The sequence below is a fragment of the Oncorhynchus clarkii genome, chromosome 9 (genome assembly GCF_045791955.1).
Source record: "Oncorhynchus clarkii lewisi isolate Uvic-CL-2024 chromosome 9, UVic_Ocla_1.0, whole genome shotgun sequence".
Taxonomy (NCBI): Eukaryota; Metazoa; Chordata; class Actinopteri; order Salmoniformes; family Salmonidae; genus Oncorhynchus; species Oncorhynchus clarkii.
The window spans coordinates 54986279-55130457 of NC_092155.1; the positions used below are offsets into that span (position 1 = coordinate 54986279).

At 41.5% G+C, this 144179-nt stretch overlaps 3 protein-coding genes across 13 annotated transcripts in view; 1 reads left to right on the top strand and 2 right to left on the bottom strand.

Moving 5' to 3' along the window:
• The window catches only part of LOC139416582 (uncharacterized), a 13026-nt gene extending 4482 nt beyond the window's left edge, over nucleotides 1-8544 (top strand). For both annotated transcript variants that reach the window (XM_071165416.1, XM_071165417.1), the window contains 4 exons: nucleotides 741-857; nucleotides 1075-1161; nucleotides 1266-1413; nucleotides 6158-8544. In XM_071165416.1, coding sequence (XP_071021517.1) covers nucleotides 741-857; nucleotides 1075-1161; nucleotides 1266-1413; nucleotides 6158-6180 — 375 coding nt within the window. In that variant the 3' untranslated portion in view covers nucleotides 6181-8544. The remainder of the gene's footprint in view (nucleotides 1-740; nucleotides 858-1074; nucleotides 1162-1265; nucleotides 1414-6157) is intronic.
• Nucleotides 8545-9137: 593 nt separating this feature from the next.
• LOC139416588 (NAD kinase-like) lies at nucleotides 9138-50165 on the bottom strand. Of its 6 annotated transcripts, none has more exons than XM_071165433.1 (13): nucleotides 49468-50165; nucleotides 47505-47664; nucleotides 45170-45319; nucleotides 44368-44451; nucleotides 18806-18935; nucleotides 16613-16718; nucleotides 15967-16052; nucleotides 15757-15859; nucleotides 15478-15614; nucleotides 14817-14916; nucleotides 12718-12875; nucleotides 11860-11942; nucleotides 9138-11428 (listed from the first exon to the last, which is right to left on the bottom strand). In XM_071165433.1, the coding sequence occupies exons 2-13, from the start codon at nucleotides 47651-47653 to the stop codon at nucleotides 11281-11283; spliced, it is 1434 nt and encodes a 477-aa protein (XP_071021534.1). In that variant the 5' UTR covers nucleotides 47654-47664; nucleotides 49468-50165; the 3' UTR covers nucleotides 9138-11280. The 6 variants fall into 6 exon arrangements, with proteins under 6 accessions (XP_071021534.1, XP_071021532.1, XP_071021536.1 ...); XM_071165431.1 differs by having other exon boundaries at nucleotides 11733-11942; XM_071165435.1 differs by lacking the exon at nucleotides 45170-45319 and having other exon boundaries at nucleotides 49468-49748.
• Nucleotides 50166-55456: 5291 nt separating this feature from the next.
• LOC139416594 (guanine nucleotide-binding protein G(I)/G(S)/G(T) subunit beta-1) lies at nucleotides 55457-105952 on the bottom strand. 5 transcript variants are annotated; one of them, XM_071165445.1, is made up of 12 exons: nucleotides 72194-72233; nucleotides 71320-71634; nucleotides 70340-70446; nucleotides 68787-68825; nucleotides 68224-68330; nucleotides 64866-64929; nucleotides 64458-64620; nucleotides 63978-64044; nucleotides 63526-63727; nucleotides 62841-63057; nucleotides 61473-61588; nucleotides 55467-57342 (listed from the first exon to the last, which is right to left on the bottom strand). In XM_071165445.1, the coding sequence occupies exons 3-11, from the start codon at nucleotides 70394-70396 to the stop codon at nucleotides 61482-61484; spliced, it is 1023 nt and encodes a 340-aa protein (XP_071021546.1). In that variant the 5' UTR covers nucleotides 70397-70446; nucleotides 71320-71634; nucleotides 72194-72233; the 3' UTR covers nucleotides 55467-57342; nucleotides 61473-61481. The 5 variants fall into 5 exon arrangements, with proteins under 5 accessions (XP_071021545.1, XP_071021548.1, XP_071021549.1 ...); XM_071165444.1 differs by lacking the exons at nucleotides 71320-71634; nucleotides 72194-72233 and adding an exon at nucleotides 105559-105949 and having other exon boundaries at nucleotides 55457-59034; XM_071165447.1 differs by lacking the exon at nucleotides 71320-71634 and having other exon boundaries at nucleotides 55466-57342; nucleotides 72194-72288.
• Between the last annotated feature and the right edge of the window lie 38227 nt (nucleotides 105953-144179).

Sequence of the window (144179 nt, forward strand, 5' to 3'; positions counted from 1 at the left end):
TTCAATTTCTTTCAGCCAATCATCAGTCATTTGTGTAAATGCTGTACATGTTGAGTGCCCTTCCCTATAAGCATACTGAAAATCAGTTGTTAATTAGTTTACTGTGAAATAGCATTGTATCTGGTCAAACAATGTTTTCCAAAAGTTTACTAAGGGATCGCAACCGGTTGATTGGTCAGCTGTTTGAGCCAGTAAAGGGTGCCTTGCTGTTCTTGGGTAGCGGAATGACTTTTGCTTCCGTCCAGGTCTGAGGGCTCACACTTTCCTGTAGGCTTAGATTGAAGAGGTGGCAATATAGTCCGCTATCATCCTCCATCATTTTCCATCCAAGTTGTCAGACCCAATAGCTTGTCATTGTTGATAGACAAGTTTTTTTCTCCTCGCCCTCACTAACTTTACGGAATTCAAAATGATAATGCTTCTCTTTCATAATTTGGTCAGTTATGCATTGATGTGTTGGTTCAGAATTTGTTGTTTGCAAGTCATGCCTACGTTTGCTAATCTTACAAATGAAAAAAATAATTAAAGTAGTTGACTATCAGTGGGTTTTGTTATGAATGAGCCATTTGATTCAGTGAATGATGCAGCAGAGTATGCCTTTTTGTCCGAAATTTAATTTAAGGTGCTCTAAAGGTGGTCCTTTTTATCAGGGCCATTCATACATCAGGGTCTTTGGGATGGAGCTGTACTAGATTTATAGTTGGAATAATCTGTGGCTGGTTTTTCTGTTTCTTTGTCAGCTGTGCCTTTGCATACTGATTATGACGTCAGGTACAACTATGTCCTTCACGAACAGCATCATCCTGGGATTTGGAGTGGTCTGGGCCTGCCTTACCGCAGCCATGGGGGCTATCGCAGTGAGTAACAAGTATCAAGAGAATAAAATATGTAATTTAATAATTAGTGTGCACTGCACAAGTGCATAAACAGTAGAACATAAATCACAATGAAATACTACACCCATAAAGTATGTGAACTCAATTGAATGAAGGATGGTGGAAATAATTTTTAGATTGTAAGCACCTATGAAGTGCATACATCATGTAAAACCGGTTTATCTGTCCTTTGTTCCAGGTTTTAAAAGAAGCCAAGCCGCTGGTTTGGGTCTTTGTTCTTCTTAATGTGCCGGAGGTGGCCTACTTCGTGTACCTGATGTACAGGGTGAGCTGTGAAAGCCAGTGGTTGAACTGATCTCAAATCAGATCTTTAGGGAAAGTATGGTGAATGGTTGCTCTGAGATGGACTTTGTGGTCTTCTGATTTCAGATCAGTGTACACTGGGGGCAGGATAAGACGTATACACTGGAGGCCGCTGCTGTGACTGGAGCGGGGATCTCAGTGCTGATCAAAGGCGTGCTTTTCTGGTCTCTCTTCCGATTGGCGCGCAGCTTCGGCCAGGGCCTGAGGGAGAGGAGTGAGTAGATTACTGCCTGTATTTTTTCCTTCACCTGTTCCACTGTATGTTTACCAGGAGTCAATATACTCAGGCTAGACTAGAACAAGGCACATAGACGACACAAACATTCCCCCAAAAAATTGACACATTGAAGGAGCATTTGTATTAACACATTTTTGTTATGGGCACAGTAAAACAGTCTTTCCAAGAACTTCTGACTGAAATCATGAAACAGACCTTCAACTACAGTTGAAGTCGGAAGTTTACATACACCTTTGCCAAATACATTTAAACTCAGTTTTTCACAATTCCTAACATTTAATCCTAGTAAAAATTCCCTGTTTTAGGTCAGTTAGGATCACCATTTTATTTTAAGAATGTGAAATGTCAGAATAATAGTAGAGAATGATGCCGATGTTTATTTAGTTATGGATCCATAACGAATTACTATGGGAATAAATATCAGAAATATCCTCCAATCCTCTATATGTAATTATTGGCGGAGAGTCACGTCATACTGTAGGCGACATGAGTCTCCACTAGTGTTGAGTAATGTGCTGTTAAAAGTTGTGTACGTCTTATTTAAAGAGTGTAATGAAGTTAGAAGCAAAAGGATTTGAAGCAATAGCCTACAACTATTTTAGCACAGTTTTGCGCTGCTCTGAGACAAGCATGGGGACTGGTCTTAATAAATCAATGAGACTTTTATTTTCACTGAATCTCCGTTTGGGTATTGGTTAGACTAGAGTTAGAAAATGAGGGTGTAGAAATGTTATGCTATTAGTGTAACCTTTATTTGAACTAGGCAAGTCAGTTAAGAACAAATTCTTATTTACAAGGACAGCCTACTCCTTCCTCCCCAAAGGGGAATTGAACCCTGGTCTCCCACGGACACTGGATTTTAGCTAAATAGCCAGTACTGTACTCCCGACCGTCACGTTGTACAGCGCCATATTTTCCGTTCCATTCCAACGGAAATCAAGGGTTTTTCGTTTTCCTTGGAACAGAAACTCCATAATATTAATCAAATTAATCCCAAACTCTAGTAGTAATTGGAACGGTAGAGACAAATTATGTGACATTGTGGTTACAAGATGCTGTGTTTTTATTTACAGTAGTGATGGACAGCTGGTGGCATTTTGAAAACAGGTTTTCAAACACTTGTAGCCTGATTAGCAGGACAATAGACTCTTTTTGCCCAGCTACTGTAGGTGTGAACATCCCCGTACATGCAATGTATTCGATGCTTATGTACTCTGATTGCTACATTTAACTCAAAACAGTACAGTATTTTGTCATCAACATCTTGATGCTTTCATGAATAAAATAATAATTACTCTTTCAAAATTGGTATGTTTATTTAATTATGGATCCATAACGAATTACTATGGGAATAAATATCTTTAAATTACAGAAATATTGGAACAAAGTTGTCTAATGAAGGTAAACATTGTTGCTTACTGGAAAATACTCTTTCAAACACACGGTCACGTTGTACAGCGCCATTATGGCTATTAGCAGGGCTATATTTTGCCCTTTATGGGTGGCGCACAATTGTCCCAGTGTTTCTTTTCCTCTAAAAACATAAATGTTTTAGCCTTAACAAATATTACTTTGGACTTTATTCAGATTTATAATCACTCTCTTTTGTTTTTTTGAAAACGTAATAACCTCATATCATTATATATTATCAAGTTGATGACACAGTCATATAGCCGGCACCTACATAAAGCTGAGTGACTCACTCAATCATGGCTTTGGATAAAAATAAATAAGTACCGACATTCTTTCTGATAGTCTTTTAATAAAGAAATGTTTTGATTACCTTACCTGGACACCATGTACAGTATTATAATAGCCCATTATGGGGCTATTAGCAGGACAATATACTTTTACCAACACCTCTCTGTATTTTGATACTTTGTGGATGGGGGCTCCCGCAGTGTAAAATGCATTGCTACAGATGCAGGTTCGATACCCGTGCCGGCCGCCACCGGGAGACATCGGCCATCGGCTTTTGGTTTTAATTTAGAATCCTCCAATCCTCTATATGTGACTCTCCGCCAATAATTGCGTCATATTTTTCGATATACTGTAGGTGACATGAGTCTCACTAGTGTTGAGTAATGTGCTGTTAAAAGTGGTGTAGGTCTTATTTATTTAAAGAGCATATTGAAGTTAGAAGCAATAGGATTTGAAGAAAAAGCCTACAACTATTTTAGCACCATTTCACGCTGCTCTGAGACAAGCATGGGGACTGGTCTTGATAAATCAGAGATTTTTATTTTCTTAATCTCCTTTTGGGTATTGTTAGACTAGAATTAGAAAATTAGGGTGTAGAAATGTTATGCTCTTAGTGTAACCTTTTTATTTAACTAGGCAAGTTAGTTAAGAACAAATTCTTATTTAAAAGGACCGCCTACTCCTTCCTCCCCATCGGGGAATTGGGCCCGGTCTCCCGCGGAGTTTCTTTATTTTTACTATTTTCTACATTGTGGAATAATAGTGAAGGCATCACAACTATGAAATAACACATGGAATCAGTTAAGAACAAATTCTTATTTACAAGGACAGCCTACTCCTTCCTCCCCGATCTCCCACGTGCCCGCATTCCCTAGTACAGCCATTATTGAAGTCTATCAAATGCTTCTCAGAGATAGCACTAGCACTAACTAGCATTAATGGTAACAGTGGTTCACACTTAAATAATGTGCCATAGAATACTGCAACTTTTAAAGGAGGAACCACTGTAAAGCCAATTTATGCTTGCTCCAGTGATGCGATCCGGAGGCTCTGTACAGAGGGCGTGATGCAACTGCAAAGCCCCCGTAGCCTTGCAGAGGCCAAATCGAGCTCACGGAGTACCGTACGCTTCCCAAATGTTTTAACAATGCAGAGGACTCCGTATAGCTCCGCATTGACATGATTGGTTGACTGTAGATGGGGGCGGGAGGTCCTGAATAAAACAAACTTCCTTGACAACTTCCTTCACAACAGCTCTGTGAAGCATGAATGCAGAGGCTGTATCACCGTAAATGCTGTACAGCCAATGCAGATGTCAGATTGACCATGCAGTGTTAATGAACAAAATAACTATGGGGTTTATGTGCATGGCACAGCCATATGGGCTACCCAGACCAGTAACATAATTAAACTCAAATATGCCATTCTATTATTTCAAAAATACATTTTATTAGTCTTATGTTTCTTAGGAGATGCCTAAAATAAATACATGGGACTGTGTGAATTAGGTTCTAAAAAACATTGCCAGATACAGTGGGGCAAAAAAGTATTTAGTCAGCCACCAATTGTGCAAGTTCTCCCACTTAAAAAGATGAGGCCTGTCATTTTCATCATAGGTACACTTCAACTATGACAGACAAAATGAGGGAAAAAAAATCCAGATAATCACATTGTAGGATTTTTAATGAATTTATTTGCAAATTATGGTGGAAAATAAGTATGTGGTCAATAACAAACGTTTCTCAATACTTTGTTATATACCCTTTGTTGGCAATGACAGAGGTCAAACGTTTTCTGTAAGTCTTCACAAGGTTCACACACTGTTGCTGCTATTTTGGCCCATTCCTCCATGCAGATCTCCTCTAGAGCAGTGATGCTTTGGGGCTGTTGCTGGGCAACACGGACTTTCAACTCCCTCCAAAGATTTTCTATGGGGTTGAGATCTGGAGACTGGCTAGGCCACTCCAAGACCTTGAAATGCTTCTTACGAAGCCACTCCTTCGTTGCCCGGGCGGTGTGTTTGGGATCATTGTTATGCTGAAAGACCCAGCCACGTTTCATCTTCAATGCCCTTGCTGATGGAAGGAGGTTTTCACTCAAAATCTCACGATACATGGCCCCATTCTTTCCTTTACACGGACTAGTCGTCCTGGTCCCTTTGCAGAAAAACAGCCCCAAAGCATGATGTTTCCACCCCCATGCTTCACAGTAGGTATGGTGTTCTTTGGATGCAACTCAGCATTCTTTGTCCTCCAAACACGACAAGTTGAGTTTTTACCAAAAAGTTCTACTTTGGTTTCATCTGACCATATGACATTCTCCCAATCTTCTTCTGGATCATCCAAATGGTCCCCCCGTGTGGTTCTGGGATTTTTGCTCACCGTTCTTGTGATCATATTGACCCCACGGGGTGAGATCTTGCGTGGAGCCCCAGATCAAGGGAGATTATCAGTGGTCTTGTATGTCTTCCATTTCCTAATAATTGCTCCCCACAGTTGATTTCTTCAAACCAAGCTGCTTACCTATTGCAGATTCAGTCTCCAAGCCTGGTGCAGGTCTACAATTCTGTTTCTGGTGTCCTTTGACAGCTCTTTGGTATTGGCCATAGTGAAGTATGGAGTGTGACTGTTTGAGGTTGTGGACAGGTGTCTTTTATACTGATAACAAGTTCAAACAGGTGCCATTAATACAGGTAACGAGTGGAGGACAGAGGAGCTTCTTAAAGAAAAAGTTACAGGTCTGTAAGAGCCAGAGTTCTTGCTTGTTTGTAGGTGACCAAATACTTATTTTCCACCATAATTTGCAAATACATTCATTAAAAATCCTACAATGTGATTTTCTAGATTCTTTTTCACATTTTGTCTGTCATAGTGGGAGAACTTGCACAATTGGTGGCTGACTAAATACTTTTTTGCCCCACTGTACATTTCTTTAGAAGGCAACATACCGTAAATCTGTCTGTAAAGAGTATAAGACGAACTAACCCGAGTACTTTGTCTCTCTCTCTCTCGCTCTCCAGTGTTTTCATCGGACAAGCAGTAAAGTGCCGTCATGAGAAGGAAGTGGCTACGGTTACACAGGATGGATAAGCAACAATTTCTACATTTTGTAACAACTCTCTGGCTCTGACCAATGTTTGAAGTTAGGAACTAGAGGGAAATGCACTCAAATGGGCATTGGACCGGTCTGTTTTTACTGAAGATGATTTCACTGCAAGTGCCTTCGGAAAGTATTTAGACCCCTTTACTTTTCCCACATTTTGTTACAGCCTTATTCTAAAATGGGTGAAATAAAAAAATAAAAATCCTCAGCAATCTACACACAATACCCCATAATGACAAAGCGTAAACAGGTTTTTAGAAATGTTTGCTCATTTATAAAAAATAAACATCTTATTTACATAAATATTCAGACCCTTTTCTATAAGACTCGAAATTTAGTTCAGATGCGTCCTGTTTCCATTGATCAACCTTGATGTTTCGACAACTAGATTGGAGTCCACATGTGGTAAATTTGGATTTGGAAAGGCACATGCCTGTCTAGATAAGGTCCCACAGTTGACAGTGCACGTCAGAGCAAAAACCAAGCCATGAGGTCGAAAAAATTGTCTGTACAGCTCCGAGACAGGACTGTGTTGAGACACAGATCTGGGGAAGGGTACCAAAAAATGTCTGCAGCCTTGAAGGTCCCCAAGAACACACTGGCCGTCATTCTTAAATGGAAGAAGTTGGCTGACCGTCCAAAATGAGCAATCGGGGAGAAGGGCATTGGTCAGGGAGGTGACCAAGAACCCGATGGTCACTCTGACAGAGCTCTAGAGTTCCTCTGTGGAAATGGGAGAACTTTCCAGAAGGACAACCATCTCTGCAGCACTCTTCCAATCAGGCCTTTATGGTAGAGGGGCCAGACAGAAGCCATTCCTCAGAAAAAGGCACATGACAGCCTGCTTGGAGTTTGCTAAAAGGCGCACAAAAACTCTCAGATCATGAAAAACAAGATTCTGGTCTGATGAAATGAAGATTGAACTCTTTGACCTGAATGCCAAGCGTCACTTCTGGAAGAAACCTGACACCATCCCGACAGTGAAGCATGGTGGTGGCAGAATCATGCTGTGGGGATGTTTTTCAGTGGCAGGGAGTGGGAGACTAGTCAGGATCAAGGCAAAGATGAACGGAGCAAAGTACAGAGAGATCCTTGATGAAAACCTGCTCCAGAGCACTCAGTATCTCAGAATGGGGTGACGGTTCACCTTCCAACAGGACAACAACCCTAAGCACACAGCCAGGACAATGCAGGAGTGGCTTCGGGACAACTCTCAATGTCCTTGAATGGCCCAGCCAGAGCCCTGACTTGAACGACGCTCCCCATCCAACCTGACAGAGCTTGAGGATCTGCAGAGAAGAATGGGAGAAACTCCCCAAATACAAGTGTGCCAAGAAGACTCAAGGCTGTAATTGCTGCCAAAGGTGGTTCAACAACATACTGAGTAATGAGTCTGAATACTTATGTAAATGTTACATTTCCATAAAATAAAAAAAAACACAATTTGACCTTTTCCTTTATCATTATAGGGTATTGTGTGTAGATTGAGGAGGGGGGGGGGACATTTAGTCAAGTTTAGAACAGGGCTGTAATGTAACAAAATGTGGAAAAAGTCAAGGGGTCTGCATACTCTCCGAAGGCACTATAAGTTACAAAACACTGTAAACTAATTATTTTATAATAGCTGATGAGCACCACTGATTAATTTGTGAGTCAAAGGGTTACTTTTATTACATTTTACCTACTTCTAGAGGATTCATCTCAGTATGTTGGATAATGCTTACCCTTTAATGTGCCTACAACACGTACAGTGAGATGTTAAGTTCTTTGGAGTCTGGAGAACCAGTTTACAAGGCCAAATGCACAATGTAACTTCTGAAACAGCTACTTCTGAAACAGCTACTGTATGTAAATCAATGCAGATATTCTGTACAACAATTATCTTTTTAGGGTCACTTTGCTTTTACCATAATTATGAACGGATTATCACTTTTACCTTATTATTTAAAGTGTGCTTGTTGTAAAATAAACCAAAGACAATGTTCAGTGGCATTCAAATACATCCATTGGAAATTGTGCCCTGTCTATGAAATGGTTTATTTGAGAGGTTTTATACTGCTAACTTTTTAGTTTTCTGTTTTGGTGAACAATATTTATAAATTTCATATACAGTAGTATATTGCTATGTATTAACTACTTTTGATATGTCCATTGTCTATGCACTGCCCAAAATATCTTAAGTTTCATTAATCGTTGTTGAAAGACTGAACATCTTTATAGGTTTTCGCTGCACTTTATTGATTGGTTGACAACCCATTATCGTGTTTTTGTAAACTGCAGGTTCTCAATAAAATGATGAAATAAGGGTTGCAGTAAACTCCTTAATTATAATTTAGGAAGAGAAGTGAACTGCTGGGAAAGACCATACTTCCTCAAATATTCAAAAAGTAATAAAGCTGTCTTTTTCCTTGTTCTTAGTCACTTACAAAAAGAGGGGTCAAATTAATCTGACCTCAACATGCATGAAAAACAATAACGCAGCATTTGAATATTTCAACAAGGTATCACCAAACAAAAAAAATGAACACAATTCATTGGCTCATTAATATATTACTATGTATTAACTACTCAACATTTCCATTTTAAATGCACTGTTAGAAATGTAATAGTCTTTATATTGGTTAAAAGTTGCTCACATTGCTGAAAGCCAGTTAACACATGATTATCTATTTGGTAATTGCAGTAAGCTCCTTTGTTGCTTAATAAAAAATTTAAAATTAAGGAAGAGACACCACTGCTGTGAAAGATATTACTTCCTCAAATTGTGGGTTCCATTTTTCTTTGTTCCTGGACACACACATGAAAGGGGTAGAATTCATTGGATGACAAATGCAGCACATTAATGTTTCAACAAGGATCACAAAATAATACCAAACCAATTGAAAATGAACACATACTGACAATAGATTGGCTCTCTTTATTTATTAAAGTGCTCTGGAAAAATATAATTTATTTCAGAAACAATATTTACAAAGTGATAGGCTCTCAGAGTTGGAGAAGTCTACAAAACAAAGTTTAAAGTGAGAATAACTGACATAGAAAGAACAATAGGAATAAGGTCCTTCATCCAAAAGGTCCCACAAAATATATCACATTGGGGGAAGTTTATATGATTGGCATGATTTCAGTGCAACTGGTTTGTAAGGCAAAGTTCACAACTGCCTTTACTTCAGGAGAGAAAACACTGTACTCTCTCTGAAAAATAAAGTATAGTAGCATACAAAGACAAATGGATTTCTTCCAGATGTTTCCAAACTATATCTCCCTAACAACTGAAGGGACTGCCATTAACTTGAAAAGACTCCACTCCAAATTCCATTGAAAGAGGACATTTGTTTTTCTACTTTGAGAAAATAGATATAGTTAAACTGACTTACTGTACTAATCATATACATATCAATATACAAAAATGTACCAGAGATTTATATTTCAGCAATGATAGTGTAAACTGGTTAATAAATATATCAAGCATCATAAATGAGAAAATAAGGAATGATTGATTGACTAGAGTTACCTGGTCCTCTTGCAGGGTGTGGTGCGCTGGTATCCACAGAGCTTAGACCAGTTTTTCCATCAGGGGAAATTTCACTTGCCCATCCAACACACACAATGTACGTAGTAAACTCGTACACTATAATTTGTCCGTAAGATAGAAGAAAAACCCTCACACCATAACATTTGATCAAGTCGGTATTTCAGAGCTTGTCAATAAGTGGGGTGAGTGTTGCAGTCTCATTTGGTAAGGCAGGCCACTACCTTGTAAAATCTGAATGCCTTCAATCTCTCAGCATACTGCAATAACAGTCAGACACCATAGGTCAGGGGTTGACAACCCTGGTCCTGGAGTGGCACAGCAGGGTTTAGGTCCATCCAGACACTACACCAGAATCTACTCATCACCTCACCAACTGAGCTAATTATTCAATATCATTAATGGGCTAAAGTCCACCTACCTGGCCTCCCATGTCTAAAGCAAAAACAAAACTCAAAAACCTGGGGTGGTAAACCCTGTAGACTCACAATCGCTTTGATTGTAAACAATAGAATTACAATGGAATCACCTTATGCATCCCACTTGACTATGAAACGAATAACATAGTAGAGCTATGGCTTTATAGTGAAAGGCTATGAAGACATCGAGTTGTGGTCTCATCTCACCTGGAATGGACTTCAGTTCTTAATGTTCGTGCCATACTCTTTTGACATTACACCCGGTCAGACACCACAGCGTTGTTGTTGTAGACAGAGTAGTTAAGATACGCAACATTAATGTAAGATTAACATTTGTACAAGCCATTTGAGAAGCTTGAATATGAGGAATACTGAAGATATGGTTATGTTACACCTGCACTAAGATGTAAATACGATTTAAGAAAATGAAAGTTATGTAAACCTTCATTGATTATGATAATATAATTTAACAGTTTAAGGCACAATCTATACATTGATTTCATTATTGCAGAGTAGAAGCAATTCTGCTATTCCTGAAGTAGTAATAATACAGGGATTGTATCAAAAGGTCAATCATTACTATAAAATACATTTTCAACTCCATATCACCAGGAACATTGGTTCTTGATAAAAGTCCCCACTGACAACAGTCATTATATCTGTGTTATATGTTGAGAAGCTTGGGGTTGATCCGTAGCTCAGTATTACTTTGTCTCACAGGTTAACTTTAACCTGGATTGTTTTCAGTCAGACATGAGACAATCTGGTTGTTGGCATAAAAATACCATTTCAACAATCTTTTTAAAAGGGTGTGAAATTCTAACAGTAAGGGATGATCTAGAACCAAAACAAATTCATCTCTGGAGGATGTTGATTGCAAATTGACCTGATGGAATCCAACTGAAGTCAAAGGGTGCGTTCCAGATATAGGATCGCTATATCATTTTGCCGTGGTATGTTAAACACTTTTCCAGGTATTGTAAAGATCGAATTTGATTTTTGAAGAACTGCGCAGAATCTGTGCATCTGGAATGCACCCAAAATGGTGTACTATGAGAATGGTGTCACGGGGAGGCGAGGTTGTTGGCGTCAGAACACGTCCTCCTTGGAGCTAAGGTAGTTCTGCTTCTTTCTCACATTCCAGTGTAAACATTGTGCCAGGCTCTCGAACCAGTCGTTCACGGGATCCTGGAAACAGATGGAGGGAACGGGGAAGCAGGAAGTAGTGATGGTAATGCTGGAGATGAAGAAAGAAAAAGACAAAAGAGCAAACGTCACAGTCAATCAGGTATGAGTGGGAGGCATGCAAGGTATTCGCAACCCCCCCCCCCAAACAATGACGAAAGAGACACTTGAAACTGGCTGACTAACTTCCTAAAAGGAGTCCTCTGTTACTGGTATATCAATGGTCTGCCAGCATTTCAGTGACAAGGAAGATAATTATCTCTGGCTGCATGAAGGAAAACCACTACAGAACATCATGTGATGTGCAATTTTTGTCTCGAGTACATGAAACTGGTCAATTCTGTGTATTTAGGCACCTTGCGGGAGTTAGATGAGCTTTGGGTTGAGTTCATCAGGCTATCTTCCATGTTTATCAGCTTTTGTTTGGTGGTATTTTGACTAGGGGGGAGGTTGCGATGACTGAGGGGCCAAAAGGTCACGCACTTGTCTCCATGGCAGATCTCTTGTCTCTTCCTCCCATCGAATGACACCCAGGCTGTATTCCTGGAGTCACGTGACAGCATGATCTGAGCGTGACAGACGGAACAGAAGATAGGAATCCAGATGAACGACGAGTTAAAGACAACAAAAGTCTAGCAGTAAATGTCAGTGTGTATTATAAGCAATGTCCTTATTGCCATGCATCACCAGTGACTGAAAGAGTACGCATTGTGGTAGCTGTGTGTCAGACTGGTCATTGGTTACCTTTGTGTACTGTTCTTTTTTAAAATATATATATTTTTTAATTTTACCCCTTTTTCTCCCCAATTTCGTGGTATCCAATTGTTGTAGTAGCTACTATCTTGTCTCATCGCTACAACTCCCGTACGGGCTCGGGAGAGACGAAGGTTGAAAGTCATGCGTCCTCCGATACACAACCCAACCAAGCCGCACTGCTTCTTAACACAGCACGCATCCAACCCGGAAGCCAGCCGCACCAATGCGCCGGAGGAAACACCGTGCACCTTGGTTAGCGCACAGCCCGCCACAGGAGTCGCTGGTGCGCGATGAGACAAGGACACCCCTACCGACCAAGCCCTCCCTAACCCGGGCGACACTAGGCCAATTGTGCGTTGCCCCACGGACCTCCCGGTCGCGGCCGGTTACGACAGAGCCTGGGCGCGAACCCAGGAACTCTGATGGCACAGCTGGCGCTGCAGTACAGCGCCCTTAACCACTGCGCCACCCGGGAGGCCCTTTGTGTACTGTTCAATACAAATTTTCTGGAGAGGAGAAGTAAATGAATAATGGCAGTATGGTGAATGCATGTGTGTGTATGAATGTGTGTGTGTGTGTGTTTACCTTGAGTTCCACCCCAGCAGGCACCACTATGGGTCTGAAGGACAGTGAGTGTGGGCAGATGGGGGTGATCATGATGGCCGGCACGTTGGGGTGAATCATGGAGGCTCCGGCTGCTCCCGCGTACGCAGTGCTGCCCGTAGGAGTCGACACGATCACACCTGAGACAACACAAACAGTCTGAGACATCACTACTTTGACCGCTACACCACCAACACCCAAGCCTAAAAACACCAACAACAAGCTGAAAGAAGTTCCAAAACACAGCAAACCATACCCAAGACAACGGAAATACTTCTGACATTCTGAGAGGCTTTCAGAAAGGGAGTTACTAGGAAGTAGTGAAGGACAGATAGCAAAGCAAAGACTAAACTTTGCCATCTCAGCCAAATCTACCAACAAGGCGAGCTGCAACAGTATGCACCACTAATAGAACATCAGTACCATGTTTGTATTTGAACAGATTTCTCCCTCGTGGCTTGTACACAAGCAGTAAGCAGTCGTATAAACATCATAGTATAACGACCAGTTACAGCATCTAAACTAGAGGTCGACCGATTATGATTTTTCAACGCTGATACCGATACTTGGAGGACCAAAAAAAGCAGATACCGATTAAATCGGCAGATTTTTTATATATAATATAAATATATATGTAATAATTGACAATTACAACAATACTGAATGAACAATGAACACTTATTTTAACTTAACATAACACATAAATAAAATCCATTTAGTCTCAAATAAAAAATGAAACATGTTCAATTTGGTATAAATAATGCAAAAACAGTGTTGGATAAGAAAGTAGAAACGCAATATGTGCCACGTAAAAAAAGCTAACGTTTAAATTCCTTGCTCAGAACATGAGAACATATGGTGGTTGGTGGTGGTTCCTTTGAACATGAGTCTTCAATATTCCCAGTTAACAAGTTTTAGGTTGTAGTTATTATAGGAATTATAGGACAATTTCCCCCTATACCATTTGTATTTCATACACCTTTGACTATTGGATGTTCTTATAGGCACTTTAGTATTGCCAGCCTAATCTCGGGAGTTGATAGGCTTGAAGTCATAAACAGAGCTGTGCTTCAAGCATTGCTAAGAGCTGCTGTTTGAATTAATGCTTACAAGCATGCTGCTGCCTACCACCGCTCAGTCAGACTTCTCTATCAAATATCAAATCATATTCTTAATTATAATATAATAAACACACAGAAATACGAGCCTTTGGTCAATTAATATGGTCAAATCCGGGAAACTATCATTTCAAAAACAAAACATTTATTCTTTCAGTGAAATACGGAACCGCTACGTATTTTATAGAACGTGTGGCAACCCTAAGTCTAAATATTACTGTTACATTGCACAAGCTTCAATGCTATGTCATAATTATGTACAATTCTGGCAAATTAATTACGGTCTTTGTTAGGAATACATGGCCTCTCACCAGTTCACAACGAGCCAGGCGGCCCAAACTGCTGCATATACCCTGACTGCAAGAGAAGTGACACAATTTCCCTAGTTAATATGTCCCACTAACATTAATTTATTTTAACTACATAAGCAGGTTTAAAAAATATATACTTGTGTATTGATTTTAAGAAAGGCATTGATGTTTATGGTTAGGTACATTATTGCAACGATTGTGCTTTTTTCACGAATGCGCTTTTGTTAAATCGTCACCCGTTTGGCGAAGTTGAAGTAGGCTGTGATTCGATGATAAATTAACAGGCACCGCATTGATTATATGCAACACAGAACAAGCTAGTTAACCTAGTAAAACCATCAACCATGTGTTGTTAACTAGTGATTATGTGAAGATTGATAGTTTTTTTTTCAAGATAAGTTTAATGCTAGCTAGCTACCTTGGCTCCTTGCAGCCACAAGGCTATTTTGATGCTGTACTCGCGTAACAGGTAGTCAACCTGCCACAAAGTCTCCTCCTGGATTGCAATGTAATCGGCCATAATCGGCATCCAAAAAGGCTGATTACCGATTGTTATGAAATGTTGAAATCAGCCCTAATTAATTGGCCATGCCGATGGGGTAAAACATGTCCTTTAACCCAGTAGCAGCAGGTTGAGGGGTTTACTACTCACCGTCTCCCTGTACCGTGGTGATGAGGTGTCCGTCTAAGAAGAGGTCCACGTTGGAAAGGTAGGAGAACGGGCCTCTGTCCACCACCACCTCATTCAGCACCTGTTGGACCAGGAAACCCAGTCATGTTAACCAGAGATACTCCACTAGCCATGTTGTTAGTTACTTTGGAAATACTTTTTGAACCCAGCCCTATGTTATGACTCGTTAAAGCCCACTCAGCAGCAAGCAGGGACTGTGTGTATGATGACAATGCATAATGAACTACGATCAAAACTCAAACACCCCACATACATCAACCCTATGATAGATGATAGCACCAGGCCAAAATAGAAGCACATAGGGGGCATTGCTATAACTACAGTAAAGCAGTGAAACAAATCCATGTGACAGACTAAGGAGGAAGGAGGAAGTGAAACTAGACCTGAAGGATTGCTATCACCCTACAATCCCCAAAACAGGTTGTACATTTAGACCTTTCTGGTATTTTATCATGCCGCTGGGATCGGAGGTCAGGCCTGTGACAGTGGGAACATTACCAGAATAAAGACAATGAGTCCTTTGACTGAGATGGTCCACGTCATCATGATGCTAGGAACCTATTGTGGTACTAACCATAATACTGGGGTAACATACCAGTCCGGTGTACTGTTTAGCGCTCACCTGGTACTGCATGGCTTTGCGGCTGCCCTCGCTGTCTCCGTTGGTCATGATGATGCCCTTCTTGTCCACCCGGGCGATCTTCTCTTGGCTCTCCTTCACCACTCGCAGGCGACTGCGCAGGATGATGGCGGCGTTACCTGCTCAGCAGACACACTAACTTTTGTTTAAGAGTAGCATGTAAAATGTAAATGTGAACCTAGCAGTTAGAAATGCTATCTGTAGCACAACTTGTAAGGCTTCTGTTGTTGAAATTGGGTAAGGACAAGCCTAAAGATGTACCCTCAATGATTTGGGTGACCTGAGACTGGTACGTGTCAATGTTGAAAGGCGTGAGGAAGCCCAGAGAACCCAAGTGGAAGGACATAACAGGTGGAACACTCTTCTGAGAAAACACACATCAGCACATACACATAAGCAAGCTATGAAAACAAGCACAATCAAGATGTATTTTACTACAATTACTTGGAGAAGTGAATAGTAAATATATACCTGGAAGAGTGACGATGCGTAAAGTAAGGTCCCATCTCCACCAAGACAGATGATGAAGTCCACTCGATTGGAAATGTCATCGAGATCTGCGGTGTGCATACAAACACATTAGGTTCATGTCCATAAGAGAAAGCTATACTACTTCAAGTGAGAGTTTCATAGACATTCATAGACATTCCTGAAATTGACACAAGTCACTTTTGTTGCTGAGAATTTTCCTGCAAAGCAGAAAATGCAAACTTGTAATGCATTTGAGTTTTAAAAAAGGCTTCAAAAATCTCTCATTTCCAATTTTAAATTTCAGACTTGATTTTCCCTAACAGAATTGTATTAACCCCTACAAAATAATAAATAAATTATAATCCACATAATAATTCACAGTTCCTGTTGCTGCAGGATTATTTTCCTGCTGTAGCATACTGGCTCAAATTAAGATCCTACATCACTAGCTACATAGAGTCAATCAGATCAATCTATCATCCTTCAGGATTGTATTCACTAGGCACCAAATGGAAAAAAACAGACAAAAAATGGAGGGACTACTTAAACTTCTCCCATAAGATAATGCATTTTCGTTTTTTTGTTGAAAAAAAGGGCTACTTTGTGCACTAATGAATACGACCCAGTCCTCTAATGGTCTCCTCACCTTCTCTGAAGGTGCAGAACTTCTGGATGACGGCCGCAAAGCTCTCATCGGCCTGGATGACTGGGTCCGCCAGAACCTTCCTCTCCACGTAAACAATCATGTTTTTCTGTTAGAACAATGCACAAGTATAAACATATGCATTAGCAACATGCACATGTAATGCAGTGTTTGTACAGATAGTGAAAGGTCCAATTTTGAGGCTCCCGAGTGGCGCAGTGGTCTAATGCATCACTAAAGACCCTGGTTTGATCCCGGGCTGTATCACAACTGGCCGTGATCGGGAGTCCCATGGGGCGGTGCACAATTGGCCCAGCATCGTCCGGGCTAGGGGAGGGTTTGGCCGGGGTAGGCCGTCATTGTAAATAAGAACTTGTTCTTAACTGACTTGCCTAGTTAAATAAAAGTTTAAAAAATAAATGTTAAAAATTCAAGGACCTTCAAGTGCTTTTTTCAAGCACAAATATTTATTTTCAAGGACAATCAATTTGTAATAGTTCCTATTATGCAATTGTTTCTAGTTGCCACCAGAAGGCAGTATATCACTACAACCTCATGAAAAAAAACACTAACTTACTTACTATTCATCAATACCTTACAAATTCTACTCAAATAATATGTGTTTCACTACTTATTTACTACATACATGAGGACTGATGGTGTTGACTGATGTCCTTATATGAACTGTAGCTAAGTAAAATCGTTCAAATTGTTGCATTTAGTGTTTATATTTTTGTTCAGTGTACATATTATTAAATTGTCTTTATATTTACATTGTCTTTAAATTAGGTCCCACAGGCTGTCCCAACCCATAATGACATGAAAGTGAATTTTGACAGTGTAAAAGGCCCTTAGTTGACTCTAAAATGGTGTATTCTATACCCATTTGAAGATAAACAAGTTCTTAATGTGTTTGATAAGATTAAAGACTCTCTGGGGACCCTATTTAAACATATGTCCCGGACACCAAGTTTGGGAACCACTGTACTACTAGCGTCATCTTTATAGCTAGCTACAGTACCTGGCTAATAGCCAGAGCCCTTGAGCAACCTAGCTAGCTAGACTTCTGACTGAAATATCAGTGACTATTTACCAGTTGCACACTCATTCTCCGAGAGTCAGGGTGGGTTGTGTGGGGTTTGTCTGTTGACACGGCAGGAGTCGAGGGATATTAGAAGAATTCCCACTGTCAGCAGCATCTCTTTGCTACTTGCCGCTGTAGATCTGGGCTGAGGTAGTTCGTTTCACCTCTCGGCCTATGTCGTGGGCGGAGTTTCGCACTGGAAAGAGTGGTGAATGAATGAATGCGCTGCTAAAATGGAAAATTTGGGGAGCAGGGGAACATGATTCCACTCGTTCGCAGAGTAATGCGTGATTAGAACTCAGATCAAGAAGCCTTCTGAGCGTTGATCAATGCTGGGAATGCAATAAGTGGGTAAACAATAATTAACCAAATAAAAGGGTTGAGTAAACGCAAATTCATAAATAAAAACGTGCGTAAACAGCATTTACTCTCCACTACATCCATTCATTTTTTTATTTTTTATTTATTTATTTTTTTACATTTGCCCAGCATTCTAGCTTTTGATGTGACGTTTGGCGGCACCTAATCAGTCAGTTCTGTACCTGCCTGGCTGAGTGGCAGTGTGGATGAAATGAGCGAGCTCGCCAGGCAACCAGAACGCAAAACAGGCGAGGAAATAAAACTTGGTAGTCTACCTGGAAATGAATTTGCAAGACCAATAACATATTTCATAATTTTCTGTTCTCCTCATTTTAATTCGAGTACTTTTCAAGTACCAATATGAGAAAATGTCTGATTTTCAAGTTATTCCAGTATTTGAATATCAGACTGCCAAATTCAAGAACTTTAACCACCTCAAGCACCTTGTGCGAACCCTGGTAATGCCAATACTTTCATATTACCCTTTGGAAGACTAATAGGTTGAAAGAATATTCAGACTGTACAGTTTACAAGCAGCTTTACTTTCTTCTAAGGTGTAAGTATACAATTTTTTTTTTATTTTATATATTCTCAGTCACTAATATTTCTGTTTTTAGGGACTTAATGGCAGACTTTCTAATGAAACTGAACTACACACACCCATCAAGGCCGCTAAGGTGCAGGTAGCTATAATTTGAGACTAGAGAACCTCTGCACACTGTGGGTCACTGCAAAAAGTACAAATGTCCTACCTCTGTGAGAAACACACAGAGCTCTTTGAACGGCTGCAGTAGACTGGCATCCTGGATCTTCTTGATGACAAGGACACTTTTGGGAGGCTTGTTCCACGTCAGTCTCTGGCTGGCTGGGTCCTGAATGTGCCTGAGTGGTGAGAAAGAAAGACCACAGGTAATCAATACCTTTAAGGGTAATAATGAATTGTATATTTTAATCACTCATCATTTGATTAAAGGGATTGCAGCAACAAAGAGCTGTTCCGTAATAATAATAAAAAATCAATTTTGATGGAGAACCATTTGTAAACCTACAGCTAAGAACTGTAGTTTTACACAAGTCCTTCTCGACATTTTGAGGTGAATAAACATACTTGTAATTCTCTCATGGTTTCTCACTACTGTAGCCTGTAAACTTTGCAGGTATTGAACATTTCTAGTTTGGGCATGGTGAGCTCTCAGTAGTCTTGTTTTGAGCTCTTGTGGTTTGTTGGCTCAGTGTTTCTTCATACTGTTTGTTTTTACCAGTTAGATGCAGAGCTGCTTAATACCTATCCTATTATTGGCTGGGGCTTAGTCTAGTAACACTGGCAGCCTCAGAATTCAGCAGGGTCAAGAAGGGACCATACATTTACATAAACACATCACAGTGACCTTACATTCCAACCAAAGTGCAGGAATTAACACCCTGATGAAGGCGACACGTTGAAATGTTTGGTGTCATAATAATTTTTCTTGTCATCTTTCACTGTTGTATTTGATTTCAAATTTCCATTAGGGCTGTGACAATACCAGTATCACAATATTTTTTCCATGGCAAAAATGAAAACACGAAGCAGACCGAACTCTTTGGTCCTTAAAAAACCTGCTCTATATAAAATATTGTGTGCTATAGCTTGGAAAATAAATTAATGTGACACTGGATGTGAACATAATTATGTTTGTTCCCAACATTCCGTCTGTTTTCCCAAAGAAGTTAACTCCGCTCGTGTATTGTTTCCTTGCCACGATACTAACGAGTATCGCGCTACAAGTATCGTCCAGACGTAATCTCCAGTGTCAGGTACATTTGAGAGGTTTGTGGAATAGTGTTAGTTGACGGAGCATACAGATACAGTGGTAGAATGTGCACTTTGTCATCATTCATTAAAAGTAAGGCTACTTGTAATTTTTTACATAATGCATGCGATTAGCTCTAGCAGTCCTTGTCGACTTTGTGAGCTGGTTACACGTGACCTTAACTTCAAACTCAAATGGTCGATTAAAACAAAAACTAATCTATAGGCCTTCATACAAAGTAGCCTAATTGAGGGAAAACCAGAGTTGGGCTGTAGTTTGTAGTCCTTGTACAATATCAAATTGTTCTTTTGAGATACTGTTAAGGATGAGATACTCATCTGTTGAAACAGAGGTTTGTTTTACATACAAAATGTGTTAAAACAGTAATACAACAGCTTAATCTATTATTGTTTGGCTTCTGGTACCATAAGACTGACACTGTAAGAGAGACATAGTTCCCGTGTGGCTCAGTTGGTAGAGCTTGCCGCTTGCAACGCCAGGGTTGTGGATTCGATTCCCACAGGGACGTAAAACAATTTGTGACTCGTTTCAGGAAACTAGGCGTATGTCGCGGGTCACGACTTCACAGGAGAGCCATTTGAACGTAAACTTTAAAAAACAATCTAAATGTGTTTTTTGGCAGAAATGCCTTCTGGAACATGTGAATTTTTATGTGCCTTAATAACAAACTTGTATGCCATCTGTAAATATGAATACAATTGTTAAATTACGAGCCTAGTTGGTTTAGCCACAGAAAAAGACAGCAACCTTCCAGAGAAAATGAGTGGGCAGGACATGCCGAGAGATGAGTTCGGATTGGTCTGACATGTAGCACGAGTTGGTCTATTTGAGCTGGTCAGTATATGTAGGTAATCCTGTCTGATGCGGCTTTAAAAAAAAAATATATATATATATATATATATATATATATATATATATATATATATATATATATATCGCGTAGTAGAACTGCATAAGTGTTGCTCTCCACTTGGAGGACAGAGTTTTGAAACAGTGGAGTTAGGGTATGATAGCTAAGGAGATGGAGAAAACCCCTCTCTCTGGATTACATCTTCAAACTATGAGCAACCATGGCATCCGTGAGAGAGGGAGATGCATCCATCCATGTATACATTTTCAGATATTATTTCATTTCAGGATAGTGTACTGTTAGCTAGCTAGCTAACGTTAGCTAGCGAACCAGACAGCTAACGTTACGTGTCATGTAATGTCATGTGTTGCGATTATGGTTCATTGTTTAGCTAGCTAGCTACATGTTGTAACAAATACTCCACCATGCAAATAACCATTTCAATAGAATGTTAATGATGTCACTGCGACAACAGTTGATAGACATAGCTGGTAAATTCACTCTCGCTATCTACTCGTCCGAGTATGCCAGTGCGCAGAATAACTGACAAATTTACGAACACTCAACACCCGTTGAATATGGCCGGTGTCAGTAAACGTTGGCAAAAAAGCGTAAATTGTTGCCAGCAGCACAGTTGCAGTCATCAACGCTCTGGATAACATAAAAACAGCCTAACCAGCTCTGCTAGGGCGAGTAAAATGGTCAGAGTGAGCTGTTCTCTCATTTGTGTCTGGAAGTAGCTAGCAAGCTAGCAAACATTAGCCAGTTAGCTTGACTGCTGCTGTTAGGACAGAACGCTCGGATCAACCCTTAAAGAGATGGGTGGGGCTAAAGCTTAAGAGGGTGTGAATGATGCTGAATGGGTATAGACAAAGAAGAGGTCTGCAGTAGGTGTACCAAAACATACAAAGGCCATTTTCTCAAAAGTGAGGTTACAAGTTTATCAACTTTCAAAACATTATTACTTTCCCATTGTTCCTCAACTTTAGTTTATGATATCGGAGAGAAACAACGTTTTCATATTCCCCATCATCTCCTTTGGGGTATGGTAGCACGCAAATGTACCATCTGGCAATATTTTGAGGGTGTTGGGGCGGCAGTTAGACTAGTGGTTAGAGCATTGGACTAGTAACCCGAAAGGTTGCAAGATCGAATCCCAGAGCTGACAAGGTAAAAATCTGTGGTTCTGCCCCTGAACAAGGCAGTTAACCCACTGTTCCTAGGATGTCATTAAAAATAAGAATTTGGGCCTCACGGGTGGCGCAGTGGTTAAGGGCGCTGTACTGGGTTCCTGGGTTCGCGCCAAGGCTCTGTCGTAACCGGCCGCGACCGGGAGGTCCGTGGGGCGACGCACAATTGGCCTAGCGTTGTCCGGGTTAGGGAGGGCTTGGTCGGTAGGGGTGTCCTTGTCTCATCGCGCACCAGCGACTCCTGTGGCGGGCCGGGCGCAGTGCGACACATAGGTGCGGCTGGCTTCCGGGTTGGATGCGCGCTGTGTTGAATTGAATTGAATTGAGGACGCATGACTTTCAACCTTCGTCTCTCCCGAGCCCGTACGGGAGTTGTAGCGATGAGACAAGATAGTAGCTACTACAACAATTGGATACCACGAAATTGGGAAGAAAGAAAAAAAAAATAGTTCTTAACTGACTTGCCTAGTTAAATAAAGGTCAAATAAATAATTAATCTCTTGTGGACTGTAAATGGAATTGAGTAGTTTACGTGAGATTCTTTGTTGCTGAGATTAGTGGTAGTGTGTACTTGGAGGATCATCTTTCATTACAAATCAAGGTTTCAATATGTTGTTTCTGACTTTCTAAATGTGTACAGTGGGGCAAACAAGTATTTAGTTAGCCACCAATTGTGCAAGTTCTCCCACTTAAAAAGATGAGAGGCCTGTAATTTTCATCATAGGTACACTTCAACTATGACAGACAAAATGAGAAAAGAAATCCAGAAAATCACATTGTAGGATTTTTAATGAATTTATTTGCAAATTATGGTGGAAAATAAGTATTTGGTCAATAACAAAAGTTTATCTCAATACTTTGTTATATACCCTTTTTGGCAATGACAGAGGTCAAACGTTTTCTGTAAGTCTTCACAAGGTTCACACACTGTTGCTGCTATTTTGGCCCATTCCTCCATGCAGATCTCCTCTAGAGCAGTGATGTTTTGGGGCTGTTGCTGGGAAACACAGACTTTCAACTCCCTCCAAAGATTTGTGGACAGGTGTCTTTTATCAGTATAAAAGACACCTGTCCACAACCTCAAACAGTCACACTCCAAACTCCACTATGGCCAAGACGAAAGAGCTGTCAAAGGACACCAGAAACAAAATTGTAGACCTGCACCAGGCTGCGAAGACTGAATCTGCTTGGTTTGAAGAAATCAACTGTGGGAGCAATTATTAGGAAATGGAAGACATACAAGACCACTGATAATCTCCCTCGATCTGGGGCTCCACGCAAGATCTCACCCCGTGGGGTCAAAATGATCACAAGAACGGTGAGCAAAAATCCCAGAATCACACGGGGGGACCTAGTGAATGATCTGCAGAGAGCTGGGACCAAAGTAACAAAGCCTACCATCAGTAACACACTACGCCACCAGGGACTCAAATCCTGCAGTGCCAGACGTGTCCCCCTGCTTGGACACTGTGCTATCTAACCTCCAAACGAGCTTCAATGCCATACAACACATCTTCCGTGGCCTCCAACTGCTCTTAAATGCTAGTAAAACCAAATGCATGCTTTTCAACCGTTCGCTGCCTGCACCCGCACGCCTGACTAGCATCACCACCCTGGGTGGTTCCGACCTTGAATATGTGGACATCTATAAGTACCTAGGTGTCTGGCTAGACTGTAAACTCTCCTTCCAGACACATATCAAACATCTCCAATCGAAAATCAAATCTAGAGTCGGCTTTCTATTCTGCAACAAAGCCTCCTTCACTCACGCCGCCAAACTTACCCTAGTAAAACTGACTATCCTACCGATCCTCGACTTCGGCGATGTCATCTACAAAATTGCTTCGAACACTCTACTCAGCAAACTGGATGCAGCTTATCACAGTGCCATCCGTTTTGTCACTAAAGCACCTTATACCACCCACCACTACGACCTGTATGCTCTAGTCGGCTGGCCCTCGCTACATATTCGTCGCCAGACCCACTGGCTCCAGGTCATCTACAAGTCCATGCTAGGTAAAGCTCCGCCTTATCTCAGTTCACTGGTCACGATGGCAACACCCACCCGTAACGCGCTCCAGCAGGTGTATCTCACTGATCATCCCTAAAACCAACACCTCATTTGGCCGCCTTTCGTTCCAGTTCTCTGCTGCCTGTGACTGGAACGAATTGAAAGAAGTTGGAGACTTTTATCTCCCTCACCAACTTCAAATATCTGCTATCTGAGCAGCTAACCGATCGCTGCAGCTGTACATAGTCTATCGGTAAATAGCCCACCCATTTTTACCTACCTCATCCCCATACTGTTTTTATTTATTTTATTTCCTGCTCTTTTGCACACCAATATCTCTACCTGTACATGACCATCTGATCATTTATCACTCCAGTGTTAATCTGCAAAATTGTAATTATTCGCCTACCTCCTCATGCCTTTTGCACACAATGTATATAGATTCTCCTTTTTTCTACTGTATTATTGACTTGCTCAACGTTCTTGTGTAACTCTGTGTTGTCTGTTGACACTGCTATGCTTTATCTTGGCCAGGTCGCAGTTGCAAATGAGAACTTGTTCTCAACTAGCCTACCTGGTTAAATAAAGGTGAAATAAAAAATAAAATAAAATAAGCAAGTACATGTCCAGGCCCGTCTGAAGTTTGCTAGAGAGCATTTGGATGATCCAGAAGAAGATTGGGAGAATGTCATATGAAGCCAAAATATAACTTTTTGGTAAAAACTCAACTCGTCGTGTTTGGAGGACAAAGAATGCTGAGTTGCATCCAAAGAACACCATACCTACTGTGAAGCATGGGGGTGGAAACATCATGCTTTGGGGCTGTTTTTCTGCAAAGGGACCAGGATGACTGATCCGTGTAAAGCAAAGAATGAATGGGGCCATGTATCGTGAGATTTTGAGTGAAAACCTGTTTCCATCAGCAAGGGCATTGAAGATCAAACGTGGCTGGGTCTTTCAGCATGACAATGATCCCAAACACACCGCCCGGGCAACGAAGGAGTGGCTTCGTAAGAAGCATTTCAAGGTCTTGGAGTGGCCTAGCCAGTCTCCAGATCTCAACCCCTTAGAAAATCTTTGGAGGGAGTTGAAAGTCTGTGTTGCCCAGCAACAACCCCAAAACATCACTGCTCTAGAGGAGATCTGCATGGGGGAATGGGCCAAAATACCAGCAACAGTGTGTGAAAACTTGTGAAGACTTACAGAAAACGTTTGACCTCTGTCATTGCCAACAAAGGGTATATAACAAAGTATTGAGATAAACTTTTGTTATTGACCAAATACTTATTTTCCACTATAATTGGCAAATAAATTCATTAAAAATCCTACAATGTGATTTTCTGAAAAAATAATTCTCATTTTGTCTGTCATAGTTGAAGTGTACCTATGATGAAAATTACAGGCCTCTCTCATCTTTTTAAGTGGGAGAACTTGCACAATTGGTGGATGACTAAATACTTTTTTGCCCCACTGTATCTGTTTATTGTCAACAACTGAGTCTGTTAGCCAGAGAGGGTGTGTGCAGTGCACCACAGTCATTAGTGCTCGTGGGGTGAGGTGGGGGCTTGTGTCAAACCATTACAGACCAAAGACACAACCCAACTCATGACTTTCTCTGAATGTACCTCTATTCATGAAAGGCCACAAATTACAATTCCACACAGGAATAGGCTACAAAAAAAATATAAAAAGATGCTAAAGTTTTGATACATGAGAAAACATCTTTACAAAACGTAACATTGGGCTTTACGAAAGGTACTTTGTAAAAACATGTAATTTGTTTGTGTGACATATGTGAGCAGTGAGCACACAATTAGGCTATGTTATAAGCCAATATCAGAACAGGCAAACCCTCACCCACACCCCTGCCCCCATTGGAGAAAGTCTGGCTAAACAGGTCGGCAAAACCCTCGTCCCTGTTTCATTACAAAGACCAAATATGGACTATATCACAATGTGCCTGTGTTTTTGTCAGTGGTATGGCTCATTTAGTTACAAAAAACAGTCACTCATAATAACCTCAACCTACATCCAGCCATCTAGGAATAGTACTTGTCATTTTAAATTCCACTGTTTACAAATGAGAGTAAAATCATGCCCCATATGACCATAGATACTCTACAGATGGATACTATCTGTACATACCATAGATGCTAGTACACAGGTATAAGTCTTTCAGGTCCTAATGTCACCTAATGACAAACCAAAAGCAAAAGGAAAAAAACACATTTACTATGCTGACACTACAGGACAATGCAGGTTAGTACTTCACTCATCAAACATTACTGGTAAAGCCATGTTCCTACTGAGAAAGCCTGTCAGCGAATAGAAAGAAAGACGGAGAGAGAGAATATTCTCACCATTTCCACACTTTGTTGTCGCTGTTCTCCGGAGCTTGCGGTTGCACACACTGGTTGAATTTCATGGCTGTCTGCATGTGATGCTTCTTCAAGCAGAGATGGGTGGAGAGAGCACTGACAGACTGTGCTTGGTTATTGGTTATTCTTTAAACAATCCAGTAGTTAATTCAAGTTGTATTTAAGCACCTAATGCAGATCTCACCACTGAAGTTGAATTCTGTTGATAGTCTTCCCATAAGCTGCCTTCAATATCTATCCTTCATCAAACCACCAGAAAAGCCACAGTTGTCACTATTTCTTCCTGGATTGCCTTGTGTAAATATTAACTCTAAATCTCTACTCTGCATTCTGACGGTGACCCAAACCTCTCACTCATCTTAAAACAGACCTGATAGAATGACATCATCATAAGCCCCGCCTACAACAATTACAGACCCTCCCCTTTAAGAGAAGACAACTCTCTCATTGGCTGGCTGTGTTAAGATGTTATAGAACAATGCTCAAGTGGACTTTCCCGGGTTAGTCCTTCCTAAAAGTAGTTAATCTGAGAACATTACATACATAGGACCACTACAGATGGATTACACTTCCTTGATATGAGGAATAAGTACTATGAATTGTTGTTTGTTTTATATTATTCAATGAGTATTATGTTTTTCCTTGGGCATATTCAGTAAAAAAAATTGTAACTACCCCATAATGCTCTGTCGAATAAAAAAACTTCCATGAATGTATTAAAATAGACACATTTTAGAAGAGTTTAACAATTAAACAAATGGTAAACAAATATTTTGCTACATAACAGAAAAGGGCCATCCTAAAATGAGTGCCTGTCAAAGACTGCTCTTCATTATAATGACAAACACACTACACTTAGTGTCCAAAACATTAAGGACACCTGCTCTTTCCATGACATAGACTGACCAGGTGAATCCAGGTGAAAGCTATGATCCCTCATTGATGTCACTTGTTAAATCCACTTCAAATCAGTGTAGATGAAGGGGAGGAGACAGGTTAAAGGATTGTTAAAACTTGAGACAAATGAGACATGGATTATATATGTATATGATTCAGAGGGTGAATGGGAAAGACAAAAGACTTAAGTATTTTTGAACAGGTTATGGTAGTAGGTGCCAGATGCACTGGTTTTTGTCAAGAACTGCAACAAGAACAGCCAACTTGACATAACTGTGGGAAGCATTGGAGTCAACATGGGACACCATGCCCAACATGGGGGGGGGGACTTCTTCACCAATGACTGGAGATGAGTTGGACAGAAGATGGAATTTTTATTTTTAGAGGTGAATCACACAACACAACACAAGTGTGTGTATGTGTGTAAGAAAGGGGGAGGGGTTGCCTGTGTGTGTGATTGTCAGTGCGGACGTTGGTCACACTTTCAAGGCTAAAACATGTCACTGTCTGCAGATCAAGCAACTTTCTCGGCATTCTCTTGCCCACATCAGTCAAATCAGCACAGCAGACATCTCCACATTATATAACGGAAACAAATATCCACTAATGCAGGGTTCTTTCTGCATAGGAAATGCTTGGGCTGGCCGAAAATGTATATGGGATGGGAAAACATATTCAGATATAAAATGAAGCAGAATATATAATGGACCTATATTTTTATAATATAATATCTGACTATTTTTGTCATGGCATGGGGCTCCCATTGAATTTATTATATTTGAGTCATTCAGATAGTTTAAAGACCACAGCATAAGCTATTGCAAAATGTGGCGAATTGCAGGAAATTTGCTTGAAAACAGCAACATCTTCTCTCAGCCCCATGGCAAATTGTGTACCTAAGCCCGTTTTTTGATCTAGAACAAACCCTGCACTAGTGAAAGGAATATTTTCATACCAGGATAAAAAGTAAACATCTAAAACAAAAATGGCCCTTGTGAAATGCAAACTATTTTACACTGACAATAACAATTATGTTTTTTTACAGTCTATAAATATGCAACTCCTGTCTCCTTATTTCGATACTAAACAAGAAACTTATTTTCCCATTGTGGTTAGGTTTTCCGATTGGATGCCGAAGACCTAACTGGAGACCAAAGCCTTATTACTGTGTCAGTGAATCCATTTAGTGACTGTTGTGTTGAGTTTCATTCATTTAAAAAAATATACAGTATATATTTCACCCTTATTTAACAAGTTCTCATTTACAACTGCGACCTGGCCAAGATAAAGCAAAGCAGTGCTACAAAAACAACAACACAGAGGTACACATAAACAAACGTACAGTCAATAACACAATAGAAAAATGTACAATGTGTGCAAATGTATAAGAGTAGGAAGGTAAGGCAATAAATAGGCCATAGAGGCTAAATAATTACAATTGAGCAATTAACACTCGAGTGATAGATGTGCAGATGAAGATGTGCAAGTAGACATACTGGTGTGCAAAAGTGCAGAAAAAAAAGAACAAAAAATATGGGGATGTCAAACGTTTTCTGTAAGTCTTCACAAGGTTTTCACACACTGTTGCTGGTATTTTGGCCCATTCCCCCATGCAGATCTCCTCTAGAGCAGAGATGTTTTGGGGCTGTTGCTGGGCAACACAGACTTTCAACTCCCTCCAAAGATTTTCTATGGGGTTGAGATCTGGAGACTGGCTAGGCCACTCCAGGACCTTGAAATGCTTCTTACGAAGCCACTCCGTCGTTGCCCGGGCAGTGTGTTTGGGATCATTGTTATGCTGAAAGACCCAGCCACGTTTCATCTTCATTGCCCTTGCTGATGGAAGGAGATTTTCACTCAAAATCTCACGATACATGGCCCCATTCATTCTTTCATTACACGGATCAGTCGTCCTGGTCCCTTTGCAGAAAAACAGCCCCAAAGCATGATGTTTCCACCCCCATGCTTCACAGTAGGTATGGTGTTCTTTAGATGCAACTCAGCATTCTTTGCCCTCCAAACACGACGAGTTGAGTTTTTACCCAAAAGTTATATTTTGGTTCCATCTGACCATATGACATTCTCCCAATCTTCTTCTGGATCATCCAAATGCTCACTAGCAAACTTAAGACGGGCCTAGACATGTACTGGCTTAAGCAGGGTGACACGTCTGGCACTGCAGGATTTGAGTCCCTGGCGGCGTAGTGTGTTACTGATGGTAGGCTTTGTTACTTTGGTCCCAGCTCTCTACAGGTCATTCACTAGGTCCCCCCGTGTGATTCTGGGATTTTTGCTCACCGTTCTTGTGATCATTTTGACCCCATGGGGTGAGATTTTGCATGGAGCCCCAGATCGAGGGAGATTATCAGTGGTCTTGTATGTCTTCAATTTCCTAATAATTGCTCCCACAGTTGATTTCTTCAAACCAAGCTGCTTACCTATTGCAGATTCAGTCTTCCCAGCCTGGTGCAGGTCTACATTTTTGTTTCTGGTGTCCTTTGACAGTTCTTGGTCTTGGCCATAGTGGAGTTTGGAGTGTGACTGTTTGAGGTTGTGGACAGGTGTCTTTTATACTGATAAAAGACACCTGTCCACAAATCTTTGGAGGGAGTTGAAAGTCCGTGTTGCCCAGCAACAGCCCCAAAACATCACTACTCTAGAGGAGATCTGCATGGAGGAATGGACCAAAATACCAGCAACAGTGTGTGAAAACCTTGTGAAGACTTACAGAAAACGTTTGACCTCTGTTATATACCCTTTGTTGGCAATGACAAAGTATTGAGATAAACTTTTGTTATTGACCAAATACTTATTTTCCACCATAATTTGCAAATAAATTCATTAAAAATCCTACAATGTGATTTTCTGGATTTTTCCCCCTCATTTTGTCTGTCATAGTTCAAGTGTACCTATGATGAAAATTACAGACCTCTCTCATCTTTTTAAGTGGGAGAACTTGCACAATTGGTGGCTGACTAAATACTTTTTTGCCCCACTGTAAGTGTTCACACCCGAGGTAATAGATGTTAGAATCACCTTGGCAGCGATTACAGTCTTTCTAGGCAAATCTCTAAGAGCTGTGCACTCCAGGATTGTACAATATATATAGTTTTAAATTCTTCAACCTCTGTCAAGTTGGTTGTTGATCGTTGCTAGAGAGCCATTTTCAAGTCTTGCCACAGATTTTCAAGCCAATTTAAGTCAAAACTGTAACTAGGCCACTAAAGAACACTCAATGTTCTCTATTTTTATATTTATTTTTTGGGGGGTGGATCAGCTTTAATATTGCAGATAGATTGTTGCTTCAATCAATGTAATTGTCTGCATCATTTCCAATCCCCCAAATATTTTTTTCTTTTGGGGGGGGGGGGGGGGGGGGGGGTAAATATATCTATACACACACACACACACACACACACACACACACACACACACACACACACACACACACACACACACTTCTGTTCAAAAGTTTGGGGTCACTTATAAATGTCCTTGTTTTTGAAAGAAAAGCTAATTTTTTGTCCATTAAAATAAATTCAAATTGATCAGAAATACAGCGTAGACATTGTTAATGTTGTAAATGACTATTGTAGCTGGAAATTACAGATGTTTTTATGGAATATCTACTTAGGCGTAGAGGCCCATTATCGGGAACCATTAATTTGTGTTCCAATGGCATGTTGTGTTAGCTAATTCAAGTTTATAATTTTAAAAGGCTAATTGATCATTAGAAAACCCTTTTGCAATTATGTTCTGGATTTCTATTTGCCATATATTTTTCAACTGTGCTATGATGCTTCACAAAAATACTGAACATTTCTATTCTCATAGTTTCTACAGATTGTAATTAAAGATAAACATTTTTGCTAAAATAATTACCATGTTATTGATCGATTGACTATGACTTTCAAATCACCCAGTATTGCTATCTGCAGCGTTAGCTCTAGGTAAATGTTGCAATTCTTCAGCCATTCCTGGACCTGTGACCAAAAACGAGCTACATATGGACAGTACCAAAATAAATTATCTAGTGACACTGCCTCCTTGCAGCAAAATCTGCAGAGCTGGGAAGATTGTATCCCCCATATATATAACATTCTATTGGTTGCAAGAATTTTGTATAATAATTGAAATTGAAAAAATTCTAAGTATTGAATCTGGTGTCGTTTTGCTTGTCAATTCATAAACAATGTGCCATGGAATCGGTACATCGAAAATCTCTTCCCAACTATTTTGCAATTTATATGGCACAGGTCCTTAAATGAAATGTTGTCTTGGTAAGCAACTCCAGTGTATATTTTGTCTTTTGTTTTAGGTTACTGTCCTGCTGAAAGGTGAATTTGTCTCCCAGTGTCTGTTGGAAAGCAGACTGAACCAGGTTTTCATCTATGATTTTGCCTGTGCTTAGCTCTATTCCATGTCTTTTTATCTTAAAAAACTCCCTAGTCTTTGCCGATGACAAGAATACACATAACATAATGCAGCCACAACCATGCTTGAAAATATGAAGAGTGGTACTCAGGGATGTGTTGTGTTGGATTTGCCCCAACATAACGCTTTGTATTCAAATATAAAGATTATTTCTTCGTTACATTTTTTCCAGTTTTACTTTAGTGATTATTGCAGTACTTATTGCAAACAGGATGCATGTTTTGGAATATTTTTATTCTGTACAGGCTTCCTTCATTTCATTCTGTCAATTAGGTTAGTATTGTGGAGTAACTAGAATGTTGTTGATCCATCCTCAGTTTTCTATCACAGCCATTAAACTCTGTTTAAACTCTGTTTTAACCTTTCTAGGGCAGGGGTTCCGCACAACATTCTGCTGAAAAGGCAGCGTGAGAAATTCAAAAATATTTTTTTTAAATATGTAACTTTCAGACATTAACAAGTCCAATACAGCAAATGAAAGATAAACATCTTGTTAATCTACCCAATGTGTCCAATTTCAAAAATGCTTTACAGCGAAAGCACAACATATGTTTATGTTAGGTCATAGCAAAGTAAAAAAAAAAAAAAAGAAGCCATTTTTCCAGACAAAGATAGGAGTCACAAAAAGCAGAAATATCCGGTGATTTTGCAGAAATACTCACAATAAACATTGATAAAAGATTCAACTGTTGTTCACAGAATTAAAGATAGACTTCTCCTTAATGCAATCGCTGTGTCAGATTTCAAAAAAACTTTACGGAAAAAGCATAATCTGAGAACGGCGCTCAGAACCCAAAACAGCCAGAGGAATATTCGCCATTTTGGAGTCAACAAAGATAGAAATAACACCATAAATATTCAATTACCTTTGATGATCTTCATCAGAAGGCACTCCCAGGAATCCCAGTTTGACAATAAATGACTGATTTGTTCTATAAAGTCCATCATTTATGTCCAAATAGCCACTTGTTGTTAGCGTGTTCAGCCCAGTAATCCATCTTCATGAGGCGCAGGCACTTCGTCCAGACAAAAACTCGAAAAGTTCCGTTAAAGTCCTTCACTCAAAGGGATATTCAATGTCTGCTCTTTTTTTTATCCATCTACCAATAGGTGCCGTTCTTTGCAAGGCATTGGAAAACCTTCCTGGTCTTTGTGGTTGAATCTGTGCTTGAAAGTCACTACTCAACTGAGGGACCTTACATATAATTGTATGTGTGGGGTACAGAGATGAGGTAGTCATTCAAAAATCATGTTAAACACAATTATTGCACACAGAGTGAGTCCATGCAACTTATTGTGTGACTTGTTAGGTACATTTTTACTCCTGAATGTATTTAGGCTTGCCATAACAAAAGGGTTGAATACTTATTGACTGACAACAAAAAAACTTTGGTGAACTAACACTCGCACTTGACCCCCCCTTTACTAGCCCTGACTTTACTGATAGCTACTTTATTTAGGAATAATTAACTTACTATGACTGTGATATATAGTTGTCCCCACCTTGATATCTTAAAATGAATGCACTAACTGTAAGTCACTCCGGTTAAGAGCGTCTGCTAAATGACAAAAAAAAATATATATGTTTTTAAATATGCCCAATGCAGTTGTTTTTATATAATTTTAAATCATTTATTGGTAATAATTAAGTACTTTAATGCAACAGATGTTCAAAACAAATGCGCAAAAATGGCTTAACACTTTTAACACTATCATTCCACTTAGCACCAGGTATACTAAGGACATTTTTTTAAATGGCAATGCAGAAATTCAGAAAAATATTGTGTAGCACCTTTAAGTGAACTTTCTTTCTTCTTAAAGGGGCAATCTGCAGTTGCTACATCCATTTTGTATAAACAAATTATATGTACCCACTGATTCTTGAACAATATAACTTAGAAATGCCTCATGACCTTAGTTAAAAATGTTGTACTCCATCAGAACCCAAAATATAAACATTACAAGTATTTTCCGAGATGTGAGATAATTAACTTGCCATCTGTAGTATTGTATAGCTTAGGATTTGTGACATTACGTACTTTAGAGGATAATAGGCACATTTCTCGACATATACACTGACTTTGAGAAGGGATTGCGTGACGATTAGTTTAGCATGACAACATGAATGGACTGGTCGACAGTCTGCTGGGTGGGGTGTTATACATTCCTTCCTTCATTGGATTCCTATCTCCTTTCTATAATATTCTTGCAACGGCACCATGCAATGCACCCTGGACTAAAGACGCAGACAAATAGGAAAAATATGCTATTACACATTTCGAGGTAGGAATATCGCAAAAATGATTAATAGCTCATTCGAGAGAAGACATCCTTCCAAGTTATGACATCGGCAAGTATTGAAATAGTGATCTAAAAGTCGTATTCCTATTACTTTATCACGGTGCTACGTCAATAGAACGCCAATAACTCAGATACACATGAAAACATGAAATGACCCAGGGAATCAATGGAACATCACTCAGAGATGCACAAAAACAATATAACATTCAAAATGGGTGAACCTTTCCTTTAAGAGTTACCAGCAGGTGTCTTAGAAAAGGGCAGTAAGTCAGCAGTTCCCACGCCATAGACAGTTCCTGCACCAATTTCGAGGTGTTGAAAGAATGTTTTGATATTTCTGTATGATCCATCCATAAATAATATAAGCTTACAAGCAACATTATCGGGGTCATTCTGCGAAATGAGTCCCTTTTCAGCCCCTTTGATATTTTAAATTGAAATTGTGCACCAATGTTGAATAAAAAAAATCTGTTATATTAAATGAAGTGCCCTTTACTATAGACCACATGGAAAATTCAATACATTTTTTGTATGAATAAAGACATGCTAAATTGCATTTTGACATGTCCCCCTGTCAGAGGTGGCACCACAGGTCCCAGAGTGGTGCAGCAATTATTTTTCTCCTGATGGTAACCAGGTAAAACTCCGGAACCTAGTTGTAGCAGGGACCTTAAGGGTTGCCCTAATGCCTGGGGCAAGTGAACTGAGCAGTCGGGCAAGTTGAGCCTGCTCTAAAGTTGGCCCAGGTGATTTTTCTTCTTATTCTGAAAACAACAAAACAGTAAGGAATTCCAGTAGGTGTAGCCTAAAACTGCTCTTCCTGGTTCATCCCCATTGTTAAAGTGAAAGGCAGACCATTTATGGCATTTATGGCAGCTGGGAAAGTTAAGTCTGCTCTGTGGTTGTCCCATTAGGCAGGGGATTTTTTAAAAACTGAATAGAACCAAACTGCAAAGATTTCCAGTATGGGCGTCACAAAATATATTTTTTTACCTTCTACAGTGGATAGTTAACATTGATCAGGGCGAGCCACTTATTCCTATTGCTCAGGCCGAGATAAACTATAAAGAGGTAACTCACCTTGCCACACTCGCTTCGCCCTCATGTGGATGCTAACAAGCATGCTAGGTAGTCAGTGTTGCCAACTAATTTTCAGGGTAAGTTGCTAGAGGCAATTTGATTTGTTGCTAAAAGTTGCTAAATGACGTTGTGATGTCATTGCATGATAACGTAAAACTGCATCATTATGTAAAATACACAATAACGTGACTCAAATTCACTGGCCAACTCGGCGAAAAATATGATTTGACATTTGTTCAGGTCCCACTCCCACTCTTTTCTGTACTTCTGGCTGTACAATTTTGATTGAGACATGTTGATTGATGTTGTAAGTTCTGTTCAAGATCAAACATTCGTGACCAACTATATTCATTGGGTTTGGCTCGACGAACCCGTACTACTGCTGCTGCAGTCAGCCAACAATGATTTGCAATGTACTGAAATTTCTGCTGGCCTTCTGCTGATGTCACTCACAATGCATTTTTGCAGCCAGGCACGTGTGTTGTGACTGAGTGTGTGACAGAGAAAATCGTTTTTGTGTTATTTAGAGGGAAAATACATGCATTTTAGCATTTGATTCACTTTTCATAAGTTGCTAAAAGTTCAAAATAAATGTTTAAAAGTATCTAAATTTGTTGCTAGGTGCTGTTTAGAAAAAAAGTTGCCAGGGTAGTCTGAAAAGTTGCTAAATCTAGCAACAAAATTGATAAATTTGCATCACTGTAGGCAGTGCTACGTATCAACAGCCATTGCCAGTCAATCCAGTAGGGGTTAGAAGCAATGGTGAGCTACGTTTGGTTACTCGCGCTGCAATATCGCCCAGGATTTGCATAAAGTTAAGCTTTGACAACTTTAGTCCTGACCTGTTCATGCTCGCATCGCTTCCATTGAAAATTAATGGGAAGCCATTGTTTCACCTTGTGTATAAGCTCCGTCAGGTGTGAGCTACATGTTGAAATCTTGAAAATAGAGCCTCTCGTGGAGCTGACGCGCTCACGCCCAGGTTTCGTTGAAATTAATAGGCGAGTCTTACGCTGAGAAAGTTACGCATCCGATGTAACAGGCCAGTAAAACATATGTTTCTGCTTCCTTCCTGTTGTTCAATTAAGATACCGACAAGTTATGCCATTTCTGCATGTAATCAGCTACATTCCCATTTTCGGGAAAGTGACCACAATATTCGTGCAACCCAAAAAAATACTGCTGACTTGGCCGATGAAAAAGTACCTTCCAGACCTTAAAGTCAATCTCTGTGTAGGGAATGACATAGTGATTAATCAGTTGCAAAACGGTTTTATATGGGCTATGATGAGAACAGAGTTGTTCTAATCTAGTCACAGTTTTAAATTCTATATACATCTGTAATTAAAAAGTTACAGGTGCATTAACCCTTTAACAGTTTTTTTCAACCGGCTGGTAAAGCATGTTGACAGTAGATTTAGAAATGGATATGAAAAATTTGGTCAACTGCCCCAGACCTCCTTCATCACTTCACATAATTTGTATGCTTTTGGGTTGCTGCAGTTCGGTGTTGTGGCACTACCTTTGCCCACTCACAGGCCTGTACGAAAACTCAAAATCAGTCATGGGATAAAAGATAGGAATTCAGTTGTTGATAGATAAATATTGCATCATTCCTGTTAGTAGAGACGTGTAAATAATGGTTGACAAGTCAATATAAATTATTATAAAGTATGAACAAATTGTAATACAATATTTTTTATAATTTCTTATATTGGTGAAAAATATGATTTAATTGTTGACAACACACCTTATTATGCAACATAAATTGGTTAAACCGCATTTCATGCCTCGTGGGGTCAATTCATCCATATTCAGACAAAAATAATGCCTATAATGTAAAACTGCACTTTGTCAAATAATATCTCAAAAGGTAGTCTGAACATGTGTGAAACATGATGGAAAAACCTGGATCATTTCACAAAATAATGTGAAAACACATTACTTTCAATGTAATTAAATAATTGTATTAGGACACAAAATTACCATTATTTGTTAAAATTTGACATCTGTCCTTATTTAACAATGCTTACCTTCCCATAAAAGCCAATGAAGCATATCTAAAGTAATGTATGTAATATTGTTGAGATGAGTAAAAATGCTATACAAATTGCCGGCATGATCCTCTTTTGACTGGTAGAGCTCTGTAATTTCCAAAATAAAGTTGAGATATAAGCAGAAAGTGAAAAATTATTATCAACATGTTTTTCAAGAAGAGACAGTTAAAAGGTTAACAGTCTAGCATATGTCATCACTATTTGTTGATTTGAATAATACCAGTCAATAATTTTGGATTAAAACGACCTAGGTAGCCTGGCCAACCAAAATTTGAATATCATAAAAATAAAAAAAATCACATTCACATTTTCTCTTAACACAAAAAAATGGTCTTATGCTATACGTACTTTGGTGCGAAAAGTGCAAATCAATCCCAGAACAACAGCAAAGGACCTTCTGAAGATGCTGGAGGACACAGGTACAAAAATATCTACAGTGCCTTGCGAAAGTATTCGGCCCCCTTGAACTTTGCGACCTTTTGCCACATTTCAGGCTTCAAACATAAAGATATAAAACTGTATTTTTTTGTGAAGAATCAACAACAAGTGGGACACAATCATGAAGTGGAACGACATTTATTGGATATTTCAAACTTTTTTAACAAATCAAAAACTGAAAAATTGGGCGTGCAAAATTATTCAGCCCCTTTACTTTCAGTGCAGCAAACTCTCTCCAGAAGTTCAGTGAGGATCTCTGAATGATCCAATGTTGTCCTAAATGACTAATGATGATAAATACAATCCACCTGTGTGTAATCAAGTCTCCGTATAAATGCACCTGCACTGTGATAGTCTCAGAGGTCCGTTAAAAGCGCAGAGAGCATCATGAAGAACAAGGAACACACCAGGCAGGTCCGAGATACTGTTGTGAAGAAGTTTAAAGCCGGATTTGGATACAAAAAGATTTCCCAAGCTTTAAACATCCCAAGGAGCACTGTGCAAGCGATAATATTGAAATGGAAGGAGTATCAGACCACTGCAAATCTACCAAGACCTGGCCGTCCCTCTAAACTTTCAGCTCATACAAGGAGAAGACTGATCAGAGATGCAGCCAAGAGGCCCATGATCACTCTGGATGAACTGCAGAGATCTACAGCTGAGGTGGGAGACTCTGTCCATAGGACAACAATCAGTCGTATATTGCACAAATCTGGCCTTTATGGAAGAGTGGCAAGAAGAAAGCCATTTCTTAAAGATATCCATAAAAAGTGTTGTTTAAAGTTTGCCACAAGCCACCTGGGAGACACACCAAACATGTAGAAGAAGGTGCTCTGGTCAGATGAAACCAAAATTGAACTTTTTGGCAACAATGCAAAACGTTATGTTTGGCGTAAAAGCAACACAGCTCATCACCCTGAACACACCATGCCCACTGTCAAACATGGTGGTGGCAGCATCATGGTTTGGGCCTGCTTTTCTTCAGCAGGGACAGGGAAGATGGTTAAAATTGATGGGAAGATGGATGGAGCCAAATACAGGACCATTCTGGAAGAAAACCTGATGGAGTCTGCAAAAGACCTGAGACTGGGACGGAGATTTGTCTTCCAACAAGACAATGATCCAAAACAAAGCAAAATCTACAATGGAATGGTTCAAAAATAAACATATCCAGGTGTTAGAATGGCCAAGTCAAAGTCCAGACCTGAATCCAATAGACAATCTGTGGAAAGAACTGAAAACTGCTGTTCACAAATGCTCTCTATCCAACCTCACTGAGCTCGAGCTGTTTTGCAAGGAGGAATGGGAAAAAATTTCAGTCTCTCGATGTGCAAAACTGATAGAGACATACCCCAAGCGACTTACAGCTGTAATCGCAGCAAAAGGTGGCGCTACAAAGTATTAACTTAAGGGGGCTGAATAATTTTGCACGCCCAATTTTTCAGTTTTTGATTTGTTAAAAAAGTTTGAAATATCCAATAAATGTCGTTCCACTTCATGATTGTGTCCCACTTGTTGTTGATTCTTCACAAAAAAATACAGTTTTATATCTTTATGTTTGAAGCCTGAAATGTGGCAAAAGGTCGCAAAGTTCAAGGGGGTCGAATACTTTCGCAAGGCAATGTATATCCACAGTAAAACGAGTCTTATACTGATATAACCTGAAAGGCCGCTCAGCAAGGAAGAAGCCACTGCTCCAAAACCGCCATAACAAAGCCAGACTATGGTGTGCAACTGCACATGGGAACAAAGATCGTACTTTTTTAGAGAAATGTCCTCTGGTCTGATGAAACAAAAATAGAACTGTTTGGCCATAATGACCATCGGTATCTTTGGAAGATAAAGGGGGAGGCTTGCAAGCCAAAGAATACCATCCCAACCGTGAAGGACGGGGGTGGCAGCATCATATTGTGGGGGTGCTTTTCTCCAGGAGGGACTGGTGCATTTCATAAAATAGATGGCATCATGAGGAAGGAAAATGATGTGGATATATTGAAGCAACATCTCAAGACATCAGTCAGGAAGTTAAAGATTGGTCGCAAAAGGGTCTTCCAAATGGACAATGACCCCAATCATACTTCCAAAGTTGTGACAAAATGGCCTAAGGACAACAAAGTCAAGGTATTGGAGTGGCCATCACATAGCCCTGACCTCAATCCTATGGAAAATCTGTGGGCAGAACTGAAAAAGAGTGTGCAAGCAAGAAGGCCAACACACCTGACTCAGCTACACCAGCTCTGTCAGGAGGAATCGGACAAAATACACCCAACTTATTGTGGGAAGCTTGTGGAAGGCTACCCGAAACGTTTGACCCAAGATAAACAATTTAAAGGCAATGCTACCAAATACTAATTGAGTGTATGTAAACTTCTAACCCACTAGGAATGTGATGAAAGAAATAAAAGCTGAAATAAATAATTCTCTCTACTATTATTCTGACATTTCACATTCTTAAAATAAAGTGGTGATACTAACTGGCCAGAAAAACAGGGAATTTTTTATAAGATTAAATGTCAGGAATTGTGAAAAACTGAGTTTAAATGTGTTTGGCTAAGGTGTATACAAATTTCCGACTTCAACTGTACCTGAGGAAAGTGGAGAGTGCGCTCTGCTTTTTATCGATGTGTGCCATGCCCGACCCGCACGACCGGTGATTTCCGTGAATCTGATTGGTCAAGACAAGGGCTGTGCCGGTGATTGTCAAGCAAATAACTGCCTGTCTCACGTTAATTGACTGTTAATTAACAAACACATTTAGCATCTCCAGGCTTCCACGCATAGCCTACAAGCCACTGATGCAGACCTTTGGAACATCTACATTTAAAAAAGTCAAATCCATGTAATATAGCCTACACCATTAAAATAAATCCATAATTTATTTTAGACAGGTCTAAAAAAACAAGATATGAAGAAAATGCAGTGTATTTTAGAAGAACAGAATTTCATACTCTGAGTTGTCCTTATGTTAGGCCCTGATCTGGTTATGCCATATGTGGTTGTGGTCTACACTAGTTAATTTAGCAGACAAGATTTGCTTAGAATTCAGTGGCATTATTTTATAGTATGAAGAACACAATCGAACATAGCTGAATAAAATAGAAAGGATATTTTCTCTAAACGATTTGAGGGAGTGCGCACATGCGGCTATTCTGTGTTGAGCGGTTAAAGAAACAATTCCTCCTTTATGATGAATTTAGAGTTATTTATGCAACTTTAGTTGTGATACAAACGTTGGGCTTTATGTTTGGATTTTTAATACATTCCAAGGCTGCATGAAGTGACTAATGATGATTTGAAAAAAGTAGCATAAAAGGCATGAGCTCTGCTTTGTTATTTGCGCAGGCTGCAAACACTTCATCAGTCTCTCATTCACAATTTGACAAACACTTGATAATGCCTTGAATTTCCCGGGGCATCCCCTTTGTGTGGCTGTAATACACCCTAAAAAAATCCATGCCTTTTGCGACCAGTGGCTGTTGTGCCCTTGGCTGAATATAATAATTATATTTCCTTTCTCCCGGCTGGTTGCTCTGAAGTGCCTCTCACTCACACTGCTCTCTCAGATATCTCAATTCTTATTAGCCAATGCCAGTCATGTGATCTGCTCATTCTCACAGGCTACAAGTGAAGACAAACACATCGGGGACGCAACTGTCCGTGTCCTTAACCAGTTCTGAGGTGCATATTGAAGATATTGGATGAACTGTCCACATTTATGTTTCGGCAGTAGGCCAAACAAAGAGCAAAAGCACTAGCCTATCAAGTTTTGTACTCTGGGGGATAGTAGACTGACATAGTACAATAGTAGATTGACATAGGCTGTCTAAAAGGGATAGTTGATTGACATAGGCTGCCTATATCAATCGACTATCCCCCATAGTACAAAGGTCGACCTATTCTATTCTGTGCAAGAAATAAATATTCCAAAGATAGTCAGGGACAGTGGGATGCGATAGATCCCAAATTGATACAACCACTAGCATCACAAAAACCTTTTAAGCAATGAGACTGACGCAACAGATCCGAATGTTTAGATTAAAATGTTGATAAACTATTAGGCTATTTCTTCACATTTTAAGCACAGCAATGCACACACGGCAGTAGCCTATAAACGAGAATGTTCCCAAATGCAATCAATTAGCGGGAAAACACAATTGTCTAAAGTGAACGCAAATACAATTATGCATGTAATGCTTTTTTATAAAGGTGCATTTTTATGGTGAAAATTCTCCCCCAAACTTGAAACTCACGCATTGCGTATTGCGTATGTATGCCAGTTAGGTTTTACACCCATTGTAAATCGGATTAATGTGCTTCATTTCAAGAAGTTATTTGGCCACTTTAGTTGTGATACAAACCTTATCAAACACATAGGCCTATGGGCTAGCCTACATGAGGTGTGTGACTATGATTTGAGAAAGTCGTAAAAAAGGCATGCATCGTTTCTTGCCTTACTGCTCACAAACTGGGCACCATTCACAAGTGATAATATATAATTCACAAGTGATATGCTAATATTGTCACTCATCAGACTGTTCTTGATGTAATCTTATCTTTACATATACTAAATAATATATGTGTGGAATTTATTTTGATTTAGAATGGAACATTATCATGCACCTGTCTCGAAACAGGGGCCGGGGGAAAAATACATGTCATCTGTAAACTTAAATAGCGAATGGAAGACGTTCTCCCTGTGATTTATTCTCATGCCAGCCAGGTAGGCTATACTCCTGTTGTAAAGAGAAGCAATGTGCTTAATATTAGGAAAGTTGAGGAATAAATATAGTAGCCCTAGCCTATAGAAAGCTGTTTTCATACGCAATTGCATAGCCTGTAGAAATGTTGCACAACATGAGTTCATGGGCTCTCATGAAGTGTTTGATTTTCGATTACATTTGCATTGATGTCAGAGTGATTAGAGGGACAATAGAGTGCCGAGTACCAGGCAGTTAGCAAGTTTGGTAGGCTACTAATGACCATCAGCAGCATCAGAGCTTGGAGAAGCCCAATTACCGTGACTAAACACGTGCCATGACTCGTGACCGCTGGTGTGGCGGTAATACCGTCACCTTAACAGCCCTAGTCAAGACACACACACACAACCTGCAGCACTCTGTGGAGGACATAGTCTCTGGCAAGTTGACTAATTATGAGGCAAGGCAATTTAGTCTAAAAAAAAAACAGTAGGCCTACTTTGTCTATGTTTTCAATGCTTTTGCTTACATTTTTTATTTAACCATATCAGAAGTGGTGGGGTGCTGCAGTTTAAATAATGTTCAGTTTTATCACACAACACAATGCCACAGGTGTTTAAAGTTGAGGGAGCATGCAATTGGCATGCTGACTGCAGGAATGTCCACCAGAGCTAATGCTAGAGAATTGAATGTTAATGTCTCTATCATATCATATCATAAGCCGCAACGGTGTTTTAGAGAATTTGGCAGTATGTCCAACCAGCCTCACAACCGCAGACCACATGTAACCACACCAGCCCAGGACCTTCACATCCTGCTTCTTCACCTGCGAGATCGTCTGAGACCAGCCACCCGGACAGCTGATGAAACTGTTGGTTTGCACAACCAAAGAATTTATGTCTCAGGGAAGCTTACCTGCGTGCTCGTCGTCCTCACCAATGTCTGAACCTGACTGCAGTTTGGCGTCGTGACCGACTTCAGGGGGCAAATGCCCACCTTCGATGTCCACTGACACGCTGGAGAAGTGTGCTCTTCACGGATGAATCCAAGTTTCAACTGTACCGGGCAGATTGCAGACAGTGTGTACAGCATCCTGTCAGCGAATGATTTGTTGATGTCAACATTGTGAACAGAGTGCCTCATGGAGGCGGTGGGGTTATAGTATGGGCAGGCATAAACTACGGACAACGAACACAATTATATTTTATTGATGGCAATTTGAATGCACAGAGATACCGTGACAAAATCCTGAGGCCCATTGTTGTGCCATTCATCCACCGCCATTACCTCATGTGTCAGTATGATAATGTACGGCCATGTCGCAAGGATCTATACACAATTCCTGGAAGCTGAAAATGTCCCAGTTCTTCCATGACCTGCATACTCACCAGACACGTCACCCATTGAGCATGTTTGGGATGCTCTGGATCAACGTGTACAACAGCGTGTTCCAGTTCTCAACAATATCCAGCAACTTCGCACAGCCATTTAAGAGGAGTGGGACCAAATTCCACAGGCCACAATCAACAGCCTGATTAACTATATGCAAAGGAGATATTTTGCTACATGAGGCAAATGGTGGTCACACCAGATATTGACTGGTTTTCTGATCCATGCCCCTAACTTTTTTTTTAATGTATCTTTGACCAACAGATGCATATCTGTATTGCCAGTTGTGAAATCCATAGATAAGGGCCGAATACATTTATTTCAATTGACTGATTTCCTCAGTATAATCTTTGAAATTGTTACATGTTAATGTGTTTATATTTTTGTTCAGTGTAGTAGAAATCAATGCACACTACTGAGGAAGATAACAGTCTTTCCAGACCCACGTGTTTGCCAACAACCTGATAATCAGATAAGGTAAGCTGTACCAAAATTATACTGCCAATTAGAAGAAAAAAAAAATGTTTTTATTATCATATACACCGGCGCCCCTGGAGAAAATTAGATGACACATTCTCAGTATGGATGAGCCTAGTATGTTGACATTTGTTGGTAATGGAGCTTTATCTGTAGTGCAATTTGTACACAGTATGTCATTTTAGAAAGTACTGTAATAGGCAAGACAGATTTCGGGACACAGCCAGAGACTTTTCTCCACAGTTGGTAAGAATCACATGCACCAAGTGTAATTTAAAAACACCAGTTGATAGTAACTTACATGACTGCGTGTGGATTCTGCAGCATACATGCTTTGGGTCCAAAAGTGGTCACAGGACTTGTTCCATGTAGAGACTGATTTTTCCTGAAACATTTGAATGACAGACAGAAAAAACATGTTGTTTACAGGTTCAAAACACTCTCACAAAAGTCTGAAAATAATACTGGTAGATGTGTCGAGACACCTCAGGATATCCTTTCAAAATAATTTACTAAATCTCTTTAACCATGAGAAGAATGCATACTCAGCCTTCGGTCCTTTTTCAAAACAAGTTTGTTAAGCAACTGTAAAGCACCCATCCTACATGGGCTGGGCCTACATTTTCACCATCCTCTCACGGAAGTCATATAATGTGAAGTTGCAAAAAGAATTGCCACTAAGAATTATCTTTTAAGAATTCTAATGTCATTTTGTGTTGGTAGATGGGGACAATTTTCGGAAGATGTTAAACTTTTAGCATGTTTCAGATACAGGTATGTTTCATATCTAGGGCTGGTAATACAAATTAGTTTGGAAGGAAATTAATCAAGTTAAATCTGATATTTATGAAAACACCAATCTATTAAATCTAAAATCTAAACCAATTGAGAAAAACTATTCCGAACAAAAATATAAATGCAACAACTTCAACGATTTTACTGAGTTACAGTTCATATAAGGAAATCAGTCAATTGAAATAGATTAATTATGCCCTAATCTATGGATTTCATATGACCGGGCAGGGGGTGGGCAGCTATGGATGGACATAGGCCCACCCACAACCAATCAGAAAGTGTTTTTCACCACAAAAGGGCTTTATTACAGACAGAAATACTCCTCAGTTTCATCAGCAGTCTGGGTGGCTGGTCTCAGATGATCCCGCAGGTGAAGAAGCCAGATGTAGAGATCCTGGGCTGGTGTGGTTACATGCGGTCTGCGGTTGTGAGGCCGCTTGGACATACTGCCAAAATCTCTAAAACGACATTTGAGACAGCTTATGGTAAAGAAATGAATATTCAATTCTCTGGCAACAGCTCTGGTGGGCATTCCTGCAGTCAGTATGCCAATTGCACTCTCCCTCAAAACTTGAGACATCTGTGGCATTGTGTTGTGTGACAAAACTACACATTTTAGAGTGGCCATTTATTGTCCCCAGCACAAGATGCACCTGTGTAATGATCATGCTGTTTAATCAGCTTCTTGATATGCCACACCTGTCAGGTGGATGCATTGTCTTAGCAAAGGAGAAACGCTCACTAACAGAGATGTAAACAAATTTGTGCACATTTGAGAGAAATAAGCTTTTTGTGCGCATGAAACATTTCTGGGATCTTTAATTTCAGTTCATGAAACATGGGGCCAACATGTTCAGTATATATGAATCTCAAACACTGATCAAATACTTTAATCAATGTCCAACCTGGGGCGGCAGGGTAGCCTAGTGGTTGGAGCGTTGGACTAGTAACCAGAAGGTTGCAAGTTCAAAACCCCAAGCTGACGAGGTACAAATCTGTCAATGACGGCCTAGGAACAACTTGAGACATCTGTGGCATTGTGTTGTGTGACAAAACTGCACATTTTAGAGTGGCTATTTATTGTCCCCAGCACAATAATCAGCTCCTTGATATGCCACACCTGTCAGGTGGATGCATTGTCTTAGCAAAGGAGAAACGCTCACTAACAGAGATGTAAACAAATTTGTGCACATTTGAGAGAAATAAGCTTTTTGTGCGCATGAAACATTTCTGGGATCTTTAATTTCAGTTCATGAAACATGGGGCCAACATGTTCAGTATATATGAATCTCAAACACTGATCAAATACTTTAATCAATGTCCAACCTGGGGCGGCAGGGTAGCCTAGTGGTTGGAGCGTTGGACTAGTAACCAGAAGGTTGCAAGTTCAAAACCCCAAGCTGACGAGGTACAAATCTGTCAATGACGGCCTAGGAACAACTTGAGACATCTGTGGCATTGTGTTGTGTGACAAAACTGCACATTTTAGAGTGGCTATTTATTGTCCCCAGCACAATAATCAGCTCCTTGATATGCCACACCTGTCAGGTGGATGCATTGTCTTAGCAAAGGAGAAACGCTCACTAACAGAGATGTAAACAAATTTGTGCACATTTGAGAGAAATAAGCTTTTTGTGCGCATGAAACAGTTCCTGTTCCTAGGCCGTCATTGAAAATAAGAATTTGTTCTTAACTGACTTGCCTAGTTAAATAAAAAAAACTCCGTTTTGCAAATTAGGAAATAATATACATTTGGCTACAAGCAAATTCACGAATTCTCCTTCCCTCTCAGGGGGCCCTCTGGACAGTCAAGTCACGTGGAAGGTTAGCAAATCCTATTAATTGTCTGGTTCTAAAAGTTCACCATCTGCTACTACACTACAGGCTGCAGACAAGCTCACTGTGTGTGTGTGTGATGCCAAAGCAGATGATAATTTACTGCTCCATGTAGATGGGTTCAGCTGGTGGTTTCCTTCACACACACACTCCCTCCAACACACTTGCACCATTCACCGTGGGCAAACGCACTTACGGACAAACGGGCGTGCCGTTCCCTCTAAAACTCTGCTCTAGTGGCTTGAGGGACTGTACAGTCTTTCACATATTTGGGATGGTGCAATTGCAAACCAAGGACATGTCGTAACGGTCTGCCTCAAATGTACTCTCTCACAAGTCACAACCTCAAACCATACTGCAAATGAGAAGCTAGCACATTTACCAAGACAGAATAAATGAAAGTGTGAGAGTGGGTCCCGGTGTCATCTGAAAAACATTGCTCACCAACATTGCTCACCAGGAAATCTCTCTCAAATAAAAAGCATCTTAGGTTGATTTAACTGTCATACTCATACTATATGACAGATGCCCCATTTTCAGTAGCTAACAGAGCTGCAACACACAGTAACTTTTTGTCAGCACAGATCTTTAGTCATGGGGGTAGCATGGTGTTGATTCACACCCAAAAAGCTATTTGCATACACAATGAAAATAATAAAAAGGCAATAAGAATGACAAAAAATAGGGTAGTAAGAAAACCAAAAGTCACTTGACATTTTTCTTAGCACTTGTATTTAAAAAAATATATATTGTTCCATCATTTAGTATTGCACAAGGTGAAATGAAAACAGGGTTATAATACAGTACCTGTAGTCGCAAGTAGTGGCAGACGAGGTGCTCAGGCTGTGGGTCTTTCTGGTGCGGCAGGCCAGGCCACTTGCGGGGGTCTCCCCACCATCGCAGGCAGAACAGCAGTAGGGGACAGCCTCCACTCCAACCTGCTCTCCAGTTTCCATCTCAGCTCAGTCTGATAGGAAACACACAGGCCAAGAGGGGCCAAAATGGAAGCTTGGGGTCTTCACAGTCAACAAGGCAGGGTTACTTTAAATGCTTATGAGTCTATAAGGTTTAGCTTTGGGTTAGTGTTGACAGAAACCCCAAATGATACTGTGGCTAGCTTAGAATGCATGGTCAGAGTAGTACAAGTAAGATACACTTGTGCACTTGGTCTTCTTTGTACAGTATGTGCAACATTTACAAAGCATCTAGTCAGTGGCATGTGACAAACATTTGAAAATACATTGGGCTTGCATCTGCAAGTATGGAGGCTCAAGTTATTGCACAGAAACACTGTGCAGATTATATTACCCATGAATGTAGTCTTACTAACTGGGCATTATCATTATGTAATTCCTTTAGCACTAAGTTATCTAACTACAGCCAGAGCCATGTATTTGTGTGTTTTTGTTAGCCAGTCAAATATTGTACCAAATATTATATTAGCTACTAAGGTTAACTATTTCATAATAACCAAGACAGCTTGCTAGCTAGTTAGTTAGGGAAAGGTGATACCTAGCCAGTTGCACAACTGAATACATTCCACCGAAATATGGCTTCCGCATTTAGGGGCTGCCTTAATCGACGTCCATGTCATGTGCGCCCGGGAAGCAGTTGTTGTTGTTGAGATTTTTCCGCGTACCGCTAAACTACCTGTCGCCTCTAGTTATCTAACGCTTTTCTAATAAGAGACTGACCACTGGTCTGACACTTGGCTAGTACCAGCGGCAGTGCATCTCATAACGTAAGATAGCTAGCGTTAGTTGCCTAGCTTTAACCAACAGCACAATTGTATGTTCTGATGCCGCTCTGGCAATTTATTGATTGGGGACCTTCTTTTGAGGAATGTAATTGTTTTTATTGAATATGTGTGTTGTGCTGTTTTATATTGTACTTGATTTTGTCTTATGAAATTGTATATGCAGGGCTCCCTTGTGAAAGGCTCTGGTCTCAATAGTGACTCCCTGCTTAAATAAATAGCTAAAATAATATAGCTTGTTGTGTGTTGCTGTTACACTACTAGCTATCTAGTAATTATAACCACTGAGCTATAATAAGACGACAACAAAGATGAAAGGCTAACGCTATCCAGGCGAACTTTTAAGTGCTAGTTAGCGTGTCTGACGTTGATGGCTAACGTTAGCTAGCTACCTACATCAACGCTTTCGAGGTAGCTCACCCAGAGCTAACGTTCTGAATTGCCACGAATCATTTTGGCCGTAATGGTGTTGGATTAGAGCCTCTCCGTGAGTGTTCTATCTAGCTAACTCACAAGTTTCGCTTGTTTAGGATAGATGTATAGTATATCTAGTTAGCCTTCTACTCCCTGGCTGGCAGCATGTCAAACTGTCTAGCGTTTCCTGATTATACTGTAATTACTGACGTCATCTTGCGTTTCTTGAGCCACAGTCCACTTTCTTCTGTTTGGTTAGGTTATATATAACCTTTCTAATTTACTTTTAAGTATATATTTTTGTAAATTTGTTTTTGCGTTGGAATTGTAAATATTGTGAATTTGTATGATTGTGTGCAGGGCTCCCTTGTAAAAAGAGGCCTTGCTCTCAATGGGACTTCCCTGTTTAAATAAAAACAATAATTATTTGTTTGTCATCTCCAACCAAGCGACCATAGCCCAACCGAGCGCAAAATTGCGATATTAATTTTATGTTTGTCATTCATCTTAAAAGTAATAATACCGCCATCTTGCTGCTAGTTGAGCTATGGTCGTTTGGTTGGAGATGACAAACATATAATTATAGTAATTGAGCCTTACATTTTTCAACAGGCTCCTCCATCTCGACGTCCCCTGAATGCCCATCTGCTAGCCGCGGGCCCGCTAGCTGTCTAGAGCATATCGGACTGGTAGCTGAAGAGGTCCATCATCCAATTTCTTGGGCTACTATACCTATTTGCCAATTGGCCTGGACCCTTTTACTACACGGAGCCTTGTTGGTTCATCACGACTGGTCTGCCGACATAACCGCACGAGGGGGCTTCCGTCGCGACGTCCCTCTAAGGCCCTTCTGCTAGCCTCGGCCCCCTAGCTGTCTGAATCGCCGTGTCTCCAACCCGCCTAGCTACTCAGAGGACCCTATGATCACCCGGCTACGCATGCCTCTCCCAAATGGCAATATGCCTTGTCCATTGCTGTTTTGGTTAGTGATTATTGTCTTATTTCACTGTAGAGCCTCCAGCCCTGCTCAATATGCCCCTTTTGTTCCACCTCCCACACGTGCGGTGACCTCACCTAGTTTAGATGGTGTTTCTAGACTCAATACCTCTCATCGTCACTCAATGCCTAGGCTTACCTCCACTGTATTCACATCCTACCATACCTTTGTACATTATGCCTTGAATCTATTCTACCGTGCCCATAAACCTGCTCTATTTACTCTCTATTCCGAACGTACTAGATGGCCAGGTCTTATAGCCTTTAGCCGTACCCTTATCCTACTCCTACTCTGTTCCTCTGGTGATGTAGAGGTTACTCCAGGACCTGCAGTGCCTAGCTCCACTCCCATTCCCCAGGCGCTCTCATTTGTTGACTTCTGTAACCGTAAAAGCCTTGGTTTCATCCGTGTTAACGTTAGACGACTCCTCCCTAAGTTTGTTTTATTCACTGCTTTAGCACACTGCCAATGTCCTAGCCGTGTCTGAATCCTGGCTTAGGAAAGCCACCAAAACCCCTGAAATTTCCATCCATAACTAGTAACATTTTCTGACAAGATAGAACTGCCAAAGGGTGCAGAGTTGCAGTCTACTGCAGAGATAGCCAGCATAGTTCTGTCTTACTATCCAGGTCTGTGCCCAAACAATTTGAGCTTCTACTTTTAAAAATCAGAAACAAGTCTCTCACTGTTGCTGCTTGCATATAGATCACCTTCTGCCTCCAGCTGTGCCCTGGACATCATATGTGAATTGATTGCCCCCATCTATCTTCAGAGCTCGTGCTGTTAGGTGACCTAAACTGGGACATGCTTAAGACCCCGGCCATCCTACAATCTAAACTTGATACCCTCAATCTCACACAAATGATCAATGAACCTACCAGGTACAACCCCAAATCCGTATACATGGGCACCCTTATAGATATCAACCTGCCCTCCAAATACACCTCTGCTGTCTTCAACCAGGATCTCAGCGGTCACTGCCTCATTGCCTGCGTACGTAATGGGTCTTCGGTCAAACGACCACCCCTCATCACTGTCAAACGCTCCCTAAAACACTTCAGCGAGCAGGCCTTTCTAATCGACCTGGCCCGGGTATCCTGGAAGGATATTGACCTCATTCCGTCAGTAGAGGATGCCTGGTTATTCTTTAAAAATGCTTTCCTCACCATCTTAAATAAGCATGCCCAGTTAAAACAATTTAGAACAAGGAACAGATATAGCCCTTGGTTCACTCCAGACTTGACTTCCCTTGACCAGCACAAAAACATCCGGTGGCGTACTGCATTAGCATCGAATAGCCCCTGTGATATGCAACTTTTCAGGGAAGTTAGGAACCAATATACACAGGCAGTTAGGAAAGCAAAGGCTAGCTTTTTCAAACAGAAATGTGCATCCTGTAGCACAAAGTCCCAAAAGTTCTGGGACACTAAAGTCCATGGAGAATAAGAGCACCTCCTCTCAGCTGCCCACTGCACTGAGGCTAGGAAACACTGTCACCACCGATAAATCCACGATAATTGAGAATTTCAATAAGCATTTTTCTATGGCTGGCCATGCTTTCCACCTGGCTACCTCTGCCCCGGTCAACAGCCCCGCGCTCACCACCCAAACTGCTACAGACCTACAGTGCCTTGCGAAAGTATTCGGCCCCCTTGAACTTTGCGACCTTTTGCCACATTTCAGGCTTCAAACATAAAGATATAAAACTGTATTTTTTTGTGAAGAATCAACAACAAGTGGGACACAATCATGAAGTGGAACAACATTTATTGGATATTTCAAACTTTTTTAACAAATCAAAAACTGAAAAATTGGGCGTGCAAAATTATTCAGCCCCTTTACTTTCAGTGCAGCAAACTCTCTCCAGAAATTCAGTGAGGATCTCTGAATGATCCAATGTTGACCTAAATGACTAATGATGATAAATACAATCCACCTGTGTGTAATCAAGTCTCCGTATAAATGCACCTGCACTGTGATAGTCTCAGAGGTCCGTTAAAAGCGCAGAGAGCATCATGAAGAACAAGGAACACACCAGGCAGGTCCGAGATACTGTTGTGAAGAAGTTTAAAGCCGGATTTGGATACAAAAAGATTTCCCAAGCTTTAAACATCCCAAGGAGCACTGTGCAAGCGATAATATTGAAATGGAAGGAGTATCAGACCACTGCAAATCTACCAAGACCTGGCCGTCCCTCTAAACTTTCAGCTCATACAAGGAGAAGACTGATCAGAGATGCAGCCAAGAGGCCCATGATCACTCTGGATGAACTGCAGAGATCTACAGCTGAGGTGGGAGACTCTGTCCATAGGACAACAATCAGTCGTATATTGCACAAATCTGGCCTTTATGGAAGAGTGGCAAGAAGAAAGCCATTTCTTAAAGATATCCATAAAACGTGTCGTTTAAAGTTTGCCACAAGCCACCTGGGAGACACAGCTCATCACCCTGAACACACCATCCCCACTGTCAAACATGGTGGTGGCAGCATCATGGTTTGGGCATGCTTTTCTTCAGCAGGGACATTGAAGATGGTTAAAATTGATGGGAAGATGGATGGAGCCAAATACAGGACCATTCTGGAAGAAAACCTGACGGAGTCTGCAAAAGACCTGAGACTGGGACGGAGATTTGTCTTCCAACAAGACAATGATCCAAAACATAAAGCAAAATCTACAATGGAATGGTTAAAAAATAAACATATCCAGGTGTTAGAATGGCCATGTCAAAGTCCAGACCTGAATCCAATCGAGAATCTGTGGAAAGAACTGAAAACTGCTGTTCACAAATGCTCTCCATCCAACCTCACTGAGCTCGAGCTGTTTTGCAAGGAGGAATGGGAAAAAATGTCAGTCTCTCGATGTGCAAAACTGATAGAGACATACCCCAAGCGACTTACAGCTGTAATCGCAGCAAAAGGTGGCGCTACAAAGTATTAACTTAAGGGGGCTGAATAATTTTGCACACCCAATTTTTCAGTTTTTGATTTGTTAAATAAGTTTGAAATATCCAATAAATGTCGTTCCACTTCATGATTGTGTCCCACTTGTTGTTGATTCTTCACAAAAAAAATACAGTTTTATATCTTTGTTTGAAGCCTGAAATGTGGCAAAAGGTCGCAAAGTTCAAGGGGGCCGAATACTTTCGCAAGGCACTGTATATCTATCATACCCTGCCTTTCTAAGGTCTTCGAAAGCCAAGTTAACAGATCACCGAACATTTAGACTCCCACTGTACCTTCTCCGCTATGCAATCTGGTTTCCGAGCTGGTCATGGGTGCACCTCAGCCACGCTCAAGGTCCTAAACGATATCATAACCGCCATGGTTAGACTGTAAACTATCCTTCCATACTCACATTAAGCATCTCCAATCCAAAATTACATCTAGAATTTGCGTCCTATTCCGCAATAAAGCATCCTTCACTCATGCTGCCAAACATACCCTCGTAAAACTGACTATCCTGCTGATCCTTGACTTTGGCGATGTCATTTACAAAATAGCCTCCTACACTCTACTCAGCAAATTGGATGCAGTCTATCACAGTGCCATCCGTTGTCACCATATACTACCCACCACTGCAACCTGTATGCTCCAGCTGGCTTCATATTTGTTGCCAAAACCACTGGCTCCAGGTCATCTATAAAAGTCTTTGCTAAGTAAAGCCCCGCCTTATCTCAACTCACTGGTCACCATAGCACGTGCTCCAGCAGGTATATTTCACAAAGCCAATTCCACATTTGGCCACCTTTCCTTCCAGTTCTCTGCTCACTAACTTTTTTTTTGTTGTTGAATTTTAGCCCTTTTTCTCCCCAATTTCGTGGTATCCAATTGTTTAGTAGCTACTATCTTGTCTCATCGCTACAACTCCCGTACGGGAGTAGGGGCTCGGCAGTAGAAGCCAAGGCAAATTGCTAGCTAGCATTAAACATATCTTATAAAAAACAATCAATCATAATCACTAGTTAGTTATAACTACTAATCTAGTTTAGCAGGCAATATTAACCAGGTGAAATTGTGTAATTTCTCTTGTGTTCATTGCACGCAGAGTCAGGGTATATGCAACAGTTTGGGCTGCCTGGCTCATTGCGAACTAATTATGGCATAACATTGAAGGTTGTACAATGTAACAAGAATATTAGGGATGCCACCCGTTAGATAAAATACTGAACGGTTCCGTATTTCACTGAAATAATAAATGTTTTGTTTTCGAAATGAGTTTCCGGATTCGACCATATTAATGACCAAAGGCTCGTATTTCTGTGTTTTATGTTATAATTAAGTCTGATTTGATAGAGCAGTCTGACTGAGCAGCAGCAGCCCCATAATCATTCATTCAAACAGCACTTTCGTGCGTTTTGCCACCAGCTCTTCGCAAAAACAGCGCTGTTTGACTTCAAGCCTATCAGCCTAATGGCTGGTGTAACCAATGAGAAATGGTTAGCTGTGTGTGCGCTAATACTGTTTCAAACATCACTCTCTTTTGGATTTGGAGTAGTTATTCCCCTTGCAGCGATGGGTAACGATGCTTCGAGTGTGGCTGTTGTCGATGTGTTCCTGGTTCGAGCCCAGGTCGGGGCGAGGAGGGGGACGGAAGCTATACTGTTACACTGGCAATACTATAGTGCCTATAAGAACATTCACTAGTCAAAGGTATATGAAATACAAATGGTATAAGTCTCATGTTCTGAGCAAGGAACTTAAACGTTAGCTTTTTTTACATGGCACATATTACTTTCTTCTCCAACACGTTGTTTTTGCATTATTTAAACCAAATGGAACGTTTCATTATTTATTTGAGGCTAAATTGATTTTGATGTATTATATTAAGTTAAAATAAGTGTTCATTCAGTATTGTTGTAATTGTCATTATTATAAAATACATTTTTTTTAAATTGTCCGATTAATCGGTATCGGCTTTTTTGGCCCTCCAATAGTCGGTATTGAAAAATCATAATCGGTCGACCTCTAGTTCATTCCATGTGTAACTCAGTGCTTTTCTTTATCTTGGCCAGGTCGCAGTTGTAAATGAGAACTTGTTCTCAATTAGCCTTGCTGATTAAATAATAAGTGATAACTAAGCTCAGGTAGAAATCAGTTTTTCCAAACTAGACAAGCTATGGAACTCCAATATTTAGTCATATATATATATATATATATATGAAATGCATGCCATCCCCATTACTCTCCTGAGTTGTCACGCAGTCTCTTGTTGATAGGAAAATTAAGACAAGTGACATTTTGGTAACACTTTTTATGATCCACTGGCTTTAAGGGTCTTAGTGTATAATACTACCAGTGTGATTATTACAAATGCATCTACTGTATGTATTTATAAAGGGTGTTAATAGGAGCTTTGAGATGTGATGAAGCAACTTTAGGGTGATTGGGTGACATTCAATTCATTACTACATTAAACAATATTTCACTGGAGACATCGTTCAGCATAAGTGTTTGCTATAGTAAATAACTAATGCAAATATTGTAAACGTAAAAAGCAACAATTATTTAAGTGTAAAAGAAATCACTTTATTTGTAGTTACAATAACTAACATTGCTAAACATTTCAACTAGCATATTTTCTCAAATAATTACACTCGCAACATCTCAAACTGCATTTTAATATAGATTCTATCTTGCATCCAGCTTTCAGTTGTACACTGTCTAAAATGAAATACAAAAAGGTGAGAAGGGAACAGTGGGGGTGTAGAGATCTAGTTATTTCATGGAGAGAAACAGGAAAGCAATTCATTTGTAATTTTTTTTATTTTGTATTGCCAACTCCACGCCTAACGCACAATTACAGAACATTTTTGTACAGAATGTCGCAGAGAAAACAGAATGGAAAAAATGCCACTACTGCTAAAGAAAGAGTCTCTGTTTACAAGGATAGGGGTACAGAACATTCTGCCATTCAGATGCTGCAAGTTCCTTCTTTTTTCTTATTAAAGGACAGAAAAAAACCTGTTTGTTACAAAATGTTTATTTTTTTTGTCACTGGAATTTGTTTGCTACACAAGAAATTAACATTTCTTTGTTCCATTTGTGTGTCTGTGCGTGCATATGTGTTTTAAATGTTTAGATTACTTTTAAAATCAAGGAATCCTTCCCAAGTATGGATATAAGACCAGGTAACTGTTTATGTTATGGTGTTTGCTGCTCTCAAGTGCATAGCTTTGACATTTTAATTGAATTATTTATGCACAGATTAGCCAAAAACAATATAAATACCATTGTAATTATGATATATTTAACAGGTTATTTTCTTTAAAAGAAAAACATCAAAAGGACTTAGTTCATATGCACCTCTTTTTAAGCAATTCTACAGCATGCGATCCTAAGAGTTAACCCACCCATGGCAGACAACTTTTCTTTTTTTTTTTTACTTAAAAAGTTTCAATATCATTATTTTCAAACATTGATTTATACAACATTTCGTTCAGAGTAGTAACTGCATTTCCAAGCACAGAATGGGTTCCTCTTGAAACTCCGGAAAGAAACCGGGGTATAAGTGGAGGCTTCCCTACCCAACCAAATCACATCACCGGTCCCAACCACAGTCAACAGAAAGAAATAAAATGAACCAATGGGATTTTTCATTTCATTATTCTACATTGTCACCAAACAAAAGGTGAAGAGAATGGGTAAATAAAAAAAAATATTTGATTTGTTTAAAAATTAGCATTCATTATCACAAATAGCATGTGCTTGGTTAGTTAACTTTCCTTTAAACATTATTCTGCATATGCAAAGTAAAATTGTGTGCAAAAAAAAATCTTGACTAGACAGAAACCCCCCAAAAAACTGAGTAAAGAATCTTGGGACTAAATATTCAGAATGGCCAGACCCTGTCGGTGGCTCATGGACACCCTGTTGAAGCTCAATTCTCTTGCCTTTTTTTCTGATGTGATAAAGCTGGATTAAAATGACATGATCATGAATTTTTATTTCAAATCTACAAAACTTGATTCTAAAATATATCATGACCAAGAGATAAAACAAAGCTTTTGCTCCTCAATTTACCAACAGGAGGCCACTGATCTAGTTCTGGGGGGAAAAAGAGGAAAGTAACATGACCGAAAAAATTAAATAAACATGGCTGGCCAAAAATCTATCAAGAGTTAGATAGATCATCATTGTGTAAATGACCTTCACTCAAACCTGTGTAATGAAGATGGATGATATTTGCATGGTGGTGAATGTATTTTCATTCAACACAATATCAGAAAATGGTCCCAGGAGGAATGCACAATTTCTTCCCCATTCCATTTCCTACCACTGCAATTCCTCATCTTTTTTAGCTGAGTGATAAACAACTGTGGTATTTTAAATGAGAAGGAGAGAGAATTTTTGCCCTTGGTAGTTTTTTGGGGTGTTGGGAGTCAGTATAGTGGTGTTTTGATCAAATTGGATATGCAAGAAAATTGAATTTTTTTATGTTGGAATGGTCTTCCACTCCACTTTGGAGTCCGGATGCCATCTGAAAACAGGACAAAGAGAAACAAACTTGTTATTTGCAACAAAAGTACTTCCTAAAAGTGTAGAGTCCTTGTAGACAATTAACCTCTTAAAAATGAACCAAACAAAACTGATTGGTCAACGGTGAGCTATAAACTGGATGGCCGCAAACCAACAAGCAGTTAAGACTGAGCTAGACTTGATTTTAGTGATTTCCCCATGTTCACCCACAGATGGCAGCAGATATTCAAACTAGAGAATATGATATCCAGTGCTACACTAAATTACCAAAACTATCTGGACACCTGCTTGTCGAACACCTTATTCTAAAATCATGGGCATTAATATTGAGTTGGTCCCCCCCTTTGCTGCTATAAGTTTCCACTCTTCTGGGAAGGCTTTCCACTAGATGTTGGAACATTGCTGCGGGGATTTGCTTTCATTCAGCCACAAGAGCATTAGTGAGGTCGGGCAATGTTGTCGGGCGTTCAGGCCTGGCTCGCAGTCAACGTTCTGTATGGACCTTGCTTTGTGCACGGGGGTATTGCCATACTGAAAAAGGAAAGGGCCTTCCCCAAAATGTTGCCACAAAGTTGGAAGCACAGAATCGTCTAAAATGTCATTGTATGTTGTAGCGTTAAGATTTCCCATCACTGGAACTAAGGGGCCTAACCCAGACCATGAAAAAAAAAAAAAAAAAGACCATTATTCCTCTTCTACCAAACCATTCAGGAAGGTAGCGTTCACCGGGCATCCGCCAAACCCAGATTCATCCGTCGGACTGCCAAGATGGTACGTTTCCACTGCTCCTGAGTCCAATGGCAGCTAGACACCACTCCAGCCGATGCTTGGCATTGCTCATTGTGATCTTAGGCTTGTGTGGCTGCTTGGCCATGGAAACCCATTCCAGATGAACAGTTCTTGTGCTGACATTGCTTCCAGAGGCAGTTTGTAATTATCTTTTTATTAGAATGTTATTTTCTTTTAACAGGGGTTACATAAACAACCAAACTAAGCATACCACATAGACTAAGTACAATCAAAAGGAATAAGGATACAGCAAAACATTATACCAAAAGCAGTAATAAAGTGGAGAACAACATTTTACTTCACAATGATAACATGGGGCATTTATGGGAGGTTTTCTACAGGACAACAATGTGGAGACTAGATTTTCCAAAATGTAACAGACTTCTGGTGTAACTCAAAGGTAAGTTTCTCTAGGGGTAGAATAGCAGAAGCTTGAGAAAGCCACATTCTCACAATGGTACTTCAGGTGTGGACCATAATAACAATATACATTTTTTTGCTAAGTAAACAAGTGTATTGAACAGATGTTCAGAGTCAGGGTCAAACACAAAGTTACAATAAATTCAGCGAAAAAGCAAATTGTCTACCCAAGATGTTCTGGATGTGTAAATGAATATCATTCCAGTAAGACTGGATTCTGCTACAGTACCAAAAAACGTGCATGAAGGTGCCAGTATCCTGTTTACATTTGAAACATAAATGCGATGCATTGGAAAACATCCTTTGAAGGCGGACAGGTGTAAAGTAGATTCAATGAAAACATTTGAAATGGAGTTCTTGTATGCTTATGGAGGTGCATTTGGGGTAGACCCTTTCGCAGATAGAAGCCCATTCTTCCTCACCGAATGCATGTCCAATGTCTTTCGCCCAAACATGTCTCAACACGTCATAGGATGAGGCACTTCTGTTCAATAAAATAGAATACAAGTCGAAGATTAAAACTACATTTTCAAATTATTGAAGTTCGGAGAGGTTTAATCTTTGACTTTCTTCTGACCCTCTATGAAGTGTCTAAATTGTAGGTACTTAAAATCTGTTGGATAAATGAAACTCAGTGTTGGAACGATTTAAGAGTGTCCTGAGTAAATAAAGGCGTAAAGTCAGCAATACCCTTTGTCTTTCAGCCCAGAAGTTCAATACTCCTTATTGTGGGGGAGGGGGGGATACAAACTAATCATGTGCTTGATCTGAACAGACCAGTAATATAGTTGCAGATTTGGCAAAGAGATCCCTCCTAAATCTTTAGGCTTAATTTACTTGGTAAATTAGGTTCTAGGTTTCTTATTGTTCCAGATATATTGGCATTCCTTTTCTGAAAAAAAAGGACTGAGATAGATGCCAAGGGATATTTTAGAATAGATAATTTAGCTGAGGAAGGATGTTCATCCTGACAACATTAATCCTGCCAAAAAGAGTTTGGTAGGGTAGATCAGTTAACCGGGTCCTATTTTATTTATTTTTTTACTCCCTTTTCTCCCCAGTTTCGTGGTATCCAATTGTTTTAGTAGCTACTATCTTGTCTCATCGCTACAACTCCCGTACGGGCTCGGGAGAGACGAAGGTTGAAAGTCATGCGTCCTCCGATACACAACCCAACCAAGCTGCACTGCTTCTTAACACAGAGCGCATCCAACCCGGAAGCCAGCCGCACCAATGTGTCGGAGGAAACATCGAGCACCTGGCAACCTTGGTTAGCGCGCACTGCGCCCGGCCCGCCACAGGAGTCACTGGTGCGCGATGAGACAAGGACATCCCTACCGGCCAAGCCCTCCCTAACCCGGACGACGCTAGGCCAATTGTGAGTCGCCCCACGGACCTCCCGGTCGCGGCCGGTTACGTCAGAGCCTGGGCGCGAACCCAGAGTCTCTGATGGCACAGTTGGCGCTGCAGTACAGTGCCCTTAACCACTGCGCCACCCGGGAGGCCTTAACCGGGTCCTATTTAATCTTTGTGAGCAAAGGCATATAATTTGAAGTGAACAGGTCTTTAAGATTTGGAGTAACATATATGCCAAAGTACTCCAAGCCTGTTTCAGACAGCTGGAATGGAGATATCATATCTCAGTTGATTGTAGAGGGGATATTCAAAGGTATAGACATGGATTTATCCACGTTAATTTTGTTCCCTGACAGGTTACCATATTCAGATATGATGTCCATTACTGCAGAGGTCTTTGGTTTAGACATGTGCTTTTATACATCAGCAAATAATGAAATTCAGTGCTCTTCGTCACCCACAGAGATGCCCCTTCCAGGGGCAGTTTGAAACTCAGTAGTGAGTGTTGCAACCGAGGACCGAAGATTTTTTACACGCTACGCGCTTCAGCACTCGGTGGTCACGTTCTGTGAGCTTGTGTAGCTGAGCCATTGTTTCTCTTAGTCACTCTAGGAGCTGAGCTCTTCAGTAAGGCCATTCTACTGCCAATGTTTGTCTATGGAAATTGCATGGCTGTGTGCTCGATTTTATACACCCGTCAGTCAGCAACTGGGGTGAGGCTGAAATAGCCAAATCTACTTGTTTGAAGGCTGTACACATAATTTTGCATATATAGTCTATTACACAACCTCAACACTCCATCCACTCAAATACAATTAGGCAAGGATGATGAGATCAATCTTTATCCAAGTTACACTGCACTGGTACATGGTCCCCTCATGAAACCAATTTTATCCATCAACTGATACAGAATGCATTCTCATGGCAGCTCAACCCAAATAGGACAACCCACTTTACGAAGTGGCACGGATACGATGCAACTACATGGCACCTTTACTTGGTGTTATTACAAACAATACACAGCAACTCAATTGAAACCATAGGCTATTTCCACTCAGTATAATTATAGTTTCATATAGCGCATCTGCAGTGTTCAGTTGAGTAAACACATGCTGGTTACCAATGTAGCTGTAGAGGAACTATAGGGCATAATGAAACAATTAGGAAAAATACATTTCTTCACCCAGGACAAGAGGCAAGTACAACTATATTCCTATTCAAGTCAATCATGCATTCATGTCTTAATTCATGTGTTACTGTAAGGCATCTTGAGATGTTTACTTGAACAGAAGTTATAGTCCACCTCCAGATATTTTGGAACTTTTCCAGTTGAAAAATGATATTCAGAGTAGAATCATAGTAATATACACATGTTACACTTTAAGCTTCAATAGAGACATTTGGAGCAAAACAGCACTTTTGACTCAAAACTCAAAACATTCTACAACTTCAGAAAAGGTGAAGTGAATTAAACTGGAGTTAAATGTTCTTTATGGGGAGAGATGAGGAGTGCCATAGCATGTCAGGCATACTTGTGGTGGGATGGCGGCTGTGAAGTGTAGTTACCTTCAGAATCTAGTTCCAGATCTTGAGGAAGCTGTCCCAGGACCCTGTTGCAACGGCCATTCCATCATCGGTCACACCCAAGCAGCTGACACGGTTGTCATGTCCAGCCAGGACACCTAGGGACAGAGCAGGGTCAGACCACGAGATCATATCACAACACTCAGCCAACACCACACCATCTCCTCTGCTCACTTAGTTTAACCCTTAAAAGAGCATTCCATGAACAACCTGGCTAGTCTATAATTCTGTGTAGGAGTTCTATTGCATTGTATAAGTGGAAGAATCAGTTATTAGCAAATGTTACTAGTGCGTGTCAGATCCAGCCCATCGCTTTCTCCTTGGATCCAGACCACAGTCAAAAGCACTAAACTATTCATGCCTCTGTGGGAGCTCGTCCGCTGCTGGAGCAGGTGAAACAGCAGGGGCTGCATCCACAAACCCTGTTACTGTACAAACTAGCCTTCACTTGCACACTCCCTGTCATGGATTTAACAAATGGTGAAAATTCCCTCCAGCCAATGCTTACACCAGTCTTATGCTTTTGACTCCACGAAGGGAAGTCTAAGTGCACAATTCTGGAAAAAGGTGGAGAATCTGGAATTCTCTAGTTCAATCTGCTCTATACCCAGAATTGCTGTATGTCTGCAGTATCCCTGCTGTACTTGAGGAACTAGTCTGGCTACAACACCGACCCGTGTGGCCCCGGACGGTACCTCCGATGTGCTCAACTAAAGTAACCCTGCTGTTATCTGATACCTACAGGAACCCAGTCATTCCTGTAATACGGAGATGCTCCAAATCAATATCTCAGGTACTCCTCACATTTTTTGTCACATGCACCGAATACAACAGGTGTAGGTAGACCTTACCGTGGAATGCTTACTAGCAAGCCCTTAACCAACAATGCAGTTAAGAAAATATTTACTAAATAATCATTTTTTTAAAGTAACAAAAATAAAATAACTATACTGAGGCTATATGCAGGGGGTAGCAGTACCGAGTCAAAATATCCCTGCTACAGTAGAACCACACCTAGTAGATCTAGTCTATTCCAACACCCCACCCCTTTTCACCAGCACTGGCTGCACTAGCTACATTCCACCCTGCTCCACTACCTGGAGGTACTGATGACGTCAAATATAGGTGTGTACAACCGTCAGAATGTAGCTTGACCACTGCTCTGCCACTGTACCCCCGACTTTTGTCATCATGGCCGCCTCAAAGTAGGATGAAGTTGGCTCTAGATCTAGAGTCAGTTTAGTGTTTTCCCCCCTAACCATTAAGGATGGGATTGGGGAGTATGGGGACCTGATTCTAGACCTCTGGTTAGGTTGCTTTTTAACCCCGTCACACTTTCCCGGCATTCACCTGCACGGTCAGCCTTGAGGCTGTCCCACACGTTGCAGTTGAAGTCATCGTAGCCGGCGAGCAGCAGGCGGCCACTCTTGGAGAAAGCCACCGAGGTGATGCCGCAGATGATGTTGTCGTGGGAATAGACCATCAGCTCCTGGTCAGCGCGCAGGTCAAACAGCCTGCAGGTGGCGTCGTCCGATCCCGTGGCAAAGGCGTTGCCGTTGGGGAAGAACTGGAGGGAGGGAAAGAAGGGGGAGAGACAGTGAGGTTTGGTCTGATAAATTCCTCAACGCTCCACATGCGGTGTGTTTGTATGAGCTAGTACATAATGGCTGCCACAGCATCACCAAGGTGGGTGCTATACATTGGTAATGAGGATACCTTTCATAATGTAAAGCACTTGGTATTGACCAAGTGACCACGCATACTAAAGTTGCCAATGGACAATAGATATGTCCACAATCACATTTATACACATGACATAAATATAGACCACCATTTAACAAGCTGGTGTGTATACAATGTCTGTTTTGAAGTCTGTACGTCTGAATGCAAAAGACAACCACAGGTGTGGGCAGCCCGCAGCGGAAACACTGGTGACAAAAGACACTGGCATCACAGGTGAGAGTTTGCAGCTCCGTTTTGAATGGAGGTGTAGCAATGTAGGTTGAACAGCGGTCGGGTCGTGTGATTGACTTACGCAGATGGCATTAATGTCTGACTCGTGTCCGGTGAAGGTCTGTCGGCACATTCCTTCTCTGATGTCCCAGAGCTTTGCGGAGGCGTCACATGCCCCGGACACAAACAGCCGGGTGTCGGGCGCCAGCGACAGGCTCATGACGTCACCGGTGTGGCCGGCGAATGTGGTCGTCTGCTGGCCCGTCTCAATGTCCCAGAGAGCACTGGTGGACGGAGAGTGGGAGGAGAAAAGAGAAAACATCTGAGGGGAGTTTGGAGTGAGTGCCTTCTGTCATACTCCTGGTTTGCATTCAGATATCTGCCTTTTCATGTACACTCAAAATGTTATCAACACAACAGTGCAGAACTGGCATATCCACTGGCATATCCACTCAGTGAACATGGTGGATGGATGGATACCCATCCCCATTCTTCCTTGCCTGTCGCCCAGGCAGGCACAGTTCCCTCACTCACCAGGTGGTGTCTCCAGAGCTGGTGACAATCTGGCTGTCATCCACGAAGCGACAGCAGGACAGGTAACCTGGATGCCACAGCAGAGCAGACAGTAAGTCAGTCAGTCAGCCAGCATTGAGAAGCAGTCACAATGATCTCAAGACAGAAGGTAACACTAATTGAACTACCTTACAGTTTGTACATTATAGGCCTGACCATGAAGGGTACAAATAGTTTATAAGAAGTGAATGTGTACAACAGAACCAGCTCAATAACACTAATGTTCCTTTTCACAGCAACTAGACAGACACAGCTCCTGTCATGAGACTGAAATAAGTGGCATTGAACATATCCAATGCTTCCAAGGTACTGGTTAAAAAAAATCTAGTGCATAAACAATATCTCTCCTGCAAACTGAACGTTGACCATAGTCTATCCTGTGTTACAGGTGAGCTGTCCGTGTGTACACACTGTGGTAGCTATTAGGGGTGACTACCGTACCCGTATGTCCGGCCAGCTCACGGCTGACACGCACGTTGCCCTCGCGGGTCTTGAGGTTGTAGATGGAGCAGATGTTGTCTAGGCCTCCACAGGCCACGTAGTTCCCAGAGGGGGCGTAGGCGCACGTCATCACCCAGGAGGAGCGCAGTGGGATGGCGTGGACCTGAGGGAGACAGGCAGGAACTCTTGGTTTGATTCAAGCATGGACCACATGTACTGGGAAGCCTATATCACATGTCACATATACTGGACATTCTACGTCATGAAACAACAAATGGTAGAGAATATTTTTTTGTTTAGTTGCCCTCATGTTTTTAGGTCAAATTTAAAAAAAAATGTGAAACAAAAATGCATTCAAATGTGAGTGCTTCCTTTTGATTCTTAAAGATGTGAACAGGTCAACCTTACCTTGTTTGTGGTGTAGCTGTCCCAGATAATGAGTTTACCATCCTGGGAGGCACTGACTAAAAGCCTACGGGGCAAAAGGAGAGCAATGATTAAACCAGTGATCTTAAAGGAAATCTTAAGAGCACTAGTATTACTAGGGCACATGAATGACATGCACACACCACGAATCCAAACAAAACATGTTAAGTTTGGAACTGTTAATGATAACAAAGTCATCAAGCAGAACACAGGCACGCAAACACATAACTGCTTCCCTATGAACATAGGGTGAAACCATGTTTTGCATTTTAGGGGTGGTGTGGTTTCCAGGGGTCTTTATGGCTGGGGAGCATCTCACCACTATCTGGACAAATCAAACAAGAGTCGCCACGGAAACCAGGCCCTTATGGCTGGCTGGGGAACATTGGCTCCCTTCGGACCCACTCAGTGTATGCAAATCACACATGCTAACATAAACACATGCTAACACACGCACGCTAACACGCACACCCACTTCTTTACTGTCCAACATCCCTATCACACATAATAGGAAGGACAAGGTAGGTAAGCCTATATTATGGGTGTGGTGGGTGTAAAACTGTAAGAGTGAGTTAGAAGCAGTAGCTTCAGCACTGGCAGTGATTCAATGCTTCCTGTCTCTGTGGTTTGAAACCATCTGCTGTTAGTTGAGGCTGATGAAACACTGATAGGTGTTTGCCTCAGGTACACTAGCCTTCCAACTCCTGCACGCTAAACTGTTGCCTGCTTAAAAGAGGGTCAAAGTAGCACGTTTGGAGAAAAAAAATAGGACATTTTTCAAATAATGACTAAACAAGGCCTGTATAGATTTATTTTCGCGTCGGGTGAGTTTTGAAAAAATAAGCTCTAGTGAAAAGTTTACTTTGAACCACGGTCGGTGTGTCACTGTCCACTCAGTTTCTCCAGAGTGAGTAAGATGCTTAGCAGAGATTGCAGCGCATTATCTGACTTTCCAAACACGCCTGCAATAAAGCAGGAGTGGAATTAACTAGCGCTCTTCTACTAGCTTTGCGCTGCTCTATTCACTTACATTTACTGATTACACATTGGCATTTGGATTACCTCTGCTTTTCCATTAGACGACTGCACCTCAATGTGAACAGAGGCATTCCAAGTAACGAGGACTTGTACTCCTACTCGGAGACACTTCATGAATAGACCCATGCTCTGGGTCAATTAAAGGAAACCCACCAGGAAGGTTGCTATAATTATTATTACCATACAGTTGAAGTCGGAATTTTACATACACTTAGATTGGAGTCATTAAAACTTGTTTTTCAACAGCTCCACAAATTTCTTGTTAACAAACTTTAGTTTTGGCAAGTCGTTTAGGACATCTACCCTGTGCATGATACCATGTTTTTTTTTGTTTTTCCGTCCTCGTGATGCCAACTATTTTGTGAAGTGCACCAGTCTCTCCTGCAGCAAAGCAAGATGCTGCCACCCCCGTGCTTTACGGTTGGGATGGTTTTCTTCGGCTTGCAAGCCTCCCCCTTTTTCCTCCAAACACAACAATGGTAATTATGGCCAAACAGTTCTATTTTTGTTTCATCAGACCAGAGGACATTTCTCCAAAAAGTACAATCTTTGTCCCCATGTGCAGTTGCAAACCGTAGTCTGGCATTTTCATGGTGGTTTTGGAGCAGTGGCTTCTTCCTTGCTGAGCGGCCTATCAGATTATGTCAATATAGGACTAGTTGTACTGTGGATATAGATACTTTTGTACCTCTTTCTTCCAGCATCTTCACAAGGTCCTTTGCTGTTGTTTTGGGATTGATTTGCACTTTTCGCACCAAAGTATGTTCATCTCTAGGAGACAGAACGCGTCTCCTTCCTGAGTGGTATGACGGCTGCGTGGTCCCATGGTGTTTATACTATTGTTTGTACAGATGAACATGGTACCTTCAGGTGTTTGGAAATTGCTCCCAAGGATGAACCAGACTTGTGGTCTACCATTGTTTTTCTGAGATTTTGGCTGATTTCTTTTGATTTTCCCATGATGTCAAGCAAAGAGGCAATGAGTTTGAAGGTAGGCCTTGAAATACATCCACAGGAACACCACCAATTGAATCAAATGATGTCAATTAGCCTATCAGAAGCTTCTAAAGCCATGATGTAATTTCCTGGAATTCTCCACGCTGTTTAAAAGGCATAGTCAACTTAGTGTATGTAAACTTCTGACCCACTGAAATTGTGATACAGTGAGTTATGTGAAATAATCTGTCTGTAAACAATTTTTCGGGAAAAATTACTTGTGTCATGCACAAAGTAGATGTCCTAACAGACTTGCCAAAACTATAGTTTGTGAACAAGAAATTTGTGAAGTGGTTGAAAAACGAGTTAATGATTCCAACCTAAGTGTATGTATGTAAACTTCCGACTTCAACTGTATGTACGTATTTTTTTTTTAACCTTTATTTTACTAGGCAAGTCAGTTAAGAACAAATTCTTATTTACAATGACGGCCTACCCCAGCTAAACCCAGACAACGCTGGGCCAATTGTGCACCAACCTATGGGACTCCCAATCATGGCCGGATGTGATATAGTCTGGATAAAAACCAGAGGGAGACACAGAGTCCCTGTGCCGAAATAGCACCCGACTCTGGGTCAATACTTACATCTCTCCATTCTTCCTTATCTCTGGTCGACTGCACTTCACTACAGGTAGACTATTTAGAGTCTTCAAACTCCCAAAACAAAGACAATAATACACAGTAATATGACTTTACGGATGAAGGTGGGGGAATAATAATTGTAATAATTTTCTGTTGCATCATTGTGAGCTCACCCGTAAAGAATGATCTCTTCTTTTAATTGGGGGTGGGTTGATAAAAATGAATCGGAGCAACAAAGAGAGATGACAACGCAATTTGGTTTGGGGTGAGTGTGTTGCGTATGTGTGGTGTCTCTATGGAGTGGAGTGTTATTAGTTGCTGAGATGAGAGCTGCTGGGCTGGGGGCTCCTGGGAAGGCCCCCTAAGCTCAGGAACACAGGAGTTACCAGCACTGACTGACACTCAGCGAAGAGCAGCCAGCCAGCCACTTTACTAAACAATGGACTACTCCATTTTGTCTACACGCATACCCCACCAAACCACACACACAGTACACATGCAACAAACCACAAGCGACAAACACACAGCATAAAAGTTATAGTTGTTAATGTTTTTGTTTAGGTTTTAAATTGCGAGGGAGTCATCTTGGAATCTCTATACAGGGAAGCTACACAAGATACAAATCGGGGAAAAAATGTACATATTTTTATGGCAACTTCCTGGATTTAGGGAAAGGGGTTGAATCATTTAGTTCATAGACAGAATGTGGCTAAATAAGATTACCTCGAGTCAGTGCCCCAGTGCATGGCATAGATTTTAGCCAGATGCCCCCTCAGTGTCCTTCTAGTGCGCATCTGAATTCGGCCAATTGGGTCGATGTTTGCTGTGATCTGAAGGGAAGGGGGGGACAATCAATGACCATGACAAAACAGGCTGTGTATCTGCATGGGAAATGGGGATGCTCTTTACTATGTTCTCTTCTATGAAACAATTGCCTTTCCTTCATCAGCCCCCATGTTGCATTTATAGAAGTACATGAGAGTGGGTGCTGCTGCTTCTAGCGTTTGTTGGCTGGGTGACAAATAGCCTAGCAATAGCAGGCTCTATTCTAGTGAGCTATCTCTGCTGCTATCTAAGGACAGCCTTTGAGCCATGGAATCATTGAACCCCAGTGCATCTCGCTTACCTATCCCAGTTAACCTTTACTAGGCTTTGACAACAGGTTTAACATGGCCCTTCACCTGTATCCTGAATAATGAGGAAGGCTTTATATTGGTTCCCCTTCAACCTCGTTGAACTGCACTCTATGGGATCTATTTGTGGGGTAAGGTGGGAAGGTCTCTTACCTGAGACAAGGTAGCATCCGCACACGCTTTCCTGGCATCCTGGAACAACAAAAAAAAGTTACATTTCATTATCACTGATCTAAATAGACAAGTCCTTATTCTATCCCACATAACATTTTGATAACGTGACAATTTCTCAAAGAATTCCACCTCAATGAATCAAAGTGTTGAGCCAATCATTTCAGCCATCACAGTAATAAAATTACCATTCCCACTGACTTGATAAACAACACCATCACTGGCCTCTCTAAACCCACTTATTTGGGCTCAGTGTTGACTGATCCCATTGCCCATTTACTATCTGGTAGCACACTAATTGGGCCTCAAGTATGGATCCCCATGCAGGTCCATGTCCAACCAAGGCCTTACCATTATCTAACATAAAGATGTGCCGATGTCACAGAAATCCAGTGCACTTAAGCATATTTCCTTTCAAATCGAGATAAATGTGAACAGTCAGAAAATTGTGCCATTGTGCCATTGAGGTGCTAGTTGCTCAATCCATATAAAACAAAAACAGCAGTGACATCAGTGTAATTCCACATGCTAAACATATCTAGACAAACTGTTTATAAAATCATAACACTAAACAATCAAGCTATACATATCCCAGCGAATACATGGTCCTTAAGACACACAAATAGAACAGCAGTTTAATGCGGCTCTACACACTGAGGATACAGAAATACTCGTACAAACATCTACCCTACAGACACACACCTATGAAAAACTGAATAGACCACCACACCCAGCAAACATTTAGATAAATCTCCCTAACATACACACCTTACCATACTACACATTCCTCTAACTCGCTGTTTGTCAATCTACCCAGAGCACACAGTGATTAAAATCTAGCAATACATACATGCCACTAGACACATTCTGAATCTCTGTGTTTGCATTGTTGTATCCTTGAATCATATATTGCTGTATCCTTGAATCATGTGGGATAGGGAAAAGGCAGGCCGTGAAGAGCAAAGCCAAACACACTACAGCATCAAACATGCATAGTGATGTAATCACTCAGTAGAGAAGGGGAGCCCAATAGCAAGGGGAGAAAGGCAAGGAAGGTGGGGCTCTAGGCCCCACCTGTGAGTTCAACTTTTTGTTAATTTGTCAGATCATGGCTACACTATCAAAATGAGATGCGTTTAAACATCCCAAAACAATTCAATTTCAAACTAGACCACAAGCCCAATTGTGTTATTTTTGGTGTTTAAACTTATCACTACTGAAAAATGTTTCCTCACTTTTGCTATCCAGCTAGCATCTTGCAAAGATTTCACAGCATCTAGCTAGCTCGTTACAAGATAATTGGCTGAGACTAAAACAGATGCACGAGTATGTTATATTTTGATAGAGGAAATAACACTGATTTTAGCATTCTTAAGTGCTAAAATGTAAATGTTCAACTGAGAACAAAGTATGTGTTAGGCTTTAGGGACATCTGCGAGAATTGTAGTGCCCTCTAGTGGCTCTATGTAAAATCACTGCACAGACAATGCATTTATGAGAAGAAATCAGGGACAGGATGATTGTAGAGGACTTACTCTGATCTGGTTCTTGAGCTGCTCGGCCTCCTGACGTAGCTGGTCTAGTTCGCTCATTTTCCTCTGCTAATGGGGTGCTTCGCTCCGCCGCCGGGACTCGTGCTGATCTGAGGCGCGAGAAAGAGGAAAGACAAGCTCAACACCCTGTTCACACGGTTTTTCCTATTAGTAATTAGTGTTACTTACCAGACCAGGGTTCAAACAGTATTTACAATCTGATAAAAATCCTAAAAGTACAAACCCAGCCCATCTGGCACTCCAGGCAGGCTCAAGCAAACGCCCTCTGAAACCAGGTCTGGTACACACAGGCAGCTAAATAAACAGCTGTTACGGGGTCCCTAACAAGTGAGCGTCCAAATCCCTGAGACGGGCTCAATACGCAATTCCCGAAATAGCAAGGACAAGCTCAGGGCACTAGGGTTGAATGTTCCAGACATAGAGACCATGTTATGGTCAGATGCTATTTCTAAATAGTAGACTATATTTTCAAGCTAATACCTTTGTGTTGTGAAAGAGAAGAAAATTAAGCTTTCTATCACATTTTCATGTAACGTCCAAGAACGTAACTGTTAAGAAAATGTGGCATTTGGACTCAGCATACACTAGCATCTATAAAATTCACAGTAAAGACAATTCCTGCTCAGAATCACACATCATTCCCCCGAAAGATTCATAGTCACACAAACTCACTGGGAATCACAGAATCCCAACCCAGAATCCCAACCCTAGAGAAACCAAGATGTGTCATTGCCAGCAAGAAACGGTTACCTAGCAACAGGATTCTGCAGCTAGTTTGTGCTAAAGATCACCATTTCCAAAAATGATGCAGAATTTCTCTATCCCCCATCCCATCCCCTCTTGATAGACTGGCCAACTCGAGGCAAACATATGGTGGCCGGTAGCCATTCCTGGACAATGGAGGCAAAATTGAAATCCATTGGCGGAAATCCATTGAGTCTGCGAAAACATTGAGAACATACCCCTCCTTTGGCTTGCCAAACAGAGGGCTGGAGCGAGAAAAGAGAGAAGCCTGGTGGGTTCTGTGAGCTACTTCTAGCATAGAGGTGCTCAGGTGACAAGGACAGGCACTAGTTCAGCTCTCAGACACTCTGGCCCTGGTCAGTGGGCTCAGAATTCTCCTCCCAATGTCATTCCTGTAATCCTGGGACACAGTTGATTCAGCTCCTCCAACCAAATCCGGTTAAGACAAAACCTGCTAATGATCCTAAAAGCAGTGGCTATCCCGCTGACCCCAATCCTCTGTTGGACGGGCTTAGCCCTGACACTTTCACTGTCTGGAGACAAAACACAAACACAAAAATATAGGCTACTTAGTGTAGTGATAAATGCTACAGTACAAGTTGGAAGATCTGCATATTGACAGTCTGGGTTGAAGTTCATTATTGGCTAAGCACCGATGCTACCTTCGATCACTATCCAACAATGCTCATCTGACATTTCTACCAACTGGTTCCACAAACAAAAAATAACCCAATGTCATCGTCAACCAGTTGCCATTGGTTTTTACAAGAAAAATGTATTTTGTGTTAGTACATTAACAGGCTTCCTTCCAGCTTTACGATTTGTAGGTTTGACCAAGACAGGGATAAAGGAATTCAGCCAATGAGGCAATTGATCTTAACATCTTCAATGTACAAAGGTAATGCATATAGAACTAAGCATTTCTTTAAACTGTTTGGTGCAAACATTGGGGGGAAACCATTACATCCACCTTTGTCACTGATAACACAGTTAAAGACACACAAATATCCACATTCCTTAGTCCAAGTATGTAGACTATAACAGTTTCCGAGTTTTGCAAAACATTTCAACCATCATGTCTATTTTCCTTACCTCCCTTTCTCTCGGTCTTTTCTGTATGGGTCGTGTGTCCTAAGAGCTTGGAGACCTTCTGAATGAAGTACCTCATCCTTCAAACGCCTGAGCCATCTCAGCAGCTACCCGCCACCTGATTGGCTCACGGGCTAACTGAGTCTACTTCTAAGCAATGAGACTTAAACCCCTAATCATGTTGATAAAAATGTGTCATGATAATATTACTAACTCTCCTTGTCTTCTCCCTGACGAGAGCCAGTTAGAATGGCCTGTGTGTGGCCCTTCCCAGAACCAAAGCCGTACAGGCAGATCTGTATGTTATTTCAACTAAATACACTTACAAGAGAAAGTGGAGGTGAGTAGTAAGGTCTACTGTGAGTATTCTAAACTACAGGGTAGGGCTGGGCGATATGGCCAAAATATTATATCACAGTATTTAAAAAAATAAAAAATAAAAAATTGGCTGTATTTTATGTTTTTTAATAATAAAAGTTCTAAATTTGCTTTATGAGTAGTGTGTGACCCAAGGGTGGCAACACATACATTAAGTGATTTCAAAATGAGTCTTTCTCCATTATGATTTATACTGTTTATACTGTTCAATTCAATGTTTTATACTGTTCAATTCAACTTCAACCCCCCAAAAAGTAATCATTTTCATCAATTTCTGCATTTGAGATCATTTCCACACTGCCACGTAGGGCTGCACAATACGGGCAAGTAATATGGTCCTTATTTTTAACCAAATGTTGCAATTCGACTTGCGATTTAGAGCAAAATACTTTTAACTATTGGAATCATGGGAATAGAATGTCTATTCTAATTATATAGTTAGTTAGAATATAATAGTGGGCACTTTCAATACAGTGGTGTTCGACATGACAACGAATGAAAATGCCAGGGAGGATTAATTGTGACAGGGTAGAAACTGTGTTGATAGGTGTTTCCTAGGGGACCCTATAATCTTTCGGTACATTGAATGTTCTCTCTTAACTACTTCTAGTAGCTAACATATGCTTTCTTTGCGTTTACCTCTAATTTAGAAGACACTGTTGCACAAACAACATGCTGATTTAGGTCTACACAATCACTGGTATTATTAGACTGTATGGCTAATTACGCGTGCACTTATTCAGTACATATATTAGCTAGCTAGCAATTAGCATTAACGGCTAACAAGATTTAGGAGCAACTTGCTAAGAAAATTCAAATTAGCTGTTTGCAGATGTAAGAAACACGGGCTAATAGTGTAATTAGAATGTCAGTAGAATTATATTAAGAAGCAGTGACAACTATCATTTTCATCAGTGTTGCAAATGCATTGACCATGCAGACTGAACTCAAGTGTCTCGTGGTTGAAAAACTTCAAATGCGCTCCTTGAGTGACAGGGGGCGTGGCTAGGTCTGTGTGGAAAGCGGCATAGTGGAGAGAGAACTCAAGAAGCGAAGTAAACTATAAAAATGGACGTTACACACTGCGTATCACATATAGCAAACCTAACATTCATATACTGGTATAGAAGGTAAAGTAAAAACCCAAACCGGTCCATGCATCAATACCGGTTTATCATAAAAAACAGTATACAGCCCAGAACTACTACAGGGTGCCTTGAATAAGCTTAGGGATGTCTAAGATTTATTTATTGGGCCATATTGGATGTTGGTGGTGACAAAATAAGATCGTAAATCCCATTACAATAGTCAGTTACATGAAGAAAAAAAGGGGACATTAATATGTTCAAATTGAGATGGAATTTGGTCAAACAGATAGCATTGAAACCAACCATGGTGGCAGAAATATGAGTGGAGGGGGGGTCTGTAAATGGTGGCAGAAGTGGGATTTAGGGGCAGCTTGGGGAGTCTACATTGGTGATGTAAGTGTGATATTTATTTGTGGGGGAGCTCTGTGATGGCGGCAGAGGTGTGATTCAGAGAGCCTTTTTCTGTTCTGCTGGTGGGAGTGTGTTGAAACCGCTGGCAGGCCCACTGATAGTGTGTCTCAATGCTGCTGCCTTCTCTCTCAGCCTCTATTTTTAGAGAGGTGGTGGAGGAGGGAAGCAGACTTCACATTTTCTAGCCAGTTCTATTGGCTCCATCAAGCACAATGCAGTGACATAGGGAGAGGGAAGTGAAATTAGGGGGGGGACCAGCGCTTTAAAGGCATTTCTTCTTCCTATGAAGCAAATCAGCATTTACTACCTTATCAAGCCCTGATGCCACTATTTGGCATAGGGAAGCCTAATAAATAGAGGTTGACCGATTCATCGGAATGGCTGATTAATTAGGGCCGATTTCAAGGTTTCATAACAATCTGAAATCTGTATTTTTTGACACAGATTAGGCCGGAGGGAAAAAAGTTTTATTTATCTAGGCAAGTCAGTTAAAACCTCTTAGAGCCATGTGAGACGCTAGCGTCTCACCTAGTCAACAGGAAATGGAAGTGCGCAACGCCAAATGCTAATAGTACTCAACCTTTCATTAAAACACACATGCAGGGTACTGAATTAAAGCTACACTCGTTGTGAATCTAGCCAACATGTCAGATTTTTTTTTCTTTTTCGGCGAAAGCATGAGAAGCTATTATCTGATAGCATGCAACACCCCACCTGAAGGGGACGTAAACAAAAGAATTAGCGTAGCCGGCGCTACACAAAACGCAGAAATAAAATATAAAACATTCATTACCTTTGACGAGCTTCTTTGTTGGCACTCCTATATGTCCCATAAACATCACAATTGGGTCTTTTCCCCGATTAAATCCGTCCATGTATACCCAAAATGCCAATTTATATAGCCCGTCATTTTTTATTATTAAATAAGTTGCCTATAATCTTTGACAAAACACTTCGAACTACTTTTGTAACCCAACTTTAGGTATTTGTAAACGTTAATAATCGATCAAATTGATCACTGGGCGATCTGTATTCAATAGCAGCTACTCTTGAAATCATCGTCCTTTGTCTCTCTCCCATAAGTCTCTTCCTGTTTACTGGACGAAAGGAATGGCCTATTTCTCATTCCACCAAGGATTTAAACCAATGAAAATGCCAGTCTTGGCGACATCGTGTGGAAGCTGTAGGAACTCTAACCTGACCGTTATCTATTTTCTCTTGCGACAAATCAGAGACTGGCGGATGAATACTTTTTTTTGGTTTTTGTGACCAGGTTTTTCTTGGGATTTCGCTTGCTGTTCACGTTCTGTTATAGTCACAGACATTATTTAACCAGTTTTAGAAACTTCAGTGTTTTCTATCCACACATACTAATCATATGCATATTCTATATTCCTGGCATGAGTAGCAGGACGTTGAAATGTTGCGCGATTTTTAACAAAATGTTGAAAAAATTCAGGGGAGCCTTGAGGTTTTAAGAACACATTCTTATTTTCAATGATGGCCTAGGAACAGTGGGTTAACTGCCTTGTTCAGGGGCAGAACGACAGATTTTTAACTTGTCAGCTCCGGAATTCAATCTTGCAACCCTACAGTTCACTAGTCCAACACTCTAACCACCTGCCTCTCATTGCACTCCACGAGGAGCCTGCCTGTTACGCGAATGCAGTAAGAAGCCAAGGTGAGTTGCTAGCTAGCATTAAACTTTAAAAAAAAACAATCAATCATAATCACAAGTTATAACTACACATGGTTGATGGTATTACTAGTTTATCTAGCGTGTCCTGCGTTGCATATACTCGATGCAACGTAGGGAGATGGTTTAACAAAAGTGCATTTGCGAAAAAAGCACAATTGTTGCACGACTGTACCTAACCATAAACACCAATGCCTTTCTTAAAATCAATACACAGCAGTATATTTTTTTCCCCTGCATATTTATCTAAAATAAATCCAGGTTAGCAGGCAATATTAACCAGGTGAAATTGTGTCACTTCTCTTGTGTTCATTGCACGCATATATGCAACAGTTTGGGCAGCCTGGCTCATTGCGAACTAATTTGCCAGAATTTTACGTAATTATGACATAACATTGAAGGTTGTGCAATGTAACAGGAACATTTAGACTTAGGGATGCCACCCGTTAGATAAAATACAGAACGGTTCCGTATTTCACTGAAATAATAAAAAAAATATATATATATATATATATAATTTTATTTTATTTGTAATAATGACAATTACAACTACTGAATGAACACTTTTTTTCTTTTATTAGTAGAGGTCGACCGAATATGACTTTTCAACACCGATACCGATTATTGGAGGACCAAAAAAAGCCGATACCGATTAATCAGGCGTTTTTTTGTGTTTTTTTATTTTAATATATTTTTTATTTTTTTCTGTGTGTGTGTGTGTATATACACACACACACACATACATACATACATACATACATACATACACACACACACTTATATATATATATATATATACACACATATACATATATATACACACACACACACACACACACACAAAAAAAATATATATATAAAAAATACTTTTATTATTTTTAAATCGGCTTTTTTTGGTCCTCCAATAAATCGGTATCGGTGTTGAAAAGTCATATTCGGTTGACCTCTACTAATAAAATAATCATAGAAACTGTTGAGGAATTCCTTCATTTTCAAAAGCATCCAGTGGCAATTACTTCACATGCAATAACAGCTATAGATTTGATCAGAATAAAAGTAGATAAGATAGGTCATTACTAAGCCACCTTTCCAATCACATTATAGGTTCTGAGACAAAGCAGTCAAATCACTTCTCTCAGCACCCAATTTCTCCTACCCCCCAGTATGTACGCAAATGTTATTCACATAAAAAAATACATTGAAACAGACCGGCTTGATTCAAAATTGAAATATACTGAACAAAAATATAAACACAACCATTTCAATGATTTTACTGAGTTACAGTTCATATAAGGAAATCAGTCAATTTAAATAAAGTCATTAGGCCCTAATCTATGGATTTCACATGACTGGGTAGGGGTGCAGCCATGGGTGGGAGTGGGAGGCCATAGGCCCAACCAATGGGGAGCCAGGCCCAGCCAATCAAAATGTGTTTTTCCCAACAAAAGGGCTTTATTACAGACAGACATATTCCTCAGTTTCATCAGTTGTCCGGGTGGCTGGTCTCAGACAATCCCGCAGGTAAAGAAGATGGATGTGGAGTTCCTGGGCTGGTGTGGTTACACGTGTGGTCTGCGGTTGTGAGGCCGGTTGGCCGTGTTACCAAATTCTCTAAAACGACGTTGGAGGAGGCTTATGGTAGAATAATGTACATTCAATTCCCTGGTGGACATTCCTACAATCAGAAAGACAATTGCACACTCCCTAAAAACAGTTTTGGCATTGTGTTGTGAGACAAAACTGCACATTTTAGAATGCCATTTTATTGTCCCCAGCACAAGGTGCACCTGTATAATGATCATACTGTTTAATCAGCTTCTTGATATGCCACACCTGTCAGGTAGAAGCATTCTTAGCAAAGGAGAAATGCTCACTAACAGGGATGTAAGCAAATTTGTACAAATATTTGAGCGAAATAAGCTTTGTGCGTATGGAAAACTTCTGGGATCTCATGAAACACGGGCCCAACACGTTGCGTTTAGATTTTTGTCTATTATAGATAACGGCCGAATCATAATTGGGTCGTTGTGGTGTAAAGAAGAGGGAAGCTCCTCCCCATGGCATGAGGAAGGGGACTGAGGAAGGCTGGGTGGGTATTTAGGGAGATGTTCTGGTGCACAGGAGGATAGAGGAGAGGGAGGAGAGGCGGAGGGAGGACAGAGCCAGATTAGCCTAATGAGATTTAACAAGCAGAGGACGATTGGGAGGAAACCTGCTAATTAACCCCTTGGTGAAGGGGAACAGGGTGTGGTAACCTTCACAACATTAAGAACCCAGCGGAGCAGGCGCACAGACCCAATCACCTTGCCGCTACTGCTGGGAGCCTCTTAAGGTTGCAGCCTGAGAGATCGGTGCTATACACACTTACAGTTGAAGTCACTTAGGTTGGAGTTATTAAAACATGTTTTTCAACAACTCCACAAATTTCTTGTTAACAAACTATAGTTTTGGCAAGTTGGTTAGGACATCTACCCTGTGCATGACAATACATTTTTAACAGACAGATTAATTAATTTAACTCACTCTATCACAACTTCAGTGGGTCAGAAGTCTACATACACTAAGTTGACAGTGCCTTTACAGAAAATGATGTCATGGATTTAGAAGCTTTGATAGACTAATTTACATCATTTGAGTCAATTGGAGGTGTTCCTGTGGATGAATTTCACAGTCTACCTTCAAACTCAGTGACTCTTTGCTTGACATCATGGGAAAATCAAAAGAAATCAGCCAAGACCTCAGAAAATAAATTGTAGACCTCCACAAGTCTGGTTCATCCTTGGGAGCAATTTCCAAATGCCTGAAGGTATCACGTTCATATGTACAAACAATGGGACCACGCAGCCGTCATACCACTCAGGAAGGAGACGTGTTCTGTCTCCTAGAGATGAACATACTATGGTGTGAAAAGTGCAAATCAATCCCAGAACAACAGCAAAGGACCTTGTGAAGATGCTGGAGGAAACAGATACAAAAGTATCTATATCCACAGTACAACGAGTCCTATATCGACATAACCTGAAAGGCTGCACAGCAAGGAAGAAGCCACTGCTCCAAAACCACCATAAAAAGCCAGACTACGGTTTTAAATCAAATGTATTTGTCACATACACATGGTTAACAGATGTTAATGTGAGTGTAGCGAAATGCTTGTGCTTCTAGTTCCGACAATGCAGTAATAACCAACGAGTAATCTAACCTAACAATCCCAAAACGACTACCTTATACACACACATGTAAAGTGATAAAGAATATGTACATAAAGATATATGAATGAGTGATGGTACAGAACGGCATAGGCAAGATGCAGTAGATGGTATCAAGTACAGTATATACATATGAGATGAGTAATGTAGGGTATGTAAACATTATATTAAGTAGCATTGTTTAAAGTGGATAGTGATATATTTTACATCAATTCCCATTTGAAACTGCACATGGGGACAAAGATAGTACTTTTTGGAGAAATGTCCTCTGGTCTGATGAAACAAAAATAGAACTGTTTGGCCATAATGACCATCGTTATGTTTGGAGGAAAAAGGGGGAGGCTTGCAAGCCAAAGAACACCATCCCAACCGTGAAGCGACCATCCCAACCAAGTGACCAAATACACTGACTTTTTAAAGCAAAACTACTTCTTATGGTAAACCGGAATCTAAATATTACAGCCACACTGGAAGTCACGAGTCATGAAGGCAGTCAAATTCCATGTGACCGTTTAGTCATAATCAAGGTAATTAGGCTTCTCCAAGCTCTGATGTTGCTGCTGGTCAATAGTAGCCTACCAAACTTGCTAAATGCCTGGTACTCGGCACTCTATTGTCCCTCTAATCATTCAGACATCAATGCAAATGTATTAGAAAATCTATATCAAAACACTTCACGAGAAGGGCCTCCCTAGTGGCGCAGCGGTCTAAGGCACTGCATCGCAGTGCTACTAGAGATCCTCGTTCAAGTCCAGGCTCTGTCGCAGCCGGCCACAACCGGGAGACCCATGGTGCAGCGCACAATTGGCCCAGCGTCATCCGGGTCAGGGGAGGGTTTGGCCGGCCGGGATGTCCTTGTCCAATCTCGCACTAGCGACTCCTGTGGCGGGCTAGGCGCATGCACGTTGACACGATCGCCAGGTGTACGGCGTTTCCTCCGACACATTGGCGCGGCTGGCTTCCGGGCTAAGCAAGCATTTTGTCAAGAAGCAGTGCAGCTTGGCTGGGTCGTGTTTCGGAGGATGCGTGGCTCTCGACCTTCGCCTAATAGTTTTAAGCTAAACGTTCTGATCTGTTGCGTCAGCCACATTGCGTAAAACCTGTTTTTTTTATGCTTGTGGTTGTATTAATTTGGGATCGATTGCACCCCACAACTCTCCAAGACTATGTTTGGAATATTTATTTCTTGCACAGAATAAGTCGACTTTTGTACTATGGGGGATAGTAGATTGAGATATGCTAGAGCTTTTGCTGTTTGTTTGGCCTTACTCATCTCGTTGGCTGATAACTAAATGTGGACAGTTTTTGAATATGCACCTTCGGAATTGAATAAGGACACGCGCAGTTGCATCCCCGATGTGTCTGTCTTCCCTTGTAGCCTGTGAGAAAGACCCGATCATGTGATGGACAGGCCAACTTTTGTAGAACTAAAGTTACATTAATAACGCATAAGCATATAGTAATATTCTTCATACTAAATTAACTAGTGTAGCCCACAGTCATTTGGCATAGACACATCAGGACCTAGCATAAGGACAACTCAGAGTATGCTATTATTTTCTTCTGAAATAGACTACATTTTCTTCATACCATGTTTCTTTAGGCCTGTCTAAAATAATGGATTTATTGTGAAGGTGTAGGCTAAATTACATGGATTTCTTCAACTTTTTTTGCGTGGAAGCCAGGAGGTGCTAAATGTGTTTGTTAATTAACAGTCAACTAGCGTGAGAATGAGAGTTATTTGCTTGACAATCACCGGCTGACAAAAGTTTGTGACCGCCACAGCCCTAGTTGCGTCTATTCCGGTAGGCTACACAACTCCGTAAAAAATAATAGCAATTCTACAGCACACTTGGTAACAATGACCTAGCGAGTTACGTTGGTTGTAACTCAACTAATAAAGCCTGCGAATTGATATTGCGGATGCCATTTTACAAGCATCTGACCGCTGAAGGTGCCGCGCGGATATACGAATAGCCTACTAGAAACAGGGATCGGCCTACCTCTCGTTGGCGCGAGTAGCTATGTCTCCCGCACTGTGCACACAGTTATGACAGTCCTACGCAGTTACATGCATAAAAGTTGGATAGGCTACTGAACTGAAGGAGAGGACGCATCAACTCAGTCACAACAGATACGTTTTCTGATTAAAACAATAAGACGAAAAAAACATTACGTTTTAACATTGTTTCTGACCATACATGCTTTATTTGGAACATTTGAACCGGGGACCGATGCGTCAGTGAATCGTTACATCACTAAGACCATTTACTCAATCGCAGTTCTTCATTTTTACATGAAGTGGATGAAGTTAGAATCACCAAACCTGTGCTATATTTATTAGGTATATCATAGGTGATTTTCAAAGATGCATTATCATGCTTTACATGTTCAAAACATTATGACAATATCCATGACAATTTGCATGACAATAGTTACCCAAATTCCATAATCGTCACAGCCCTACTAGTCACAAGCTGCTACTGTTCTAGAATTGGGATCCTTTGCTTTAATCTTTTGACCTGAAAACTACAACAAACAGTAGCTAAATGGAATGGAAGTTATGTTCTGATTAAAATCATTGTGGGAAATTACTTGCTCAATCTAGGCATTCAGCCATGGCATTCATAGTTAAATAAAATGTTATAATTCTAAACAGTATTTTTTTAGGTTAGTTAGCTAACTTCAGCATAACTGGTTACCTATAAATTAAGTTTTAGCTGTCATCTAAAGAAGCAGGGTGTGTGGTGCTTAAAAGAGATGCGTTGTGCTTAAACGGTAACTGTAATTAACACATTAACCCATGACAGCCCTTATTGCTGTTAAACAGATCAGAAAACTCATGTTCTCTAAATCTAGGAAATGTCTCTGAAAACGTTGACGGTGCCCTGTGTATGTTTCACCACTGGTATGCTTGATACCATGGACACTTCACATGAGGCTCTGATAAAACAACCATATATTTTGTGAAATAAGGATGACTTCCCTGACTATCAATCTACCCACCTAATCTAATGATACCGTCAGCCACATTGGTGTGAAATTGGGGCAGCATTTGAAAACAGAAAAGGTGTGGTTTAGGAAATCTTAATGTTGAACTGTCTGCAAGGCTGAGATTTGGTCACTGTGTGAGAGTTAAATCCTGCCTCTCACCAAACTGTGCCATGTATTAAGTATTAACCATGAGGCCCTGTTGAAGCAGCATGGGGGTGAGGAGGGGGTTGGTCTTAATAATTAAAGACCCCTTCCCAGCTGCCCCACTCCTCCCCTGCATGATGTGGCGTTACTCCTTCTTGCCTGGCTGATCTTAGACTTCACACCGTCGCATTACTATTCCCTGGGCGCCATTTACCTCATGACCAGATTTGCTAATTTCTAAAAGCGAGAGGAGCAGTGGACGGATCTTCCTTCCATGATGCTACACAGTCTGCATGTCAGTACTTCAGCCATTTATTTGGTGTATGTCAGCACACTCCCTCTACACCAGGAAGTGCAGCGTGGAGCCTCTGAACGGGCGTTTCCTCTCAAAGGGTGTTTCCTTTGCTGATGGTCTCTCTCCCTCTGTCGAAACACCCAGCGGAAGTGGCGACAGCGCATCCTCCCAAAACACTTTCAATCATCCTCTCCCTTCGGGTAATACACCAGACAGGTGACAAATACCATTGCAAGCAAAACTCCAGTGTTTGACCATGGTCAGATGCTCGGTCCCTGTTCTGTTGTGTGCCACAGCCCCAAAGGCTACTGCTTGCCTGAGCAGCAAGAGGTGCTGTGGATGGTGAGCTCAGCTGAGGCTGCTGCAGCACACGTAGATTGACACACTAGTCCTCAATCAGATTATTCCATACTCAAAACAATCATTCAACACTAGCTCAGTGTGACCTGCAATGATCATCACAGTAAGTACGGCCAATTAAATCACTGGGGCTGAGCTACCTGCCATCCAGGACCTCTATACCAGGAAGGCCCTAACAATTGTCAAAGACTCCAGCCACCCAAGTCACAGACTTCTCTCTGCTTCTGCACGGCAAGTGGTGGACCATGTCTGGAACCAACAGGACCCTGAACAGGTTCTACCCCCAAGCCATAAGACTGACAAATAGTTAACCAAAATAGCTACATAGACCATCCGCATTGACCCCCTTTTGCACCAACACTTTTGACTCATCACATACGCTGCTGATACTGCTTATTATGTATCCTGCTGTCTAGTTGCAAATGTATTATAAATAAAAAACAAAACAACCTTATTTACATAACTATTCAGATCTTTTGCCACGACTCAAAATTGAGCTCAAGTGCATCCTATTTTCATTGATCATCTTTCAGATGTTTCTACCAATTCATTGGAGTTCACCTGTGGTAAATTCAATTGATTGAACATGATTTAGAAAGGCACACACACCTGTCTATACAAGGTCCCACAGTTGAAAGTGCATGTCAGAGCAAAAACCAAGCCATGACGTCGAAGGAATTGTCCGTAGAGCTCCGAGACATGATTGTCTTGTCAGATCTGGGGAAGGATACCCAAAAATGTCTGCAGCATTGAAGGTCCCGAAGAACATAGTGTCCTCCATCAATCATAAATAGAAGAAGTTTAAAACCACCAAGAATCTTCCTAGAGCTGGCCGCTCAGCCAAACTGAGCAATCGCGGGAGAAAGGCCTGGTTCAGGGAGGTGACCAAAGACTCGATGGTCACTCTGACAGAGCTATAGAGTTCCTCTGTGGAAATGGGAGAACCTTCCAGAAGGACAACTTCCTCTGCAGCACTCCAATTAGGCCTTTATGGTAGAGTGACACATGACGGAACCCACTCCTAAGTAAAAAGCATATGACAGCCAGGTTGGAGTTTGTCAAAAGGCACCAAGAGACTCTCAGCGCATGAGAAACTAGATTCTCTGGTCTGATGAAACCAATATTGAACTCTGACCTGAATGCCAAGCGTCACATCTGGAGGAAACCTGGCATTATCCCTACGGTGAAGTATAGTGGTGGCAGCATCATGCTGTGGGTAGATTTTTCAGTGGCAGGGACTGGGAGACTAGTCAGGATCAATGGAAAGATGAACGGATCAAAGTACAGAGAGGTCATTAACCTCTTGGTGTTAGGGGGCAGTATTTTCATTTTTTGAAAAAAACGTTCCCGTTTTAAACTGGATATTTTGTCAGGAAAATATGCTAGAATATGCATATAATTGACAGCTTTGGATAGAAAACACTCTTAACGTTTCCAAAACTGTAAAGATATTGTCTGTGAGTGTAACAGAACTGATGTTGCAGGCGAAAGCCTGAGAAAAATCCAATCCAGAAGTGCCCCAGGTTTTGAAAGTGCTGCGTTCCAATGACTCCCTATTCAGCTGTGAATGTACCATCAACGAGCTTACGTTTTCTACGTATTCCCTAAGGTGCCTACAACATTGTGACGTAGTTTTACGCATTTCTGTTGAAGAATAGCCGTAGCTCACATGGTGGCTCCGAGAGAGATTCTCTCGTAAAATACAGAGGTAGCCATTACTCCAATCGGTCCTAGTGAAAAACGAATTGTCCCGACGGATATATTATCGAATAGATATTAGAAAAACACCTTGAGGATGGATTCTAAACGTTTGCCATGTTTCTGTCGATATCATGGAGCTAATTTGGAATATTTTTCGGCGTTGTGGTGACCGCAATTTCTGGCCGATTTCTCAGCCAAACGGAGCTATTTCGCCTACAAAAATAATCTGTTGGGAAAAAATGAACATTGGCTGTCAACCTGGGAGTCTCGTGAGTGAAAACATCCGAAGTTCATCAAAGGTAAACGATTTAATTTGATTGCTTTTCTGATTTCCGTGACAAGGTTGCCTGCTGCTAGCAAGGCATAATGCTATGCTAGGCTATGATAAACTTACAAATGCTTGTCTAGCGTTGGCTGTAAAGCATATTTTGAAAATCTGAGATGACAGGGTGATTAACAAAAGGCTAAGCTGTGTTCCAATATATTTCACTTGTGATTTTCATGAATAGGAATATTTTCTAGGAAAATTTGTTCGTTGCGTTATGCTAATTAGTGTCAGATGATGACAACGGTCCCGTTCACGGGATGGGGTGTCACTACAGGTTAATGAAAACCTGCTCCAGAGCACTCAGTACCTCAGACTGGGGTGAAGATTCACCTTCCAACAGGTCAACAACCCTTAGCACACAGCCAAGACAATGCAGGGGTGGCTTCTCTGAATGTCCTTGAGTGACCCAGCCAGAGCCCGATCGAACATCTCTGGAGAGACCTGAAAACAGCTGTGCAGCGACACTCCCCATCCAACCTGACATAGATTGAGAGGATATGCAGTGAAGAAAATGGGAGAAACTCCCCAAATACAGGTGTGCTAAGCTTGTAGTCATCCCCAAGAAGACTTGAAGCTGTAATTTCTGTCAAAGGTGCTTCAAAGTACTGTGTAAAGGGTCTGAATATTTATGTAATTGTGATATTTCTGGGGGTTTTGTATACATTTGCAAAAGAAATCTAAAAACCTGTTTCTGCTTTGTCATTATGTGGTAGTGTGTAAATGGATAAGGGGGGGAACATTTTTATCAATTTTAGAATAAGGCTGTAATGTAACAAAATGTGGGGGGAAAATAAGGGGTCTGAATACTTTCCGAATGCACTGTATATATGTGCACATCTACCTCAATTACCTTGTACCCCTGCCCCGACTAGGCACCCTGTGTATATCCAGCCAAGTTAACGTTACAAATTGTGTATTTATTCCTTGTGTTATTATTTCTCTGCATTGTTGCATGTGTAGGCCCCTTCAGTAAGCCTACACCTGTTGTTGATAAAGTATATGACAAATAAAATGTGATTTGAAGTTCTTTTTCTATTGAACTACCAGACTGAAGGAGTACCAGATATCTACCAATACGTTATTATCATATAAACCACAAATTCAAAGCCATTCAAATCAAATAGGCTAGTTTATGAATAGAGGGGGAGAGAATCTGAGTAATATGGAGAAACAGCAAATCTCAGTAAGAATAGCTGTCTCATGAAAACACCTTCCAAACCCGTTTGTCCAACATAGTTCTTAACCTAGATTACAGTACATAACATTTTGAAACAAATCTGTGGTTAACTGGTCTCCCTAAACTAGCTACTTGAGACAAACCACATTCTTCCTTCATTCCACTAGCCTACTTCCATAAACCCCTAGCTACTTGGACAGTAACAAGCTCCCCCTTATGAGGGTACATGGGGTGGCTTTCCAAAGGCCTGCCCCGTCACTGGGATGAAGGCCTACTGGGTGCAGAGTGGACGGGCAGCTGGACAGTGTGCAGCCAGTGTCTGAACAGGGGGCTAAGTGCTGTGAGGAAGTCATGCATGTGAAGGGAGCTGAAACACAAGGTCACAAAAAGGTCCGGGACAAGGGGGCTGATGGGGAAAGGCAGGAATCACTCCCAGCCATTTCTTAAAAGCCTCGGCCACACTCACTCAAGCACACACTCCGGCTCTCAGGCCATCTCTTTGCCAAATGGAGTCCAGCAGTAGCATTAAGGAAAAGAGAGCAAGCGAGCACGAGAGACAGAAAGCGTTTCCACAAGCTCATGGAATAGCCAACCAAATCACAACCCTCAGTAAGTATCGCTGATCATTTTTACACTTTTACAGTGTTACTTTCATCTGCTGTTGAACAACATGATGTAAAACACAGTAAAACTAACATTTACTGCAATGGGCCTTCAAAATAATAATGGAAGAGTCCACGTGTCAAGCTTCCTTTTAAAAAGGTATGACTGAAGAATGGAGCAGGTGTTAAACATGGGCTTTGCGACACAGAAAGCAGCAGTTGACTACTCCATAGTCAACGCTTTGATTAAAATCAGTAGACCTAGATCCATATATAGCATCAAAGCTTGGACCGAGAGACCGAAGCTATTTATTAATCTCAAGACCAGACTGTTACACAGCCATCACTAACACAGAGGCTGCTGCCTACATAGTCGTGGCCAAAAGTTTTGAGAATGACAAATATTAATTTTCAAAGCCTGCTGCCTCAGTTTGTATGATGGCAATTTGCATATACTCCAGAATGTTATGAAGAGTGATCAGATGAATTGAAATGAATTGCAAAGTCCCTCTATGCCAGGCAAATGTACTGAAAAAATCCACTGCATTTCAGCCCTGCCACAAAAGGACCAGCTGACATCATGTCAGTGATTATCTCATTAACACAGGTGTGAATGTTGACGAGGACAAGGTTAGAGATCACTGTTATGCTGATTGAGTTCGAATAACAGACTGGAAGCTTCAAAAGGAGGGTGGTGCTTGGAATCATTGTTCTTCCTCTGTCAACCATGGTTACCTGCAAGGAAACGTGTGCCGTCATCATTGCATTGCACAAAAAGGGCTTCACAGGCAATGATATTGCTGCCAGTAAGATTGCACCTAAATCAACTATTTATCAGATCATCAAAAACTTCAAGGACAGCGGTTCAATTGTTGTGAAGGCTTCAGGGCGCCCAAGAAAGTCTAGCAAGTGCCAGGACCGTCTCCTAAAGTTGATTCAGCTGCGGGATCGGGCCACCACCAGCACAGAGCTTGCTCAGGAATGGCAGCAAGTAGGTGTGAGTGCATCTGCACGAAAAGTGAGACAAAGACTTTTGGAGGATGGTCTGGTGTCAAGAGGGCACCAGACAGGGCAGCAAAGAAGCCACTTTTCTCCTGGAAAAACATCAGGGACAGACTGATATTCTGCAAAAGGTACAGGGATTGGACTGCTGAGGACTGGGGTAAAGTTATTTTCTCTGATGAATCCCCTTTCCAATTGTTTGGGGCATCCGGAAAAAGCTTGTCCGGAGAAGACTAGGTGAGCGCTACCATCAGTCCTGTGTCATGCCAACAGTAAAGCATCCTGAGACCATTCATGTGTGGCGTTGCTTCTCAGCCAAGGGAATGGGCTCACTCACTATTTTGCCTAAGAACACAGCCATGAATTAAGAATGGTACCAACACATCCTCCGAGAGCAACTTCTCCCAACCATCCAGGAATAGTTTGGTGACGAACAATGCCTTTTCCAGCATGATGGAGGACCTTGTCATAAGGTAAAAGTGATAACTAAGTGGCTCGGGGAACAAAACATGGATATTTTGGGTCCATGGCCAGGAAACTCCCCAGACCTTAATCCCATTGAGAACTTGTGGTCAATCCTCAAGAGGCGGGTGGACAAACAAAAACCCACAAATTCTGACAAACTCCAAGCATTGATTATGTAAGAATGGGCTGCCATCAGTCAGGTTGTGGCCCAGAAGTTAATTGACAGCATGCCAGGGCAGATTGCAGAGGTCTTGAAAATTAAGTGTCAACACCGCAAATATTGACTCGTTGCATCAACTTCATGTAATTGTCAATAAATGCCTTTGACACTTATGAAACGCTTGTAATTATACTCAGTATTCCATAGTAACATCTGACAAAATACCTAAAGACACTGAAGCAGCAAACTTTGTGGAAATTAATATTTGTCATTCTCAAAACTTTTGGCCACGACTGTAGACTTGAAATCCTTGGCCACTAACAAATGAATCACTAGTCACTTCATTAATGTCATTTTAATAATGATGTTTACATATCTTGCACCACTCATCTCAGATATACAGTATTTTATGCCATCTATTGCATCTCGTCTATGCTGGTTGGTCATGGCCCATCCACATATTTATATGTACATTTTCTTATTCCATCACTTTAATTAGATTAGTATGTATTAGGTAGTTGTTGTGGAATTGTTAGACTACTTGTTAGATATTGCTGCACTGCTGGAACTAGAAGCACAAGCATTTCACTACAATCGCAATAACATCTGCTAATCATGTGTATGTGACCAATAAAATGTGATTTGATTGATATCTGTAACCTATATCAATACCATATAAATATTATCAGCTTTAAAAATATATATATTTTTTTAAAACACTTCAATCTGTTTTCTTTTATTTGGACCAGAGTGTTGGCTCTCTCCACTCGCCTACCCATTGTTCCTGCAGTGATGAGAATTCACCATCTTCATCGAATGATGTCATAATTTTATTGCTGATAATGGACAAAAAGCCTATCAGTACATGCATTTGGGTGCCAAACCTCTCTTACGGATGCAATTAGGTAGGCTACTGGTAGGCTACTGACAAGTCACTCACTTTAACATGTCTGGAGTCTGGCAACTCCTGATTGACTTCATATTGAAAATACAAACAAGATTTTTTGTTTACTGGTCCCGATACGATATCATGGACATAACTAGGCAAGGATATAAGATCGACTTTATTCAGCCAATTCCACACCTTTTGTAAAACTAGTCAAGCTTGCTGTTTGCCAATCAAAGCACAGTAAGAAGTCTCTGCAACACCACTCTGTGGCTGCATATGAAATACGCAATGGACCAACCAATTAACTTGCTTTCTCACTGGCCCGATCGGGTCAGTTGGCCGAAAATCTTCTGGCCCGAACCGAATTTCTACTGGCCTGGAGATGGTATAGTTCTTAAATTATTGCCAAAAGCCAGGGAAAATGCAGTGCGGCAAATTCATATAAAATGATACAAAAACCAAACTTTCATTAAATCACACAAGTAAGATACTAAATTAAAGCTACACTCATTGTGACTCCAGCAAACATGTCCGATTTTTAAAAAGGATTTTCGGCGAACGCATTAGAAGCTATTATCTGATGATAGCACAACAGTAAACAAAGGGAGAAAACATATTTCAACCCTGCAGGCGCGACACAAACCGCAGAAATAAAATATAAAAAACATGCCTTACCTTTGACGAGCTTCTTTTGTTGGCACTCCAATATGTCCCATAAACATCACAATTGGTCCTTTTGTTCGATTAATTCCGTCCATATATATCCAAAATGTCAATTTATTTGGCGCGTTTGATCCAGAAAAAAACAACTTCCAATCTGTAAATACAAAATCTCTCAAAAGTTGCCTGTAAACTTTGCCAAAACATTTCAAACTACTTTTGTAATACAACTTTAGGTATTTTTAAACGTTAATAATCGATCAAATTGAAGACGGGTCTGTGTTCAATACAGGAAGACAAACCAACGCTACTTTTCAAGTCTTGCGCAACTTTCCACAGTGTTACACAGTTGGCCGTACTTCTTCATTGCACAAAGGAACAACCTCAACCAAATTCCAAAGACTGGTGACATCCAGTGACATCCAGTGGAAGCGGTAGGAACTGAAAACAAGTGCCTAAGAAATACTGTTTCCCAATGAGACCTCACCGAACAGACAGACCTCCCCCCCAAAAATTCTGAATGATTAGTCCCTGGGGTTTTGCCTGCTACATAAGTTCTGTTATACTCACAGAATGATTCAAACAGTTTTAGAAACTTCAGAGTTTTTTCTATCCAAATCTACTAATAATATGCATATCTTATATTCTTGGCATGAGCAGCAGGAAGTTGAAATTGGGCACGCTATTTATCCAAAAGTGAAAATGCTGCCCCCTATACCTTAAGAAGTTAAGGAATATTCCAAAAGAGAGACATGTAGGCTAGCCAAGAAAAATGATAGGTGTATTTTTGTATGTTTCTTTTTGCAGACGATCAACAGCAGCCAGCATATTGCTGGCATGTTCACTTTAGAAGGTTAACTTCTGTAAATCACTTTCCCTAAAATAAATACAAACAGCATAACATTTGTGTAGTTTCCAACCGTAGGTAAATGTTGAACTGGAATGCCAAAATGCGCTGAAAAGTTACGAGATCCACAGGTTTAGTTGGCCCACTGGTCCGGGGCACCGTTAATGTCAGACACTGCACGCTAAAGAAAATAAATGGCTGTGCCAGAAAACAAAAAAGGCAAAGTGGATTGACTCATCGTTACCACATTACATACACTGCTCAAAAAAATAAAGGGAACACTTAAACAACACAATGTAACTCCAAGTCAATCACACTTCTGTTAAATCAAACTGTCCACTTAGGAAGCAACACTGACAATACATTTCACATGCTGTTGTGCAAATGGAAGACAACAGGTGGAAATTATAGGCAATTAGCAAGACACCCCTAAAAAAGGAGTGGTTCAGCAGGTGGTGACCACAGACCACTTCTCAGTTCCTATGCTTCCTGGCTGATGTTTTGGTCACTTTTGAATGCTGGCGGTGCTTTCACTCTAGTGGTAGCATGAGACGGAGTCTATAACCCACACAAGTGGCTCAGGTAGTGCAGCTCATCCAGGATGGCACATCAATGCGAGCTGTGGCAAGAAGGTTTGCTGTGTCTGTCAGCGTAGTGTCCAGAGCATGGAGGCGCTACCAGGAGACAGGCCAGTACATCAGGAGACGTGGAGGAGGCCGTAGGAGGGCAACAACCCAGCAGCAGGACCGCTACCTCCGCCTTTGTGCAAGGAGGAGCAGGAGGAGCACTGCCAGAGCCCTGCAAAATGACCCCCAGCAGGCCACAAATGTGCATGTGTCTGCTCAAACGGTCAGAAACAGACTCCATGAGGGTGGTATGAGGGCCCAACATCCACAGGTGGGGGTTGTGCTTACAGCCCAACACCGTGCAGGACGTTTGGCATTTGCCAGAGAACACCAAGATTGGCAAATTCGCCACTGGCGCCCTGTGCTCTTCACAGATGAAAGCAGGTTCACACTGAGCACATGTGACAGACATGACAGAGTCTGGAGACGCCGTGGAGAACGTTCTGCTGCCTGCAACATCCTCCAGCATGACCGGTTTGGCTGTGGGTCAGTCATGGTGTGAGTTGGCATTTCTTTGGGGGGCCACACAGCCCTCCATGTGCTCGCCAGAGGTAGCCTGACTGCCATTAGGTACCGAGATGAGATCCTCAGACCCCTTGTGAGACCATATGCTGGTGTGGTTGGCCCTGGGTTCCTCCTAATGCAAGACAATGCTAGATCTCATGTGGCTGGATTGTGTCAGCAGTTCCTGCAAGAGGAAGCCATTGATGCTATGGACTGGCCCGCCCGTTCCCCAGACCTGAATCCAATTGAGCACATCTGGGAAATCATGTCTCACCATCCACCAACGCCACGTTGCACCACAGACTGTCCAGGAGTTGGCGGATGCTTTAGTCCAGGTCTGGGAGGAGATCCCTCAGGAGACCACCAGGAGCATGCCCAGGCGTTGTAGGGAGGTCATACAGGCACGTGGAGGCCACACACACTACCGAGCCTCATTTTGACTTATTTTAAGGACATTACATCAAAGTTGGATCAGCCTTTAGTGTGGTTTTCCACACTAATTTTGAGTGAGATTTTTTGAGACTCCAAATCCAGACCTCCATGGGTTGATAAATTTGATTTCCATTGATAATTGTGTGATTTTGTTGTCAGCACATTCAACTATGTAAAGAAAAAAGTATTTAATAAGAATATTTCATTCATTCAGATCTAGGATGTGTTATTTTAGTGTTCCCTTTATTTTTTTGAGCAGTGTAGGACATGCCAATTCATGCCCTGACCCTCTGTGTAAAGAAATTAGACTGCAACCACAGCGTACACACCAAGATACCGAGAGGCGGGACAGACAGACAGCATTTCCCTGTCATCCATCACATAGTAACTGTGTAAGTCTATCCTATCAATAGATTGCTAGAAGATGCATATCGTTCATTCTAGCAGGAGGGGGCTCAGCTGACTTTTCTGACTAGCTAAATGATAAGTAGCCTAGTTAAATTAAGTGGAAAAAGTACCCAGCTGAAAATTAGTATAATCTGCTGTGTAACTGACTGCCGGTGCTAGTGGAAAACACCGGAGAAAGCGAGAGAGAAAGCAAACGGTTATTGTAGAACATACAAATTCAAATTAAACAGCCAGACACTGCCATGACTGGGAGGGGCCACTGCCCGCTATTCACCATGATCCCAGACAGAGCCGCAAACAACCCAGAATATGCACGCACACACTACAGCATAGACATTGACATGTTTTCACATGAGGCAGCCTCTTATAACCATGACAATTTTACACTGTGGGACTGGGGAATTGAGACCACCTGACTACAACTGGCCCATGTCAGGAATGGGTGAATTCCAAAACCTATAGGAAAGTATAAATGAACTGAAATGAGTAGCCTACTTTCCCACCATCGAAAATAGGGCAAAGCAGACTTGGATCCAAAATCCTGGGGCTAGAATACATAACGTGAAACGCTTTTGATTGGGATAGGGTTCCTCTGACCTGGTAATTCCTTGTATAAATCCGTATATTCAGACTTGCAGCAGTGTTTTTATTGTTACAGTCTTGCTGTGTGCCCCTGCAATATCTACTAGGCATATGTAACAGTACTCTTACCAATGACGGTAGCCTCACTAATGGCCAACACATTTATTTTGTGACTGCTTGGACCAAATACAATTGTTTTTCTCATTCACTTAATTGACCCTAGAGAGACTCTTTATGCCGTTCTGTCAGAGCTGACTAGACATACAATTGAGAAAATGACAATAAAGATGGTCACACAATACTTGAGCTTGTGTACACATTGACAAAAAGGCCCAACACAGAAGTATCCTTTTATTATGTTGTGAGTCCCATTGAAGTCAGGACCTCGGGGCTAATGGGGATAGACGGGATGGGTTGGCCATCATAAAAGGCCCCACTCTCAGAGGACACTAGCATCAGTCCTCTATATACTGTATATTCTGTCTACACAAAACCAGTTCCTGCTCAGCAGCTTCACGCCCAGGGGCTACATGCATATGACAACTAGCGAAGTCCCTTGCATTTCCTCTACAACTGGGACGACCCCCCCACTACGGTTAGAACCGTGGCTTCTGTAAACAAGAACCCTCTGCTGTCGAACCATGGGGCTGACTTCAGAATGGATGTGGGGAAGAAACACGCGGGCGCAATTCAATTAAAGGATGAGAAAAGGAGCACTACACTTAAATCCATGGCTACGCAGGCCCAACATACGACAGCACACATACAGTACATGTATGTACACTTCTCTTACACGAGGCACATGCATAGAAAAGCTGGGCATCCTCAGAGTCAGTTAACAAGGAGGTTTGTTTTATTTCCATTAAGCCTAACTTTTAAAATACTAAGGCTTTTGAAATTGTATAGCCTACATTGCAAAGGCAAATGGGGCACAATGATTAAAAAAAAATTGCATTCCACTTTAACAAACTCCCACAAGCATGGCATAATCGCAGCGGGGTATCTTAATTTTTTCTAATTTCTCTCAGGTGGCCATACTTGTATACAACCACAATACTGAGATTAACACACAGAGAACTATGTCCAAATCACTATCAGGCATTCCAGTCATAGTAAAGTGGAGCTTTCTGAACTTTACCACTCTAGAAAGAACCGAGTCATTAAGAGAAACAGAGCTGTCCGTAACCCTTCACCTGTCCTCTGGCACCTAAATTCCCAGGCACCCATCCGCACGGCAGCCTGGTAAGCCCACCCTCTGCCTCCCCCATCCTCGCAGCAGCATCCCCGAGCACAAGGCTTGAGCCAAACAGGTTCCACAGGATAGTGCCCATGCTGGCAGACTTACTCCAAATGCCATGCCATTTTTTCCCATTTGTGCTTGTGACATTTGCACAACTAGCTTTTTCATTACGGAAAAATTAAGGCACAGAAAAAACAAGAGTCAAGCTTGCCCAAAGCCAAAAGCATGACTGTTTAAAAAACAAAATACACTCCTTTAATATATTTACCCCTCCCCCTGCCCTCTCTCCCAAATACCAAAAAGAGAGGAAGACGTGTGAAGTGTCACATGACAGTCAGCCAGTCCTTTTTACTCCGGCGACTCACGGTCTCTTTTTCTGACGTATAAAAACTCACTGCCTTCCTGTCAGAGTTCTGGTTTGGTCACATTTTCCAGCAGGCAGTCAAATCTATGGGGCTGAATGTAAATAGAAAGCAATAGGCTTTTCTTCAGATAAGCAGAGCCCTGAGGTTCCCCATGCAAAGTGCTGTTTTAGGTTGACAGGACTCCAGAGCAGTGGAACGACCGATGACACAGGAGTAAAGGGCTCACTAACTGCCCTGTCGACACTCACTTTGACTATTCAAAACATAGTGGGGCCCTCAGCCGTGCAGTCATCCCTGAAAAAGCCAGGGCCACACAGTGCGGACCTTCATTCAAACTAGCTGGTGAGCAGAATGGTTACCACAACACAGCTCTCCTGGTATACAGCTAACCGAAACTGTGTGGCTTGTATTTACTTGGCTTTCTCCCACACATTGGGACAACTAACAATGGAACAGAGGAGATGTACTGACAAAGGACATGTTTGTCCTCAGGTAAAACACAGGAAAGAAATGCAGATTATGAAGCCGATAGCTACCACACACACCTGGGATGCCCAGAATAACCAGGGTATCCATCCCTAGGCACACCCCTCACCACTGGCCTGGCCATACAGCTGAGAGCGAGGAGAAGGGGGGGGGGGGGGGGGGCAGCAGAGAAGAGTGGCCAGTCACATGAGGCTAATACTTAAAATAACCCAGTGGTGGTGAAGATGTGCTTGTTTGTGTTCAAATAAACTTCGACCTCAGGGGGTCAGGCCCAGGCTTCAACATCCCACCCTTCCCTCAGCCCAGCGAGAGCAGAGCAGGCTGGGTTGGCCCAGTCACTATTCAACTGGCACCTGGGTTTAAAAATATAAAAAAGTAGGGTTGCATCGGAAATAGCCGAGCCCCATGGAAGGGCACTGCTGCTATGGCTGCCATGTCAGCCATGTCGTGACCCATTGGGGGAATAGCAGGAGGGAGTGAGTGGAGCAGAGTGGATGGTGCTTGAGAGAGAGAGAGAGAAAATGGACAGCATACAATCTCAGAATCTTCAGCACGGGTGGAAACGGGTCAGATTTGGTAAAACAGGGATGACAGCTCATCTATGAACCCTAAAGTAAAGACGAGCTGTCAGCCTGCACTACAGGTGAGGTTGAGGAAGGGGTAAGGACGGGGCAAGCAAGGAAAAGGAACTTGTCTGGGAAATTTAGTGGAATGACTTGGTTCTGACTGTACAGCCGTTGAAGTACGGGTGGTTAATATTAGCAGTCAAACGGCTGCTGCCTGCCCTGGGTGATCTGACCCGACTGTGTTCCTCTTACCGAGGGATGTTAATGCCTGTTAGTGTTTCTCAGGCCCAAGTACTGGGCTGCCAAGTTAAATATTGCCCCAGTACAAACATATCATAGCAAGTTTTGTATGGTTTTCCTTTTAACTTAAATCAGAGTCATCATTAATTAGAGAGTCAGAAAAAATGTCGCAATGTGGACATTTTTACAAGAATGCAATATAGTTATGTGAAGCAGAATATCCAAAATAAACACGTCTATGGTAAAACAAAGGGTGTAGGTCGGTAAAAAAAAATAGGGATGAAATTGCCAGGGACCTCACGATACGATATCGCGATACTTGTGCCGATACAATATGAATTGCGATTTTAAGTTCATCACGATTCAATAGGAATTGTGATTTGATACTGTGATTCAATGTTCCAAACATATTGATCACTATATAGCCCTGCCGCAGAGGGACAAGAGAGAAAACAATTTTTTGATCAGTCATGGAAATAAGTGCTGAAAACATATCCATTTAAAAAAGATGGAGAACAAGCTATTTAAAGAAAGATTCTGGCATTTTGGCACAGCCGACATATCCCAATATGTAATTGTATCGATTTTCTCCCCTATCATTAGTCAGAAACTAACCAACAATTCACTTATAGATAATCCCATCTGGGGCGGCAGGGTAGCCAAGTGGTTAGAGCGTTGGACTAGTAACCGGAAGGTTGCACGTTCAAACCCCCGAGCTGACATGGTACAAATCTGTCGTTCTGCCCCTGAAAAGGCAGTTAACCCACTAGGCCGTCATTGAAAATAAGAATTTGTTCTTAACTGACTTGTCTAGTTAAATAAAAAGTTCTAATAAAATCTAGTCTGGCTGTGGCAGTCCCATTCATGATAACAGGGCGGGACTGCTATTGTGACAGTAAGAAATTCCATATGGCTGAAAGCAGGATCATAAGAAAATCAGCACTATCATTGACCAAACCTTGTAATCCTAAAAGCTGAAATCCACAGAGGGTAAGATTTTAATCCCTATTATTCCCTACGCTCACATAAAAATCCAGTGGGATGAAATTCTGTTTAAAACAAATACTCCCCTCTGGTTACCCAAAGGGCAGATAATTCAGCTCATCCCCTCTCAGTCTAAGATGAAGAAGTCAAGCCAGTGAAGAAAACGTCATTCAGACAAATTCGGAGTCTGCTTTCGCGTCCTGATTGTCAAGGCAAACATTAGTATCACAGTCATCAAACTAACGTAGCAACTCCACTAGTCTGATAGACACCGACTGAAGTCTCCGTGTAAGGCAATATATGTATACAGTTGAAGTCAGAAGTTTACATACACCTTAGCCAAACACATTTAAACTCAGTTTCACAATTCCTGACATTTAATCCTAATAAAAATTCCCTGTCTTAAGTCAGTTAGGATCACCACATTATTTTAAGAATGTGAAATGTCAGAATAATAGCAGAGAATTATTTATTTCACCTTTTATTTCTTTCATCACATTCCCAGTGGGTAAGAAGTTTACATACACTCAATTAGTATTTGGTAGCATTGCCTTTAAATTGTTTAACTTGGGTCAAACGTTTTGGGTAGCCTTCCACAAGCTTCCCACAATAAGTTGGGGGAATTTTGGCCCATTCCTCCTGACAGAGCTGGTGTAACTGAGTCAGGTTTGTAAGGCCTCCTTGTTAGCACATGCTTTTTCAGTTCTGCCCACAAATTTTCTACAGGATTGAGGTCAGGGCTTTGTGATGGCCACTCCAATACCTTGACTCTGTTGTCCTTAAGCCATTTTGCCACAACTTTGGAAGTATGCTTGTGGTCATTGTCCATTTGGAAGACCCATTTGCAACCAAACTTCCTGACTGAGGTCTTGAGATATTGCTTCAATATATCCACATCATTTCCCTCCCTCATGATGCCATCTATTCTGTGAAGTGCACCAGTCCCCCCTGCAGCAAAGCACCCCCACAACATGATGCTGCCACCCCCGTGCTTCACGGTTGGGATGGTGTTCTTCGGCTTGCAAGCCTCCCCCTTTCTCCCCCAAACATAGTGATGGTCATTATGGCCAAACAGTTTTATTTTTGTTTCATCAGACCAGAGGACATTTCTCCAAAAAGTAGGATGTGCAGTTGCAAACCGTAATCTGGCTTCTTCCTTGCTGAGCGGCCTTTCGGGTTATGTCGATATTGGACTCGTTTTACTGTGGATACAGATACTTTTGTACCGGTTTCCTCCAGCATCTTCACATGGTCCTTTGCTATTGTTCTGGGATTGATTCTGGGATTGATTTGCACTTTGTCTCCTTCCTGAGCGGTATGACAGCTGTGCGGTCCCATGGTGTTTATACTTGCATACTATTGTTTGTACAGATGAATGTGGTAACTTCAGGCATTTGGAAATTGCGCCCAAGGAAGAACCAGACTTGTGGAGGTCTACAACTTAGTTTGTGAGGTCTTGATAGATTTATTTTGATTTACCCATGATGTCAGGCAAAGAGGCACTGATTTTGAAGGTAGGCCTTGAAATACATCCACAGGAACACCTCCAATTGACTCAAATTACGTCAATTAGCCTATCGGAAGCTTCTAAATCCATGACATCATTTTCTGGAATTCTCCAAGCTGTTTAAAGGCACAGTCAACTTAGTGTATGTAAACTTCTGACCCACTGGAATTGGGATACAGTGAATTATAAGTGAAATTACCTCTCTGTAAACAATTGTTGGAAAAGTTACTTGTGTCATGCACAACATAGATGTCCTAACTGACTTGCCAAAACTATAGTTGGTTAACTTCTTTACGTACCCATCCCGTTAGAAGGATAATTTACATCATCAGCTGGATTACAGCTCGCCAAATTCAAATTACAAAAAAAATATTTTTATGTAATCACAAATGCAATATAGCAAAACACAGCCTAGCTTGTTGTTAATCCACCTGGCGTGTCAGATTTCAATAAAGCTTTTCAGCGAAAGCGAACATCTCTCTCAGTAGACAAAAGATTACAAACAGCTAGCCGCCAAGTAGATTGGTCACGAAAGTCAGAAAAACAAAAACTTACCTTTGATGATCTTCGGATGTTTGCACTCACGAGACTCCCAGTTGCACAATAAATGTTCATTTTGTTCCATAAAATATTGTTTTTATATCCAAAATACCTCCATTTGTTTGGCGCGTTATGTTCAGAAATCCACAGGCACGAGCGGTCACGACATCACACACGAAAATTCCAAATAGTATCCGTAATGTTCACAGAAACATGGCAAATGTTTTTTTTTAAATAATCAATCCTCAGGTTGTTTTTTTCAATATATAATCGATAATATATCAACCGGGACTTTAGCTTCGTCAATAGGAGAGACACACAATGGCTGCTCCAAACTGTTGCGCAAGCAAAACTCTGGGGACACCCAGCTTTACACTGACGTGATGGGATCTTGCTCGCTCATTTTTTCAAAATAAAAGCCTGAAACTATGTCCAAAGACTGTTCGCAACATGGGGAAGCCTTAGGAAAAGAAATCTGGTTGATATCCCTTTAAATGGAGGAAAGGCATTCAATGGAACATGGAGCTTTCAAAATAGAGGCCACTTCCTGGTTGAATTTTCCTCAGGTTTTCGCCTGCAATATCAGTTCTGTTATACTCAGACAAAATTTTTGACAGTTTTGGAAACTTTAGAGTGTTTTCTATCCTAATCTGACAATTATATGCATATTCTAGGTTCTGGGCCTGAGAAATTGGCCATTAAATGTGGGTACGTTTTTCATCCAAAAATCAAAATACTGCCCCCTACACTCAACAGGTTGTGGAGTGGTTGAAAAATGAGTTTAAATGGCTCCAACCTAAATACATGTAAACTTACGATTTCAACTGTTGATGTGCTCCCTGTTCACCCTCCTTGTTCCTGCCAAAAGTCAACATGAGGCAGTGGATCATGTATGGTAACAGAGGAGTCGCAGTCACACAAAATGAAATATGCACATTTAGATGAGTGAAAGTCTTTTAGACAACAGCTTACATGAATGCCACAGAAGGGGACGTAGATTTGTGCAAAGCATCTACTGATGTTCTACTGGAGGTGTGTGGTGTTCTGACCTGTAAGTAACTTTGAGATGAGAGCTATGAGATCAGAGCCTGGAGGCCTGAATACTGTAGTCACTGATTACACTTCCATGATGAGAGAAACCACAGTGGTGCTAAGATTTCTGTGAGTAAGACTGAGAAATTAGGTGAAGACTATTTTGGGTCACATTTGAGTTATTTAAGCGGGGGGGGGGGGTGTTCTGGTTAAGACATAGCAGTGAATACATATTTAAGGACCCAAAGGCTTCAGTCTGCTTGATGGCCAGTACCCTGCAGGTATAGGCACTAATTGTTGTTCAAAGTGCATCAAGACAAACGAAAATCAAAACCATTCAATAAATGAATAAGTTAAGTTATGGCAGAAGTGGGCCAATGCATCTCTTACAAGCAATATTATATTTCACAATGCCCCTCTCATCCACAGGACATGCTTTGCTCCAAGTCACATTAACTTATTTAAGTCTAGAAAAGACATGTAGGACTAGCTTATAATCAAAATGTGACAATGGTAAAGGAGCAGACCCAGTACACTGATATTTAAAGTTCATAGATACAGCAAACATTCACTTTTTATTTGGATAATATTTTTATCAAAAACATATGATACATACAAAAGGTGACTGAACAACAAAGTTGGCAAATATGTCCAAAAACCTATGAATTATTGTATCTTAAATCATTACCTAGACACATATCCTCAAATGGAGTGGTGAGGAAGACGGCTCTACCGTGTCCAGAAACTAACTCGCCTTTCATTTTCTGTATTCAGGGCTTTGCTGGTGACACTGATTTATTTAGAATTCAAGGCACACTTAACCAGCATGGCTACCATATCATTCTGCAGCAATAAGCCATCCCCTATGGTTTGTGCTTAGTGGGTCTATAATTTGTTTGTCAAAAGGACAACACACCTCCAGGCTGTGTATGGGCTATTTGACCAAGAAGATTTTGAAGAGTGAGGAGTGCTGCATTAGATGACCTGGCCACCACAATCACCGACCTCAACCCAATTCGGAAGGTTTGGGATGAGTTGGACCGCAGTGAAGGAAGTTGGACCGCAGTGAAGGAAGATGAGCCAATAAGTGCTCAGCATACTCCTACAAGACTGTTGGAAAAGCATTCCGCATTCCAGGTGAAGCTGGTTGAGAGAATGCCAAGAGAGTGTAAAGCTGTCATCCGGGCAACAGGTGGCTACTTTGAAGAACCTCAAATCTAAAATATATATTTAGATTTGTTTAACACTTTTTTGGTTACTACATGATTCCATATGTGTAAATTCACAGGTGATGCCTTCACTACTTTTCAACAATGTAGAAAATAGTAAAATTAAGAAAAACCCTTGAATGAGTAGGTGAGTATAAACTTAACTGGTACACACATACAAACTCAGCAAAAAAAAGAAACATCCCTTTTTTAGAACCCTGTCTATCAAAGATAATTCATAAAAAAACTAATAACTTTACAGATCATCATTGTAAAGGGTTTAAACACCGTTTCCTATGCTTGTTCAATGATCCATAAACAATTAATGAACATGCACCTGTGGAACGATCGTTAAGACACTAACAGCTTACAGACGGTAGGCAATTAAGGACACACTTATGAAAACGTAGGACACTAAAGAGGCCTTTCTACGGACTCTGGAAAAACACCAAAAAGAAAGATGCCCAGGGTCCCTGCTCATCTGCGTGAACGTGCCTTAGGCATGCTGCAAGGAGGAATGAGGATTGCAGATGTGGCCAGGGCAATAAACTGCAATGTCCGTACTGTGAGACGCCCAAGACAGCGCTACAGGGAGACAGGACGGACAGCTGATCGTCCTCACAGTGGCAGACCACATGTAACAAAACCCGCAAAGGATTGGTACATCTGAACATCACACCTGCGGGACAGGTACAAGATGGCAAAAACAACTGCCCGAGTTACACCAGGAATGCACAATCCCTTCATCAGTGCTCAGACTGTCCGCAATAGGCTGAGAGAGGCTTGACTGAGGGCTTGTAGGCCTGTTGTAAGGCAGGTCCTCACCAGACATCGTCAGTAATAACGTCGCCCATGGGCACAAACCCACCGTTGCTGGACCAGACAGGACTGGCAAAAAGTGCTCTTCACTGACTGGTCGCGGTTTTGTCTCAAGGGTGGTGGTGGTCGGACTCGCGTTTATCGTCAAAGGAATGAGCGTTACACCATTAAACAGAGGCCTGTACCCTGGAGCAGGATCGATTTGGAGGTGGAGGGTCCGTCATGGTCTGGGGCGGTGTGTCACAGCATCATCGGACTGAGCTTGTTGTCATTGCAGGCAATCTCAACGTTGTGCGTTACAGGGGAGACATCCTCCTCCCTCATGTGGTACCCTTCCTACAGGCTCATCCTGACATGACCCTCCAGCATGATAATGCCACTAGCCATACTGCTCATTATGTGCGTGATTTCCTGCAAGAGAGGAATGTCAGTGTTCTGCCATGGCCAGCGAAGAGCCCGGATCTCAATCCCATTGAGCATGTTTGGGACCTGTTGGATCGGAGGGTGAGGACTCGGGCCATTCCCCCCATAAATGTGCGGGAACTTGCAGGTGCCTTGGTGGAAGAGTGGGGTAACATCTCACAGCAAGAACTGGGAAATCTGGTGCAGTCCATGAGGAGGAGATGCACTGCAATACTTAATGCAGCTGGTGGCCACAACAGACACAGACTGGTGTTACTTTTGATTTTGACCCCCACTTTGTTCAAATGGACAATGACCCCAAGCATACTTCCAGGGTTGTGGCAAAATGGCTTAAGGGCAACAAAGTCAAGGTATTGGAGTGGCCATCACAAAGCCCTGACCTCAATCCTGAAGAATATTTGTGGGCAGAACTGAAAAAGCGTGTGTGAGCAAGGAGGCCAACAAACCTGACTCAGTTACACCAGCTCTGTCAGGAGGAATGGGCCAAAATTCATCCATTATTTTGGAAGTTTGTAGAAGGCTACCTAAAACATTTGACCCAAGTTAAACAATTTAAAGGTAATGCTGCCAAATACTAATTGAGTGTATGTAAACTTCTGACCCACTGGGAATGTGATGAAAGAAATAAACGCTGAAATAAATCATTCTCTATTATTTTGGCATTTCACATTCTTTAAATAAAGTGGTGATCCTAACTGACCCAAGACAGGGAATTTTTACTAGGAATAAATGTCAGGAATTGTGAAAAACTGAGTTTAAATGAATTTGGCTTAGGTGTATGTAAACTTCCGACTTCAACTCGATGTACACACACACATACATACATATGTACATATACACACACATATATGTATATGTATACACACACACACACACACTACTTTAAAACCGTACATCAAAATGAAACATACAGTTGTATTGGAAGAATACTGACTCAAATACATAGTGTTAAAACATTAAATAAATCTCATTCATATGAAGAACAGTTACGTCGAGAGTGCTATTACATATTTGTACACGTAGACAGAATATTTCTGAATGTAGAAGCTCACTGGCAAATATTCAAGATGTCCCACACCCCACACTATAAACACCGGTTTCACTTTAATATCATTTGAATCATTTATTCATATATTATAAAGTCGTAGATTTACTACCAACTCTGTATATTAAGAAACATTCCCAATATCTATTATGGTAAACCTGAATACATCCGATGCTGGGCTGCTGTCTTTCAGTCTGGGTAAAAAAGCGGTGTGGAAAAAGGCTTTGAACGCCATCTTGTTCGTTGCAGCTGCCTGGGCCCTGAATACAGGAACCCATTCATTCGGGGGGGGGGGGGTGGCGGACTAACGAAATGAATTCATCTTTGTGAAGCAAGAATTACAAATAGCCCTTTTGAAAGAGGGAAATGTTTAACGCTAGCAAATAACTTGGGGAAAACCGAAACTACAACCGCCCTATATTGTTTTTCAAAATGTAACAAATCTGAGATTTTTCTTTCACCCAGAGTTCGATAATGGCAACATCGTTACTACTTGTTCTCAACATTGTGCGACAATGTCTGGTCCAATGGAACTGAAAGTCCCGCGCGTTAAAATGTTTGCATAAGATGTCGCATCCCTACATTTTTTATTTATATAGTTAAAAACTAACCAGATTAGGTGCTTCCTCATTTTAAGCGAACGTTACTCATTTCCTCTAGTTTACACCATTAAATATTCACACTGGAGCAGCATTACTATTTAGTTGTAACCACTTGGACACTAGCTAATAGGCACATGGCAAGGGTGAACAGATTGTCGAAATCCAATTAACGTTAGTTTACTACATCTCTATATCATTAAACGTCGAGGCTCAAATTAAGACAAATTAAATGCACCGTACACGAATAAAGTAGCAAGCTGGCTAACCAGACTACTGCTTACTAGCAACACTTTCTACATAACTAACGTTAGCTAGCTAGGCGACACAAAACGAATGTCCCAGCAGCAACTAGCTAACGTTACATCTTGGTTGGCTCCTTTTGGCAGGCAAACAACCACTGTCTTGCTAACCAGCAAACGTAGGCTGTAACGTTATGGCTTTTTAGAGTGTCTATGTCAGGTATGGACTACGAAAAAGTGGGGATCGTAGAAGCTAGCTGTCGGCTCCAGCGTTGGTGTACCAGACATTTGTAGTCTCACTGACAAATCCTCTACTGGATAACCGTATCACTTAATCCTTGCAAAAATACAAAGTCAGATATATCAGAACGTTATGCATCAGCATCTCTGTCACTTGGTACAGTAGTATTTAACTAGCATTTAAGATAACTAGCATTGCTAATTTACTAGTTAGCTACTGTAAATAGCTATCTATGGAATGTCGGTCTATCAACATATTCATCTTTTCAAAATCAAATTTACAGTAGGCTGAATCCACTCACACCATTTCATTAGTTTGCTACAGTACGTTTGCTATTTTGCTAACGTTAGTTAAATGAGTGACAGGCAGTGCAACTCAGAAATGCAGATGTTGACAGTAGTTACCTATCGTTAACTAGCTATCGATCGATCTTAGCAACTAGTACTAACTACAACTAGTTTAAGTTTAGCTGCTAGTAAGGTAGCTAACGTTTGTTAGTATTGCAGTATTGCAGTATGTACAGTATTGCAAAACATCAAGTTAAACCCCAGCCACGGTAAATAACTAACCCGCACTATAAATTGTTTTAAACGTTTGCATAAAGTTACTGTTATATACTGTGAGTAGCTACGGCCACAACTCAAAGTAGTTCAACATCTAATCATTTAACGTGAGTGTATTGTCGATCAACTATTTAGTTAGGTACCTACCCCCGTCGCAATAAAAGGCAGATTCAACCAGCGAGTCACTCAACCCAATTTAGCTAACCCCTTTCGCCAGGCTTCCTAGCTAGTTAGCCACCGTAAACCAAGGCAGGCTAACTTACATCTTTAAAAAAAAAAACATGTCAATCCTCCGTCCCAAATCATAACTTACCCGTTTTCAGTCGAGGGTATCCGTTGTTTATATCGCATTGACTGGAAACAGCGAAGATCGACTCCTCTCCGCCTACTAGCACACAGACTAGAGCTAGCAAGCTATCGAGGAGCGGCACTCCCCGAACCCAGCTTTCGATCCGCCAAGGGGAGACACACCAGCACAATGATGAGGCAATGTTAACCCTACCAACTGCTTTGTGGAACAACAATGCGTTTGAGTCTAGGGACGGTCTTCTAACTCACAACAACCTCTCCAATCTTCTGTCCTTGTCTTTCCCACCGTTGTTCCCCTATTCACTACTTATTCACACAAGTAATATCTCAAACTCTTCCTACTGCCCTCAAACAGCAGCGATGGGCGCGGTAACCCTGCTCTCAGCTCTAGGAAACCCCACGTTACGGGTGCGTCATAACGCACGGCAAAGGGTCGTCTTCCCTTAAAAAATCTGGGCCTTGGTCATTTGGCTGGTAGCTAGCGTAATAGAAAACCAAAATATTGGCTTTTCATGTGATTTTAGTTTGTACTCCAATGAATGGGTGTTAACATTAAAGGGATAGTTCACCCATATTACAAATTGACATATTGGTTTCCTTACCCTGTAAGCAGTCTGTGGACAATGTATGACAACAATCCATGCTTGGGTTTCCCTTGCACTGTTTCCACATGCTAACGTCTTAGCATTTGTTGCACAAATCACATTCTTGTCATGGGACCGATATTAGCATTTTTTCCACGCATCATGTTCAAAACATCTATAAGTGACTTTGTTGAGCTTCACAATAACTTGTAGATATTTTCGGATGATTTGGACATGATGGGCCAAAAATGCTAATACCAGTTGCTAGTTGCTACAACTATGTTTGGCCTTATAAATTATTGATAAATACCCATTGATTCTTGAAGAATATAACTTACAAATGCCTCATGTGCCTCATGTGCTGTCATAACCCATCAGAACCCAAAGTATAAGGTTGTTTTACTCCAATGTTTGTAAACATTGTAAATGTAAACAAACTGTATATAGCCCCAAAACATGGTTAAAACTATCATTTTGATTTCATGGATTTCATAGTTCTGTCTATGAATTTGAAAGTGGTTACATTTCTCCAGGCCCATCCCTCAGCTTTTTACCAAAACAAAGGTGGGGTGCCGACATTGTTATTGTTTCAATTAAGGTCTAGCTTTAATAGAGAAAACAGAAGTACCAGTGAAAGTAAAAATTGTCAGGGGACTGACTATACCATCTCTGTCTACTCTGTAGAAGAACATATCAGTCTACACAGAGACAGCAGATCATTATCACCAGCAGCTAGTGTGTGTAATAGCGCTCAGAGGAAGGGCTGATGATGCTCAGTGGGTTAAGATGTTACTTAGAGACCTGGAACACAATATCCCCTCGTCCATTACCCAGGGGAGAGAGAGAAAGCCTCTTCCCTCCCATAGTGTGACCCTCCGATGGGGAGACAGCAGCATCAACAAACCCTTCTCCTGGAGCTTAAGTTCATTAAAGGTCCAGTGCAGTCAAAATTATGTTTACCTGTGTTTCTTAAAATATTGTACAACATCTGATGCAACTAACACTGTAAAAGTGTGAAAAAATGTGGTCAATGTTAGTTCCTGATAGTTGGTTGTTGAAAATACAATTTACACAGGACCTTCTAATCAGCCGGTTTTGCATAGGGGGAGTATTGGCTTCACCAGGCGGTATAGGTTAATATACCAATGACAAAGAGAGTTTCAAACCTCTCTGCCAATAACAGCTAGTTTTCAGGTAACATAACCCTTCCATTAGGTTCCTCCAATTAGGTCCCTCAGTCAGACCACTCCCAGACCGTCCTAGCAAAATTGTTGCTTGAGACTTATTTTTTCTAAAAAGCTATATTTGTGGCTTTTTGACAATTTTAAGGGAAAATTATTACAGTAATGTACTTAATTGTCACCCAGAAAGGATTTTATATTGAAATAAAACATCTACATTGGGCCTTTAGGATCAATGATACTTCTGTATAACCAGACATCCTCTACTACCCGACCAAGTCTCTGGGGATTATCTGCTGTGAAGTACAGACAGGAGAATTTGTAGTAAATCATAAAATAAAATGTTGCTATTAGCTAGAGACAGAGCCATGATAATCATGTAAAACTACACAAACTCTGTTCTGAGAATATAAAATGCATCCTACCCATGCATCAGAATTATTATTTTTTTTGTCAGGGTGTAGGTATGTAGGTGTGTTACAGGACTATAGTGTGTGTGTGTGTGTGTGTGTGTGTGTTATATTGGCAGGCACACACCTTCTACGAGGTCACCTGAGTCTACATATCTCTGCAATTTCCTGTGTTGCTCAGGTCACTTTTGAGGCTTGAATGCACTGAGTGACAACACACAGCTCTAGTCCAGAGGAAATTATGGCACTGTTCAGCATACTGTACAATGTGCTCACAGAGATGACACCGGCACAATGACCTCTCTGCTATCATATGGGCCACTAGTGGTAACATGATGCACACCCCAGTCAGCCTGGACCATTTGTATGTCATTATATCTGAGCAGTGTTATGAGGGTTATTGGGTCAGTGAAGTGTTTATTTTACTGAAATGCAACCCTGTTTAAGTACTTTGAAACTAATATTTTGGTATTTGTTTAATTAGTCCAATGTTGATACAGCCCCAAAATGTTTTACATGTCAACAATCAAGTTTTCAATATATATAACTTTCAAAATACAGAAAGTGTCACAGATTTACACCAAACTGAGTGTGTGTGTGTGTGTGTGTGTGTGTGTGTGTGTGTGTGTGTGTGTGTGTGTGTGTATGTGTGTGTGTATATGTGTGTGTGTGTGTGTGTGTGTGTGTGTGTGTGTGTGTGTGTGTGTGTGTGTGTGTGTGTGTGTGTGTGTGTGTGTGTGTGTGTGTGTGTGTGTGTGTGTGTGTACTGCATACATTTGAGCGGATACCTCTGTAAAACATACACCTTGTGGAGTGTATGTAGAGACTGCTATCTCTTCAGCCAACACCTCTGAGTTAATTTGGTGGCTTGTTCCAGAGGGACTCATCTTCACAGCCCAGCCCATCTCAGCTAGACCTGAGTGCTGGTGAGGTTTAGTTGCCCTGGCTACACTGTCTGCATGCATCTGTTGTGAAGCTAATGCCATATGCCCCAGGGAACCTTTTCAAAGATTGTCTGACTTGCATTTGCCTTTGACTTATAGGCTATAAGAGAAAGCCTCACTGTTATATCCATTGTTTAGGAAACAGGTTTATAGAAAGATGTATCAAAGATTGCTATTTAATCAAAATAAAGTAATGTGTCATGCAGTGTCAGTTTTGCCATTTTAATCTGGGAAATTCCCATTATTTTACACTTTATTAAGTCACTCATCTGTGACGTTTAAAGGATAGTAGGTCTACTGTAAAATGTTAGTGAACTCTAAACCTGGGAAATGTTTCCACCCAGTGGCTTAAGACAATAACTGCTTCTAGTCATTGGCAGTCTTGTTGTCCCGGCCCCTCATATCTTCAATGTACGTTTCAGAAAAATGCATGGAAATTCTCTCCCTCACACACACACACACACACACACACACACACACACACACACACACACACACACACACACACACACACACACACACACACACACACACACACACACACACCACTGATCATAGAAAGCAAGTAGCAGTATTAATGGACTTAATGGAAAATAAATCAGATTACAAAAAGCCGAAATGGCAACACAAAAATGATCTCATACAGTTCATAAAACGGGTGACATTACATTAAGCTCATAATGACCTTGCTTTTTATAGCCAGGATGGGCTGCACTAATCTGATTTAGTGTAATCTGCTTCAATCTCTGATAACTGCTTACTAATGTATCATATAGAATTGATGAATGCTATATGTTTAAACTAAGCACCTCATTCTCACATTCCTTATATTCTCTTTTGTAGCAGTGCTGTCTAGCATGTAATGACATAAATCAAATTTAAATTAATGAATAGGAACATAATACACTACATTGCCAAAAGTAGGTGGACACCTGCTCATTGAACATCTCATTCCAAAAATAATGAGCATTAATATGGAGTTGGTCTCCCTTTTGCTGCAATAACAGTCTCCACTCTTCTGGGAAGGCTTTCCACTAGTTGTTGGAACAGTGCTGTGGGGAATTGCTTCCATTCAGCCACAAGAGCATTAGTGAGGTTGGGCACTGATGTTGGGCAATTAAGCCTGGCTTGCAGTCTGCGTTCCAATTCATCCCAAAAGTGTTCGATGGGGTTGAGGTCAGGGCTTTGTGCAGGCCAGTCAAGTTCTTCCACACCGATCTCGACAAATCATTTCTGTATGGACTTTGCTTTGTGCACAGGGGAATTGTCATGCTGAAGCAGGAAAGGGCCTAGCCTGAACTGTTGCCACAAAGTTGAAAGCACAGAATTGTCTAGAATGTCATTGTATGCTGTAGCATTAATATTTACCTTCACTGGAACTAAGGGGCCTAGCTCAAACCATGAAAACAGCCCCAGACTATTATTCCTGCCACAAAGTTGGAAGCACAGAATCGTCTAGAATGTCATTGTATGCTGTAGCGTTAATATTTCCCTTCACTGGAACTAAGGGGCCTAGCCCAAACCATGAAAAACAGCCCCAGACTGTTGTTGCTCTTATAGACGTTTCCACTTCACAATAACAGCACTTACAGTTGACAGGGGAAACTCTAGCAGGGCAGAAATTTGACTAACTGACTCGTTGGAAAGGTGTTCCCAAGTTGAAAGTCACAGAGCTCTTCAGTACATGCCATTCTACTGCCAATGTTTGTCTATGGAGATTGCATGGCTGTGTGCTCAATTTTTTTTTTTACAGCTGTCAACTACGGATGTGGCTGAAATAGCCAAATCCACAAATTTGAAGGGTTGTCCACATACTTTTGGTCATGTAGTGTATATCCTGCTAATTTTGTGGTCAAAGCCTTGTTGTTTTACAAGTGACATGGATTTATTATTATAGAGAGCTACTGTATGTATTGGTTTTAACATGTTGCTAGTAAAGTTCTCTTCACTGGTCAGCAGGTAGCCTAGTGGTTAAAGCATTGGTCCAGTAATCGAATCCCTGAACCGACAAGGTTAAAAATCTGTTGATGTGCCGTTGAGCAAGGCACATAACCCTAATTGCTCCAGGATCACCGTTGACAATGGCAGACAGTGGCTGTGGACCCCACTTGAGGTTATCTCAGGGAGTGTGAGATATGCAAAAAAAAAAATCTAATTCATGTATGTATTAGTTATTACTATTATACTTTTACATTTTATATCAATAATTATCTGCACCTGTAATAGTGAATAACTTTTTTTTTTTTTTCGGTGTGTAGTTATGGTAATTTGTATTACAGTAGTAGTAATTGAACAATTAAATTAGAGAAGGTATGAGCAGGGATACACACCAATTACAATGTACCAGAGGAGGCTGGTGGGCAGATATATAGGAGGATGACTCATTGTAATATTTAACCAATTAAAATGTCCTGTTGTCTGTAGCCAAACAATTAAAGAATAGTTTTGTTCTCTGTACCGTCAATCAAATGGTACAGTCCTGTTGTATGGACAATTAACCAATTCAATTATCCTGTTGTCTGTAGTCAAACAAGTAAAATAAGAGTTTTGTTCTCTATACCATCAAACAATCCCAAAAGTAAAAAATATGGTCTTGTCTGGACTAATAAACAAAGAATACAGTCCTGTTCACTGTACAGTTAATTAACTATTTTAAACCTTTAACAACAACCGGGGTATTGAAATGAAGGACATCAGAGTCTCCCTGTACTGACCCATCTATATCATGTTAACCCCTGATTCAGACAGAGGCAGCAACACTCAGACACAGACCTTCACAGGTTACACAACTTCACAAGGCAGAGCCCACAGACAGAGATTTTCACAGCTAACACCTTCAGCAAATCAAAATAGTAATTAGTAAAGTAGGGAAAGACCCTCTGAGAACTTGTGTACGTGAATTTGAAATTATACAATGACTATGAGATTAAAGTGCAGACTGACAGGGTATTTTCCTCCATATTGGGTGAACCGTTTAGAAATGACAGCACTTTTTGTACATAGTCCCCCCATTTCAGGGGACCAAAAGTATTGGGAAAAATTAACATGTGTGTATTAAAGCTCACTTTTACAGTAGCATATCACACAATGACTGTATAATGTAAATGAATGAATGAGTGAAAGTTTGCTTAGAATAGTGTCTTAATAAAAGCATTGCCAACCTGCATTGTACAATATTAGCCCATTCTTTAATTAAAACATTCTTCAAGCTTTGTCAAGTTGGTTTTTCATCATTGCTAGATAGCCAGTTTCAAGTCTTGCCATAGATTTTCAAGCCAATTTATGTCAACTGTAACTAGGCCACTCAGGAACATTTAATGTTGTCTTGGTAAGTAACACAAGTGTATATTTGGCCTTGCGTTTTAGGTTATTGTTCTGCTGAAAGGTGGATTTGTCTCCCAGTGTCTGTTGGAAAGCAGAATGAACCAGGTTTTCCTCTAGGACTTTGCCTTTGCTTAGCTATATTCCTATCACTAAGAAATCCCTAGTCCTTGTCAATAACAAGCATCCCTATAACATGATGCAGCCACCACCATGCTTGAAAATGCTTGAGTAGCACTCAGTGATGTGTTGTGTTGGATTTGCCAAAAACATAATGATTTGTATTCAGAAAGTTGATTTATTTACAAATTTTTTTGCAATATTACTTTAGTGCCTTATTGCAACCAGGATGAATGTTTTGGAATATTTTTATTCTGTACAGGCTTCCTTCTTTGCACTCGGTCCTTTTAGGTTAGTATTTTGGCTTAACTACAACGTTGTTGATCCATCCTCAGGTTAAACCTATCGCAGCCATTTAACTCTGTAACTGGTTTAAAATCACCATTGGCCTTATGATAAAATCCCTGAGCGATTTCCTTCCTCTCCAGCAACTGAGTTAGCAAGGACTCCAGTATCTTTGTACTGACTGGGTGCATTGATACACCATCCAAAGTGTAATTATCTTCACCATGCTCAAAGGGATATTCACTGTCTGCTATTATTATTTTTTTTACCCATCTACCAATAGGTGACTTTCTTTGCGAAGCATTGGAAAACCTCCCTGGTCTTTGTAGTTGAACCTGTGCATGAAATTAATTGCTCGACTGAAGGACCTTACAGATAATTGTATGTGTTGGGTACAGAGACTGTGTAGTCATGGAAAAAGTTTTGTAAACACCATTTTTGCACACAAAGTTAGTCCATGCAACTTATTATCTGACTTGTTATGCACATTTTTACTCCTGAAGTTATTTAGGCTTGCCATAACCAAACGGTTGAATACTTAGTATTTTCATTTTTAATTCTTTGTACAAATTTCTAAACACATAATTCAACTTTAACATTATAGTATATTGTGTGTAGATCAGTGATACACAACCTAAATGTAATCCATTTAAAATTCAGGCTGTAACACAACAAAATGTGGAAAAGGTCAAGGGGTGTGAATACTTTCTGAAGGCACTGTGTGTATTTATTTTTGATTGGTCTTTTATTATACTGCTGTTTAAAAATGTTTTCCTTTCTCCCCCAGAAGTACCAGGCCACACTGGAAAGGTAAGTGATCTGCCTCTTGGGCGATTCCACACCAGCGTGGATAGAAAATATTTTTGGTATCTCAGATTGGCAATTCTCACAAATTTAATTGAGACGAAGCATGTTTGACATGCTTTTTACATTTGTATCACAAGCCATTTTTTTGAAAATCATGATGAAAGCGGCCATTTCAGATCTTTTTAGAGCTTACATGCCTCCTGTAAGACCCTATGAACTGTACATGATACAGACAACATCTTGGTGTCATTATACTCCTTATAGTGTTCTCTAAAATATGGAGTATGTCTAGATTCTGAAATATAATGATTCACATTATTTTATTCAACATTAAAAATATTAGCCAGGTCGCAGTTGTAAATGAGAACTTGTTCTCAACTAGCCTACCTGGTTAAATAAAGGTGAAAAAAAAAGTGTATTCTAGGGATGGGCATTTGAAATGATTTGAATAATATCATTATTTTTTTCAGATATCCGGATAGTCAAAATACATGTGCTAATACATGTTTGATTTACAATTACACTGTGTTCTACTTGTTTCAGCAGAAGGGTGGGGGAGGAGCGTGAGAAGAGCAATGGCCGGTGTGTGTGACAGTCTGTGTGTTGCACAGAGGGAGAGAGAGAAAGTAGCCAAACCGTCTTGCACTAGTTAGACAAACTTGTTGCGGCCATAGAAGCTAGCTAGCGACAGTAGCCAACTATAGCCAGCTAAAGTAACAAGGCTAATTGAGGCTATTTTGCTGCGCTTCCCGTCCAATGTCTACTCATCATTTGGCCAACTTGTAGGCTACCGGTGTGTCTTTTTTTAATGGAGCGTACTCCTAAAAACTGTCATAAAATATATATATATATATATATATTTTAAATCTAATGGTCTATCCATGTAAGCTATGTAGCAATGTCACAAATATAATTTTATTTTATTTTAGACAGCCTTTCCCACTCCCAAAAAAGCAGGCCTATATTTTTCAAAAAAAAATATACTAGTAATAATAAGGCCAACATAAGTAGATGTGGTGGTTTGAGATTCAGCCCATGCAACAAAAAAAACTCTCTAGCTTAAACTGACGGATTTTGATGTGGATAGCCTCTGAACGATTAATGTCAATTTCTATATTAATGTTGAATACATTTGTGAAATATTATATTTCATATTTACTCCATATTTTAGAGAACAATATAAGGAGTATGATGACACCAAGATGTTGTCTGTATCGTACGGTTCAATAGTGTGACACCCTGATGGGTTGGGTTTCTGTACAGCACTTTGAGATATCAGCTGAAGGGCTATATAAATAAATTTGATTTGATCAGTTTCACCTGTCCTCGTTATTGTCTCCACCCCCTCCAGGTGTCGCTTTCCCCAGTGTATTTTATCCCTGTGTTTCCTGTCTCTCTGTGCCAGTTTGTCTTGTATGTTAGTCAAGTCAACCAGTGTGTTTCCCCCCCACAATACTCCTTTTGCTATTCTCCTTTTGATAGTCCTCCTGGTTTTGACCCCTGCCTGACTCTGGACTTCTTTCCCGCATGCCTGATCTTCCTGCCTGGCCTGCCCTTTGTTTTTCCTATAATCTGGACGAGTTTAATAGCATCCCTCTGAAGCTGCTACCAGCACATGTCACTGTAGTCGTGGGGCAATCAGATTCAGATAATCCACGACAGATTACATAATTTTGCTTTAACAACCTAATAGAGCTCATTTTAGTTCATATTTTTATTTGGACATTTCTGCGTGTATCTATCTGAAAGGATCATGTTCTGCTCTTGCAGAACATGCTATCAGCTAGTCAGACCATTATTACCGTTCCAGCTGGCTGATAGACGTTACTGATGTTAAGCGTAGCACAGAACATTTTCGACCAAACTTTACTTGGCGATACTTTATAAATTCCTGACTTGGAAGGCAACATGTCTTCTAAACTTCCATGTATAGTTGCAGGGGGTTCGTTTTAATTTAGAAAATGCTGTGTTATTAAATGTTTTGCTCCATAACGTAATCCAGCAATGTGTACGCCACCATCTTGTCAATTTAAAATCTTCTCATTGATTGTGAAAGGTGTGTCATGATGACATGCGGCACTTTGCGGCACACCCACATGTCTCAATCAATGAGAGAATATTTGAAATTGACAAGATGGCGGCGTACACATTGTTGGATTACTTCGTGGAGCAAAACTATTATTTCATTTAATAACGGAGCATTTTGTAAGAGAAAGTCAGCTGTGTGGGGCCTGGGGCAAATACATTGACAGCTTGCTGTGTCTGGTAACTAGGGGTTGCAGGTAGCTTAGTGGTTAGAGCATTGGACTAGTAACCGAAAGATTGCAAAATCAATTCCCGAGCTGACAAGGTACAAATCAGTCGTTCTGCCCCTAAACAAGGCAGTTAACCCACTGTTCCTAGGCCATCATTGAAAATAAGAATTTGTTCTTAACTGACTTGCCTAGTAATAAATAAATAAAATATATTGGGTGAATTTCATCTGAATGGGTGGCCAATGTTCCGCAGAGCAGTGTTTTTCAATTCATTCCTGCGTGACTACTAGGGTGTGCACATTTTTGTTATAATCCAGAGCTAATGTAGCACATTGGGATGTGTGAAACGTAATCCTCAGCCTTAAGTCTCCCTACTTGCACCAGCGACACTTCAGGAGGGTGGTCACGTTTGCTAGCAAGGCATGAGCCGAATCAGGAGGAAGTGGTACTCGCTAAGCAAGCAGCGTGAGGTCCTTTACACTACCACACCTGATTCAAATAATCAAGGGCTTGGTGATGAGTTCATATGTTGAACCTGGTGTGGTAGTGCGGCTGGGCTAGAACAAAAATATGCCCACCTTGAGAAACACTTAAAGTATAGGACCATTCTAGATCTGTCCATTCAGGAGATGAATGGCAATTCAACTCATGAATTGATTAACTTTCAACCACATTTTCCTCTTGGGTAAATTATTTTTTTAATGACTTGAACTGAATTGACCCCAAAGCCCAACCCCATGAATACGGTGCATTGATGATAAGGCTTTTAGACGGCAGTCGCTTCTTAAGGCCACTAGGGGAGTCCAGATCACAGAGATTGTGCAGGTGCGTCCGTGGCCGGCGTCCATCGTGTCCCTGGTCGGCTCCAAGCTGAACTCCACATTCTTTACATGGATGGCAGAGGGCAAAGGTCACAACATAGGTTAGGTGAACACAGAAGTAGAGAAGAGAGGGAGGGGAAGACGTGTTGTAGTCATGTGGCCCGAAGTTTGCAGTTACTCACCCTATCTCATGGAATACAAAGCATGGGAGTTTTGTAAGAAATATGGTTGAAACTAACTCCCTAGTCCATGCTTACAAGAATCCACTGTTTTTGAATCCATGAGATAGAGTGAATAAGGGGGAGTGGTGCACACTTTGGCTGCGGGCCTATTCTTTCCCTGTCTTCCCAATGTTAGGCTCGCCATATGATTCTGTACTCATCCTAATGATGTTATTTCAACCAGATTTCAAGCTGTTTGTATTGATGTTATTATAACCAGATTTCAAGTTGTTTGCATTGATGTTATTATAACCAGATTTCAACCTGCTTGTAAGGCTGCTGTAACCAGTGAGCTAGCAGTGAACCTGGCCAGGTCTCATCTCAATGTACTGAAGATGCTGTCTCCAAAAGAAGTCAACTACCTTGTCTTTACATTTTGATTCAGCATTAGTATAAGTATTATTGTGACCATTTGCGTTAGCCTACCCTCACCACCAAGGGATGTGGAGCGGATGCCGCCCACATCCAGCTCTCTGACCGCTGGGGTCACAGCCCCCTCTCTGTAGACCCCTCGGAGGGTGAGGAGCAGCACAGGCAGGGGGGGCTTCTCCCAGTTGACTTATTTGTGGGCTCAAAATCCCAGGAGGCTGGAGGGCATCAGTGGGGACTGCCAGCGGGTCTCCTCCACACAGGTAAACAGTGCGAGCAGCACCCTTCAGCACCATGACACACTGTTCTCTGAGAGAAGGAGCAGCAGGGTGTTAGAGCAGCCAATGCTCTGCTTATACAATCCATAGTGACAGAAAAGGGGTCAATTTATCTTTACAGTCTGAGATAGTGATTACATCTGAAACATCCTGCGTCAGTAAATAATTTTATAGTTATACTGAACTCCTGCATTAGACACCTTCCCATTTATTGCCAACCAAATATAAAAGCCTTTATCAGGAAACTGGTTCATACTGAAAACATGCTCTATATTCAGCTGTGCGTACGTGAGCACATAATTTGATCAAATATTTAGGAAGAGGTCATCATTTCATGGAATCTGTAAAGGAAGAAACAACATGGAAAAAGTGATAAGCAAGTTAAATCCCCAAAAATTAATTTATGTTAGAAGTTTCATGATGCTTGTATCTAGACCAAAGTATAGAATTTTAAGATTGTTTTATTCATGAGTTTGGGGCTCTATAAGCTTCAATATGAGGTATGAAAGTGCATTCTTGTAGCTGTGTGGCTAATATAGTCTAAATGTCAGGGCAAGTTGAGCCAAATTCCATGGGGTAAGTTGAACTAACGGTTGAGGCAATGACAAGTTGAGCAAATTGAAGTGCGTTCTTCCCAGGCGAAATGCAAGGCATTATTGCTGGTATATGAGCTAACAACAGGGCCTATGTTAAAAGTGTTTGTTAGATGTTAAGCCTGTGGTAAAATATGCTTAAAATTATTAAAAGACAAAAAAGCAACTGATTGTGTTGAATTGTGTTTGGGAAATAAAAATAGACATGGTTTTAAAATTGGAATGGTAATATTTAATTCAGTATAGAAATGTTTAGTCAGCTTAACTTACCCTGTCTCACGGCTCAACTTACCCCCTGGGGTAAGCTGTGCCATGAAACCCCTTTATGTTCGACAAGCTCTGTTTTCAAAACTGTAATATAGAAAAAATACAACATTTCCCATGACTGAATGATGCTGAATTAAAAAAAAGGCTAAATTTACCCCACATTTTCATTTTTTTAAAATTTTTTATATATACAGTACCAGTCAAAAGTTGACACCTACTCATTCAAGGGTTTTTCTTTATTTTTTTTACTATTTTCTACATTCTAGAATAATAGTGAATACATCAAAACAATAAAATAACACATATGGAATCATGTAGTAACCAAAAAAGTTATTAAACAAATCAAAATAGATTTTATATTTGAGATTCTTCAAAGTAGCCACCGTTTGCCTTGATGACAGCTTTGCACACTCTTGGCATTCTCTCAATCAGCTTCATGAGGTAGTCACCTAGAATGCATTTCAATTGACAGGTGTGCCTTATTAAAAGGGAAATAGTGGAATTGAATTCCTTCTTAATGCGCTTGAGCCAATCAGTTGTGTTGTGACAAGGTAGGGTTGGTATGCAGAAGATAACCCTATTTGGTAAAATACCAAGTCCATATTATGGCAAGAACAGCTCAAATAAGCAAAGAGAAATGACAGTCCATCATTACTTTAAGACATGGCCAGTCAATCTGGAACATTTCAAGAACTTCTAACGTTTCTTCAAGTGCAGTCGCAAAATCCATCAAGCTCTATGAAGTCTCTTATGAGGAATGCCACAGGAAAGGAAGACCCAGAGTTACCTCTGCTGCAGAGGATAAGTTCATTAGAGTTACCAGCCCCAGAAATTGCTGGCACAATAAATACTTCACAGGGTTCAAGTAACAGACACATCTCAACATCAACTGTTCAGAGGAGACTGTGTGAATCAGGCCTTCATGGTCGAATTGCTGCCAAGAAACCACTACTAAAGGACACTAATAATAATAAGATACTTGTTTGTGCCAAGAAACACGAGCAATGGACATTAGACCGGTGGAAATCTGTCCTTTAGTCTGATGAGTCTAAATTTGAGATTTTCTGTGTCTTTCTGTGATGCAGAGTAGGTGAACGGATGATTTCTGCATGTGTGGTTCCCACCGTGAAGCATGGAGGAGGAGGTGTGATTGTATGGGGGTGCTTTGCTGTCGGTAATTTATTTGGAACACAAACAGCATGGCTACCACAGCATTCTGCAGCGATACGCCATCTCATCTGGTTTGTGCTTAATGGGACTATCATTTGTTTTTCAACAGGACAATGACCCAACACACCTCCAGGCTGTGTAAGGGGTATTTGACCAACAAGGAGAGTGATGGAGTTCTGCATCAGATGACCCTACCTCAACCCAATTGAGATGGTTTAGGATGAGTTGGACTGCGAAGGAAAAGCAGCCAACAAGTGCTCACCATATGTGGGAACTCCTTCAAGACGGTTGGATTGTGCAAAGATTGTGCAAAGCTTTCATCAAGGCAAAGGGTGGCTACTTTGAAGAATCTAAAATCTAAAATATATTTTAATTTGTACAACACTTTTTGGTTACTACATGATTCCTTTTGTGTTATTTTATAGTTTTGATGTCTTCACTATTATTCCACAATGTAGAAAATAGTAAAAATAAAGAAAAACCCTTGAATGAGTAGGTGTGTCCAAACTTTTAACTGGTACTATATATATATATATATAAAAAAAATATATATATATATATATATTTAATATATATATATTATATATATTTTTTTTTAACCCCAAATTACAATCTTGTCTCATTGCTGCAACTCCCCAACAGGCTCGGGACATGCAAAAGTAGAGTCATGCTTCCTCAGAAACATGACCCGCAAAACCACGCTCCTTAACACCCGCCCGCTTAACCCGGCAGCCAGCTGCACCAATGTGTGAAGAAATGCTGTTCAACTGACGACCAGTCAGCCTGCAGGCACCTGGCCCGCCACTAAGAGTTACTGGAGCGCAATGAGCCAAGTAAACCCTCCCCTAACCCAGACTATGCTGTTGGCCGCACCTTTCAGCAGGACAATAACCTAAAATACAAGGCTAAATCTAACACTCGAGTTGCTTATCAAGAAGACAGGGAATGTTCCTGAGTGGCCGAGTTAGTTTTGACTTACTGTAAATCTATGGCAATACCTAAAAACAGTTGTCTAGCAATGATCAACAACCAATTTGATGTGAGCTTGAAGAATTAAAAAAATAATAATGGGCAAATGTTGCACAATCCAGTTGTGGAATGTTCTTAGAAACTTACCCAGAAAGACTCATCTGTAATCACTGCCAAATGTGCTTCTATAAACTATTGACTTAGGGGTGTAAATGTGATATTTCTGTATTTAATTGTCAATACACTTGCAAAAATGTTTAAAAACATGTTTTCACTTTGTCATTATGGGGTAATATGTGTAGATGGGCACACCTGTATTTGGGGAGTTTCTCCCATTCTTCTCTGCAGATCATCTCAATCTCTATCAGGTTGAATGGGGAGCATCGCTGCACAGCAATTTTCAGGTCTCCAGAGATGTTCAATCGGCTTCAAGTTCGGTCTCTGGCTAAGTCACTCAAGGACATTCAGAGACTTGTCCCGAAGCCACTCCTGCGTTGTCTTGGCTGTGTGCTAATGGTCGTTGTCCTGTTGGAAGGTGAACCTTCGCCCCAGTCTGAGGTCCTGAGCGCTCTGGAGCAGGTTTTCATCAATGACCTCTCTGTACCTTCCTCCGTTAATTCCGTCTGGCCACTCTACCATAAAGGCCTGATTGGTGGACTGCTGCACAGATGTTTGTCCTTCTGGAAGGTTCTCCCATCTCCACAGAGGACCAAGGCCCTTCTCCCCCGATTGCTCAGTTTTGCCGGGCGGACAGCTCTAGGAAGAGTCTTGGTGCTTCCAAACTCCTTCCACTTAAGAATGGTGGAGGTCACTGTTCTCAGGGACCTTCAATGCTGCATAAATATGTTGGTACCTTTCCCCAGATCTGTGCCTCGACACAATCCTGTCTCGGAGCTCTACGGACAATTCCTTTGACCTCATGGCTTGGTTTTTGCTCTGACATGCACTGTCAACGGTGGGACCTTATATAGACAGGTGTGTGCATTTCCAAATCATGTCCAATCAATTGAATTTACCACAGATGAACTCCAAGTTGTAGAAACAGGGATGGATCACTGATCACTGGAAACAGGATGCACATTAACTTAATTTCGAGTCTCATAGCAAAGGGTCTGAATACTTATGTAAACAAGATATTTCTGTTTTAATTTTTTAAAATACATTTGCATACATTTACATAAATCTGCTTTTGCTTTGTCATTATGGGATATTGTGTGTAGATGACGAGGCAAAAAAATTATATAATACATTTTAGAACAAGGCCGTAACGTAACAAGATCTGGAAAAACGGAAGGGGTCTGAATACTTTCTGAATGTACCGTATATATAATTTTAAATTCAGGCTGCAACAACAAAATGTGGAATAGTGATGGTGTTAGACAGGTTATGAGCTGTGCCTTTTTCTAGACATAACGCTTTGCATTCAGTCCAAATAGTTACATTTTTATATCATCAGACCACAGAATCTTTTGCCTTATGCTCAGTCTGTCCCATGCCTTTTTGAAAACTCCATGTGCTTTTTTCTTAGGAGTGGCTTCCGTCTGGCACTCTCCCATAACGCCCAGATTGGTGAACCTGGCAGGTTCTCCCATCTCAGCCAGGGAACTCTGTAGTTCTGGCAGAGTGGTTATTGGGTTCTTGGTCACCTCCCTGACCATTGTCCTTCTTGCCCGGTTGCTCAGTTTGGTCAGACAAAGTCTGCGTAGTTTCATAGTTTTTCAATTTCCCAATGATGGAGACCACTGTGCTGTTGTAAACTTTCAACACTCTAGTTTTATACCCTTCCCCAGATAGACACTGAGTGGACAAAACATTAGGAACACCTTCCTAATATTGAGTTGCACCCCTTTTTGCCCTCAGCACAGCCTCAATTCGTCGGGGCATGGACTCTACATGGTGTCAAAAGCGTTCTACAGGGATGATGGCCCATGTTAACTCCAATGCTTCCCACAGTTGTGTCTAGTTGGCTGGATGTCCTTTGGGTGGTGGACCGTTCTTGATACACACGGGAAACTCAGCAGCGTTACAGTTCTTGATACATTCAAACCGGTGCACCTGGCACCTACTACCCCCGTTGAAAGGCACTTAAATCTTTTATCTTGCACTTAAATCTTTTTTTACCCTCTAAATGGCACTCAAACACAATGTCTCAGTTGTTTTAAGGCTTAAAAATACATTTTTTTTTTACCTGTCTCCTCCCCTTCATCTACACTGATTGAAGTGGATTTAACACGTGACATCAATAAGGGATCATAGTTTCACCTGGATTCACCTGGTCAGTCTATGTCATGGAAAAGAGTAGGTGTTCCTAATGTTTTGTACACTCAGTGTCACGGATGGTACACTTATCACGGATGGGCTATTGCAGCAGACGACCACACCGGGTTCCCGTCCTATTAGCAAAAAAAGAAGAATAAGCGTCTCCAGTGGTCACACAATCACCAACACTGGACAATTGAAGAGTGGAAAAACATTGCCTGGTCCGACAAATTCCGGTTCCTGTTACGTCATGCTGATGGCAGAGTCAGGATTTGGTGTAAGCGGCATGAGTACACGGCCCCATCCTGCCTGGAGTCAACGGTACAGGATGGTAGTGGTGGTGTAATGGTGTGGGGAATGTTTTCCTGGTGCACGTTAGGTCCCTTGATACCAATTGAGCAACATTTTAATGCCACACCTTATAGAATCGATACCTTGAAGAATCCAGGCTGTTCTGGAGGCAAATGGAGGTCCGACCCGGTACTAGATGGGTTTAAGAGGTTAATAAACTGGCCACTGAGTGTATATCATTATTGTGTGCCCTTATCTTACCTTACAACGAGCACATAGAGAAAGACTTGAGCTTATTCATAACAGCTTTGTTAAATCTAACACTTTATCCCTGAAAACCAATTAAACCATGAATCAAGATTGGATGAATGCATGCATCATTCTCAGAATGTCAGCAAGTTATTATAACTGATTGAGTTTTTCATTCTGAGCACCATGGAGTTCATGGGCAGATTCTTTTGTGTGTCTTAGAAAAACAGGTGGTAGAAATGCTGTGGTGGTAAAGATTCATGAATAAACCCCACTGACTTTTCTCATACAATCACAGATCATCAATATTTGTGTATGTTGTGACACAGAAAAGGATACCAGAGAAATATTCTGAACAGTGAGGTTTTTCACCACTTTCTGACCTAAGAGAAGAAAAGAAACACATAATTGACATATGTAGAGATGTATTCACAGGCAAGGGTGAATAGGGAAAAACACTGCCAGTATCAGAATCATACCTGGGTCCAAATAGTTTATTACCTGTCCTTGATTGATCTTTCCTGGTTCAAAATATTAATAAACCAATAGAATAGTCCCAAAAACACAAACCCTGTTCATCTGTCACTCCATGCAGGGTCAAGCAAACACTCAAAGTATGTGAAAGATAATAGTATTTGAACCAAGCTCTGGTCAGAATAATACATTTGAATGGACTAACCCACCACAGCCACCTGGTTGTAGTTGATTGACCACTAGGGGGGGCCTGATGACTGTGAAATGCAGCTCCAGGTACAGCGTGTTGAGGGGGCTGTTGGAACAGAGGAAAGCTCGTCAGCAATACAACAACTAGGGTGACCACATAAAAAAAAGACCCAAATGTGGGACAACAGTAAAGTTGATATCGAATAGGAGCTCAATGGAGTTGTAGTGTGTACAGTAAAGTTGATATTGAATAGCTTCTCAAAGGAGTTTTAGTTTGTACAGTACATTTTATATTGTAAAGGATCTCCAAGGATCTCCAGGATCTACATGTTGCTATAGTGTGTACAATATCCTACCTGCAGGATGTGGCCTGGCGGACACGAAGCAAGGGATGACGTAGCAACAGTTTAGCTCAGGGAAGGAGTGCAGAAGGTAGGTTTGGGGTCTCTGAAGGGCTGTCTGCTTTGGGGCTCATGGACACCTTGGTGGACCTCCACAGGAACCGCACGACACAACAGGGTGAAGTCTATAGCAAACATGGGGAAAAACACAAATAAATAGTAGTCATGTGGTGAAATGTACTTGATAGCACTGAATTCCGCGACAGGACAAGGTGTAGGAAGGAACGAAACCTTGATTACCTGTTCATTCCAGATTTGCAGTTTAGTTGAAAGCTGTACCCTCATGCCTTTTTGGAGCTAAAGATCATATCCACCCCCAAGGTTTCTAATGGGAGGAGAGTGCCAAAGTTGTTGTAGTGCTGTAATGGGAGGAGAGTGGCAAAGTAATTTTTGGGTTGGAACTCTGTAAACTAGGAGGAGAAAAAAAAACTGCTCAACTGATTAGTGCTCAGGCCATCCAAATCCTATGTCGTGACTTGCCAAAGATGTCCTGAGATGGAGATCGGGGGTGCCAGCTAGTCCTTTTTCCCCAAGTGTTTAAAAGGATGCGCTGAAGAATGAACATATTAGACCAGAAAGCATGGAGCTGTAGCAACATGTTGAAATGGTTGAGAAATCTACCACTCTATAGACCAAGCAGACTAAGGCGTGAGCCGGATGTTGCAAAATGGTTATAAACTCTGAAACTGTCGATCACTACAGAAGAAGCAAATCCTAGACGTTGCGTTATCAATCTGCAGCTGGAAACATACGTAGCCTAGGATGAGAACACCATAACCTCTTAAGCATTCTAACGAGATTAATTCTGAGAATTACTGTACAGGGTACGTCGAAGTATCCATTCTTACCACCACTACGACCAGGAGCTCTACCTAAGGGCATGGTGATCTCTGGTGGCCGAACCAGAGTCGTACACCCAACATCTCCGTGACCAAAGGATTTGGACGATCCAAGACAGCTCAATCGTAAATACATAAATTGCATTCTTTATTTCCAAATGAGCGGTTATTAGAGTGCTTAAGATTTTGTATTTTTGTGAGCATAGCTTCCCAATGTCCGATAGAGTAACTCCTTTGTCTCCCTTCCTCCCCCCTCTTCTCTCTGAATTCGCCAGTGTTATAACCAAATTGTCCTGTTTTGTTAGTCTTCTAGAGACGATTTACTGCATAATGTTAGTGTGTATTCTGTAACTGTTTCATTAGTTGGTAAATAAATCAATTGAGACAATTTGTGTATCGCTGATTCATCAATAAAGTAGGGTTCATGCAGACTAGAAGAAATTATGCCGTTCAGAATGACTGATGAGGTAATAATACATAAGTGACTATAATCGATAAGATATAAAAACATCTGAAGAGAGTTTAATTGGGGAAATATTAACTCTTTAAACAACATTTTCCCGGGATTGTCATGTACTGTCATGTTGTGTCTTGTCTCTGTCCTTTCCCTTCACCCTGTCTCCCTCTGCTGGTCGTTGTTAGGTTACCTTTCCACCCCCTCTTTCCCCCAGCTGTGCCTTGTCTCCTCCTAACCACCTCGTCACCCCTTTTCCCACCTGTTCCCTTTTTCCCTCTGATTAGTCCCCTATATCTCTCTCTGTTTTTGTTCCTGTCCTTGTCGGATTCTTGTTTGTTGTGTTTCATGCCTGAACCAGACTGTCGTCATGTTTGCTGTAACCTTGTCTTGTCCTGTCGGAATCTGCCGGTCCGTCTGAGCCTACCTATGTTTGGTAATTAAAGAAGCTCTGTTTAAGTTAATTCGCTTTTGGGTCCTCATTCACGCACCGTAACAGAAGAATCCGACCAAGAATGGACCCAGCGACTTCGGATCCTCTCCACTCAGCCGTCGGGATCCAGGGAGCGATGCTAGGCAGACACGAGCAGGAAGTGTCTGCTGCTCGACATGCCGTTGAGACCCTGGCCACCCAAGTCTCCAACCTCACAGAACAGGTTCACCATCTCCGCCTCGATCCACCGGCCACTTCCAGGGCTTTCGAATCTCCGGAGCCCAGAATCAATAACCCGCCGTGTTACTCTGGGGAGCCCACTGAATGCCGCTCGTTCCTCACCCAGTGTGATATTGTGTTTTCTCTCCAGCCCAACACTTACTCCAGGAGCACTGCTCGTGTCGCCTACGTCATATCTCTCCTTATTGGACGGGCTCGTGAGTGGGGCACGGCAATCTGGGAGGCAAGGGCTGAGTGTACTAACCAGTATCAGGACTTTAAGGAGGAGATGATACGGGTTTTTGATCGATCTGTTTTTGGGGAGGAGGCTTCCAGGGCCCTGTCTTCCCTATGTCAAGGCAATCGATCCATAACAGACTACTCTATTGAGTTTCGCACTCTTGCTGTCTCCAGTGGCTGGAACGAGCCGGCCTTGCTCGCTCGTCTTCTGGAGGGTCTCCGCGCAGAGGTAAAGGATGAGATTCTCTCCCGGGAGGTTCCTTCCAGCGTGGATTCCTTGATTGAACTCGCTATTCGCATTGAGCGACGGGTTGATCTTCGTCACCGAGCTCGTGGAAAGGAGCTCGCGCTCTCCGTCGCCCCCCTCTCCGCATCACTACCATCTTCCTCTGCCGGCTCGGGTGCTGAGCCCATGCAGCTGGGAGGTATCCGCATCTCGACTAAGGAGAGGGAACGGAGAATCACCAACCGCCTCTGTCTCTATTGCGGTTCCGCTGGTCATTTTGTCACTTCATGTCCAGTAAAAGGCCAGAGCTCGTCAGTAAGCGGAGGGCTACTGGTGAGCGCTACTACTCCTGTCTCTCCTTCAAGATCCTGCACTACCTTGTCGGTCCATCTACGCTGGACCGGTTCGTCAGCTTCCTGCAGTGCCTTAATAGACTCTGGGGCGGAGGGCTGTTTTATGGACGAGACCTGGGCTCGGGAACATGACATTCCTCTCAGACAGTTAAAGGAGCCCACGGCCTTGTTCGCCCTGGATGGTAGTCCTCTCCCCAGGATTCAGCGTGAGACGCTACCTTTAACCCTCACTGTTTCTGGTAATCATAGTGAAACCATTTCTTTTTTAATTTTTCGTTCACCTTTTACACCTGTTGTTTTGGGCCATCCCTGGCTAGTTTGTCATAATCCTTCCATTAATTGGTCTAGTAATTCTATCCTCTCCTGGAACGTCTCTTGTCATGTGAAATGTTTAATGTCTGCTATCCCTCCTGTTTCCTCTGTCTCTTCTTCACAGGAGGAGCCTGGTGATTTGACAGGGGTGCCGGAGGAATATCACGATCTGCGCACGGTGTTCAGTCGGTCCAGGGCCACCTCTCTTCCTCCACACCGGTCGTATGATTGTAGTATTGATCTCCTTCCGGGAACCACCCCCCCCCGGGGTAGACTATACTCTCTGTCGGCTCCCGAACGTAAGGCTCTCGAAGATTATTTGTCTGTAGCTCTTGACGCCGGTACCATAGTCCCCTCCTCCTCTCCCGCCGGAGTGGGTTTTTTTTTTGTCAAGAAGAAGGACGGGTCTCTGCGCCCCTGCATAGATTATCGAGGGCTGAATGACATAACAGTGAAGAATCGTTATCCGCTTCCTCTTATGTCTTCAGCCTTCGAGATCCTGCAGGGAGCCAGGTTTTTCACTAAGTTGGACCTTCGTAACGCTTACCATCTCGTGCGCATCAGGGAGGGGGACGAGTGGAAGACGGCGTTTAACACTCCGTTAGGGCACTTTGAATACCGGGTTCTTCCTTTCGGCCTCGCTAACGCTCCAGCTGTCTTTCAGGCATTAGTCAATGATGTCCTGAGAGACATGCTGAACATCTTTGTTTTCGTTTACCTTGACGATATCCTGATTTTTTCACCGTCACTCCAGATTCATGTTCAGCACGTTCGACGTGTCCTCCAGCGCCTTTTAGAGAATTGTCTTTTTGTGAAGGCTGAGAAGTGCACTTTTCATGCCTCCTCCGTCACATTTCTCGGTTCTGTTATTTCCGCTGAAGGCATTAAGATGGATCCCGCTAAGGTCCAAGCTGTCATTGATTGGCCTGTCCCTAAGTCACGCGTCGAGCTGCAGCGCTTTCTCGGCTTCGCAAACTTCTATCGTCGTTTCATCCGTAATTTCGGTCAGGTGGCAGCTCCTCTCACAGCCCTTACTTCTGTCAAGACGTGCTTTAAGTGGTCCGTTTCCGCCCAGGGAGCTTTTGATCTCCTCAAGAATCGTTTTACATCCGCTCCTATCCTTGTTACACCTGACGTCTCTAGACAGTTCGTTGTCGAGGTTGACGCGTCAGAGGTGGGCGTGGGAGCCATTCTTTCTCAGCGCTCCCTCTCTGACGACAAGGTCCACCCATGCGCGTATTTTTCTCATCGCCTGTCGCCGTCGGAACGTAACTATGATGTGGGTAACCGCGAACTGCTCGCCATCCGGTTAGCCCTAGGCGAATGGCGACAGTGGTTGGAGGGGGCGACCGTTCCTTTTGTCGTTTGGACTGACCATAGGAACCTTGAGTACATCCGTTCTGCCAAACGACTTAATGCGCGTCAGGCGCGTTGGGCGCTGTTTTTCGCTCGTTTCGAGTTCGTGATTTCTTATCGTCCGGGCTCTAAGAACACCAAGCCTGATGCTTTGTCTCGTCTCTTCAGTTCTTCAGTAGCCTCCACTGACCCCGAGGGGATTCTCCCTGAGGGGCGTGTTGTCGGGTTGACTGTCTGGGGAATTGAGAGGCAGGTAAAACAAGCGCTCACTCACACTCCGTCGCCGCGCGCTTGTCCTAGGAACCTTCTTTTCGTTCCCGTTCCTACTCGTCTGGCCGTTCTTCAGTGGGCTCACTCTGCCAAGTTAGCCGGCCACCCTGGCGTTCGGGGTACGCTTGCTTCCATTCGCCAGCGTTTTTGGTGGCCCACCCGGGAGCATGACACGCGTCGTTTCGTGGCTGCTTGTTCGGTCTGCGCGCAGACTAAGTCCGGTAACTCTCCTCCTGCCGGCCGTCTCAGGCCGCTTCCTATTCCTTCTCGACCGTGGTCTCACATCGCCTTAGATTTTGTCACCGGACTGCCTTCGTCAGCGGGGAAGACTGTTATTCTTACGGTTGTCGATAGGTTCTCTAAGGCGGCTCATTTCATTCCCCTTGCTAAGCTTCCTTCTGCTAAAGAGACGGCACAAATCATCATCGAGAATGTTTTCAGAATTCATGGCCTTCCGTCAGACGTCGTTTCGGACAGAGGTCCGCAATTCACGTCTCAATTTTGGAGGGAGTTTTGCCGTTTGATTGGGGCTTCCGTCAGTCTCTCTTCCGGCTTTCACCCCCAGTCTAACGGTCAAGCAGAACGGGCCAATCAGACTATTGGTCGCATCTTACGCAGTCTTTCTTTTCGTAACCCTGCGTCTTGGTCAGAACAGCTCCCCTGGGCAGAATACGCCCACAACTCGCTTCCTTCGTCTGCGACCGGGCTATCTCCTTTTCAGAGTAGCCTCGGGTACCAGCCTCCGCTGTTCTCATCTCAGTTCGCCGAGTCCAGCGTCCCCTCCGCTCAGGCTTTTGTCCAACGTTGCGAGCGCACCTGGAAGAGGGTCAGGTCTGCACTTTGCCGTTATAGGACGCAGACTGTGAGGGCTGCTAATAAGCGTAGAACTAAGAGTCCTAGATATTGTCGCGGTCAGAGAGTTTGGCTCTCCACTCAGAACCTTCCCCTTAAGACGGCTTCTCGCAAGTTGACCCCGCGGTTCATTGGTCCGTTCCGTATTTCTCGGGTCATTAATCCTGTCGCAGTTCGACTTCTTCTTCCGCGATACCTTCGTCGCGTCCACCCGGTCTTCCATGTCTCCTGCATCAAGCCCGTCCTTCGCGCCCCCGCTCGTCTTCCCCCCCCCCCCCCCCCCATCCTTGTCGAGGGCGCACCCATCTACAGGGTCCGTAGAATTTTGGACATGCGTCCTCGGGGCCGTGGTCACCAGTACCTCGTAGATTGGGAGGGGTACGGTCCTGAGGAGAGGAGTTGGGTTCCCTCTCGGGACGTGCTGGACCGTGCGCTGATCGAGGATTTCCTCCGTTGCCGCCAGGTTTCCTCCTCGAGTGCGCCAGGAGGCGCTCGGTGAGTGGGGGGGTACTGTCATGTACTGTCATGTTGTGTCTTGTCTCTGTCCTTTCCCTTCACCCTGTCTCCCTCTGCTGGTCGTTGTTAGGTTACCTTTCCACCCCCTCTTTCCCCCAGCTGTGCCTTGTCTCCTCCTAACCACCTCGTCACCCCTTTTCCCACCTGTTCCCTTTTTCCCTCTGATTAGTCCCCTATATCTCTCTCTGTTTTTGTTCCTGTCCTTGTCGGATTCTTGTTTGTTGTGTTTCATGCCTGAACCAGACTGTCGTCATGTTTGCTGTAACCTTGTCTTGTCCTGTCGGAATCTGCCGGTCCGTCTGAGCCTACCTATGTTTGGTAATTAAAGAAGCTCTGTTTAAGTTAATTCGCTTTTGGGTCCTCATTCACGCACCGTAACAGGGATGCTCTAACTTCTTAGTCAATTAATGTTACATGATTAGTTTAGTCACATAATAATAATTACACATATAGAATTTATTTGATATAACAGTCTTAATGAAAAGTCACGTCACGGCACATATGTCCAAACACTTTAGTCCTGACTGAAAGCAGAGAACCTACATAGGGGCGGATTAGCTATTCAGGACAGGTTTAGGTGAGATTTAGAGGTCTAAAGCCACAGGCATAACAGCAGACACAGAGTCACATACACAGAAATATAATTCATTATAATTTAATGGTCAGATATACCCTGCTAGAGAGAATAGCCTAGCTGTGACCCCACTCGCTGAGTTCACATCAGGGGGATTTGGGATATGCAAAAAACACATTCCCAATTCACACATGAGCACATGTGAAATAGGACAAATATAAGCACCCACCTAATTATTACTATTATCATTATTATATTAGCAAAGGCCAAACTGGCACCTCAGAGCAAAACTAGTATAATCCAAATGAATAAACAGGAGTGTTTCCTACTGATGGTTCATGATGCCGACCTGATTTAGCCAAGGTGGAATAGTGGACTATACTGTAGAGAGATACAAGCATTGAGTAGGAAATGAGGTCAAAGGTCAATCCATAGGTCTGCTGTAAATCAGGGAGATGGAGGCCCGTACCTGAGGTACAGTATGCCCAGAAAGCCAAATTCCTGGGGCAAGGAGGACAGCCAAATTCCTGGGGCAGGAGGACAAGGCCCGTGAGGCGCATGTTGGTCTTCACTTATTCGTAGATGGAGCAGTGGCCAAAGTCTACCTCTGTCCGGTCAAAGCACAGGTTATGACTGCATGGACCGTGACGGGAACAGGCTACACCTGAAAGCCCAGTGAAAGGAAATAATTGTTAGAGAGTATTTATGCTTTTTTCTGAAATAATTGTAATAAATTATAAATAATAAAAAAAATATATAAAAAAATAATAATAATTAAAAATAATAAAACATTTTATGAAATAATATCCTATGCTGTCAATTTCTTTTCTATGCAAAATAACCCTTTCCATGCCCAAAAAGACTATGCATACTCACAACACCTCAAACACATATACTTGTATCTGGAGGCATTTTATGAAGTTTGTTCATTTTAGTCCAAACAATTAGTAGTAATGGGTCCAAAAATAGAAGTCTCTGGTCCAATATGTATGTGTTTCAATCCCAATAGGTGCACTTGATTACGCCTGGCACAATAGAAACAATGAAATTGTCCCAAAAGTGCACACCCTGCACACATAGTCCACCAGGCAAGCTAAATCAAGTGCATGTCCTAAAGCAATAGAATCAAAGCAAATCAATTTCTGATCCAGGTGGAACAATTAGTCAATTTGTTTATTCCAAACCAAATCCCTGTGCCATATGTTGTGCACAACTCCACTCAAAACGAACACAATCTGTTGTCCTGAGAGCAGTGTTCCTGTCCATGTAATAATAATGTCCTGTACTATATCTGGGTGCGGCAGATTACCTTGTTTACCGGTCACGCGTTCCGCACCGGCGCTCTCCTGGCCAGCGTGGGCCAGGAGAGGGCCAGAGAGGGAAGCCTGGAGAGCAGGCAGGGCTCAAGGCTGGGGGCACAGCTTTTGGTCTCTGCAGGAGCATCCTGGTGGCCTGCTTTTGGCTCTGTGAGAACTTAATGCCTCCAAATCCTCTCCTCCCCAATATAGGGGTGTGGGTTTGGGAGGCAGGCGGGGGGGGGGGGGGGGGGGGGGGGGGGCATGTGGGACAGGGTGGGTAAGGTAATTATTTGGCTGAGGGGGAGTGTGACTGCTGGCCAGTTTGGGGGATTTGATGACTGGATAACGCTGCTCTAATGTGCCATGAGTGTTGGGTCGGAGCCTGTTCTGTGTTTTTGAGTCGGTTGTGTGTGTGTGTGTGAAATAGGGGAGAACGACTGCCCCATTGATGTAAAGGTTGTCGTAGGTGGAAGAAGGTGAAGAGGACCAAAGTGCAGCGTGGTACATGTTCATGGTAGATTTAATAAAGAATCTGAACACTAGAACAAAAAAACAACAAAGCGGAACAAACGAAACTGTTCTGTCTGGTGCAGACACACAAAGACAGAAAACAACTATCCACACCCATAGTGGGAAAACAGGTTGCCTAAGTATGGTTCTCAATCAGAGACAACGATTGCCAGCTGCCTCTGATTGGGAACCATACCAGGCCAAACACATAGAAATACAAAACCTAGACTACAAAACATAGAATGCCCACCCCAACTCACGCCCTGACCAAACTAAAACAGAGACATAAAAATGGAACTAAGGTCAGGACGTGACAATTGAAGCCACGAAGTTCAAGGCCGACCGCGATACTACAGGCATTGTTTTCAGAAAATGATCATCTTCATGGACAATCAACGTGTAAATAAATAAGAAAACCGAAGACAGTCATGGTACTAATCATTAATTCTATTACACCAGATGTATGTCCTTGAACAGATTATTTTAAAATCGCACACAGAAGAAGTTAGAAGGATAATTCAGATGCTACAGGCAGCCTGCAGTACACCGGTCGACCTTCAACTTGAGATACTCAATGAGAGGGCGCAGCCCTGAGCTAGCGTTCAACATCACTTCCTCAAGTAGCTAAAATTGTACATCTACATAAATCTCCCCGCTAAACCGACTTCCTTGGCTTCAAATGCGCTATTGAGTCTTCACATAGGAATTAATGGTGTCACGTGATCAATGGCTTTGTCTATTCAAATACAGTCATTGGTGTGAAAGGAATTCAACAATCCCTGATAAATTGATAAAATGTTTGGTTTTACTGTTATCATTCATATGGTGGGTTGGTCTTTATTTGGGATATCCAGAATAATCCCTGCAGCATCACAAATAAGTGCCTGAAAATGATCCCCTTATGATTTCCAGTTGTAATATCTGATCAGCAGTATACATGTGAAACACCCAGAATGTAAAGCTAAAATAGAGGGGAAACAACATGAAAAACTAAGATTCCCAGATTATATTATCTAGACCTTTCATTAAAACAATGTGGAATAACCTTTATGCTTGGTTCATTAGCACTCATGGAACAGCGCAGGCCTTGGGGTGGTGGATCATTTCTTCTTGCTACCAATAAAATGGGTTACAACCTTCAGCGCCTTTGCCCTTCATGGGGACCTGCAGGAGGCTTGCTACTTAAGAATAAGTACTCAATGCTGCCTTTTGGATTGAGATGGGTTGTTGTCCTGTATGACACTTCACACTGTAGACTGTGTGTCTACACTGTAGACTGCCAGAATACAATCATTGCATATTGCAATTTTCCACAATGCAATCTTTAGAAGGCTATTTTTGCAGTATTTGAGGCCAACTCCATCTCCCAAATTGCTTCCCTCTGTATCCCTGTCTGTGTCCCTTTTGGGGACATTTTCAACAGATATTATCAGTGGTAGTTGACTGATACAGATTGTTTTTTGTGCCACAATTGAATTCTGGCCTGTAAATTTAGAGCGTATTAGTGCAACAACCTGATCAACCACTTGCACTATCAAGGGGACTTCCACCACTCCCTTTTCACTGTCAAAAAATGCCTTTGTATCCTCGGACATGGAACATCTAGGGGGGGAGAACAAAGTAGTGGGTATAAGAACACAGAAAATAATTATACATTAAAGGTAGACTCTGCAAAATGAAACAATCATACACAGTGGGGCAACGTCCTGCTTATAAACAACAACAATCTGTCAAGGTTGCCACTATTGGAAAGAGCCAATGGTAGCAGTCTTGTTAGATTGGAACTTTGTTTTTGATTTCGTTAAGTTGCCCCACTATGTATGATGTCATAACACAAAGTTTGCATCAACACATACAGTGGGGCCTGAAATGATTGACACCCTTGATAAAGATGAGCAAAATGAGTAAGAAAGTTTTTGTGAATCGTGAATAATGATGAGGGAGAAAGTTACAGAGGGTTAAAGATCATACTCCAAAGACATGCTAACCTCTCACCATCACCAATAACAGGGGAGGTAAGCATGTTTTGGGGGGTATCTTTGACCCTCTGTAACTTTCTCACTCCACATTATTCATGATGAATTCAAGATTATCCATAATCATGGTAGCATTCACATTAATGTAGAAGTATTTAGAAACATATTATATTCTTATTTACAATAAAAGTGACTCCAAAATAACACAATAAAGTATTTACCATAAATTTCTATTGGGCACAAAATAATCTGAAACACAACCAAAACGAACTGCAAGTGTATCCAACAAGTTTGTAGTGTCACAATTCAAACCTGATGTAGTCATTGTGTGCTAGGAATATGGAACCAAATACTACACTTTTGACCACTTCATTTATAAGGATCTTCAGGGGTGTCGACATTCTTTTTGCGCTACCTTTTTGAGAACACAAAAAAATAATAAACAAAATGTCTTTCTCTGAGCCAATTCTATTAATATAAAATAACATGATTTCCCAAAATGTTCGAGCATATAAAATACAGTGCATTCGGAAAGTATTTAGAGCCCTTGACTTTTTCCACATTTTGCTATGTTATAGCCTTATTTTAAAATTGATTAAATAGTTTTCTCCCCCTCATCAATCTAAACACAATACCCCATAACGTCAAAGCAAAAACAGATTTTTAGATTTTTGAGCAAATGTATTGATAATAAAAAATTGAAATATTACATTTCTTTAAGTATTCAGACCCTTTACTCAGCACTTTGTTGAAGCACCTTTGGCAGTGATTACAGCCTCGAGTCTTCTTGGGTATGACGCTACAATCTTGGCACACCTGTATTTGAGGAGTTTCTCCCATTCTTACAGTATCTGCAGATCTTCATGTTGGATGGGAAGCGTCGCTGCACAGCTATTTTCAGGTCTCTCCTGAGATGTTAGATCGGATTCAAGCCTGGGCTCTGGCTGAGTCACTCAAGGACATTCAGATACTTGTCCCGAAGCCACTCATGCGTTGTCTTGGCTGTGTGCTTAGGATCGTTGTCCTGTTGGAAGGTGAACCTTCATCCCAGTCTGAGGTCCTGAGCGCTCTGAAGCAGGTTTTCATCTCTCTGTACTTTGCTCCATTCATCTTTCCCTCGATCCCGACTAGTCTCCCAGTCCCTGCCACTGAAAACCATCCCCACAGCATGATGCTGCCACCACCATGCTTCACCGTAGGGATGGTACCAGGTTTCCTCCAGACGTGACGCTTGACATTCAGGTCAGTCTTGGTTTCATCAGACCAGAGAAACTTGTTTCTCATGGTCTAAGAGTCTTTTGGTGCCTTTTGGCAAACTCCAAGTTGGCTGTCATGTGCCTTTTACTTAGGAGTGGCTTCCGCCACTTAACCATAAAGGCCTGATTGGTGAAGTGCTGCAGAGGGGGTTGTCCTTCTGGAAGGTTCTCCCATCTCCACAGAGGAACTCTGGAGCTCTGTCAGAGTGACCATTGGGTTCCTGGTCAGCTCCCTGACAAAGGCCCTTTTCCCGGGATTGCTCACTTTGGCAGGGTGACCAGCTCTAGGAAGAGTCTTGGTGGTTCCAAACTTCTTCTATTTAATAATGATGGAGGCCACAGTGTTCTTGCGGACCTTCAATGCTGCAGAAATGTTTTGGTACTCTTCCCCAGATCTGTGCCGCGACACAATCCTGTCTCGGAGCTCTACGGACAATTCCTTCAGCCTCATGGTTTTTGTTCTGACATGCACTGTCTACTGTGGGACCTTATATAGACAGGTGTGTGCCTTTCCAAATCATATCCAATCAATTTAATTTACCACAGCTGGACTTCAATCAAGGTTGTAGAAACATCTCAAGGATAATCAATGGAAACAGGATGCACCTGAGCTCAATTTCGAGTCTTATAGCAAAGGGTCTGAATTCTTATGTAAATAAGGTATTTATGTTTGTTCTTGTTGCAAAAACTCCCCAAAAACAGGTGTGCCAAGATTGGAGCGCCATACCCAAGAAGACTTGAGACTGTAATCGCTGCCAAAGGTGCTTCAACAAAGTGCTGAGTAAAGGGTCTAAATACTTATGAAAATGTAATATTTCAGTTTTTAATTATTAATACATTTGCTCAAAAATCAAAACATCTGTTTTTGCTTTGTCATTATGGGGCATTGTGTGTAGATTGATGAGGATTTTAATGTATTTAATCAATTTTAGAATAAGGCTGTAACAACAAAATGCACTGTAACTCAGTATTTGAATTCTTTATTTTATACAGTCATTATTGCTCATCTTTATCAACGGCGTCAATCATTTTAGACCCCACTGTATGTCCCAGCCCTCAACAAATAGGACAATGCTCAGTGCGAGGGATAGAGAGACCATGGTGGAAAACGTTCAGCGTTTCACTTTAAAACAGCACGACTATCCCCGTTTAGATCTGTAGAACCGCTAGGGAATGCAAGAGAGCGCCATTGTTCTATCTGTGCTACTATTGGCTGTAGCCATGGTGATGTTGGGCGTAAGTACCCCTCAAAGAGAGCTTGCAGTTATACAGAGAGCTTATGTAAAGCACAATCTCCATCAATACCTCAGGTGGAGAATTGCTCCCATGAGAGCCACCATCTCTCTACTACTACGCAGCTAAGATTATATTATCATGAAAACAATGGTCAGATGTCAATCCACAGTGAGGAGCACAATCCTAGGCCACTCCTGACTCCCCGCTCTCTCTGTTTGGAAATGTTGACATACTGTATAGCTAGCTAGCTAAGTGAATTAATATCACCAGCAATCTAACTTCACATTTGCTAGCTATCTTGATGTATTTATCATTGTAAAAAATGTACTCAGTCTAATTTGAGTCTAATGAAGTATTTTTCTTGTGATGTTTTCTGAACTCAGATACAGAGAGCTGTGAAAGTGTGTGTGCAGATGAAACGGTAACAATGAAGAGCAGTGGTTCTCAGTACTGGTCCTGGTGACTCAAAGGGATGCACATTTGCACTACACAGCTGATTCAAATGATCAACTCATCATCAAGCTTCAAGTGGTATTTCTATATTAATTTTTTATGCTATCCTTGATATGATCCTGCTGGTGTCACATGCTACACATGTGGGTGCACATGCATCTATCTATCCAATGTTATTATGGTTTGTTATAAGAGATATTATGCTTTAGTAATCCACAATGACCTGGTGATGTAAAAGTCTAATAATGAAATTATCTTCCTATATATTCCTATAGATACCTTCCAACTGGAGATTCCTTCAAAACGATTGCCTACAGTTACCGTGTAGGGCACTGCACAGTTGGGTGTCCAGGCCATCTGGGACTGCCTCCTGGGGGAATTCAGGCGTGTGAAGGCTACGTGTGTCCTTCATGAGGATAGAAGACCAGGAGGGGATGTGCAGCTCACCGCCATGTGCCAGAGGAGAGGTCAGCTGCTCTGCAGGATGTTTCATGGATGGGGACCTAGGCAGCATGGGAGGCAAACCGTGTGCAGGAGATCTTCACCTCCTGCTTCTTCAAAGAGGGTGCTGTTCCCTGGAAACACATAGACTACACTATGCACAACCAAAGGCTCTTTTAAGACCAATCCACATTGCAATAAGAGTATTCTTCCATTTACTTAGCTATGTCTACTGCAGTTATTAAATTCCCAGTTTCTATCCCTTTGATTTCTACTTCTCAGGTGAGGGTGCTGTAGTGTAGTCTATGGTGCTGTCTGTATAAGAGTCACCCATATTGAACACATTTAGAGCAATTAGACACCGTATAACCCACAACTACACACTTGTGTATCAATTTAATGGATTGTGTTATGCAGTAAGCAGGCTCAGGTATATAAAGTGCCTTGCGAAAGTATTCGGCCCCCTTGAACTTTGCGACCTTTTGCCACATTTCAGGCTTCAAACATAAAGATATAAAACTGTATTTTTTTGTGAAGAATCAACAACAAGTGGGACACAATCATGAAGTGGAACGACATTTATTGGATATTTCAAACTTTTTTAACAAATCAAAAACTGAAAAATTGGGCGTGCAAAATTATTCAGCCCCCTTAAGTTAATACTTTGTAGCGCCACCTTTTGCTGCGATTACAGCTGTAAGTCGCTTGGGGTATGTCTCTATCAGTTTTGCACATCGAGAGACTGAAATTTTTTCCCATTCCTCCTTGCAAAACAGCTCGAGCTCAGTGAGGTTGGATGGAGAGCATTTGTGAACAGCAGTTTTCAGTTCTTTCCACAGATTCTCGATTGGATTCAGGTCTGGACTTTGACTTGGCCATTCTAACACCTGGATATGTTTATTTTTGAACCATTCCATTGTAGATTTTGCTTTATGTTTTGGATCATTGCCTTGTTGGAAGACAAATCTCCATCCCAGTCTCAGGTCTTTTGCAGACTCCATCAGGTTTTCTTCCAGAATGGTCCTGTATTTGGCTCCATCCATCTTCCCATCAATTTTAACCATCTTCCCTGTCCCTGCTGAAGAAAAGCAGGCCCAAACCATGATGCTGCCACCACCATGTTTGACAGTGGGGATGGTGTGTTCAGGGTGATGAGCTGTGTTGCTTTTACGCCAAACATAACGTTTTGCATTGTTGCCAAAAAGTTCAATTTTGGTTTCATCTGACCAGAGCACCTTCTTCCACATGTTTGGTGTGTCTCCCAGGTGGCTTGTGGCAAACATTAAACAACACTTTTTATGGATATCTTTAAGAAATGGCTTTCTTCTTGCCACTCTTCCATAAAGGCCAGATTTGTGCAATATACGACTGATTGTTGTCCTATGGAAAGAGTCTCCCACCTCAGCTGTAGATCTCTGCAGTTCATCCAGAGTGACCATGGGCCTCTTGGCTGCATCTCTGATCAGTCTTCTCCTTGTATGAGCTGAAAGTTTAGAGGGACGGCCAGGTCTTGGTAGATTTGCAGTGGTCTGATACTCCTTCCATTTCAATATTAGCGCTTGCACAGTGCTCCTTGGGATGTTTAAAGCTTGGGAAATATTTTTGTATCCAAATCCGTCTTTAAACTTCTTCACAACAGTATCTCGGACCTGCCTGGTGTGTTCCTTGTTCTTCATGATGCTCTTTGCGCTTTTGACGGACCTCTGAGACTATCACAGTGCAGGTGCATTTATACGGAGACTTGATTACACACAGGTGGATTGTATTTATCATCATTAGTCATTTAGGTCAACATTGGATCATTCAGAGATCCTCACTGAACTTCTGGAGAGAGTTTGCTGCACTGAAAGTAAAGGGGCTGAATAATTTTGCACGCCCAATTTTTCAGTTTTTGAATTGTTAAAAAAGTTTGAAATATCCAATAAATGTCGTTCCACTTCATGATTGTGTCCCACTTGTTGTTGATTCTTCACAAAAAAATACAGTTTTATATCTTTATGTTTGAAGCCTGAAATGTGGCAAAAGGTCGCAAAGTTCAAGGGGGCCGAATACTTTCGCAAGGCTCTGTAACTGTGTCTTCTTCCACCTTCAAAGAATAGGCAAGAGGACCAACCATGGAGAATAGTAAGACACTTAATTGGTTATATTTATAGAACTACACTATATTGTTTGTCGTCGTGTGTCTGTGCATGTTTTTCTGCAGCCACTTAGTGTGGACACCAGGTGAGGCCACACACACAGATTACTCTTGAACACTGTCTCTTCAACTACCTTCTTTTCTCAATAACAGTCTCTCTCCTTCACTTCCTCACTTCTCCCTAAATCTTTTAGGTTATTTCAGCTGTGTCGGTGAACCTCTCCCACATCTGAACTGGCTACATAGAGGGCACAGCATGATCAGAGGTGAAAGGTCTCTTGGTCAGGTCAACAGGAACTATTATTAAAACCTCTTAAGGATCCGCCCCTTTTTTTCCTCGAAAATTACATACCCAAATCTAACTGCCTGTAGCTTAGGATCTGAAGCAAGGATATGCATATTCTTGATACCATTTGAAAGGAAACACTTTGTCGTTTGTGGAAATTGGAAAATAATGTAGGAGAATATAACACATTAGATCTGGTAAAAGATAATACAAAAAAAAAAAACAAGCATTTTTTAATTACTTTATCTTTACAAATATCTTTGATATGCAAGAGAAAGGCCATAATGCATTATTCCAGCCCAAGCGCAATTTAGACTTTGGCCACTAGATGGCAGCAGTGTATGTGCACATTTCTAGACTGATCCAATGAACTATTGCATTTCTGTTCAAACTGCTGTATCTAGACTGCCCAAATGTGCCTAATTGGTTTATGAATAACTTTTCAAGTTCATAACTGCGCATAACTTCACCCATGCGCTGCTACTGCAGGGAGGGGCAATTGAATGCAAGCTTGAATCCCTGAGCTGACTAGATGAACACATCTGCCGATGTGCCCTTAGGCAAGGCACTTTTCTACATATTTTTCTCTTGAATCACTATTATCTGTACTATTTCATAATTATTATTATGTTTTTATGAAGATATTATGTATTTGCCAACATTTTCACAAAATTCTCCTTACGTCCAAAAAAGTAATAAAAAAATAACAATATTTCAATTTTTTTTTTTTTTACATTGTTCATAATGTAAAGGCCTGAGTTTAACATAACACTGAAAATATATATATTTTCAAATGTAATTATAGTATTATTTGCTACAGACATTTTAAAACTGGTTTCACAAGAATCACCCAATTGCTCCAGGTTTGCCATCAATTATGGCTGATCCCTGGCCATGACCTACTCTCCGAGGGTGTCTCAGGGATAGTGGGATATACAAAAAAAAAAGAATTTCCCATGTACAAGTGTAAAATACACACTTGAACATGTATGAAATAGGACACATGTAAGCACCCACCTAATTATTATTATGGGTAATAGGGTTATGCTCAACCCACTCAGTTTTCCACCACAAAATACCAGAAAATGGCTGAAAAGAGTAGAACCAGTGACATGCTTTTACACTATGATTTTACTATTCAATGTTTCTTAAAAGGAATAGTTTCACCATGTTAAAACGAAAGTTCAGTTCACGGTTGACCTTAAAATGAGGGACAGCTATTCTTTTAACTTTAAAATCAATCACATGAAATAAATAGTAAATCTTCAGAAATTACTATTTAAAGCAACAAAATAACTAGGGCTTTACAATGATGGTGAAGTTGGAGAAATGTTGAGTTTAAGTGGGTTAAAATCTTGCTGGAAGTCACAAAGAGTGCACAGAGGGAGATGTCAAAATGCTGAATTTCAGCATTTTAGCAAGTCTTTTTTCATATTAAAAAATCCATTTTATAGAGTTTTCCATGTGGACTATGTTAAAGGGCACTTCATTTAACATGTCAGCTTTTAAAATGCAATATTGGTGCACAAGTTCTATTTAAAATATCAAAGAGACGCAAAAGGGTTGTTTGCCGTTGCAAAGCCTTGACCAATCAGCACAGACAATTTATTTAAGGAAGCCCTTGTGTTCTCTGCTAATAGAATCTCTGGAGAGTCACTCTTGAATTAGCTTGGCAGAGTGGAAAAGCCTGACAGGATGTCACCAGACCCATATGCTGCTGAGGGGAAATGTTCGGATGGATGAGGTTTCAAGTTTTTGGCATTCCGCAATTTTACCTCATGCCACTCAGTAACCAGTTTATCCATTATAGCCTATATCTCCTCCAAATCTTACCCAAATAACACTATGCACGTGTACAGTCTTCAACAAGGTAATTCTAAGGGAATTATAAGAGAACTTAGATTTACACTGAATAGTTGTACCGGTGGTGTGTAGAAAGCACTTCTTGTGTGTAAAGTAAAAACACTATTCATTATATTATCCTCACATCAGCAGTCAACTATTAGAGTGACATTTCAATGAACATTTTATCGCCATCTGCCTGAGCCACAACATAAGTGGCAAAAATATCCTTTTGGAGTCATTTCATGTCACTGCTTAAAAAAGTCTAAAACTCAATAATCTGTTAAAATAAGATCTTAATTTGATCAACCTGTTGCAGGAGAACTTTCCTGCAGGACATTTTTAACTTGTAGTGTATTTGAGGTACTTCTGAAGTTTGTAATTTCCACTTCGAAATTTCAGACTTGTTTTTTGCTTACGAAAAATGTATCAACGCCTACAAAAGGCAGTTTGCTGGAGCAAACTGGCTCAAATTAAGATCATACATCTGTAGACCACCTATAATCCTAACATTGGAAGGCTCAGCAGACTGACAGAGTGAGAGAGAGAGAGAGAGAGAGAGAGAGAGAGAGAGAATGAGAGAGTGAGAGAGAGAGAGTGAGAGAGTGAGAGAGTGAGAGAGTGAGTGAGAGAGTGAGAGAGTGAGAGAAAGAGAGAGAGAGAAAGCGAGAGAGCAAGACATTCATCAGTCTCCGTGACAGCGTAAAAACAAACCACTGTCTAACTTTGGGGCAACGTTTGTTCTATACAGTCATTTAAACTTTAGGCTAACTGATTAAAGGCACAGTATATTTGGACAAATACATCTCTAGTCAATATGGGCTCCTGCTCCACATCAAAACAGTAATTATGAACAAGGATTACAAAACAAATTAAAGAAGATTAGCAGCATCACATTTAGGAAAAGGAGGAAAAACACCCTTGACAACTCACATCCCTCCCAAAACATATTCTTGACAAGACATACTTTTCCTTCCCTGTAACTCGCATACAGTAACATTTACAGATGTTAGTGTTGTAGACCAGTGAATGATGCACTGCATGCTCTGCAGAAGTTCTGTTAAATGTAATCTGGGTGATCACCATTTGACCAGCCTGAGCTGACTAGTTGACCGGAAGAGCCGGGCCACATCTCCCACTTTATACAGATTAGACATAAACCATTTATGATACAGAACAGGTCTCTGACCGCTGACCAGGGCCTATATTCATAAAGCTCCTCAGAGTAATAGTGCTGATCATGGATCAGGTCCCCCTTGTTCATATGAAGCAAAACTGGTCCAAATATATAGAGTATGTAAAAAAAAGTGGATGAAGCAAACAATATCTGCCCCGAAACAAAAAGCTAGGCTATTTACACCCAAAATATAAGAGATTATCTACTACACATATATTCTGGCCCAGTTATGTACTGTACAGAGAGAGAGAGCTGATAGAGAGAGAGACACACACACAGAGGGTGAGTGATGGAGAGAGAAAATATAGAGACAATCAAGGCCATAAAAAAACATTTTTTTAAACCTTTATTTACCTAGGCAAGTCAGTTTAAGAACAAATTCTTATTAACAATGACGGCCTACCCCACAGTCTACTCGCGCGATAAAGACAAAGCAAGACAGAGCGAGCGAGAGAGAGAGAAACGATAGAAAGAGAGAGCAAGAAAGACAAAACGAGAGCAAGTGCAAGTTCTAGGTCTGTGGAGCATTCTGCAGCCTGAGGCCAATCCATCCGTGGTTCAGGAGTGTACACTACATTTACACCCCAGGAGGTTGGTGGCTCCTTAGTTGGGGAAAACGGGCTCGTGGTAATGGCTGGAGAGGAATGGTATCAAATACATCAAACACATTGTTTCCATGTGTTTGATGACATTCCATTTGCTCCGTTCCTGCTACTATTATGAGCCGTCCTCCCCTCACCAGCCTCCACTGACTACACTCAGAGTGAGAATATATGGAGGAGAGGCAGAGGCAGAAATAAATGGCTGTCTGAACAATATATAACAAATGACTCATCTAACAGTGAGATGAAACGGTCCTGCCTGCACGGGTGGTGAGGATTTGGTCAACCTACGGCATCTTCTCACACGAA

Excerpts from the sequence above, each read along its gene's own strand:
- LOC139416594 (XM_071165444.1), bottom strand. The coding sequence starts at position 70,396 with ATGAGCGAACTAGACCAGCTACGTCAGGAGGCCGAGCAGCTCAAGAAC. Across the intron at positions 68,826-70,339 it reads AGCTCAAGAACCAGATCAGA|GATGCCAGGAAAGCGTGTGC; the intron begins GTAAGTCCTCTA and ends TTGTTGTTCCAG. Across the intron at positions 61,589-62,840 it reads CCTCAAGGCTGACCGTGCAG|GTGTCCTGGCTGGACATGAC; the intron begins GTGAATGCCGGG and ends CTCTGTCCCTAG.
- LOC139416588 (XM_071165431.1), bottom strand. The coding sequence starts at position 47,653 with ATGGAAACTGGAGAGCAGGTTGGAGTGGAGGCTGTCCCCTACTGCTGT. Across the intron at positions 18,936-44,367 it reads CAGAATCCACACGCAGTCAT|GCACATTCAGGACCCAGCCA; the intron begins GTAAGTTACTAT and ends CTCACCACTCAG. Across the intron at positions 15,615-15,756 it reads GGTCACCCAAATCATTGAGG|GTAACGCCGCCATCATCCTG; the intron begins GTACATCTTTAG and ends TCTGCTGAGCAG.